The sequence below is a fragment of the Vidua chalybeata genome, chromosome 24 (genome assembly GCF_026979565.1).
Source record: "Vidua chalybeata isolate OUT-0048 chromosome 24, bVidCha1 merged haplotype, whole genome shotgun sequence".
In the NCBI taxonomy this organism is placed as follows: Eukaryota; Metazoa; Chordata; class Aves; order Passeriformes; family Viduidae; genus Vidua; species Vidua chalybeata.
In genome coordinates, this window is record NC_071553.1 from 672,313 (window position 1) to 810,459 (window position 138,147).

The window sequence follows — 138,147 nt, forward strand, 5'->3', positions numbered from 1 at the left end:
TTGGAGTGATGCTCACCCTATAGGCTGGGGCCACCACTCTGTGTGTGCCAGTGACACAGAGCCCTGGGGACCTCACTCAGGACACAACTGGTCTATGACTTGTGCTCAGTTTCTCTCCCATTTAATGGGATACACAGCCCTGGGAAGCCATCTGGGGAGGAAGGAGCCCCAGACTTCTGTAGGGTGGTGCATCCCTATCTGGGACTGGCAGGAGATGCTCAGCAGCAATGACACAGCACAGAAATACCCCAGAAAATAACTTAAATGGGGAAATCCCGGAGAGTGGATGAAGGAAAGGCTGTTTCCCTGTGGACTGCCTGTTCCCACTGAGCACATCCCACCCCTGTCACTCAGAGCAGGTTGGGAAGGGGGCTGGCAGTGCTGCCCATGTGCCGAGGGAGAAACTGAGTCCTGAGAGGTGCCTGTGATCCATCAGCCCTGTGCTGGCATAAGGAGGTGCCCCAGTTCCCTCTGGCCTGGGGAGATGCCACACCCACAATGCTGCAGATTCCCTCAGTAGCCAAATGGGTCAGGCCCCACTTGGATCCCTGCCAGATGCCAGCCAGCTGCTGCCCACAGGCAGCTGGGTCACTGTGCCTTGGCACAACAGGATATAACCAGGCTTTTGTGCTGTCCTGTCAGGGAGGAATTGCTGAGGCATCACTGGGTGGAAGAGAAAACTGATCCAAGCCAGCGCTGTCCCTGCAGGGCAGCAGGACAGGGCAGAGGTCTGTCCCAAGGTCTGCCCCCACACCCCGATCCAGGCCCTTTGCCTCGGCACTGCTGCCTCTTCCTCACCACACCGGGGTTATTTTATCCCCCAGGGAGCCCCGGGAGTGCTATTGAGCCAGGCTGAGGGCCAGGAGCCATTCCTGCCACGGCTTCCAGCCATCTCTGTGGGGCAGGAGGGGGTTAAACCTTTCCAACCCCGCCAAGCAGTTTCGAGGACGGTTCAAACCCTTTGCCCTCTCTCCAGAGCCACCCCTGGAACAAACCCAGCGCTGTTTGGCCTCTGCTTTCAGTTGCAGCAGCCTGTGGAAGGGCAGGACGGTGCCTGCTGCCTCCAGCCCGTTGTGCCGTGAGGAGGGAGGAGGGACCCGGTGCTGTGAGGGCTCTGGAACACCCAGCAGTGATGACAGATCCTTCTGGGGCAAAGACTGGCATGAAACAGTGACTGCTCAAGAAAGGAAAAAAAAAAAAAAAAAGACTGTGAGGGACAAAAATGTAAAAGGAAAAATGTGAGTTCTGGTTCGCTACAAGGGCTGAATGAGGGGAACCACTTCCCATCTCAGAGATGGTAAAATAATTTTCTGAGTGGGTGTTGTGGCTGGAAGAGCCCAGGGCCACCCCCAAACCTGGGCCTGTGGTGGCCTGGGGACATCTGGGGACACCATAGGGGTGGTGGAAAATGAGGATTTGGGGTGAAGGAGAAAACCGGGATGAAGGAGTGACAGCCACAGCGGGAAATGTCCAAGGAGGACCAGGCTGGGCTGGATCGGTGGCTCTGAGTGAGGAGGGAGAGGTGGCAAAAACGAAACCACGGTTGCTGCTCCCCAAGCCCATATCTCTCACTTTAGCATTTTGTCCCATAATTCTATTTTTAAATTCCCTGCTTTTAGCTTCCAGCTGTCACTTACAGCTCTCGGGTTTGGTGAGGGAGCTTTTTCCCCACTCAGGCTCTCGCAGACTGTAACCATCTCACCACCCTCCAAGAGGAAAGCTCTTCTTCCACCCAGCCCCTGCAGCCTCTGAGCCTGGCACCCTGCTGCTGCCCAAATTATTGCCTTCCAACCAATTTAAGGTGAATTCTTTTATATCCAGAAATTAATTCAGGACAGCTATTCACTGAGCATGTTCTCTGTGTTGTAGGAAAAGCTGTTCAAACCCTTCCCACATGCCTAAACCTGCAGATTCCTATGGAAGACGTGGAAATTTTCTTATCAGCACAGGGGATCCGCCTCCTGCCCTGTTCCACTTCTCCTTTTCCAGCTGTAATCGTTTCCCCCGTGGCCCTAGAGCAGCACAAACACCGCTGGAGCAGTCCGAGCGCCGGCCAAAGCAGCGTCTCAGCCCATCCCCGGGGAATGGCTTGTCCAGGACAGTGACACTGTAGCGGGACTTGTGACATTCCGCAGTGCTCCCAGCAGCCGCGGGACGATCGGGGAGACGTTCCCACAGCCGGGCGCTCGGAGCGCAACAGCTCCGCTGGACGCGGAGGCTTCTGCTGCCTGTCCCCCTCCCCCGGCAAGGCTCGGGGGATCGCGGGCAGGCCCCGGGGGCGTCACCCAGCCTCACACTGCGGAGCTCCGGAGGAATTTGTGCCCGGGAGGTCACTCGGTGATGCCTCGGACCTGCTGACACAGCGGTGCCGTACGGCTCCGGAGGTTGGAGAGGAGGGAGAAGAGGGGTCCATCAGTGCTGCACAGGGGTGCCAGCTGGGCGGCTGCAGTTTTGGGGGCTGACATCGCCCAGCTTCTCTCCGAGCTCTGGGGGAGCAGAGGGTGGAGGGGGGGGAATGCAGGCACCGCATATCCCTTGCTGGGAAAGGCTGGGAAAAGCACCAGGCTGAAGGGCAGAGACCCCAGACAGGCGTGGTGAAGGCAGTAACCCCAAATTTCCTCTCCTCACCACAGAAGCAGCCCTTTCCACGAAAAGCTTTGGCTGGAGCAGTGTTTGCCGTCCAGGCTGGGCAGGGGGGGATGGAGCAGGGAAGGAGCCTCCCGATGTGTCCCCATGACACCCACACCAGCTCACCCTTCCCAAAATATTACAGAAAGGCAGAAGCTGGGATGTTGCACTGTGGGTGTACCAGTGGCCCCTTCCATGTGCTCTGCAGTGGCCCACATTGCACTTGGGATTAAAATGTACCCAGGCACTGGAAACTGGGAAATTGGGAAAGATTGCCCCAAACTGGGAAAAATTGCCCCAACCCCAGGGGCAACTGGGGTTTCCAGTTTCACATCCCTAAATAAATGTTCTTGAAAGGGCAGAGACCAATGTGAACTCTGGTGGCTGAGGGGCTCCTCCCTACCCTACCCATTGCACTTCCCAAAAGCACTTAAATCCATGGAGCCAAAGGGACCAGATGGGACATGGGCACTGGGAAAGAGCATCCCGTGAGTGACAGAGCAGAAAGAGAATAAATATAAAAAGATATTAATATTATTATTATTAATAATAATAATAACATAAGAATAAAAGTTAAATATTATATTAAATAATTATTAAAGTTGATCATTTATTATTAATATTATTAATATTATTTTATATTTCTGCTGCAGAAGAAATAGAGAAGGGAACCCCCCCAAATCACACTCCTGTCCCCCCCTATGGGATGAAAGCCAGCTGCTCCCCAAAACAGATTTAGGGGCAAATGTGTCTGCTTCAGCTGAGCCCAAAAATTCCTTCTCCAGGACAATTTCATCCACAAATGAGCAGGAAAACACAAAGGAAAATGTTTCCGGGGAGTCCCTCCACTTTCCTGGAGCCTCCCCTTCCTGGATTAAGATGTTTTGGCCCAAAAGATGAACGAGGGAACTGGGACTAGAGCAGGAACCACAGGAAGCCAAACCCTGGGAGTTATTTTCAGGCATCGGGCAGGAAAAGCACCTGTTGGGGTCATTACGCCGCGGGAAAAAACAAACCTCGAGATTTTCTCCCATGGAGGGGTCAGAAATAAATAGCTGGAATCGTCCCTGCTGGAGAACTGGATCTGGATACAAGGGAAACACCCCACGGTTTCCAAATCCCAATCCCCCCTCTCAGCCACCAGGGGCCCCACCCTGGATCCTGGGGGAGAAGGGCGGGTTCCCCCTAAAAAAGAGGGATTCAAAGGGGTCTGAGATGCTTTTGGGCTCTGGCTCGAGGTGTGCATCCCTAAATCCGGACTCATCTGTGGATAACCGGGCTGTTGGTGCCCTCTCCCGTCCAGCTGCGGTGGCTGATGACTCCTGCATCCCTCTGCCATCCCTCCTGCATCCCTCTGCCATACCTCTGCTATCCCTCCTTCATTCCTCCTCCATCCCTCCTGCATCCCTCCTCCCTCTTTCTGCCGCTCCTCCTGCACGGAGCCGTAGACCTTGACCCTCCCAGGTCCCACGGGACCCTCGGGCGACCTGACCAAGGAACAGAGGGTTTATCCTCGGTCACAACCTCATGGGTCCACAAATTTGCCTTTCAAGGCATTTTCCCTAGCAGGCAGCCAGGGGTGGCATTTCCTCAGTGGCTGAAATGGGCTGGGAGGTGCTTGATCCCCTGAAATGGGGCACGGGGAGCACCCCAAAAACACCTACCACGTTTCTGTTCCCTACACCAAAACCCAGCAGGCCTTCTCACCCCTCCCAGCCCCTTCTCATCCTCCCGGCTCTCCTCCCCCGGCCTGTGCTCCACCTCCATCAGCTCTTTGGGAGCAGGACATCCCCGGGCCCAGGACCCCCATGGGGTGCAGCTCTGCCTGGCCCCGGGCCAGGATTCTCCTCCAGCCCCTGGAGTGGCAACAGCTGGGAATGCGAGTGGGGGTCGGGGTTTACTGAGGCTCGGCCTCCCGGAGAGGGGGGAAATCGGGGAAGGGGAGGAACGAGGAACGGAAAGCTCTACCCCGGCCAGGGGAATTTTCAGGGTGGGACCCCTCCGGAAGGGCTGAGGGCCCCTCCCTGGGGACCGGCACGTCTGGCATCACTGCTGGCATGTCAAGGAGGGGAGTCTGCTGACCCTTGTCCCCCGGGGAATCCCACGCTGAAGCCACAAAATCGTCACTACCCTTCCTCCCTGTCTCTCTGAGTTACCACAGGGTGCCCTTCATGGTGGGGAGAGGAGGGTGGGTGTCACCCCTCCTTGTGCCAAAATTTGCTGTCACGTGGGGTGGAAGCAGAAAAATACAGGAGTCACTTGTTTTTGAAAGCTTGACATGAGCATCACAAGCTCTTTTTTCCTCCATTCACCACATCTTGGTCCTGCAGCATCAGCACCAGTCAGGCCATGGAGGGAATGGAACATGCCCACCCCAGGGACAAGCTGATGGTCACCCACCCAGGACACCTGGCTGCCAGTCACGCAGATCCCTCCCCGCCCTCCCTGGTGGTTCCAGGCACCCCATGTCAGGGCTGTCCCTGCTGAGGGATGCTGCTGTCCCTGCCAAGGGACACTGCTGTCCCCAGTCCTGTCCCTGGGCCTCACACCCTCCCCTGCCTGGACAGCTGTTCCCTCTTGGGGTCAAACAGCCACCACATGTCACTGCTGAATCCCTCACATTCATGGGTCTTCCTCCGAACCCCCACATGTCCTGCAGCTTGCTCCTGCCACAGTGTCCCACTCGAGGGAAAACAACCCCTTGTTGACAAACCAAGTTCTCTCTGCTCCTCCCTCGGTGACACGTGGGGACAGCCCGGACGGTGCCACCCTGCAGGGGTGGCAGGGGGCATGGGGTCAGGGGGGGTCCAGAAGGGAAACCCCCCTGTGGGGTACATTAGTGGGGGTCCTGCTGGATGAATCCCTCCTCCAGCTGTAATCTGGGGCCAGGGACTGTGAAGGGGAAGGGTCATGTCCAGGCCGTGGGGTTACGGAACAAGGGAGGCCATGGAGGGGCAGAAACACAGGAGGTTTAGTGCTGCAATGGGGCAGAGCATCCCCTGATCAGTGTAGGCAAGGAGGGAGGCCAGGGCACCCAGTGTGGTCCCTGGACTGGGAACGAGCAGACTCGTGGGTCAGGGTACCTGGTTTTGTCCCTAGATGGGGATCCTGGTGGGTCAGGGCACACAGGGTGATTGCAGCAGGTCACCCACTGAAATCCATAGACAGGGCCCAGTGGCTTGGCACTGTTTATGTTGGGGCAACCAATATTGTCCCCAAACTAGGATCCAGTGGGGCTACTCAGCCACCAGCTCCTCTCTGTAGGTTTGACCTGGGAGGGAGGTGAGGCTTCGACAAAGACAGTTAATAACAAAAATGAAACTGTTCTCCAGACAGATTTTAGACCTCCATCATGATCCCTGATTTCCTGATGGAGAAACTGGGGCACCTAGAGTGCTGGAGAGTGAGGGGCCACCAAGGGTGCTGAGCCCCATGGGGACTCAAGAGCTGCAGGATCTCCCTGTCCCACCAGGGAACTGAAACTGGATGAGCTGACACTTACGGGTGAGGGAGGGATTGTCTGCTGGTGCTGTCACCACTGCTGCCATCCCTGCCGGGATAGACAGCAGGACATCATCCCCCATTGCTCCCCATGGGCTGGACCCCAAACTAACCCCAAATCCCCAGCAGCACGAGACGTGGGTGTGCAAAGTCTTGGGCTGAATGGGGAGGATCTGCCGAGCCCCATCCCGGCCGAGCAGCTGTCGCCATCCCAAATCTCCAGCGGGCAGGCACGTCGGAAATCCCGGGTGTCGGAGGAGAGGTCTGCTCCACATTCCTCGGCCGAGCGTGGGGACAGGGCCAAGCATCTCCCTGCCGCCTGCAGCTGCTCCCAAATATGTTACGACTTGTCACAGCGGCAGGAAGGGATGTCGATGAGCCTGAAAAGCGAGAGGGGATGTGGGACGGTGGGGTGCCTGGTGGGGGTGGGAGGGTGGGTCCGACAGGAAGTCGCGTTTTGGTGAGTCCCCTTTCCTGTGCTGAAATCCCAGAGGGATGGTATCTGCTGAGCCCCGGCTTTGCCCCTTTCTCCCCAACAATGTGATGGTCCCAGCACCCCAGGTTGTAGATGCTGCTTGGGGCATCCAAATCTCTTCACCAGCCCGCAAACCCAGGTATCTCTGCCCTTTCCGGTGGGAGCTGGCTGGCACCATCCCCACCATTGCTTCTCCAGCTCGGGCACAGCGCAGCTCCGTGCCCCAGGCACGGCATGTGCAACCCGTGTGTTCCCTGCAACTCCGAGCAGGGAACAGGGACATGCATTGGTTAAGGCTCTGTGCACTGGGAGGAACACTCCCCAGGTTGCAACACGCTCACGTGTATCCCCAAAACTCAGCAAATCCAGACCATCAGACGTGGTGGGAAAGCAAAACAGCCGAGGCAGCCCCTGGGTGTCTCTCCATGACCCAGCTCCGTGGTCCTGGCCACAGGCTTGGGAAGCTGCCCTGGAGGAACAAGGACAAACCCTCCTCTCTGGGATTTTCTCAATGGACGGGTATTTTTAGCTCTGGGCTCGTGGCTGCCCTCCCCGCCAGCTGTGTCGGGGTGAGCCGTCCCCGCGAGGCCCCCACCAGCCGGGGAAAGGTCACCCCGTGACGGATCGCAGCACGTTCTGCCCGGGGCTCACACAGCGTCACTTTGTGCTGCCTCCCAGCCGCCACCATCCATCACGGCATAACCTGACAGCCGGCAGCAGAGCCCTAATCCCCCCTCGGCTCCGAATTACCCGGGTTGCAGCCTCGGCTGCCGCGGGCACCCACGGGACCGGGAAAAGCCACACTCGCCCGTCCCCCAGCAGGTGCCCCTGCGGGGTGAGGTGGCCATGATGGCAAGCTCCCTGTAGCCCAGACACGGGCTGGGGGAGTAGCCTTGATGATGGCTACTTACCCAATGGGATTCATTATCCTTGATTTGATATTCACTGGGATGAGACTGCTGGACCTACAGACCCCAGACCCCACCGTGTCCCTCCTCCGTGTTCAGGAGGGATCATCCATGGCATGGAGGGGCTGAAGGAGCTGCAGAGCTTCAGCTGGGTGGGCACAGCATTATCCCTGCTCCCACATCACTGGATGAGACCCCCAAATGGAGCTGGAGTGAGTGCAGCTGCTGCGGCAGCACAGCTGCCAGTGGGATCCCTCTTCCCAGTGTCCACCCCACCGGCACTGAGTGCCCTTTCCTCCCCACCTCTTTAAGCTGCCTTCTGTCTCCCCTGCCCGCTCAGCCACGGGTACACAGTGGCCTTGGTTGGGGCTGGTTTGTGCCACTTCTCCAGCTGGGGACGTGTGGCCGGCGCTGCCCCTCCAGTGCTGCCCCTGTTTATGAACTGACAAATGCTTGACCGCTCTCCTGTGCGGGTCAGCCACGTGCCCCTGGAGTGGTTATGTCACCACTGTGTCTCACCCTCCAAACATGCTCCTGCAGTTCCAAAATGCCCATTTATACCAGGGGGTCCTGACACCTCTCACCCAGGGATGCGGCTGCAGCTCAGGAGGCTCACTGGGGTCGTGTCCACCAAGTGCCACTGATAAAGGTCCCCATCAAGCTGATGGAGTTGATGGTGTGGGGCTGACATGAAGACTTCAGGCTCAGGTTATCCACTCCTAAAGCCTTCACTCCTGCCATGGGCACCTCTGCACACCTGAGGGATGAATCCTGCCTCTTCCCAACCCTTTTAGTGCTTTTTCTTTAGGCAAGGGCCAAGCTGATGCTCTGATTTCTTTCCTTCTTGAGTATTTTGGAGTTTGACTGTGGGGAGCACAGGGGCTGTGCCGAGGGTGAACCTCAAGGCTGCAGGTCCTGCTTTCCTTAGTGCAGACTTTCACAGATATTAAAACCATGGGGACAGCAAATCCACAGGGCTGGGACCCCAGGAGAGCAGGAATTGGGGTGAGGAGGTGTTGGAAAGCTCCTGGCCACAAAGAAATCACAACAAGGAGAGAAGAGCATCATGACAGATTCCAACGAGGCCAGAAATCAATCCCAAGTGAGTAAGGGTGCTGATAGTGGGCACAATGAATGTGCCACAGGACAGCCTCTCCAAGGAGGGGGAATTTGGAGAAGGAAAATCCCAGCAGGGTTGGCCCTGCACTTTGCTGACATTCTTTCCACTGACCGATCCCTCAGCTGGAATCTGGCCTGGAGCAGGAATAGGAGGAGATGGGAGATGGTTTGTGATGTTCCAGATGGAAAAAAAAATCCCCGCTGAATTAAAGACAAAGCTGGAGAGATGTAGCCAAGCCATTGGAGTCAGCAGGGAAGGGATGGGGATGAGTTAAAATCTCCCTCATGCTGCTGATGCTGGGTGTGCCTCAGTTTCCCTATCAGGAATGCATGAGCAATGCGTCTTTTCTGGGAGAGGTGTGCACCAGGATGGCATCTGGGGCTTTGGTTATCCACAGGTACACAGGCCAGCACAGGAGAGCAGGTGGGATGAGGCAGTGCCAGCTGGGAGAGGGTTGAGCCCAGCCTGGCTCTGCTGGAACCTGGACACACGTGGGAGAAGGTGTCCTTTGGGTTTGGTGCACAGGACTAGCCACAAACGTGGATTTTGTGACACAAGTGTGATAAGGAACTTGACTGGGCACCCACGGCAGAGGAAAGGTTGGGCTTTGGCTCTGTCCTGCCTGCTCCTGCCTGCTCTGTTCCTGAGGGACAGGCAGCAGGCACGGCAGCTGGGGCCGGGGCGGGTGAGCACGGAGAGGGATGTCCACAGAGACGGGACTGGAGCCCGGGGTGCTCCCTGCATTGGGATATCCCTCCCGGGGCTGGATTCCAAGGCTTTCCCGAGGCTTCAGCAGAAGTGGGAGCAGTGTAACATGGACCAGTAGGACGGGACCATGGGGAATATGGAGCAGAGTGGGACTGGGAGGTGGGTAGGGCTGCGAAGAGGACGATGCTGTGCTGGTGTTGAGTCCCACCGCAGGGAAGGCACGGATTTGGGATACCGCAGGATCCAGGGGGTCAGCGTGAAGGGATGGGGCTGCCCTGGTCAGGCAGACTGGCCACGAGGCCACCACGGCTCCCCCAGCCCAGCTGTAACTGAAGGGACCAGATGACGCCGGAATGCCGGGGTGGAGCTGGCAGCCGCCCGCCGTCCCCAGTGGCACCTCGGGGCTCACACAAAGCCCTTGTTCGGGTCCAACCGAGCTGCCCCCCCGCCGTGCCAGCCCCCCCAGGCCGGGCACTGTAATCCCCGTGGGGAGAGCACATAGAATCAGACGGACAAGTTTTGATGTGAGGCAGCAGCTTAGGGTGGGCTCAGGTTTCCTTTGGGTTTTCTATATTTATCGCCGTGATTTAATGCCAGCGCCGGGGTTTAAATGGCACCCAGCAGTTGGCGCGGGGAGAGGGAGCAGCCGTCCCCGAGCCGCGCACACGTCCCCGAGCCGCCCATGGAGCTCTTCGAGACCAACCCGTATTTCTTCCCGGAGCAGAGGTTTTACGATGGGGAAAACTTTCTGGGCTCCCGCTTGCAGGCCTACGAGCCCGCGGCGTTCCCCGAGCGCGCCGAGGCCGCCCTGTGTGCCGAGGGCAGGGCGGCTCTGGAGGACAAGGAGGCGCTGGCCGAGCACTGTCCCGGGCAGTGCCTGCCCTGGGCCTGCAAGGTGTGCAAGAGGAAATCGGTGTCCATGGACCGGCGGCGCGCGGCCACGCTGCGGGAGAAGCGGCGGCTCAAGAAGGTGAACGAGGCGTTCGAGGCTCTGAAGCGCAGCACTCTCCTGAACCCCAACCAGCGGCTGCCCAAGGTGGAGATCCTGCGCAGCGCCATCCAGTACATCGAGCGGCTCCAGAGCCTGCTCAGCTCCCTCAACCAGCAGGAGCGGGAGCAGCGGGACCTGCGCTTCCGGCCCCAGCCCGCCGTGAGTGCCCCCGGCTGTCCCCGGCTCCCCAGCCCGCGCTGGGAGCAGCTGCGGGAGGCGGTGCCCCGTGGGGTGATGTGTGGGGGTGATGCCATTTCGGGGTGACACTCCATGGGAGAAGGGCCACATGGGACTGATGCTCTGGGGGGACAATGCCCTATGAAGGTGACTTTCTATGGGGTGATACTCTATGGGACGATGCTCTATAGGGGGATGCCATTTAGGAGTGATGCTCTATGGGGGTGATGCCTGATGTGGGGTCATTTTGGGGTGCCATTCTATGGCAGAGATGTCCTATGGGGACAATGCCCTATGGAAGTTATGCCCTATGGGGGTGACACTCTATGGGGTTGATGCCATATGGGAATGACGTTCTATGGGGGTGATGTCATTCTGGGGTGTCCATTCTACATGGGCGATGCGCTGTGGGATGATGCTGATGATGCTTGAAGGGGTTGATGCCATTTCAGGGTTAAAGGCCTATGGGGCTGATGCCATAGGGGAGTGATTCTCTATGGGGACATTGTTCTATGGTGAAATAGCCTCCCCCGCAGCCCCCTGGAGTTACAAGGCTGGCCCAGATCTGAGAGAGGTTTGAAGGAAATATTTCAGGGTTAAGGCAAAAGATTCCAAAAGAGGCTCTAACCCCCAATGTGGCCCAAGACGTTTATTCCGTTTATTCCTGGAGGTTTCCAGGGGAGGAAGAGGGAAAGAGAGTGAACAAGGAAGGAACAGGGCATTATCTAGACACCTGTTCAGGAAGAGCCAATTGACTTCCAGCCAGCTGGGTCCATAAAGGAAGGAAGGGTTAAACTAACATGGTTACAGCTACAGGGGTCTCTGGGGGGGGGGGGGGGAACCATTCCCCAGAGCGATGCAACACTATGGGAGTGATGCCCTGTGGGGGTAATCCCAAGCTGAGGCGCTGCACTGGGGCACTGCTGGGAGGGGACAGGACCCCAGCTCTGTGGCAAGGCAGACACTGCCATCTTGGGACACTGGTGGATGTGTGAGTGTGTCCTGCATGGGGGCACGGAGACAGTGATCCAACCCTGCCGAGTGCTCACATCCCGGCGGGAAAGAGGCCACTGCCACTGTCCCTGTGAACGGCCGCACTGGGGCCATGCATGTGAGCGACACGTGGGCCTGGGCTGGGGAGGGGTGGGAATGGTGAAAATGAAGTAAACAACATAGAACTAAACTAAATGAAAATATAACATAACATAACATATTAAATTAATAATATTAAATACTAAATATAAAAATAGAAATACAAATATGAAATAGTCAAACAAATATAAAGCATAAAATAAAAAATAAAATTAACACTCCCTGTTCACACCCAGGCAGAAGAAGGGATGAGAGGGATGGCATAGGGACACCTGTGGTTTCTAGGGCCAAAGGGGCTGATTTGGGCACTGGCTGAGGATAGTCAGAAGCTGTGTTTTGCCACCACCCCCCAGAGAACCAGGACCTGTCACTGTACAAGAGTTTGGTCATTTAACCAAGTTTTTGAGAGGTATTTTCATGTGCCCCCTGGTTCCTGTGGATGGCTGCATATGTGCTTCCCTGCTGCTCTGAGGTTTGGATCTGTGAATGCACAGAGAGCTGAAACTACAGCTACAGGTCTAGGGAGAAATGATCGATGCAGATGGAATAGATAGATGTAGGGGTATGTATTGGTACAGGCTTTGATGATATGGGTTCTATAGATCTAGAGATCATACAGATAAATTAGAGATGAAATTGATATGGATATGATAGCTATAGAGATACAAATTATAGAGATAGATTATATAAATATGTATAGATAATATAGACAGTGTTAAAAATTATACAGATTATCTACAGATATATAATATATAAATGACATACAGGTATATCTGTAGATACAGATTTTGGAGATATGGATAATGTAGATATGGATTATATAAATACAGAAATAGGTAATGTAGATATGGATATAAATATGACATAGATATATGGAGATATAGATAGAGATAGATAGATAGATAGATAATAGATAGATAGATAGATATCCATATAGATATAGATGCAGATAGATACAGATAAATACAGATACAGATACAGATACAGATACAGATACAGATACAGATACAGATACAGATACAGATATGGAAGGACTTTATCAAAGGCCCAGAAGAGGGAATTCCACATCTCCTTCCATACTAAGGGATTTAAGGACCAAACCAGTAGGTATCCAGGTAGTCCAATTTAACACTGAATAAAGGAATGAAAAATTATTTAGGCTCCATCCTACATATTTGTGGGACTTCCCAGTATCCACTTTAATGCCAAAATCCACTTGGATACCAGAATCCAATATCCACTTCCCCAGAATCCACTTGGATTTGCAAGAGTGCCTAAAACTGTGCTGAGCTGTCCCTTTGTCACTTCTGTTCTGAGCTGCCCCTTCTCCCAGGTGTAGCCAGGGGTTCACATATTGATGCAAAAGCCAATATTTTGGGGAAAAATATTGTATCTGTAAGAATTTCCTGCTTTAATGGGAAATAAGTCCAAGTGTTAATTAACTATCCCGTGCTGCCATGAGCTTGTAGAGCCCAAGTGCCATTCTAGTCTGCTACAAAGAGTTGGGTCTGTGGGGTTGCTCATATAAATCACATTTGGCATTTTACCTGAGCTGACACCCACTCCCAGATAAAGATACACTCCAAAAAAAGTGAATTCTGAGCTGTGCTGAATAATGCTCTCATTTTTCATGCTGTCAGCTCTTTTCTCCAAAACCACTCAGCCCCAAATCCACAAATCAAACTGCCAAAAGCTTTTCCCAATCCCCTCCCTCAGGATGGCCTGAGGGCATCCAGCCCATGTATCATTTTTTACAAGCCCAATTAAGTGATTCTCAGTAAAAAGGTGTTTGCCCAAGGACATTTGTTCATCTCCAGCCCTTTTTCATAATCAGTGGGGAAAGAGACACCTTTTTACCTGCAGTGAACGGGGAGCCCCATTCCTCTGTGGCCAGTGTCCCAAAAAAAGGAGGTTTTCCAGCCTTTATGGTTAAGGAAGCACCTGGCCCTGATGGGTCCTGGGGACCCTGCATGCTGTTGGCTCCTCCAGGTGGGGAGGGACATGCCCCCCTCCACACGGGTGTCATGCTGTGGGATGGGCCCCCCGGGTGTTTTTGGGGATGCTGGTGGGGTTTGGCTGTGCCAGAGGAGGTGACAGATGGTTGCTCTGGGCTCCTGCAGGCAGCCAGCGACTGCGGGTCCGGCAGCTCCTCCTGCAGCCCCGAGTGGAGCAGCCAGCTGGAGTTCGGCACCAACCCTGCAGGTAACGCCCTCCTCCCCTCCCTGGGGCATTCCACGGCCTCGCTGGGCTCTGCAAGGAGTTGGAACAGCGGGGACACCGCTGGCCTGGAGCAGAGCATTGCTGAGCCAACCCCCTCCCCAGGCAGGAGATGCTTGGAGCAAAGGGCAGAAGGAACCTTGCCCTTCTCTCCCCATCCCACTGATGCAGAGTGATGAGCTCAGACATCCTACAGCATCTCCTTGGCTCAATTCGCAGCTATTCAGGGTTCTCTGAGCCCTGATTTTTACAAAACACCAATCCTTGGGAGCTGAGAAATTGGGCTGCAGCAGCCTGGGGACCTGGTGGCTTCATCCCCAGCAAGGGTTTCATCTGTTGCCATCCCTTGGCTTGGCATGGCTGGGCATGGCTGGGCATAGCTGGGCATGGCTGGGCATGGCTGGCCAGCGCTGCCTCAGCCCCTCTTCCCTCCCTACACCCCCTCAGCAGCTGCTGATCTTTTTTCCCATGCTTGCCATTATCCCACCCCTGCCAAATTCACCTGTTATTTTCCCCAGAAGGCATAAACTAAATCTCATTTTCCAGTGGAGATTAAAACCTATAAAGGATCCAAAAGTTCCACTGCCTGTTGCTCTCTCATCCTTCCCCAGGGTGGGGGCTGGCAGCAGGTCCCTAGGTCACTCTGGCCTTGTAGAGGATCATGGGGTCATAAAAACATAGAAAAGAATCAACAAATTGTTATGGATGCAATAGATCATCAAGTCCACCCTCAGCCATGGTCACCAGTAGCCTACATCCCCCTGAACAGAACCAGGAGCCATCTCCAGCACATAGTCCCCATTCCCAGCAGTGTCCTCATACCTTGCTCCCACAGATCCCATTCCCAGCACTGTCCTTACCCCTCTGTCTCCCCAGATCCCATTCCCAGCAGTGTCCTCACTCCTCTGTCTCCCCAGATCACCTCCTGGCTGATGAGGCAGCCGAGGAGCGCGACCTGCACTCGCTGTCCTCCATCGTGGAAAGCATTGCTGCGGAGGATGTGGCTGTGACGTTCCCAGAGGAGCGGGGTCAAAACTGAGCTGATGCAAACCCCGGCGGCTCCTGGAAATGGTAACGGGGTGGGAATGAGATGCCAGAAGGGTCCAGCCGCTGGAAATCACATCCACCCCTCCAGTGTTATGGGCTGCACGGCTGACACCACTCGGCTTCCTTCCCATTCCTTGCGGAGCGCTCCTGCCGGGCTGCGAGAACAGGCAGAGGTGGGATGGGGCAGCGGCCACAGGCCCTGCAGGGGCTTCCCAGGGCCAGGCCCTGCTCCACTGCCCAGCCAGGGACGGGCAGGTTTAGGGCAATGTGTGTGCTGGGTTCGCTTTGCTGAGTTTTCCAGATGCTCCTTGACCAAGGTCTCTCTCCAGCCGGTGTCCGGTGGTGCTGACCCGGAGCCCACCTGTCTTTTCTACTGAACGCTGTGTGCAGTTGCCATTTAGGTTTTTTTTAATTATTATTTTTGCTAACTTATTTGGATTCTTTTTTAAATAAAGGCATTCTTGTTTGGACAGCTTGGGGTTTCCTTTACTGTTGTCCTGCCCTGTGTAGGTCTCCCCAGTTCCACAATCCCCAAATCCAGGTTGGAGATTTTCATATCAGTAAATCCAGCTGGACCTATGTCACCAAATGACACAAGCAAAAACGACGCACCACAGCCTTGGTCACGATGAAGAGACTAATTTATTTTTTCTGACTCCAATCTTTTATAGTTCTCAAAAGATGCCAGTGCATTGGAGGGTGAATGTGCCACCTCTCCAACGACACTGGACAAACTACCTGTACATCAAATTTCTCCGCCTCTATGAAAGAATGCAAAACAATAGGTTATTTACAGAAAGTTGTGTGAGAAAGTTCTCTACAAGAATGTAAACTCAGAAGGCTTTAGAAAACTCTTGATAACCAGGGCGACAGACCTCAGCACATTCACTCAGCTGGGAACTGGATGTGCCACACTTCAATTAGCCCTACACTGACTAGTATTTCACTGGTGTTTAACTGGGGTTCAGCCTTGCACCCCAAAGATCTTGAGGGAGCTAGAGATTAATGATATTTTTAATTTGGGCTCTACAAAGAAGGGTCAAAGCCAGCACTGTTTTAAAATCCTGTTTATTGGAACACACATACATCCTTTCCTGACCCGATCGAGGGTTTGGAGTCCATGCAGTACCAGTAATATGACAAAAGAAATAGGGCATTGATATAAAGGGCTCACTGACTCTTCAAAATAAAAAAATATTTAGTACTGTATTAGGCAAATGATACACCAAAAAGACGTTGTGACTGTAGAGTCTCTCAGATATTGCACTTCCAGACAGCACATGATAAGTATAAGGTCATTCCAGCCATCAATAAATATCACATCAGAAATAGGGGCCACACAAGGCAAACGTGGCATGAGGAGACAAAGAGATCCTACCCTATGGAAGAAATGGGAAGAGATAAGAGCCTCCTGGATTGACCCCTGCCAGGAGGCAGGAGGGGAGAGCATCTCCTCTGCACCCAGAGAGGAAGGGTGGGCACATCCCGGGGGTGGAGGGGGCTCCCATTGTCTCCCCAGGCACCCAAGGAGGGTCCCCTCTCCTGTGGGTGCCAGACACTGTCCCCATGAGCCGTGTGGGGCGGTCCCAGGCACAGCCCCCCCGAACAGGGCACCTGACAGCACCAAAATCAGCACCTTGCCCACCCAGCCCTGGGCAGACACCGCCCTCCTCACCTCACGCTGGGCCCCTTCATCCCACCCAGCACCAGCCCTGGCACTGCCCCGGCTCCACCAAGGGCAGCTCCTTGCCCGGCCACCCTGAAGGGAGGATTTTCACGAGCCTGAATCTTCCTTGGCTTCAAGTTCTGTGGGCAGCAGCATCCCTGACGCCCAGGGCTCAGGCGAGTGAGTGCAGCCCCATGGCAGATTGGCAACATGAACCAGGCAGGAGAGAGGCTTCCAAACATCGCAGACGCTTTGGGGGTGTCTGTGCTGCTTCCCAGACTGCACCATGCCAGGACGGCATCCGGAGCACATCCATGGCCCAGCCAGCACAGGAGAAGTGGGGGACAGGCCACGGCGGGAGCCACGGGAGCCAGGGGAAGCAGGGGGTACATGAGCAGGAGGGACAGATCTTATCAGTCCACAGCAGTGACAGTCTGTGGGTCAGGGCCGAGGAACAGGCACAGGCTGGGCTCTTGTCCTGGAAGGCAGCCAGCATGTGGCGTACAGACATTGGGATTTGCTGAGGAGCAAAGTGGGAAAAGCCCTGTGAGGATGCTGGCTCAGCTCCACCCATGCACCCACTTGGCCAACAAACCCAGATGGAATCAGCATTGGATCCTCCTGGCACTGGGCAATCATGGCCCAGGGCACAGCAGGAGCCTCCCTGAAGTGCTTGACTATCCTTCCCTCGCTCAAGTGGGAATGGCATCCTGGGATCCCCAGTGGAACTGTCCAAGAGCAGACAAACCACACGTGGTAGGATGCTGAGCATCCCTCCTGCATCATCTCTGTGAGCCTGGGGCAGCAGCAGCTCCCCCACCACTGTGGTCTCCCTGGTTCACCAGTGTGGTGTTATATTTTAGTTAAATGGTATGCTCTGTCTCACCCCTTGAAAATGTACAGTTTATTCCAAGCCTGTGATCCCCCCTTGAAGTATCATGTGTCTGTAATCCCATTGGCCCAATCTTATTCCGTGCCCACTTTGAATCTCCCTGTTAAGTGTGCCGGGGGGACGGGGCTCTCTCTCTGAGCTGGCTCTCATGGCCGGTGCTCTCTCGGCCCCTCTCTCCCCCTCCCCTTTCCCCCTCACTCCCTCTTTCCCCCTGTCCCTTAGAAACCATGCTGCTCCCGGGGGTAGGACCCCAATTAACCCTCATCTAATGAGCACCCTCAGAAGCTGTGTGGAGTCCCCTTGCCTGCCTGCTGCTACCAGCCAACTCACAGCTTGGGGGGCCTCCTGGGGACACCCCGGAGGGTTCCCCCAAACGCGCAGCTACACACCATGGCCAGGCAAATCCTGGTGAGGGCAGCCCCCTGCCTGGCTGCTGCTGGGGCTCCTGCTCTGCCCTTGGTCCCCAGCCAGCTCCAGGGCCTCGGACTCACCCAGGGCCTGGCTCCCATCTCGCTGATCCTCAGCACGAGTACGTCCGGACCGTGGAGGTCTCCAGCCTTGGGGACCCGGAGGCACTGACTGGAAGGGAACCAAAGAGCAAAGCAATTAGTAACTGCTCCAATTAGCCCCCAGCTTCCCCTAATCCTGTGTTTATTGAGCAGCAACTGTGCACTGCAGCTATGTGAAGAAGAGGGTCGGAGGAAGAGCCATGTTTGACCAGCTCAGGTGCTCCTGAGGCTCCAAGGTATTTGGGAAATTGCCACTTGCCATCCCCACTGCTGGGCAGCGAGCACCCTGCTCCCCGTCTGGGTAGGATTCTGTCCTAGGTTTCACTGTCTTCAGCCAGGTGGGAACTGCAGCTTCCAGGGATGGGGTGGAAAAGGTCAAACAGAAGCTTGACCCAAACTGCTGGATGGAAAGCTGGGACATCTGAGCAAAACCGGAGGCAGGAAAAGAGCTGAGACTGAGGTTTGGAGTTGGAAGATAAGTACACAGCTTTTTAATTCTCATTCCCACCCTCATTTCTGAGCCTGCTGAAGCCGGCTTTGCTCCAGTGGGGAGCAGCTGCTGCCTTGGGATAGAGAGACCAGGGTGCCTGGTCCAGGAGACAAATCAGGGTGACCTGGCTGGAGCTTCTGCCTCCCTACAGCTTTGGAAGGGACCAAGACACCTTGAAGGAAGGAGTTGTGTGGTGGGGGCAGATCCTGGGACATAAACCAGGACAGCCAGCAGCACGGGCAGGCAGGGTGTCCCAGCAGGTCCTGCCAGCCCTGGGAGAGCTCAGGCAAATGAAGCCCGTTAATACATCCCTTTGGGGGTGGTTCCCAAAAGGCAGAATGGAGAAAACTGGGCTCCTGCATCTGGGCAGCCCCTGGGTGACATATCCCACTTCATGCCTCAATCCTGGCCCCTAACTGGTTCTTGTAGTTCATAACCAAGAACTCACACACAGATCTGAAGTAATCCTTCCAGAAAAAGCATTTCCAGCAGGCCACAGCTCCAGGATCATATGGATTGAGAATCTTGGGTGACCAGCAAGCCTCTCCCTCTGCGTCTCTCTCTCCCTCTCCCCCTTCCCCTTCTCCTTCCCCTTCTCCTTCTCCTTCTCCTTCTCCTTCTCCTTCTCCTTCTCCTTCTCCTTCTCCTTCTCCTTCTCCTTCTCCTTCTCCTTCTCCTCTCCTTCTCCTTCTCCTTCTCCTTCCTTCTCCTTCTCCTTCTCCTTCTCCTTCTCCTTCTCCTTCTCCTTCTCCTTCTCCTTCTCCTCCTCTTCATCCTCCTCCTTTTTCTTCTTCTTCTTCTTCTTCTTCTTCTTCTTCTTCTTCTTCTTCTTCTTCTTCTTCTTCTTCTTCTTCTTCTTCTTCTTCTTCTTCTTCTTCTTCTTCTTCTTCTTCTTCTTCTTCTTCTTCTTCTTCTTCTTCTTCTTCTTCTTCTTCTTCTTCTTCTTCTTCTTCTTCTTCTTCTTCTTCTTCTTCTTCTTCTTCTTCTTCTTCTTCTTCTTCTTCTTCTTCTTCTTCTTCTTCTTCTTCTCCTCCCTCTCCCTCCCCCATCCCATTCCTTTCCTGGTGGCACATCCTTCCCCACATTCCCTAAGACTCTGAGCAGGGGTGGGAGAGGACCCTCTGGAGAAGGGCTGACCCACCTTCCGGGGGCATTTTCTTGGCTGGAGCAGCTGGAGGGGGCAGTGGCACGAGGCTGGTGACACGGAAGCCGGCGGGGAGGGTCTCAGCAGAGCCGCTGAGGAGGTTGATGCTGTGCACGTCCCGTGGGCGGAAGCGTTTGCGCCAGGACGGCGTCCGACGGAAGGTTTTGTCATCGCCCTGCAGGGAACAGTGTGTGACGGGCCCGGGGTCAGTGCCAGCAGCACCTCCTGGCCCTGTGAGACACCAGCTAACAAGGGCACGCCTGTCCTTGGTGACCAGCTCTAGAAAAGTGTGGGATCAAATTTGGCCAAGGACATAGGACATCTTGCTGGGATCCCATGGCATTGGCTTTATCCTTTCCAGCTCATCTGTCTGTTCTCTACAGCAGCCTGTAGAGAAGAGACAGATCATCTTTGCAGCCTGCCTGCAAAGATGCCTTGAAGACATCAACACAAAAGTCCCAGTAAAGACTCCAAGGGATGGTGGACTCATGGCAGAGCTCCAGCCCTCAGAGCACTTCCTCTGGACTTGCTCCAGCAGCTCCATGTCCTTCTGATATTGGAGCTCGGGGCTGGAGGCAGCTCTGCAGGTGGGGTCTCACCTGAGCACAGGGGCAGAATCCCCCTTGCCCTGCTGCCCACGCTGGGGGATCAGCCCAGCACAGAGTGGGGGTTCTGGGCTGCCAGAGCACGGGGCTGGGGCACGTTGAGCTTCTCATCCACCAACACCCCCAACTCCTTCCCCAGTCACACAGGACATGGAGAGATCCGGCACTCACATCATCCAGCCTCCGGTCCGTGCCCAAGGCGAGCAGGTTGTTGAACTCCCTCTCCAGCACTTGTCGAGCCTGCAATTAACCAAAAAATTATGATCCCCCATCAGTGGGGAATGTGCTTCCAGCCCAAACTTTCATTCTAGGAAAGCCTGAGTGTGACAGAAAGAGCCTCCATGCCATAGCAGAGCTCTGCTTTTAAAGGTAGAGCTGAGTTGGTGACACAGGTGTGGTCACACCACAGCCTTGTCCCACACCCAGCCACTCTCCTCCAAAATCCCCCAAGGATGCTGCTCCTACCTGGGTGTTCTGGGTGGGGATCTGCAGCACAAGGGCCAGGCTGTTGTGGTCAAAGTTTTCGTCGAGGGCCAGCAGGGCCCCATGCACACCACTCTCCACCAGGTTGTTCCCGTACTCGCGCAGCCCGATGGACTGGATCCAGTGAATGACCTGGTCATTGGTCCACACCAACACATCTGCACGACAGCAAGGGCACGGCTCAGAGCCACCTCACACCACACTCGTGGCTCTGAGGAGGTCTGGGGATGTCCTGAGGCCCTTTCCCTTTGCTCCAGGATGATCCTGGGACTCTCCTTCCCAAGCCAGCAGCAAAACCGGGAGCCAAAACCAGCTCATTTCAGTTTACCAAGCTCAAAGCTGAAATAACAGGTGGAAAACAACTGTGAAAATTAATCCTAAGAACCCACGGCTGCTGATGTAATTAGGAGCATTATCAATAATGAGATGTAATCCAAGCAGCAGCCAGATGAGCAGGGAATCTCATGACAGTGACGAGGAAGGGGAGGCTGAGCAAGCTGGGAATGTCCTGAGCAGTGAAATGGGCAGAGAAGATCATGGGATGCTCAGGCTGCAACTTTGCCTTCCCCTCCTCCCTCCTCATGCCTGCCTGGGGTCAGCTGATAAAGGCACTTGGAGCAGCAGAAAGGTGCCTCAGGAAAACAGCACTGGGGGCTCAGAAATAATGGGTTAAAAACAAGAGATAGAAGAGAGACCAGCCCTGGATATCTCCTGGGAGGTTTCTCTCCTGTACTGGAGCTGGACTGGGGGTGCTGACCTTTGATTTCATGCTGGGTCTCCTCTCGCCTCCTCTCGAGCTCTTTGCGGTCGTAGTTGAGCCTCTTGAGGCACATGATGCCGTACTGGAGGCTGGTGCTGCAACACGAGGGGACACAAGGGGTCACCCAGCCCTCCAGGACATGTGGCTTGGAGGGACTTGGGTAGGGACCCTCCCTCTCTGTGTGCTCCCCACATGCCCAAAGGATGCTTCAGGCCAGGGATGGGTCGGGACAGACAGAACCCAAAGCTGGAAAATGGGGAATGTCCCTCCCTTCCATGGCAATTCCCCACTCCATCAGTTTGAGCCCATTCCAGTTGCCTGAGAACGTACAAATCCAAACGATGCTCACACTTGGTGGCTGGAGAGGGAAGGGGGAACCAGCCCATGGGGGCTGCTCCAGGCTGAAGGTCTCACCCCTAGAGGTGACCCTGGTAAGCCCATGGGCCAGGGTGGGCAGTGAGAACCCCATGGCAGGGCTGGATCCTGGTGTTGGAGCCATGGCTTGGATGGCACACACCTTCTCCCACTGGGCTGCTGGCAGACAGCACCAGGTGGGATGAGCCTGAAGTTTTGCCCATGGATTGCTTCACAGCCAGGGGAAAGCCTGGTCCTCTGCAATTCTGCAGCAGAATTCTGCAGAAGAACTTCTACCCATAAGAGCTGCCCCAGCTCAGGGCAGTGAGGTCAGCCTGGAAGAGCCACCCAGGGCTGCCCAAGACAGGGGAGAATCCCTCAAATTCCCCCCTCCTCTGCTCCATGTGCACGCCGGGGAGCTCTGAGGGCCTGGACTCACCGGTGGAAGCTGTCCACCATCTTCAGGTGCACCCTCAGGTCCTTCTTGGTGAGGTGGTCCAGCATGCGCGCGTCCACCAGGCATTCCATGAAGTAGCTGCGGTACTGGGGCAGACCCAGGCTGGGCAGCCACTCATTCCCAATCCACTCGTGGTTCATGTCCCCATAGGCCAATGTCTGCAGAGAAGCACATGGAGAAGCTGGGGAGAACCCAGGGCTTGGTGGAGCTGCAGAATCCCAGGAGATCAGTGACAGCCCAGGAGGGTCACTGTCCTGAGGCTAAAGCCAGGCCAGAGGAGTCAGCCCTGGGTGATACTGAAGGAGCTGGAGGGAACAGTCCTGTTGGCCATGGCCTGTGTCCTGCTCATGTCCCCCCAGGAGATAAAGCATAGCCAAAAGCAATGGCAAGAGATAACTGGACTTTATGAGCAGCTGCCTCCGAAAAAAGCACACTCATTGAAAGGACAGAACAACTGAGAAATAGGTTCCAGTGCATTCCCAATTCATTTTTAAGAATCTCTGCTTGAAGAATCTCTATTATATGACTTCAAAAAAAAAAAAAAAAAAAAAAAAGGTCCATTTTGGGAAAAAAACCCCATTCACTTCCACTGCAAACTGATTTTGGGTCCAAAAATGAATTAAAATCCACCAGAAGTAAAACATTTGAGAGGGATAAAACCAGAAGAGATGGATCCAAGCAGGACTCTTTCCTCCCACCTTTTTGGCTCATAAAAATAATCTGTATGGACTTGGGGCTACAAAATAGGTGAAAAGCAAACAGGTGCAGCTTGAATCCTGCCTGCATGCAGGGTGGTCACACAGGTGGGGGTTAACACAGACTCTGGATCTCACAGAGGTCCCAGGAACAGCCACTGCCTGGAGCACAGAAGGGCCCAGGAGGACATCCTGTACCTGAGAGATGGCCCAGAGGAGCAGCCACGGGGTGCAGGTAAAGCCTCCAAGGCCTTGGTGAACATCAGTGCCCCAAACATCCCCTGGGATGTCCAGCTCCCCCCCGAGCACCCCATGCACTGCCCACAGACAAGAGTGGCCCAGGGACCTCACCTGTGCCCAGCTTCCTTCCTCTGTGTCCTAAGTGTGACACACGCAGCATGTCAACAGAAAGGACAGTGGAGTCAGTTCCTGGTGGTCCTGCACAGGGACAGGGCCTGCCACACACCCTGAGCATGGCACCCCTCAGCACAGAGGGACACGGAGGAGACAGGGCTCACTCTTATGGCTTGGGGACCTCAGCCTGTCCCCAGGGTGCTGGGGACATCCCGACCCTGCTGGGCCTGGTTCCCACCCCATCTCTAACCAAAAATACAGGATGGAGAAGGAGGAAGGAGGAAGGAGGAAGGAGGAAGGAGGAAGGAGGAGGAGGAGGAGGAGGAGGAGGAGGAGGAGGAGGAGGAGGAGGGGGAGGAAGAGGAGGAGGAGGAGAAGGAGAAGGAGAAGGAGAAGGAGAAGGAGAAGGAGAAGGAGAAGAGAAGGAGAAGGAGAAGGAGAAGGAGAAGGAGAAGGAGAAGGAGAAGGAGAAGGAGAAGGAGAAGGAGAAGGAGAAGGAGAAGGAGAAGGAGAAGGAGAGAAGGAGAAGGAGGAGGAGAAAACACGATGAGGCTTGGGCTGGAGATGGCACCGACCCTGGGGCTCATTCGTCTTCCCTGGGAAACACAGAGAGTTCTTAGGTCCCCCCATGTCAGATGGATGAAAGAGAATTAAGCTTCAGTATATCTGTCACGACCCACAGGGGGCTGCCCAAGCCAATTTTGCCGATTTTGTGGCTATTTCCTCCTTTGCCAACTTATGCTGGTTTTCCTCAGTCTCACAGAACCTGCTAAGGGACAGTGGCACATCCCTGCTCCTCAACAAAAGCTTCAATAAAATGCCTATTTCAGAGAACCCCAAACTTGTTTGGATTGGAAAGGACCATAGAGCTCATCCTATTCCACCCCTGACTTGGGCAGGGACACCTTCCACTATCCCAGGGTGTGCCAACCTGGCCTTGGACACAATTCCCACACAAATCAGTGATCAGGTTACAGACAGGGGAGTGTGGCTCCATCTCTCCAAAGGAGCCAGAGCTTTTGGGAGCATGGACACATCCCTGCAAGGGACCCCAAGCTGTCAGCCAGTGGCAGGGACACATGGTGGGGACAATATTTGGGTGTGCTGAGGTCAGTGGGGGATTAGACCATGACTTGGGTGCAGAATGACTTGGGGATCTCATGTGTCTTGAGATCACTCCTGGGTTTTGTCTTTAATTCCCAAACAGCCAGCCTGCTCTGGAAACCCAGTGATATACACAAGGGGAAAAAATCTGATGGGGTTTTAGAATTGCTGAGACATTAAAGGTTGAAAGAGGGTTTCTAAAGAGCTGCAGGGTGCTGTCCAAGAGCTGATGTGTGAGGGATCCCCTTCCCTCTGGGTTAACACACCTGGAGCTGCTCAGACCCTGACACCCTGGGGGCTTCCCCCAACACCCTGGGGGCTGCCCAGCCTCACCGTCTTGGTGGAAGTTGCCATGTTCTCCATCTCCTCATGGGTGACCCAGACATTTCCAGAGGACTGCAGGGAAAAGAGCAGAGGGGTCAGAGCAGACCACCACAGAAACATGGCCTCAGTTCACAACCACCATGGTGTCATGGAATCACAGAATTATTAAGGCTGAAATATCATCAAGTCCAACCCCCAAGCCAGCACCACCACCGTGTTCAGCACTAAACCACGTTCTCAAGTGCAACATCCACTCATTTTTGAACACTTCCAAGGAAGGTGACCCCACCATTGCCCTGGGCAGTTGTGCCATGGCCTGACCATCCTTTCACTGAAGAATTTTTCCCCAGTATCCAACCTGAACCTCCCCTGGCACAGTTTGAGGCCGTTTCCTCTTGTCCCTTCTTCCCTGGGAGCAGAGCTCGACCCCCTCCCTCAGCTGTCCCCTCCTGTCAGGAGTTGTGCAGAGCCACAAGGTCCCCCTTGAGCCTCCTTTTCTCCAGGCTGAGCCCTCCCAGCTCCCTCACCCACTCCTGGTGCTGCAGACACTTCCCCAGCTCCGTTCCCTTCCTTGGACAGGTTCCAGCCCCTCCAGGTCTCTGTTGTCATGAAGTGCCCAGAACTCCCCCAGGTTTCCAGGTGTGACCCCAGCAGTGCCAGCACAGGGGATGGAGACTGCCCTGGGCCTGCTGCCACCACAGTGCTGGGACAGCCCAGGTGCCCTTGGCCGTTCTGCCCACCTGAGCACACTTGGGCTCATGTCCAGCCTCTGTCAGCACTGACTATGCTGGAACCAAGCTTGGCTCAGGTGGAGGATCAGACCACTGCGTGCTTGGAGCTGCCTGGGGACACCCCACATCCTTGCAGCTCAATCTGGTGACACCCCACTGCCCAAGGGGACCCTGGACTGTCCATGCAGACACAGAGAGCAGACCAAGGACCTTCATTCATCTCCCTTTCCACTTTAGTGTGGTGCTCAAGGAGCCTGCAGGCCTGTCCCCGTCAGCTGTGACCCCAAACACAGTTATCTGAGGGGGACATAGCAGCCTTCCTTCTGCCAGCTGCAAGTCTACAGATGTGTCTTGGCATTACTTGGCCACCATTAACCCCTCAAGGCCTTTGGGGACCAGCAAAAGACACAATCCCTCCATCCTACCAAGGGTAGGGATCTGCAGTTGCTCTGAGTTGCCCCAGGAATTTCAGATGGAAAAAGTTTGTGTTGAAATGAGTGGGAAAGAGGCTGTGTGCAACCAAGCTGGCCCTGTACATCAGGAACATTTGGATTTCTGGTCTTTGGATGGAGTTTTATCCTCTCCAGGGCAGCCAGGCCCTGAATTCTACTCTTTGCAGGATTGGCCTCCTGCTGACAACCCCATGTGAGTGGCAGGAGTCTTAAAACTGGAAAGAGCTTCATGCTTCCAGCTGGGAATCCCCCATTTGTGCTGGGAGATGAGTGTCCAGTGGTTTGACCAGTCCATGAGGGGACATCACCCCCTCCATGGCCACGTTTGCCAGAGTGGCCCTGAGGGCAAGGAGGGCAAGGAGGGCAAGGAGGGCAAGGAGCATGCTGTCTGGCCCATGGAAGGTCTGGGGGTGCACAGGGAGACTCACCGTGCGGGACGTGGGCGGTGCTGAGGGGCTGGTGAGGGACACCATCTCCTGGATGGCCAGGCGCAGCTTGAGGCGGTGCAGGGCGTTGCTGATGCCGATCTCCCGCTGGATCTCGGTGTCCGACAGGGCCGACATGATGGCCCCGCTCTTGACGTTGGCCCGGCACGCGGCCACGTACCAGGCTGGCATCCCCACCCAGAGCTGGGGACAGGGACAGCAGTGACTGCCTGGCACTGCCAGCCTGGCTCCAATGCCAGGGGCAAGGCCACCCTCTCTAGAGCCCAATATCGAAGCTGAATGTCCATGTGGGACTCTTGGTTTGGTTGTACCTTGCAGAGGTGACCTGTGGGTGGCCCAGCATCCCTGTGCCTGATGGGCACAGCACAGGGAGGGAGCACCCATGGAGATTTTCATAGGTTAGGAAAGCCCTCTAAGATCAGCTCCAACCATTCCCCCAGCACTGCTACATTCACCACTTACCCATGTCCCAAGTGCCACATCCACACATCTTTCAAACACTTCCAGGGATGGTGACCCCACCACTGCCCTGGGCAGTTGTGCCATGGCCCAACCATCCTTTCCCTGAAGAACTTTTTCCCAGTATCCAATCTGAACCTCCCCTAGCCCAGGCTGAGGCCGTTCCCTCTTCTCCTGTCCCTGTTCCCTGGGAGCAGAGCCCGACCCCCCCCCGGCTGTCCCCTCCTGTCAGGAGCTGCGCAGAACCACAAGGTCCCCTTGAGCCTCCTTTTCTCCAGGCTGAGCCCTCCCAGCTCCCTCAGCCACTCCTTATCAGACTTATGCTCAAACCCAAAGCTCTACTCAAACCACAATTCCACAGGCCTTGTAAGGGATGCAGGGATCTCCTCTGCTCTCCCAGGATTTGCAGACCCCAGCCATGCGCATGGACCAAGCATGGTGGGACATGGTGGCACACACAGACCCGTGGGGACAGCACGGGGACAATCCATGGGCACGCACCTCCAGCCAGGACACAACAGTGGGGCCATCCCAGTGGGCAAAGGGCAATCCTTTCCTCCGAGCCTCTTCCAGGAGTTCATGCCTGGCAGGAACAGAAGCAGAAGAGAGATTTATGGGGGATTTGTGTGGAAGGGAGAGTTCTTTGAAGGGAACACACCCTGAGCAGCAGGAAGCAGCTACATACAAAGCCATGAAGGAAGTAACAAAGCCCAAGGGAGGGTGAAGATGAGATGATTTCCCAGCTATTCCTAGTCCTGTGCCATGGCTTCCCAGCAAATCAGTTTCTTGCTGGGGTAGGGAAGGAAGTTCACTCACTTCTTTCGTAGGCGCCGATCCTTCTCGGCCTGAGCCCCCAGCTTGCCCAGTCCCAGGGGGTCCTGGATGCCCGCCTCCACATCAGTCAGTAGCACTGTTGGGCAAGCAAGTCCCTCAGGTCAGTGGCATGTCCCCAGGTCAGTGTGACCTCCCACAGGGCCAGTGTGGGCATTGTCACCATCTCCATGTCAGGGGGACACGCAGTGACAGCACAGGAGGTGACAGTGTCCCTTTGCAACTCACCCCCATGGCCCCCCTGCATCCCTGGGAAGCCCAAGCAGACCCCCCTCCTGCCATCCCTCCTATTTTCAAATCCCAGAATCCCAAAATCACAGAACAGTCCCTTCTGGAAGGGATCCAGAAAGATCATTGAGTCCAACAATGCTCAACATGGAAGTAGTAAAGGATTTAGGAGTGAAAAAGCAGCTCCTCCCAAAGGGCTCTGCAAAATCCAGGGGAGGGCAGTAGATTTGGGGACACTGAAGATGAAGACAGAGTGACAGGAAGGCCACTGTCCACACCCCAGCTCTGACAGAGCATCAATGTGACACCATGCTTAGGCCAGAAAGACCAAGGGGAGAAAACACCAAGCTCCAACTTCCCTGAAGCTGCCATGGCCCCAGCAACCCCAAACCAGCAGGGGTGTCCCTGCCCCTCCCTGTCACCCCAACAGCACCCCAATGGCAGGCACAGCCAGAGGGCCTGGAGGGCCTGGCACAGACAGGGACAGGGCTGCTCACGGACCCTGCCCCGTGGCCCCTTCTCTGCTCAGCTGGTTAAAACGGCCCTTCTCTTTCTTCCCAAACAGGCGCCCAATGGAGGATTTGATCCCCTTCCTCTTGGAGCCCTTGTGCAAGGAGTCCTGGCTGCTGCTGGGATTGCTAGCCTGGTCCTCCAGTGAGCTGGGGATGGAAGAGGGAGAGGAAGAGCAAAGCCTTTAGGTTATTCTTGAGCAGGGCACATGGCAAGCCCCAGGCCACCGATCCCACGTGTGCCCCAGGTATATCCTCAAACCAACAGGGATGCCAAGGGTCTCCACACACCTCTTGCCATCCTCCTGACTCAGAGCAGGGTGGCCCAGCTTCTCCAGCCGCAGTGTCCTGGGTGAAGACGGCGGGGATGTCTCACACTTGATGGTGGTTTTGTCCTCCCGGCTCTCGTCCCGAGCTGCGGGCGACTGAACAAACAGAGAGGCCGTGAGGGGTGGGAGGCCAGACCCCAGCTCCATCCTTGCCCTGCTGCCTGCCTCTCTCTTGCTCCATGGAGGCATGGCCAAAAGAGCCACCAGAGCCCTGGGGCTTTGCCACGCTCCAGGAATGGCCTGAATGAGAGCTCTGGCAATGGTTCCAGATGCCCAAGCAGATGGGGAGGATGTGGCAGTATGGCTGAGATCCTGGGAATGGGGGGTGAGAGGATGCAGCCCCATGGTCCAGGTCAGGGTGTGGGGACAGAAGCTGCTGGCCCTCATCAGAGGGCTCTGAGGAGCACAGATGGGAATGTCCCAAGGACACCCTGTTGCCAGAGGGGACACAACGTTTGAGGACCCAGTGGCTTTCTGAACCTCCCCATGTCCTGCCAGACCCCCCAGGCTGCCAGCGGGAACATGTCCAAGCACCTTTTGGGATCCCCATGATCCTCCTGCTGAATCCCTGGGGTCCCCAGCTCCATCCCGCGCCTGCTGCACCCTGACCTGGTGTGGACAAAGCCAGGAGCAGGCTGGAAAAAGGGCTTGGACAAAAACCAACGGGATGGGAGCCACTCACTAGCAGTTTCCTCCGGTGCTTCCTCAAGTCGCTGGGCTGATTGCAAGGGGGAAAGCGAGAGAGACACAGAAAGGGGGGCAGTTAATGGAGCACCCCCCCAGAGCAGTCCCGGGGCCAGGCTGCCAGCCTGGAGACAGCAAACACGGGCACCCCATTGTCCCACACCCCCCACAGGCCCGTGTGGACACTGGGCATCGCTCCCACCTCACAGCCGGAGCCCCAGCAGCCCCGGCCCCTCCCGGCTCCTCACCAATGTCATGATCCCCATGCGGTCCAGGTCCTGCGCAGCGCTGCGGGAGCTGAGCTTGGGCGTGGAGCGGCCGCTGAGCGGCGGGGACGAGCTGGCCAGGGACAGGGCCGTCAGCGAGGTGGGGATGGAGGCCCTCTTGCACAGCTGGGTGAGGTTCAGGCCCTCCATGCTGCCGCTTGTGACCCGCGTCTCCAGCTCCTCTGCACGGAGCTCTGTGGACTCCTTCTCCTCCTGGATCATCCTGGGGGACCAGCAGGGCTCAGAGCTCCTGGCTCCCCACCTTCCCAGGGACACAGGACCTCTCTCCTGGGGAAATGCACCTTGGTCCTCTGCCTCAACCCCCAGTCTCCAGGAATGGCAGCAAGATCCATCAGGATCCATGAAAACCAGAGCTGAGACACACCCTGATTCCTTTTAATGTCCATGGAGGACTTTTTATGAAATAATGATCGTTTGAAATAATGACCCTCTGAGCCAGCACTGGTGCAGCCGGGGGACAGGGAGACATGGCAGGAAGGACCAAGCCCTGTGGCTGGATGTCCTGGGGCCACACCAATCGCCCAATTTTAGGCCAGCAGAGCCTCCTAGCTATTTGTTGTCCCCCTGGAGCCATTTCTGCACAAGGCGGTGGTGGGTTTTGGCCATAGTCATACCTGATCTCTTCATTGATGGCATCCAGCTGCTCCTGAAGCATCATGGCCAATGTCTGGGCATCTGAGTGCCCACCAGGAGAGAGCACATCCATGGAGCTGAACAGCGTCTCGCGGTCATCCTCGTCCACATCGGAGATGTCGGGGTCGCTGTCGAAGGCGTGAGGCCCCGTGGCCAGGACCCCACCTGCCTGGGCCTGCTCCCAGTCCTAGGGGAACAAGGGCCACAGTCCTACACAGCATTCCCATGTCTCCAAAAGCCAGACTGGTGATCTCCATGCAGGAATTCTATCTCAATGGGACCCCATCGATAAACCCTTTCGATGTTCCCCCATCCATGCACCAGGGGAAGGAAACTGCCCCATGTCTCCAGATCTGAGCCTAACCCCAGGATGCAGGGCAGGAGCAGACCCTAGCGTTTGGGGTGCACAGGGTTTACCTTGGCTGGCTCCTCTCTCCGGGCACTGAATCGTCCCTTCTGTGCCCGGGGCAGCCCCGGAGCTGCTCCGAAGGGCTCGGCCGGGGCGTGGACCACAGCTCCCAGTGGGAAGCGCAGGTCAGTGGCACTGCCCATGTGGGACCTGGGAAGAAAGAGCCCTGTGGGGGACATTGCTCTCTGCAGGACACCCTCACCCTCAGGATGCTCCCCTTGCAGCCCAGGCTTCTTGGGACAGAGGAGGCAGAGGAGCAGGAGGAAGAGGAGGAGACCACTGCAGGATGCCCATCCCAGCGATGTTTGCCTGTTCGGTATGAAAGGATGCAAAACCAGGCTCTGGAAAAAGGTGCCCCATTCCCCCACAGGGGACCTGGAAATGCACTCACAGAATCACTCACAGAATCATTGAATCACAGAATCTCCTGAGCTGGAAGGGACCCACAACCATCAAGTCCATCTCCTGGCCCCGCACAGACACCCCAACAATCCCACCCTGGGCATCCCTGGCAGCGCTGTCCAAACACTCCTGGAGCTCTGGCAGCCTCGGGGCCGTGCCCATTCCCTGGGGAGCCTGGGCAGTGCCAACACCCTCTGGGGAAGAGCCTTTCCTGATATCCAGCCTGACCCTCCCCTGGCACAGCCCCAGTTGCTCCCTGGGTCCTATCCCTGCTCACAGAGATCAAAGATTGGAGCTGCCCCTTCTGAGGAATCTGCAGCCTCTGATGATCTCTGACCTCAGGAGACTCCCAATTTTCTCAGACTGTCAGAAGTTCAGCCCTGGGCCATCCCCTGCTGCTCTCTCCCCCTTCTCTGTGCACCCATCGGGACATCCAGCCAATTCTGCCCAAAAGCCCCTGCACTGGGGGGCTGCTGTGCAGCCAGGGCTGAACAGGCCCCTCCTGCCCCTCCCTCTCCAGAGCAGCTGGAATGGCCCAGCACAGCTTGTGTCTTCCCCATCCACCTGTTCCCAGCAGGAGCCAGCCAGGGAGCTCTTGTCCTTTTTATATTTATTCCAACATTTTCATGAGAAAATACCCTGATGAGGGTTGGTCTCTTTTCCCAGGCAGTGAGTGACAGGATGAGGGGAAATTGCCTCAAGAGAAGGTTCAGGTTGGATATTGGGAAAAATTTTAGTGGAAAGGGTGGTCAGGCCCTGGCACAGGCTGCCCAGGGCAGTGGTGGAGTTCCCACCCCTGGAAGTGTTCAAAAAATGGTAGATGAGGCACTTTGTGATGTGATTTAGTGGAAATGCTGGTATTTGGGTGAAGGTTGGACTTGATGACCTTGGAGGACTTTTTCAACCTTAATGATTCTGTGATTTCAATGAATAAAATTCCACCTGAAACATCTTCCAGGTGTGAGGACATGAGCATTGTTGGGACCTCCCAGCAGGAACCAGCTGGGACTTCTTCACCCTCCTCCTCCTTGCCAGGGCTGGTGCTTGGGACCAGTCCCATTCCAGGCAGAGCAAGGCAGCAGCTTGACAGGAGGACATTTTGAGCCACTTGTGGTGCTCATTCCATGTCTCCACTTTGCCTGGTTGTTCCTCTTGGCCCTGAAGACTCAACCATGGAGCTGAGCAAGGCACAGTCCTGGGCACAGCATGATTACTCCCCACATACAGTGCCACCGGAGACTTGAGGTTTGTTTAGTTTAAGGTGAATTTAAGATGACAAAAGCAGCAGCCCCAGGCAGATCATGGTTTTCCACCATGGTGGGCCTGGTTTGAAGGCCTGGATACAGAATCAGGTCAGGCCTGGAGGTCAGGCAGATACAGGCCTGGAGACAAAATCAGCACCATGAGCAGCATGGCTGGGCCGGCCTGGTGTGTCAGACAAAGGCACAACCCAAGTTCCAGGGATTTCAGAGCTGCTGACAAGCTGTTGCCCAGCTAAAACCAGATAAAAACACTTTAGACAAAAGCTGACATTTCAGCTGGGGGATCATTCTGCAACTCAAGATTTCTGCTGATTTTTCACCTGAGAAATATAAAAAATCACTGAATTGTCCATCCTGCTCTTACAGACCCATGCAAAGAGGTGCCACACATGCTCCAGACTCTGCTCCAGCACTCAGCTCTCCTTCATCCTCACAGGTTCCTCCTCACCCTCCCCATTTTTGCTATCCATGACAGACACAGGGTCTCCAGGCCTTCTTCTCCTTTCTGCTGACAGGTCCAAGGGTGGTTATACCAGCTCCTCCCCATCTTTTCCAGCCTTGCTAAGAGGGGAATTTTCTTCACTGGTTGCTCCCACTGACCCCTTGATGCCTTGAACCCACACTGGAAGTGCTCAGGGCAGAGTGTGGTGTCCCAGGTGGGGTTGTTGTGCTGTCACCCTCCTTTTCCACCTCCGTTTTCCTGGAGCAGCTCTGACTATCCTGGTCAGTGCTGGAGGCTGAGACCTGATGGACTCACCTCTGCTCCTGGTGCCCTGGGCTGGGACATCCCCATGTCCCAGCTGACTTTAAATGAAAGGGTGTGAGAGGACCATTGCATTGGAGAAAGAGGGGCTTCATTCTCCTTTGCCTGCAACAGCTCCAAAGCAATTCCTCCTTTTGCCCCAGCCTGTCCCCTGTACTCCACAGGGGAAAAGTCCTTTGGTGAATATCCAGCTTTCAGAGCAAAATAAGTCCTAAGCCACTTGTGCAGAAAAACAAGAGCAAATTTGGGGCCATTTTCAGTTGGGCTGGGCTGTTCTCAAGAGTCCATGTCCCACCCCAGGACAGATCCATGGTGGGACAGCACAGCTGGAGCTGACCCTGCTGTGAGGACCCTGCAGCCCAGCACTGAAGCTTGGGGGCACCAGAAACACCCAAAGCCAGCACCACTTTGGGGCCTCCAGAGCAAACTGCCCCAAAGCCAGGGCTGCAGGGGTTTGCCCTGGCACTTACCTGGTGTGCACACTCTCCACAAACGTTCCACTCCTGGTCTTGAGCTGATCCACCTCCAGCCTCAGCTTGTCGATCTCATCGGATAAACGCCGCTGTGTGGGGGGATGAGACAGGCAAGGGTTGGGTTTGCTCTGGAGAGCTGCCAGGTGTGGGGCAATCCACATCCTTGGCTACTACCAGGTTTACATTCCCTTTACAGATCCCTATCCCAGGTTTAAAGCATCTTGGACACATCAGTAAAGCTCATGCAGGCACAGGGAATGAGGGTGCTGAGGAGGGAGGATCAGGACAGACAGACACTGGACAGACAGGTGTGCTGCTTTGGGAGATGAAGGAAAACAGGTCCCATTTGGATGCTCTGGCTGTTCTCCAGACTGCATGTGTGTGTTCCCTTGGCAAGGGACTGGCAGTGAGGGACCCTCCAGCCAAACCTGCTGCTGGCCCTGTCCCTCCTGCTCCCAGCCCCATCCCCACAGGGAAGCTGCGCCTGCACCCAGTGCTGGTAGATGCCAGGGGGAGACTGCAGATGGACAGGGAGGGAGGGGAGAAGGGATCTCCCAGGCACAGCAGGATCCAGTATGGGGGACAAACAGGCTGAACCAGGGTGGGAAAAGTGCCAGCAGTGTCATGTGAGTCCCCGAGATCTTCCCTGCCCAGACCTGAGCAGCAATGGCTGGGAAGCACAATAAATAAGCACACATCCTCCCTGCAGGCAAGGGGAAAAGTAGCTCCCCTGATCCCCCAAACCATGCATGAGGCATGCAGCACATCCCACAAGCTCCCATTGCTCCAAAAAGCCACATCCCTCCAGCTTTCTAGCAAGGCCACTAGGGGCTCATGCAGATGCTACTGAGATGCTTTATCTGAGCGCAGGGTGCGAAGACCTACGGGGCCTCTGCAAGCTAGGCACAGAGCACATCCCCCCCAGTCTGAGAAAGCCTCAGGGCTGAGGGGATGTGGCTGCCTGAGCCCTCCCCTAGGCACGGGTGAAGCCAGCCTGGTCTCACCACTGCACCCAGTGGGTCAGGGATGGAGGAGTGTGACAGGAACATGGATGGTAGGGAACTGACCCAGGGCTCTCTGGGGAGGGGGGTGGCAGCTTCCATCCAGCTGCTGCCTGGGTGAGTGTGTGGCCTCCTGCTGCAGGGTGCTCTGGGATCCTAGCTCCCCCCAAACTGGGGCATTTTTGGAGAAGCAAGTGCCCCTAGCCAGGGGTTGGGAGTGAGGCAATGCCATCACTGGGTCAGGTCCCTGTAGCCGCATTTACCTTGTCATGCTGGTGTTCCTCTATCTGCTTTTGGGTATTTTCCAGCTCTTGTAACAATGTATTCTTTAAGAAAAACCAAAATTAAAATAAAAGGGAACAAAAACAGGAAAGAAAAAGAGAGACCATTTAGGAAACGGCCATGTGGCCTCCCAGGAATGGCCAGTGTGGAATCCCTGTGTAGTGAACACCTGGAAAAGGCTCCCTGGGCTATTCCTCACCTCCCTGTGCACAGGTCTCCTCTGCAAAGCTCCTGCCTCTCAAGCAGCGTGGCCACAGCTCAACTCCTGCCCCGCTCTGGGGCTGGGCATGGCTATGGAGGGCGATGAGGGATTTGGTGGACAGGGCTTGAAGATTAGGAAATATGTTTGAGAGAAGAACAACTCCTCGAGCAGCTAGATCAAAGGGAAAATGTCCCTTACACCTAAGCTAGGGAGTAGGCAGGGGGGAAAGGAGATGTGTTTATAGAATCACAGAATCATGGAATTGTTAAAATTGGAGAGCCCTCTAAGATTGAGCCCAACCATTCCCCCCAGCACTGCTGTGTTCATAGTTAACCATGACCCCAAGTGTCACATCCATGTTTTTGGAACTCTTCCAGGGATGGTGACTCCACCACTGTCCTGGGCAGTCTATTCCAATGCTATAATTACTTCCTTCAATTTTTTTTTTCCTACTATCTGTCTAAACTCCCCGGTGAGTTTATAACTGCCTGAACCAGTGCTCGTTTTTGCTAAGTGCTGGCAGCCAAACAGGATCTTTTTTGTGCATGAAAGACGTGGATAAACTCTCAGGGTGGGCAAGTGCTGGCACCAGCACTCCCCACTGGGGAGCAGGCAATGCCCTTCAAAATGTGTCACACTCCGGTCCCTGTTGCTGGCTGGGGTGGGATTTGGACTCATCCCCGCAGGTTGGGTCCTGCTCTTTATCCAGACAAATCTGCTGAACAACTGGACATGCTGGCATAACCACATTTGGTCGAGGACAGGAGGAGCAGAGCAACGGGGGTGGGGGCAGAGCCAGCCCTGGAGGCATCAGGTGGGTGATGCACCTGTGTGCTCTGAATTGCTGAGGGCAGGAACCCCGAGAGAGCTGAATCACCTAGGCCTGACCTCCCAGTGGCACTCTGGGTGGATCCTTGCTTGGAGCCAGCTGCTCCCAGTTAATTCCATTCACACTGAAGCAGCCACAGCTCCAGCCAGTTCCTCCAAGGAATCCCAGTTCCCCTGGAGTCAGGTGGGAGATGTTCATGGACACTGCCCTGGCTTGGAGAAGGGAAATCAGTCTGCACCTGGGGGCAGGAAAGTTTTAAGGCAGCACGTGGAGGGGATGGGCACTGGGATAGGATGAACACTGCGTTTTTTCCTGCAAAATGCAGTTGGGATTTGCTCTGACAGCTGGGCACAGGTGGCATCACTGGCAGAGACACAGGGTGGTGAGGGAATGGAGCAGGATAAATCCTGCTGCTGTGGGAGGGGGGAGGTGGTGGGGAGGGAGGGTCTCCCTGGGTGAGGTGACCAGAGCAGTTCCCCGTGCTCCACCAGCCCCAGCACAGCCATGTCTTGCATGTTACCATTTCTCCAGCCCTGCACAGGCACTTCCAGCCCTAGGCCATGGCTGGATGAGGCACAGAGGGGCTGCAGACCCCTCAACCCAGAGAACCCCTGCCCCAGGCAGTACCTTCTCCTCCAAGGCTGCCATCCTCTCCTTGAGGTGCAGCTGCAGCCGCTCGTTGGACTCGCTCAGCAGCCGATCCACGGTGTCTGAGAGCCGCTTGTTGTGCTCCTCGTTCATCTTCTCCCGCTGGCGGGCCTGGGACAGACACAGTGACATCCGTGTCATATCCAGAGGGGCTCAGTGCCCTCCTGCCATCCTGTGCCTGCTGCAGTGTCAGACCTGGCACCCCAGGCCCACCTCTCACAGCACTGATTGGACCCTCTGTGGTGGCTCTGCTGCTCTCTGCCACCTCCCAGCCAGGGGTGAACAGGAGACAAAAGGATTTAAGGAGGCCATGCCTGCCTGCCCTTCAAGAAAGCTTCTCCTGTGTATGTGCCAGGAATACCCACACTGGGGGCACCTTCCAGACCCCACTGGATACTGAACCTCTGGATTTTCAAATATCTGTCTTAAGGCAAAACATCTGGGGGCTTCCCCAGGGCCACATCTGTAATGTCACCTGGGTGACCTGAGAAATGGGCATCACAGCCTCCTGCATGGACAGCCAGCCCCGGTTGAGAAGCACAGAAGCTGAAGAACAGACTGTGCAGCCCAGGGTACAGCAGTTCAGCTTCCCTGCTCTTTTCATGTTGCTGATTCAGGCTCGGGGGAAGAGCTGCTGAAACCTCCCCTTCCACCCTTTCAGGTCCCAGCTTGCCCCAGGTGTGATGCTGAGAGGAGTGGGTGTAGAATATTAACAGCAAGCCTTGGATGCCTGGGAGAGGGGAAATCACAGCAGGCTGCCATGAGCTCCTGTGTGGCTCAAGTTTAAGTGATCCTGGATGGGAAAGGATTAACCAGGCTGTTCTCTCAGCCTGCTCCAAAACTGCAATCCAGGTGTGCCCAGGTACCCAGGCACCAAGGCAAGGATCAGGACTTACCCTGGCCAGCTCCTGGTTCTTCTCCTCCAGCTGAGTCTCCAGCTGCCGGAGGTGCTCCTCGATGCTCCCGTGCCTCTCTTCTGCCTGGGAAAAGCAGAGCAGCCTTCTCAGATGATGCTCCCCAAAGCCATGAGGGCCCTGCTGCATCCTGGTGTCCATCTCTGCATCTGAGTCCTTCCTGGGATGCAGGGCTCTCTCCCACTGCCTGCAGCCCTGCCAGGGCTCCCTGTGAGCCCAAACCAGCCCTGCTGGCACAGTGACAGGAGCTTGGAGGGACTAAACACCATTCCAGAACCCAGGAAGGGCAGGGATGGGCGCATCCATTCCTCCCTCCAGGCCTGCACCCTCCAAAATCCAGCCTGGTGCTTCCTCTTTCTCCTCATCTTAGAGTGGTCTCACCCAAGCCAAAGGGCATCCACACCGACAGGGCCATCCCCGCCTTGGAGAAAGGGGCCAAGGGACAGAAGCAAAGCCCTCATGTGCAGGACACATTGAGGTGTCCTTTAAAGGCAGTGCCTTGTCCCTGCAGCAGTGGGGACAGCAGGGGACAGAGAGGCCACAGCTGGGAAGGAGAATGGGATGCCTTGGGCTGTCAGGGGCTCCATCGCTGCAGGGGGCAGCCAGAGCCAGCTCTTCCCCTGATCCAAGCACTGCCCTCCGTCTCAATCCCTTCCCTCCCGTTCCCTCCGGTCTCTGACGTCCCCTCCAGCTCCAGTCCGGCCCCTCCAGCACCGGCCCCACCCCTGCCTCTTGCCTTGGTGAGCGCAGCAATGCGCTGGGCCAGCTCTGCTTCCACCTCGGGCAGCGTCTCTGCCTTTCTCATTGTCTGCTGCAGCTTCTGCTCCGCCAGCTCCAGCAGCTCCTGCAGGTGCCGTGCCTTCTCCTCGCACTGAGGGACAGCAGGATGACTGCCTGGCACGTCCCCCCTGGCAGCCCCTTCTGCCCCCCAGGTCCCCGGGGCGAGGGGACACTCAGGGCCCAGTTTCAGTACCTGGCGGTGCAGGGACTCCTTGTTGGCCAACTCATTCTCCAGTTTGTCATTGAGGTCGTGGATGGAGGTGGCCTCTCGTTGGGCTGCCAGGTACCGTTTCTCCAGCGTGGTGATCCTCTCCTCCATGTCCTCCTTCTGTGCCAGGGCCTGGGGAAGCGATGGGGCTGTCACATCCTGCTCTGTGACAGCATTTTGGGAATAGCAGGGCCATCCAGCTCCTTCAAGCCTGGGACACCCCAAGGCTAAGGGGTGTGAAAACCCCCCTTGATACAGGGATGAGGGACAGCAGAATGGGACAGTGATCAAGGGAGAGTCAAACAATCACAGGAAAACCTTCTAGAGAGGACACAGGTCACTGCCCCAGGTGTGCAGCACACCTGAGAGCCTGTCTGTAACTTCAGGGAAATCCTGCTGGTGGACTTGGGGACAATTTCCCAAAGGCAGTGGCCTCTTTTGGAGAATGATCTGCACACAACGGGAGTTCCAACCCCTTCCCAGCCCAGTGGAAGCAGCTGTGAGGTCTCTGCCCCAGGCTGGGCAGTGCAGCGGGATAGGGACTCACCTCTCGGAGATCTCTCTGGTACTTGCTGCTCATCTCCTCAGACTTGATCAGATCCTTCCTGGCAGTGCCCAGATCCTCCTCCAGCTCAGCCACGCTGGCAGCCAAGGCAGAGATTCGCTCCTTGGCCTGGACCACTTCAAAATTCTGCTTCTCCAGGAGCTCCTGCAGCTCCACCACCCGCCCGGCCTCGTCGTCTGGGTGGACGGAGCCATTGGAGAGACGCTGCAAGGCACCAGAGAGGGAGGTGGATCTCAGGATGCTCCAAAGCTCCCAGGCTGTGGCACTGCCTGCAGCTACTCTAAGTGGGAATGTGGCCCTGCAGGGACTCGGTGAAGGGATGCAAGTGGAGATAGGGGGCTCTGGGACTGCCATCAACAGCCTCCACAGAAGCCAGGGATGGGGCTTCTTACAGGAATGATGGAATAGGGACGGCTGAGGACTTCCCAGAGCATCTGGTAGAAGGTGTCCCTGCCCATGGTGGGGGTTGGAACAAGATGGCCTTTAAGGTCTCTTCCCGTACAAACCATTCTGTGATCTCTGGGAAGTAGAACTCCTTGGAGCATTCAAGCACCAATTCAGTGCTCAGAAATGGCCTGTATCCACCAGGAAGGGCATTTCCCATGGGGCTGGACCCAGAGGAGAGGGAAAACTGTTCTCAGAACCCTGGAGCCAGCACCAGGGGGGAGAAATGACAGCCTCACTGAGCATGGTCAGAGCAGGGGTTTCCTGGGCTCTCACCTTCCATGGAAGCTTCGGTGCTGGCTCCTTGGGCTCCCTCTCATCGCGCTCGCCCGCCGCAGGCTCCCGGCTGGAGCCTTGCTGCAGGGCTGCCACCTGCACGGGAACAGGGACTCAGCAGTGGGGCACAGCAGCAGGCGAGGCCAGTCCTGCTGCAGCCAGGGCTGCACCAGCTTCCTGCCAGAGTCCTGCTTGTGGCTGGGGGGGACCAGAAGGAGCGGGTGAGGAACAGCCCTGAGCTGGCACTGCTGGGGTCACACCTGGAATCCAGGGGGCAGCTCTGGGCCTCTCAGTTCAGGAAGGACACCGAGGGGCTGGAGAGTGTTTAGGGAAGGGAAAGAGCTGGACAAGGGTCTGGAGAACCAGGAGTTGCTGAGGGAGCTGGGGGGGCTCAGCCTGGACAAAAGGAGGCTCAGGGGGGCCCTTCTGGCTCTGTACAACTCCCTGACAGGAGGGGGCAGCTGGGGTGGGGGGCAGTCAGGCTCTGCTCCCAGGGAACAAAGGGACAGGACAAGAAGAAATCGCCTCAAGCTGTGCCAGGGGAGGGTCAGGTTGGACATCAGGAAAAAACTTTTCCCTGAAAGGGTGGTCAGGCCCTGGCACAACTACCCAGGGCAGTGATGGAGTCACCATCATTGGAAGTGTTCAAAAAACAAGTGGACATGGAACTTCACAATAGAGCTCAGTGGGCATGGGGATGTTTGGTCAAATATTGGAGGCTTTTCCAGCTTTAATGATTCCATGATTCTAAGAGAGAGAAAGACAGAGGTGCTGGGAAGGCTCAGCACTGAGGGAGGTTTTCCTGGTGAGCCCTAGATCCCAGGGCTCCTTCCCAGATCATTTCACTGGTTTACAGCCAGACAGATTCTGAACCCAGTGCAGCAGGAGTAGGGGATAAACACTGGCACTGTGTCCTGCTCTGATAGGGGAGGATGGGGAATGGTCCCTAAAAGGAGAGGGGCCTGCGAAATATCATGAGACTTATCCTGGGAACTGGAAAGAGGAGCAAAATTTGTCTGGCAGAGGCTGTAGGAATGTCTCTTTCCTTTTGGGAGTAGTGGCTGGGCACAAACTCCAGGAAGGAAAACAGAGTTCATGTCTCTTCAAGAACACTTTATCCTTGAACTGGAAGTGTTCAAGGCCAGGTTGGAGAGAGCTTGGGCTACCCTGGGATAGTGGAAGGTGTACCTGCCCATGGCAGGGGGTGGGACTGGATGAGCTTTAAGGTTCCTTCCCACCCAAATGAGTCTGGGATTCTGAGATGACAATGGCTGGAGGTTGGGGACAGCGAAGTCCCAACCCCAGGACTCCAGCAGGGAAGAAGAAGGGGGATGCAAGATGAGGTGCTTGAAGCAGTGTGGTTTGGGTCTCTGCCAAATCAGGGCAAATCCCACGTCACCCTCAGCCCCCTGGAATGATTCAGATTCAGACTGGTTTTGTCAGTGACATGAATTCCAAACAGCAAACAACAGGGAAATGTCACCTGCGAGACAAACGGTTTTCAGAATCTTTGCAAGGTTCCTTATATACAGACAAACCTTCAAATAAACAGCAATTTTAGAACAAAAGCCTTACATCAAACCTGACCAAATGCAAATACCACATGAACTCCCAAAGGTAATGGGGAGCATTCCCAGCCCAGCTGGTGCCCAGGTACATCTTACCTGCCGATGGGCATCCACAAGCTGCTCCTCCAAGGTGGCCACTCGCTCCAAGGCTGCTCGCAGGCGCTCTCTCACCTGCAGGTGAGTGAAACAATGGGAAAGGCTGTTATTTATCCAGGATGAGGGTGCCCAGGATTTAGGCATGCTCCCAGGCCTGTTTGTTGGGCTGACAGCCAGGCTTAGGTGGATTCACAGGTTCAGGATCATCCAGCCCATCACGGCAGGCGGGGGGGGGTGTGAAATTGTGTTGGAGACAACAAGCTGGGCCAATTCTTGGAGATCTAGGGCAAGAATAACCTGGAGAAGTCTCCTAGCAGAGGAAGGAGATGCTTGAGGTGAATGAATGAGGAGGAACAGTGAAGACTGACCCAGGGTGTCAAATGCCACCACCCCAAGAGTGACCTGGGAGAGTTCCCTGTCCCCAACAGCCTCAAACCCAGAGGACACACTGGGCAGCACTAGCAGCTCCTCATTGCAGGTTTGGGATATCCAAGAATTTCCTGCTGAGGGCCCCCATGTCACCTTAACAACAAAAAGTAGCAGGGAGGGAGTGGAGGGCTGGGAGAAAGAGCCCTGAGCAGGAGAGGTCCCAGCAGCTTTCCCACCTTTTCATCCAGTGCCTTGTGATGCTCAAAGAGTGACTTGAGTGCCTTGAGCACCTCGACCTCACTGGACACCCCAGATGGTGACTGGGCCTGCCGCTTGACCACGGTCATCCTGAGGGAGCGCTCATGCCGTGACACCAGGCACTCCAGGTGCTCCAGCAGGAGCTGCAGGGGGACGAGAGAGGGGCTGTCACTGCCAGGATGGGCCCAGCAGCCCCTGGGGTCCCATAGTCCCAGGACTGAGGGCCTGCCAGAGGGTCTCCAGGCTTACCCGGGTGTTGTTGCGCTCGGCTTTCAGCTCTGAGATCTCCTCCTCCCTCTCCAGGAGCTGCTCCCGGCAGGCGCTGAGCTCCCGCGTCAGCGTCGCGAACTCCTGCGGAGAGCAGGGACAGAGGATGGGATGGAGTCAGCATTCCAGCCCCACTGCTGGACCTCCAGCACAGCATCTCCCATCCAGACCCAACCAGGGTAGCACTGTGGGGAATGTGGAGAAACCAGTGGAGAGGCCCAGCCAGGCCATGAGGGGATTTATTCCTGACTCCCCTCATGCTCTAGACAAGGAGAACACAGAAGCTCAAGATTTATCCCGCTTGGTTTGATGTCCAAAGACACAAGAAACTGCTCTACAGCTGCAGAAGTGGTCGATGGCATTTAAAGCATCCCAGTCAAGACCACCAGCAGGTTCCCATTCCCACTGTCCCCTGGATGCAGCTCCCACCTTGGAGCATCCCATCAGGCTAAAACTCACCACAAAGCCACAGCCAGTCAGGATGAATCCCTTGGCCCTCAGCCAGCCTCTGCCATGGCCTCAGGACCTGGAATCATCCAAAACTTCCTTCCAAAAGAAAGAGGTTGCTGCCTCAGTCTAGTATGTGAAGCCCCAGCAAGCTGCATATGGGGCACCCCCAGGTCCCGAGTCCCAGCTGGGAGGGGTGGGGCACACCAGGAGATAGGCCAGGTGCCAGCTCTTTCTGCTGCCACCGCTTCCTCCAGGGATGTGACAGCCAGCAAGGAAGAGCCATGCCCAGAGCAATGCCAAAGGAATGCTGCACACCCAGCACATCCCTCAAGACGGGATGAAAACCACAATCACACTTGTGGCTGTGTTGGAGGGGAAGGGAAACTCATTTTGAAGTCCCTCGGATACAGGAAGGCTCCCTTTCCCATAAAAAATGAAACCCAGGCACCTAGGTGAGCCCAGGAGCACCTCCCATTGCTCCCAGTGTCTCTTCAGTGGTGCCAGGCCTAAGTGAGGTTTTGCAGCTGGGATTTCTTAGGGTGAGAAATGCAAATGCGGGAACGTGCCATGAATTCACACCATGTTCAGTGTTGTTGGAAAGAATTTTAAAAGGCAAAGGATTTCAGAAGCCAAGAAGGATTTGATGGAGCTTTAACAAACCAAATTTCTAGAGGGGGCTGAGAGCTGCTTTACAGCATGAAATTCTTTTTCACTTTAATTTTCAGGTTTACCAAATAAAACCCTTTCAAATTGAAGCAAAGCATTGAGGCTTAGGCTGAACCAAATGCTCTGCTCACCTCCAAGTGAAACCTCCTGTGACAGCAGAAGCTCCAAGAAATCCAGAGCTTTTACATCTGTTTGCCCCAGCCAGGTTTTCCCTCTCTCTCCCCTGCCAAACCTGTCCCACTGATGGGGTTTGTAGCCTGGGATTGGTGGGGATGGTGGTGCCACTGGTGCAGTTGAGACCTCCACAGTAGGACAGGATCTGAGCAGGTCGCAGTGAGGGGAAAGGGAAAGAATCACTGTCCCCATAAACAGCTGCTTTCCTGCCTGTCACCTGCCTCAGGCAGCTGCCACCCCACACCCCTGCTCCACATCCCTGCTCTGACATCCCTGCCCTGGCATTGCCCCAGGGCCTGAGGTGCCCTGTTCCTTCCCAGACCCCTTCCTGCCCCATCCATTCCCCAGTGACCACTCCAGCCCTTCAGTTTTCCCTCTTCCCATCCCTTCTTAGGGACCACTGCAATCTGGGATCACCCCTGACCCCATCCTTTCCCCAGGTATCCCTCCAGCCCTGAGATCACCCTTCTCCCCACCAGTTCTCCCCGAAATCTGTCACAACAGCCCAAACCTCATCAATAACCCCTGCCATGTCCCATCCCATACTTGCTTTGGGACCATCCCACAGCCCCCAGAGCACAGGGAACCCTCGGCAGATCCAGCTCCACTGGGATCCCACTGTGCCAGCCCAGCCCCTCCCGGAGCCGTGCTCTGCCTGGCGCTGGGATCCCACTGGGATCCCACTGGGAGCCGGCGGGCTCAGGCTGGGCGCAGCCCGGCCACAGGCACATGTGCACGTTCCGTGGGTTATGCAAGCGCTGCCAGCAGCTCCCGAGCATCCCTGCGGATTAGAGCCGGGCTGGGAATGCCGGCGAGCAGAAAGCAGCAGGGAGATGTGCCAGAGAGGTGCCCATGTGTGGCAGCACATTTCTCTCTCTCTCAGGATTTTTCATAGAGGTGCACAGAGAGAAAGAAAGAGAAAACAATTTCTATTTCTGCTCCTTATTTTTCCCATGTGGAATGTGTTTGGAGAATTGTTTACCTGGGGTGATTGCTTGGTTGGGTTCTGGTGAGGATTGTTTGGGCCTGATGGCCAATCCAATCCACCTGTCTGGACTCTCAGCGAGGGTCACGAGTTGTGAGTTAGTTAGATATGGTAGTTAGAAAAGTAGGTATGTAATGTTAGTATCTTCCTTTATATAGTATATTAATGTATTATAGCATAGTTATAATAAAGAAATCATCCAGCCTTCTGAACTGGAGTTGGACATCATAATTTCTTCCCACTGGGATCACTTACATTTTACAATACCCGTGCATCGCCACAGATTTAGGGATCTGTCAGTCCCCCAGTCCCTCAACACGCCAAGAGACAGGCAGCAGGGCTCCAGGACCTTGGGAAAAGCATCCTGGCAGCCGGGATGGCCCCGGGAATGTCTTCCAGCAGCCCCAGCTGTAAACGTGGGGGACTCATCAGCTCTGTGCTTTTCCAGCACCAGGGCAGGACCCTGCGAATCCAAAGGCTCTCTTCTGCCCTGTGGCTGGAAGGGGACATGGATGTTCTTCCCACTGGAGTGGGACAAGGCATTGGAGGCAGCAAGAAGACAGGGATGGCCAGTGCTGGGGACAGACATCACCAGCACCCTGCCTCCTCTCCCTGCATTCCCTCGTTGGCCAGGCTGTACAGATGCTCCTGCAATCAGGATTTCATCCCAAAAGAGGGGATTAAAAGGGAGCAAATCCTCTGGAGAGAGAGGCAGCCCCTGCTGCGGCTAGCCCGGCGCACAGGCGGTCAGCAGGTCACAGCCAGGGATGGGCACAGCACAGAGCTCCTGCCAGCCCTTCCCTAGGGTGCTCCTCTCCAAGCCCTCCATCCCGACAGGAGTGCTGGCTGCATCCTGTGCCCTGTGTCCCACATCCTGTGCCAGGCCTGGAGCACCCCGTGGCAAATCAAAGAGCCCTCGGTCACTGTCCCCCCTCAGGGGAAGGCTGCAAAAATGAACATTTACATCAAAAATAGCAACAGCCCTGCGGCGAGTCAGGCCAGCAGCGAGGTCAGCCAAGTACACAGGGCTGGAGTATGATGCCTTGGGAATAAAAAATAGGAATAAATCACTCCAGCTTGCAGCCGCCTCCCTCAGCCCTGGCTGTGCCAGATGCCAACACTGCCACCTCGCTCTGGGGGCACTGGTGGGCACCAGGCTAGTTGGGGACCGTGACAAGCTGTCCCCAGCTCACGGCTGCAGTGTCGCACTGTGGAGTGCAGCCTCCACCCTCCTCCACAGGTGTGGAGGCCCCTCCACATGGCCCTCCATCCCTGCGAGGTGGAGGTAAAGAGGATCCAGATGATTTTCCTCTGCCCTGACCATGGCCAGGAGTCTCCCAGGCAAGGCAGAGGCGCCTGCCCAGCTCTGATAAGCTCTGGGACTAAGCAGGGACACCTATAAACAGATTAGAAAGTGAAGGAGAGGTGCCTGATCTCCAGTCCAAGGGTGGACAGTGAGACACAGCCTGGGAGTACCTGGGAGCCCTGCAAGCCCAGCAGTTCAGGAAGGGGCCAGTTTGGATTAAAACCAAACCTCCACCTTGTGACTGACTGGGCTTGGCCCCAAGTCCTGGGGTGAGAGGAAGCAGGATGGAGGGAAGGAGCAGGATGTAGAGATGCTGTTTTTCGGTGCAGGGAGGGAGACCTGGAGCACCACACAAGGTGTTGAAGTGGGATGCTGTGGACTGGGACTCAGATCTTTAGTCATCACCAGGCATGTTGGGGGTTTGGGGTTTTCCTTCTTGGCTGCATCAGGGGAGAAGGCACAGGGAAGAGCTGGAGGGAGGCCAGGAACCAGCAGCATGAGATGGCTGGAAAAGCACGGCGAGGCTTAGGAAGCTCAGGGGGAGAAGGCTCCAAGGCCTGTAGCATGGAAAAGCTGAAATCCCAAAGTCCTCAGCCCAGGGCCCTCTTGTGTCTCTCTCAGTGCCGTCTGCAGCACAGACAGGGATGCAGAGGGATCACACCACAGCCAACCAAATTCCCTGTTTGTGGCAGGAGCACGGCTGCTGCTCCAACACACCCGAGCCTGGGGACAAACGGGTTCCAGCTGTAGGATCAACGGCATTTTAAAGCCCCTAATTGGAGAGAAGATTGCTCCTGATGAGCGGCAGGAGATGGGTGGGAAGGATGCCCATGCTGGGAAATCAGCGCTGCTGACTCGGCACGAGATGGAGAGTCCCATCCATCGTCTGCCCGTGTGGCAGCCCCATCACCCCACTTCTCCTTCTGTCCCAGGAGTGGAGCAGAATGAAGAGAAAGCCCCAAATCAGAGACGAGGGGATAAACACAACCCCAGCAGTTGTAGCATGGGATTACACAGATTAAATCCTGCTGGGTAAACCCAGGGCTTCAACCATCACCCACCCCCAGCGCTGGACACTGGCACCTCCCGGACCTCCTGGATACAACATTGGGGCTCTGCAAGAGCATCCATGGGGAATCAGTGTCCTCCCTTCATCAGGATGTGTATTTCCACCTGGGATTGCTCAGGGAGGAGCATTGTGTAGCCAGGCAAGCAGGAATCCAGCATCTCAGCATCCTTGTCTTGTCAGAGCACAACCAGCTCCAGTGGTTCCACACAGCTGCCAGATCCCTCCAACCTTCCCAAAATCTGGAGATGTTTTAAGGGTCTTACCTGCTGAGTGTTTTCTCCCACCTGGGGCTCCTGAGGTTTCCATTTACCTGCTGGTCTTTGCAAGTTAACTCAAGATATACTTTGAAGTTAAATGTGATTGTTTGATGTCAGGACCTGCCCCAGCTCCTGGGGGACCTCCAGGGAGTTTGGGCAGTTTTAGGGGGTCTGCTCACCCCAAAAAGGCCAGATCTCAGCTCTCCAGGCAGCCCAAAAGGCAGCAAAGGTGCAGCAGAGCTCCATGGAAGGAGGAACTGCAGGAGGTTTGTATGGCCATTGGCAGCCCACAGCCCTCAGCCCTGTTGAGTGTGTTCTTCCCCTGACACAGCTGGGGACAGGGACTCCTGCCAAACCTCCAAGCCATGGCAGCAGAGAGGAGCTCCATCCCACACAGGATCTGGAACTGGGAACACATCTGGATACACCAGGAGCCCTGAGTGTCACATCCCCTCGTGGCACCTGCCCCCAGGAGAAACTGAGCTGAGGGGCTGGGAGCAAAGCCAGGGCCTTGGGGAATGGCTGAGGGCACCCAGAACCTGCTCAGGGCTCGGTCCTCAGCCACAAATTCCCTGCAGAACAGGGGGGCTGGAGCTGGAGCTTTCAGCCCGATTAAGTCACATTCAGCACTCTCACATGAATAAATAAATCATGTAAGAAGCATTAAGGCAGCTTAGTCTCCCCAGAAAATCGCCCTGGAGTTCTGCCTTTTGGGGGCTGAGGGATGCCCCCATGGATTGGGGGTGGGGATGGCTCAGCCATGCAGCACAGGCAAGGGGGAATGGGAGCTACAGGCAGCAGCATCCCTGCAGCATCTCTGCAAAGGGGCTTGCCCTGGACAGGCACATCCCCTGCCTGCCCCAGATGCACATTCCCAGCCTGTCCCTTTGGATCCCATGCTGACACAGCAGCATCCAGCTGCCACTGTGCCCTGAGGGGGTGCAGAGTGCCACGTCCCTAGCTGCCACCCATCCCAGCCTCACCAGAGCATCCCCCACCCTGGCTGCACCCAGGAGACACTACTGATGAGCCTGGGTGCCCAATCCTGCCCTCAGAAAAGGGGTTCTCTCAGAAATCCAGCTTGCATCCCATTCCCAATGGGGTCTGAGACACTGCAGGAAGCTCCTGGGTGAAAGAGCTCACAGAGAAGGAGGAAGAGGATGGGACAGACCTATGGGATGCTGCCCAGTGCCCTGGGGAGAGACTCGCGTGTCCCGGTCCCACTTACCTGGTACATGCACATGCTGGGATTAATCCCATTGGGCAGGTGAGCGCCTCTGGATTTGCTTCCCGTGTTCATGCCGAGCCCTCATGGCCGGGGGAGAGCACGGGGGGCGCCGGGGGTCATCGTGCCCGGGTGCGGAGCCCCCCACCCGCACAGGGACCGCGGGAGCTTCCCGGGGAATTCCCCATGGGATCCGCCCCAGTCACATCCCGGGGCCGGAGGGGCCCAAGGCGGCCCCAGCAGGGCACACAGTGGGGCGCGGGTCCAGCGCTGCCAGCGCGTCCCTGTGTGCTGACCCAGATTGCTCCGAGCACCCGCGGGGCTCCGAGGGCCCGTCCCTGGAGCGGGAGCAGAGGCTAAATCCACGCATCCCTTAATCCGGGATGCTGTGGTGGGGCGGGCACAGCGACAGGGTGACCCGGCTTGCTCTCTCCAGAGCGGGAGCAGAGGGACTGAGCCCTCAGCACAGGGAGGGGTTGGTGAGACTGGATGCACCCCACACCTGAGAACGTCTCAGCAACTCTCTCAGGAAGGCAGACTCATCCATAGGGACCCCAGGAGCTCCTGAGAAGCACTGTTGGGTGTTTTGCTCTCAACATCTTGGGCAGAGCCAGGACCAGCTCAGCTCTGCGTATGGAGCACCTGTTCCCAAGCTGTTTTCCTCTGTCCAGACAAGGCAGGGATGCAGAGAGCTGGCCAGCCAACAGCCCAAGCTCTGTCCTAGCTCGTGCCACCAGTTTTGACCCATTTCCCATCTCTCCAAGGGGCTCCAAACCCCACCACCCAGGCAAGGAGGATCTCAGGTTTCAGCACTGCAGAATTAGAACAGATGCAACATTTGAAGTCTCCTGTTTCCCTTGGCTGTTGGGCTCCTTCCACACCATACCCACAGTGGAGCAGAGCAACAGCCCCCCAAAATCCCTGTTACCCCAAGTCTGTGCCCTGGGACACTGTGCTATCCCAAAAGACCCCAAAGGGATGGTGGGCAGCTCAGACTCATCCTGCACAGCCCTGTGACACTGGACTCATCCACCTCACCCTCTTCTAGCCTGAATATCTTTGTGGAAATCAAGACCAGGCCTCTGGAGTACCTGGAGAGGGTCCTGCAGGAGCACAAGAGCAGAGCACCAGCAGAAGCCCCAAGGCAAGCCCTGATGCCCCAAGCCCTGGGCTGCTCACTGAGCACAGACCTCTGGCAGCCTTGCTGGCCTCTGCCCCTCTGCTCCCTGAGATGTCCCAGTCCCCACCCTGCACCAGCTCTGGCTCCAGTGTCTCCTCTCAGGACCAAGATTGAGACATAGAAGTCCCATCGCCCCACTGGGCAATGGGGCTGATGGAAAGGAGCCCCCCTGGCGAGGGAAGGGACAGCAGTGGGGCTGCTCTGCACAGTGGGGAAGGAGAGTGATGGATGGTTAATGGTTAATGTCCCCATCTAAAGTGCCAGTGTGGGCTCAGCACTTCCTGACATCCCAAGAAGTCGACTGGAGGCAGCCAGCCAGATCTGCTGCCCAAAATGAGCGATCTGCTCCCCAGGTGCTGTCCCCCACGGACTGACTGTCCCCATGAGAAGCGGAGGCTCTGCACCTGCCTTGCTCTCACCCTGGGGTGTCCTTGGGGAGGTTTTGCCTCTTCTCCAAATCCATTCCCCTGTGGACAGGGGGATTGCACTCCTACCCCTCCTCAGACACCAGCAAGGGTACAGAGGAGAAGGGGAGATGTCCAAGCTGGTTGTGGCTTGGCCTGAGAAACCGACAGGATTTACTGTTGACATGAAGTGCAACACTCGCGGCAGCATCACCACTGCCACACCAATCCCAGGGCCACGAGCTAAACCTCACATCCAATCCCCCTCGTGTGCCTCAGGGCAGGCTCTGCTCATGCCTGGTCAGGTCCTCACCTGTGGGAGTGCCGAGTTCAGCTGCCTCTGGAGCTGGTCCCGCTCCCGGAGCGTCTCCTGCAGGCGGCTCTGGGTGACAGCGAGCGTCTCTCGCGTCTCCCGCAGCGTGTCCAGCAGCTTGTCCCTCTCGTCCAGCATGTTCACCATCAGCTGCTCGAAGTCAGCGTCCGCCTCCGAGCCCTGTGGGGGGCCCAGCGGGTCCCCCTCGCTGATGGTGGGCATCACCTCGCACATCATGGCTGGGCTGGCTGGGGGAGGGTCCCGGCGGGGCTGGGGGTGTGCTGAGCACAGGTCACATCACTGCGGGCTCCCGGGAGCCAGGGAGCCAGCACGGGAGGGGACAGTGGGGTGTTCAAGGAGGGGGACTCCCCATCCCTTCCTCCTCGTGCTAAGCAGCAGCTGGCATCACTCCAGCAGGGAGCAGGAATGTCCTGGGCACCAACAGGGTCCTTGCAGTCACCAGTGCTCCACCCGCTGCTGTCACTGCCGGCTCCCGCTGCCACCTCTCCTGGGTCCCGTGTGTCCTCTCTGGGGTCCCGTGTGTCACCTCTCCTGGGTCCCGTGTGTCACCTCTGGGGTCCTGTGTGTCCTCTCTGGGGTCCCGTGTGTCACCTCTCCAGGGTCCCGTGTGTCACCTCTCTGGGGTCCTGCGTGTCACCTCCCTGATGCCTTTCCAAGGGGCTGCAGCGTCCGTGACCCACGAGCTGTTCAGAGCGGGACAAAACGATCCTTGAGGATTTGTCCCAATGGAGAGCCCAAGCCAAGAGCAGCACAGGGAGGGTCTGGGGAATGTTTGGGCTGCCTGGGCATGCTGAGGGGGGCTCTGGTGAGGATGGGCTGTTTTCCCTAAAGCTGGATGAGGTGTCACTGCTGATGTGGAAGCGTGTCTCCGTTGAGCATCACAGTTCTTCAAACACCCAGCAGTGACCTGCAGCAGAGAGGACAGAGATCAGATCCCTTCTGCTGCCCCCAAAATGCCCAGAGACCTGCCCAGCCCCCTCTGCCCCCCATCAAACCCTCCAGAGCTGCACCAGGTGGGATCAGCACCCACATGAATGGGCTGTGCCAGGCTGTACCTCCTGTGCCCACTACACCAAATCCAGGATGGTACCAAGCTGCAGGAAACAGCAACCCTGGCACCCAAAATCCTGCAACTGTCTTTGGCATTCACACATCCTGGGCCAGGATGTGGAACTCCAGTCCTCTGTGGAACTCCTGGCTGCCCAGGGCCCCTGTGGCCCCACTGTTCCCCAGCATCAAGGAATTTGCAGAAAATCAGGCTCCAAGCTGAGTTTGGCCCAAACCTGGCAGGAAGTCAAAGCAACAAATGAGTTGAATGATTGGATTAATGTTCCTCCCTCCTCTAGACAGATGTGCTGGGCCCAGCTGTTCAATGACAGCTGAACTCCAGCACATCTTCCCTTGGTCAAAGCTCTCCCAGGGGATGGAGGCAGCAGCATCCTCAAATTCCTGCCCAAGCACAAGCAGCACAGATGAGAGGCTGGAGGGGAGAGGCAGAGCTGACATTTGGGCAATCTAAAGGCTGGATTAAAGCAAGCTGAGAACCCAGCCCAGGGGTGATGCTGGAACCCACAGCCCCACCTTCCCTAAACCATCCCAGACAAGGGGATTCACAGTCCTCTGGGGGAACTTCAGCCCTCTGCAGCCAGGTGAGGGTCCCCAGCAGCAAGGGTGAGTGTGACACTGCCACCCCAGCCACTGTGGGGACCTGCCCACCCCAGTCACCATCTGTGCCAGGGGACAACCATGGGCAGGGCTCGAGCTGAGCAGCAAAACACAATGTGGCAGGTCCAGGGTGAGGAATGCTAGTGGTGCTTCTGGGGCAGGCCCCGCTCAAGGATAAGTCTGAATATTCTGAGTCTGTGGATGCATCTGAAGCTGTGGCTGCCCCATCCCTGGAAGCTTCCAAGGCCAGGTTGGACAAGCCTTGGAGCAAGCTGGAATAGTGGCAGGTGTCCCTGCCGGTGACAGGGGGTGGGACTGGATGAGCTTTAAGGTCCCTTCCAGCCCAAACCAGCTGTGATTCTGTGTCACTTCCCCTTCAAGCTCTCCCCACACACACAGATAAAAAGGACCCGCACACCGGCATGGGCCAGAGCAGCCTGTTCTGGCCCTTTGGGCTGGGATGAAAGCTCTTGTGCCCTACAGCTCAAAGGCACTGCAGGGACCTGCCCTGATGAAAGGTGACACTTGTGAAGAGGTGCCTTTGTCACACCAGACACTGCCAGGACGGGGGAATCAGAACTCTGCTCTTTGGATGACATTGGCTCATCAGCTGAGGGGAAGTTTGACACAAAAAATTCTCTAAAAATAGAGAGGCTCTGGCAAAAGCAGCAGCCCCTCACTGTGCATCCTGTGTGATGCTGAGAGCCAGCTCTCAGGGGACATAGGACAGGGCTGTCCCACAGCTGGTGTTCTCCCCTCCCTTCACAGATTGGATCCTCAAGTGGGATAAAACCTGTTGTGGATGTGTAACACTGTCCTGAAGCTTTGGGAGTTGTTCACACTCCATCCTGGCTGTTGGGATGTGGATGACCAGGGTAACTGTGGATTCATGGGATAACTGCACTGAGGACATCCCATCCCACAAAAACAAGGCTGGTGGAGCAAAAGGCACAGAGTGAGGGACCATTCCAGCCCCTGCTCTCCTTGGGTTGAGTTGGACACGAGCCTCATCCCTATAATTAAGCAGGGAAAATGCTTTCCAGTTCTATGGCCCCTAATGAACAGCCCCCAGGGGTACCCACAGGCATGTGGCTCCTTGCCACCTTTCCTAGGGTTAAGAGGTCCCAGACTCCAGGGAGATGCAGGGCCAAGAGGAGCAGAAACCAGTCCTAACCCAGGGCTAAGCCCTGTTAATCTGGGTGCAAAGCCTAAGTGAGGTGACTTGCATGCCCCCTCCTCTGCTGTGCCTCTGCCTGAGGGGTGAGCATGGAGAAGGAACAACCAGGCTGGGCAAAGTCTGGCAGTTCCTGAGCACGACTTGAATGGCAAAATGAGCCCCATGGGCATGGCCCCAGCCAGCTGCTGGTGGGGAATTGGGAGAAATTGGCAGATGAATTAAGAGATATTAATCAAGGCACGAGGGAAGAGCCCTGCAAGCCCTCAGGGAAGGGAAATGCTGCAGGGAATGACCAAGACATAAATCTGACCAGAGCAATGATGGGATGGAAATTTATCCCAGCTGCAAAGGAGAGACACCCTCACCATGAGGAGACTGTGCAGATGCCAATTCCAGCAGAGCCGTGGCAGCTTCCCACACCCCCATGGGGCTGGACCCACACAGTGCAGGAAGAGGCACAGATTTACATCCAAGAGCTGATTTTCTTTCTGCTTCCCCCATGGTTGAGCTCATGCACGGGTTGTTCTGCAAACCTGCTCCTGCCCACAGTCACATCCTGTTATTCCTGTGTGCTTGTGCAGGGAGATGGGGAGACGAGCACAGCCAATCCTCAGCCTGGGGAGGGGGATCACAGAATCACAGGGATCTTACACAGCACTGATGCTGGTCCAGGATGGACTCATCCCATTCCACTGGTCCCCAAAAGCCTCTGTGCCCTGTCCCTGAGGATGCTCAGTGAAGCATCAAACTCTCCTGGACAAGCAACTTTGGTGACCCAAAGCTCCTCTGTGCCCAGGGTTTGGGGGTGTCTCCACTGAGGGAAGTCACATTCCCCCCTCATCCTGGACCACCAAGGACACAGAGGTGTAAGGCAGGAGCTGCTACAAACCCCTGCAGCTGGAGCAGCCCTATGAGCAGGGTGAGACTTTCCACCACTACAGAGAGCAGCCAAAGCCCCCTTGGCCTGGCCTGACACCGCCAGGCAGGTGGGGACAGCCAGCCCAGGGCTCCTGGGGCTCTCTGTGCCTCCCAGGATGCTGTGGCACTGTGAGAATCCCTCTGCCAGAGGGTCCCTGGTAGGGAATCCAGGGGGATGCTCTGCCACCTCCAAGTGTGGCTCTGGACACAGTCCAGCCCCATGTGCCCATCCTGGCTGGAAACATGGCAAAATCCAAGAGTGGAAAATTCCCTGCACTCTCGTGGGATGGTCCACATCCATGGACATGCCTCCAGCATGCCCATTATGGATCCATTCCTCTAACAACCACAGGAACTTTCCTATCCCATGGATTTGTGAGTGATCATTTCTGGATTCAACCACTGCAGCTTTCACAGCAACACCACGAATCCCAGGAGTAGCCCAGGCTCTGGGAAGGGCCAACAGCCAGAGGCAGGGCAGATGCAAAGGGTTTATTTAGGATGGCACGTGAAGGAGCCAGGACCAGGCTGGGTTTGAGGTTTGATCCCTGCTGTCGTCAAGGCCCGTGGAGCAGGAAGTGAGTTCAGTAAGCAACAAGCAGAGATGAGCGTGCAGGGATGTGCACACAGGGACAGGGATACAGCAACATCCATGGAGCCACGGATGTGCATGTCAGCAGGAACGTGCAGGAAGTTCCTTTCCAGGACCAACTCCCTTCATTTCTGTCCCACCTCAAACCTTGGGCTTTTCTCCATTCTCCAAAAGCAAGAGAATCTCACCCATTCCCAGGCGCCTCTCCCGGGAAGCCCAGCTGGAGGGGGTAGACCCAGGGTCTGTCCCCGCCCAGCAAAGCTTTGCAGGTTCCAGGCAAACCCACCCATGCCAGCGGTCACGCTGAAGGACCTTGGGGACGTCCACTTGGGTGACAGCCCAGACACCCCCCACACTCTGCTGTGACTGCAGCAGCAGCAAGGGCACACCCAGAGCAGCTCTTTGCTGCTGGAGGTCAGAAGGGCCTGAGTTCGCTCCCAATTAGTGCCTGTAAATCTCAGCCTTTCACAGTCTCTGGGAGAACTCCCTAAACGCTCCTGCCTGGCTTTAGAGGGCCTTAAGTGCTGGGATGATCATCGGGTAGAGACTGTGAGGAGACAGCTGGGAGCTGAGCAAACACACACTGCACAGCTCCAGCCTTTGCTGGGTATTTTTAGTCCCGTGGGGCTGCCAGGCACAGGCTTGCTGGGAGCAGGTTTCTTGCCAGGGAAAACGTGCTAGCTTTACTATCCCTCCCCCCTCCACCCCAAAACGATGCTTTCCCCCCTTTTTGGGATGGAAAACAGCACCATGTTGCCTGCTCAGAAAGGCCACTTCCTCACGAAGGTGCCTGGACGCGGAGCAGCTGATGGGGAGCAGAAGGGGTTTTGCCCTGGAGCTGACAATTTGCTCAGCACAGCTCAGCAGTGAGTCAGGCTGCCCGTGGGATGCTGGGTCCCAGGGAGCACCCTGGCTTTCCCTTCCCACTGAGGGCGAGAAACACCCACAGCTTTACCCACACATGGAGGATAGAGACAGCCTCGTGTTTCCTCTCCACTCACATCCCAGCCCTGACAAGAGGAGGAGAAAAGCCTCGGTGGCTCTGTCAGCAGGACCATCACCCAGCAGGCAGCTGGCAAAGAGGCTTGAATGCACTCCTTGGAGGCAAAAAGCTCTCAGAGATTGATCATCCCATAAAAATGTCACTCTGATTCTTCTGCTCCTGGAAAATCCACCTCAGCTGCCCAGCTTGGCCTTGGAAGCACAGAGTTGGGGTGGCAGAGCCCACACCAGCACCCCTCACTCCCAGCTCCCTGGCACAGGAACAGCCTCCCCTCTGCCCAACTGGCCAAATTCGGGGTCCAGCACCCACACTGACCTCCCACACTGACCCCTCTCTGACAGATCCAGGAGGGACCAGAGTTTGATGCCCTTTTGCTGTTACTTTTACCTTTCAGGAATTGTGACCCCAGGACAGGCTGCAAGTGTCACATCCTGGCATTCCCAGCAAGCTCATCCCAAACACTGCCCCTGCAGACAGAGCCACATCCCAGCACAAGTCCTGCCACCCTCACTGAAGTCAGACACCACTTGGAAGCAGCCAGGACATGTTGGGCCACCAATCCACCCTTGCCTACCCCAGGGAAGGTCAGTAGTGACTCTGAGCAGTGAGATGGCAGAGTGGGAACATCCTCACCATCTCTACCAAGCCACAGAGCCCATTTCTCCTACCCTCAGTGAGAGATGTGGTAATTAGAGGTTGGGAAAAGATACAGCCTCATCCCAGCCTTTCTCCCAGGTCCCCTCATTTATTCCCAGGATACACTTGGGACCTCCAGTCCCCTGAGAAGGACAAGGTCCAGTTTTCCGTGGGGCCCGTATGGTGACAGTGCTCCCAAATTCCCTAACGCAGCCCCGCCGCCGGCAGGGAACTGCACAGATGGTCCCTGCCTGGTGCCAGGGGCTGCCCGTGGCCAGGACACCCAGGGATAACAAGGGAAATGAGGCATTCTGGCTGGAAATAAGGTGCCATTTTTCAGCAGAGGATTGGATTCCCATTCCAAAAGGTGAGATGGATTTGCCGAGATCGGGGCTGGGAACGTGGTGGAGACCTGAGAAAAGTCGTGATGGTGCCTCCTCTCTCATCCAGGTCTGGGAGGTCTCCTGGGGTCCCCACACCTGCAGCAGTGTGTCCTTTGCCCCCAACAGACAATGTCCAACTTGTCCCTTGTTGGAGATGCAGCAGTGGCAGAACAGGACATTCAGGCAGCATCTCCAGGGCTTGGAGCCGTCTCAGGTGTTGGGAAGCCCTGGGTGCCCCTAAAGGGTGGGTACAGGGGACATTGCAAGCAATAAAAGGCAGCTACTCCCAATATCTTCTGTCCCAAAGACTTGCTCCAAACCCATGAAGCAGTTCCCACCTCAACCCTTGCTCACTCAAGTTGCTAAACCAGAGAAGAATCCACAAGGAAAAATGTCCAGATCTGAGTTTTTTTGCAGGGAGCAGTAAATGCTAGCATTGCATTGGTATTTATACTTCTCAGTGGGAGGGGAGGCATTACACACCACTTCCAGAGGGTATTTTCAGACAGCCACCTGCTCCTCATTGTGCAGAGACACAATTGTTCCTCAGCAAAACCTTGTCAGACGTGGAGCTGAAATTTGTGCTGGGTCCTGGCGGGGAGGAGGGAGCTGAACTCCTAGGGCTGGCACCCAAACACGGTCACACAGACACCTACAGGAATCTACAGGACTTTGTCACCTTGGGACGTGCTGTGGGGGTTGTGTCAGGGGTCCTGACTCAGTTTCCCTGTTTCCAAAGTGGGCCACAGAGAGAGGCGGGATCTCAGGGTATTCCAAGGAGGACCACAGGTCTGAGGATGCTGCTGAAGCCCTGAGGATCCCAGGAGCACGTATGGAAGCACAGGGAGTGTTCTGGAGGAGCACGAGACTGTGGTGCTGGAACACAAACTGGAATTCACTCTCTGGCACAGCTGCCCCAGCTGGCATGAGGGGTTCACCCAAACCAGTAAAAACAGAAACCAAACCCCCAATCCTGGAATCACACCCCACTGCAGTCACCCAGTAGCATCACTGAAAGACAGGACTGTGGAAATCCTGGAGAAATCCCAATTCCTTTGGTGCACAAGAGGTTGGAAAACCACCATGTGCCCTGGAAGGGAGGAGACGGAGGCACCTGATCCATGAGACCAAGCTCACATCCCTCTTCCAGGATGTGGCCTGCACTCAGATCCATCCACAGGGACAAGGAAGGGTTTCAGCAGCCACCAAACCAACACCAAAAAAGCCACAATTCTGGTTACAGTCATTTCCTTTTCCAGTTGCTGCTCTGCTGTGTGTCACATGGCTCATCCATCCTTTTGTTCCATAACTTTGCAACCAAAGCCCCTGTCCTTTGCTCTGTTAGGCTGAAGTCACAGAATCCCAGAAGCCCAGAATAGTTGGGGCTGGAAGGGACCTCTGAAGATCGTTTAGTCCAATGCCCTCTCAAGGCAGGGTCAAACCCCAAGCAGGTGCCACAGGGACACAGGCAGGTGAGTTTGCAATGTCTCCAGGGAGGGACACTCCACACCCTCCCCAGGCAGCTGTTCTGGTGCTCTGCTCTCCTCCATGGAAAGAAGTTCTTCCTCGTGTTGAAGTGTTGAGAGTCTTTGATTTCTCTCTCAAGGAAGGTTACTTTAAACAGCAGCAGAAGGAAATGCATTCCCTACAGAAGCAGCAGATTGAGGTGAACCAGCCCCTGACTCTGCCAGGGAACGCAGCACTGGGATCCATCCCAGCAATCGGGCTGGTTTCCAGCCCAAGGTGGATGCAGACTCCTCTGACAGAGAACAAAGCACAGGGAAGTGATCCACAACCACTGAGACAAAATCCTGTGCTTGTCACAGAGGGAGCATCACTGCAAAGTCCCCTTACCTTTGGGAAAGTGAGGCTTTGTGCCTCACTCTCCCCACAAGCAGGGCACAGCCTCAATCCTTGCTGAGACACAGAGGAATGGCTGGTGATTTTCCATGATTTCACTAGAGGTTTTGCCACAGGTACATCCCTCCCGCCCCCATGACACTTCTGCTGAGGAGTTATCTCATCTGGGAGCCTGCCGGGCTGGAGCCGGGGGCCTCCCCCTCGCTGCCAAACCAGCGCCTGCCCTGCTTTAGTCACACCCCGTGAGCACTTGTGGTGCTAACTTATTCAGCAACGAGGGAAGAGTCACCAGCTCCAAGGGGGGCTGAGGAAATCTGTGCCACAGGTGCCCCCGAGCCCTGCCAAATGCTGTAGAGGAGCCTCTCCACTCACCCAGGCCCTGGCACCCACACCCAGCCCATGCCCAGCCCAGGGCACAGGGGAGGCTGCTGCTGGTAGAGAAACCCCGGGGCAAACCCCACGTGCATCTGAGGAGCTTCTGTGCCTGGTCTGCCCAAGATCCAGGGTTTCCCCCACACCACCAATCCCACTGGAATCTCTTCCACACCCTCAGCAGGCCCTCCCTGCCCCAAGCCTGAGCAGTAGTAACCAGTCCCACACATCAACTGCACATCTGCCCAAATCCCAGTGTAAAATTCAGCCACCAACTCTGTGACTGGTGGAAAGGGAAAGGGGGCTCCCTGATGCCCACAGTGAAATCCCACTCCCTGCCCCACTCGAGCAGGTCTCCAGCCACCACAGAATCATGGAATGATTCACTTTGGAAAGGACTTTGAAAGCTCAACCAGTTCCACCTCCTGCCACGGGCAGGGACACCATTCATGAGACCGGGATGCTCCAAGCCCTGTCCAACCTGGCCAACCACCCTTCATCAATCTAAATTATAAGTAGGGTTGAGGAAGAGCCCAGGGAGTTTGGAGTCAGGGAAGAGGCAGATGGGGCTTTCAGTGAAATTTGGGAAGTGTTAGAGGGTGTTCAGAGCCACAATGGACAGAGCAGGGATGTGTCCAGTGCTGCTGGCCTCAGGTTGGACCACAGCAGGCTCAGGAACATATCCCTGCATCACACTTTGGGGTTTTGCAGGCACCACAACCTGCAAGGGAACACCAATGGTCCTGGAGCATGACCCTGGCCCTGGGGAGGCCTCCAGAGCTCAGCAATTCACCACCAACCACCCCAGCACACAAGTAGAGACAACAGCAGTAAGACTGTGCCTCAAGTTCCCCTTGTGCTCCCCATGCTACCGGCAGACAATCCAGGCAGGGCTCCCCTTTCCTCCATCCTCCCAAAGCATGGAAGGTTTTAGTCCATCATGTTCCAGAAGAGTGGTGGCATCATGGCTTGGGCACTGGATGACTGCAGCCAGAGGTGACTGGGATGGTTTCAGTAACTCAGGTGATGGGGGTGGGCAAGATTCCCCCTTGTTTTCATCCCTTCTGTTGCTCCTTGCCTGTGCTAAGCGACTTTAGCAATTACTTAATCCCTTTGCTGATAGCAGAGCTAGTTTCCAAAGAGCTTTTGCCCAGATGCAGTGGCAGGCAGTGGGACATCAGTGGGATTCTCAGTTCTGGACACTCGGGCTTTGAGGATGAGCAGATCCAGCACCGGGACAGCTCTGCAACGTTTGGCAAGGAAACCTCACAGCATTTACCACAAGCACCTCCACCCCTACTGGGACATGTGGGTGCTCAGCTCCATGCAGGACAAGGCAGGACTGTGGGGTTAAATCCCTGCCTGACTGAAACCTGCTCTTCCTCCCAAGCATGCTCACACTGTGGACAACCACAGCCCTCCCTTGCCAAGCTGGGCTCCTTTGGCACCTTGGCTGTCCCCCACTGGTTTGGAATGGGTGGATGAAGCCCAGCAAGGAGCAGGCAGAGATGGAGATAAGCAGCCTCCAGTCCAGGCTGGAATGGCCCCGGTGCCGTTCCCATGGTGCCCATGCCAGGAGGGCCCAGGGCAGTGCCAGCTCCCGACAGCCACAGGACGTGGCAGGAGCAGCCCTGTGGGGACATCTGAGGACAGTGACATTGCAGGGTGGCTGGGGGCAAGGCTCAGGCACTGGAGCCCTGTCTGCTCTGTCTAAATCCACATGGAACAGGGTCACATCTTCAACCCACACCCTTCAGGTGCAAAGTGAGCTCCCAAAATGAGCCCCAGCCAAAGGCCACCTGGCACACCCAGTACACCTGGCACAGCCAAAGCCACAGCACTGCAGGAAGGACTCATCCTACTCCTGTCTGGCATTTTAAGCCTTGTTTCATGCAAGAAGGACTTTCTGAGGGAGTCTCTGCCCTGCACATCCCAACTCCTGACACAGGGATGGCACCAGCAAGGCGGAGGGCCTGAAGATGCTGTGCTTTAGAAGGAAAATTCAAGTTGTTCCTCCTTAGGAGAATTGTAGGATTAGCTCAGCCCTTATTAAGCATCAGAAGAACCACAAAAAGCACCTCAAAAATAGCCTGCCAAGGAAAACTCCATCTGGAGCTCATTCCTCCTGGATACAGGCCACAAGGAAGATATAAGGGATCCAGAAATCCCAAGTACTGGAAAAGATCAGGGAGAATAATTCAAGGTTTGGATGAATGTGATGAGCATTGTTGGATGCAGGGAGCATCTAAGCAGAGCCCCTGAAGGCTTCACCCAGCATGGAAGGAGCAGAGGGAGAGACCAGAGGAAACACCATGTCCCACCACTGCTGCCCTTGTTTGGGGATTGGAGAAAACAGAGAAAGCTTCAAATCGAGGGAAGCAACACCAAATTGCTCCAGAAAGTGTGGGGAGTGTGGTGGTTTGCAGAGGGGCAGCAGCCCTCCCCCATGGCAGCAGAGCCCTCATCTGGGCACACATCATCTCCAAATGCAGCAGCGGGCACTAGTTCCACTCCATCTCTAACTTGCTCCCTCTCAAAATGTGAGCTCCACTCAGCTCCATGGAGTCCAGCTAATGCAGTGTCCTCGGTGTCCCCAGGCACTGCCCTGCCTGGCACGGGGCCCCAGGAGCTCTGCCCTTGTCCTCACTGTGCTACCCACAGGCTCCCATGGCCATCCCAGCTCACCCAAAGCAGAGCCCTGACCTTGGCATCATCGAGCCTCACGCCTGCTTCCATCCACCACCCCCAAAGGGCACCCAAAAAACACTGAACCCATTTCACCCTTTGGCCCAAAGCCCCTGGGAACAGCACTCTGCCACCCCCAGGACTTTGGGGGCTCCTGCATACACTGAGTTCACAGGATCCCAGACTGGTTTGGGTTGGAAGGGACCTGTAAGCCCATCCTGTTCCACCCCTTGCCAAGGGACACTTTCCACTATCCCAGGTTGCTCCAATCCCTGTCCAACCCAGCACCAGGAACAATCCCCTGAACCACCTCAGGAGGTTAGAGCAGGATTTGGCCAGTCCATGAGACATCACCAGGAGAGGAGGAACACATCTGCAGTTCAGCAGGCTTTCAAAGGAATGAAATGTGGGGGATTACACGGGTGCACCGCTGGTGGGAAGAGTTGCAGGTGGGATGGTTTCCTACCTGGTCCCTCTGCTCCTGTGCACAACTCAAAAACATGGGGGCCGGGACGCCTTAAACTCCCTTGGGGGGGAATGAAGGAAAGGGGATGTCCCAATGCCTTGAAAAGCATCTGCTGTCTGAGCTGAGGATGTTGTGTGCTCTCTATTAAAAGCCAAGAGCATATCAAAGCTCACAAGGCAAAAGGACACATGTGGGGCTTGGAATCTCTCCACACACAACCCAAGAACAGCAGCTGAGCCAAGGCTTTCCAGAGGGTTTAGTGGCCATTTCTGCAGACATCTTTAAATTTCTGGCTCTTTTACAACACAGTTGTGGACCCTGCACACCCCCCAGTGACTGCTCCTGCAGATGTGGCAGCAGGCAGAGCCCAGCCCCAGCAGCAGTGGCTGGGGGGGTTCAGGCTCTCCCTGAGTCCCAGCTCTCAGCAGTGCCAGGCTGTGCTGCTGCAGAGCTGCAGCCCCCCCCCCCCCCCCCAGGGCAGCACAGGCAGAAAACCCAGCCTGTGTCAGGCCTGGTGGGATGCTCACCCAAGCAGAAGTGGCTCCCTGCCCAGCCTCCTGTGCCCTCCTCCTCCCTCCCCAAGTTCAGAGCTGCCTGCAGGCACCAGCCCACCTGAGGTGACCTTCACCTGTCGTGCTGATGCAGGGACATTCACTGAGTGATGCTCACATGTGAACACCTGATAGACAGAGCCCCCTGACCTTATCTCCTCTGGGTGAATGCACCAATTTATCTTCACCAGCTCTGGAAGGTGGCTGGTTTGGACAGCAACAATCGCTTCCCTGACGAAATACAGCGATTCCAGGCCAGCTCACCTGAGTGATGATTGCTGCTAGGTTCTACCCTGCCACCACCACGAGAGGACCTTCAGCCCAGGCAGACACAGCAGCAACACCTCCCTGGTGCAGGAATGCAGCCAGCGCAGGCACTCACAAGGATGGGATTTACCCTGCATCCAACTGGTATGTAACTGGAAGTGGGATTTTTGTGCCTTGCCCTTTGCAAAGTGTTTGGCCCTGCTGAAGAACATCGTTGACTCTGAAAACGTGGTGGACTCTGGGCTTCACAGGCAAAGCACTCCCAGAAGCTCTGGGAATGTACATAAATACCCACCCTGCAGATCTTCCACCCTCCTGGCACAGCATGAGGTGCTGTCCAAAGGCCCTTTCTCCCCTCCAACATCAAAACCACAGTTGTTGGTCACCATCTTTCAGCTCAGAAGAGCCACCTTCACCTGCCTGGACCTGCTCAGAGCTGACAGGGAGCTCCAGGGCTGGGCTCACGTCCAGCAGTGCTCTGCATCCTTCCAGGCCATACAGCCTCTCCAGGGTGCTCCCACCCCAGATGCAGAGTGAACCTGAACAGGATTCATCTCTCCCTACAGCCAAAGCCACCTTCCCCCCAGGCACTGGGTCCCTCTGGCACCTTTGCATGTCCAAATCCTTCCATGCATAGAGCAGGGATGGGTCCAAGCCCACCTTCCTCCTTGCTCTCAGAGATTTCTGAAGAGCATCAGCCAGTTCTGAGGCCTGAAATGAGATAAGGGCCTAAATGTTCCAGAGATAAGGTGGAATCTAGTTCCTGAAGCTCAAGAACCAAACACTCTCCCAAACTGGGTCTCACCATCTCCTCTGCCCTTTGCAAAGTGTGTGGCCTCCTCCAGCTGTGTCTGGTCTGGGGAACATGGGACAGGGCAAGGCAAGAGGGTTTCTGGGCCAATCTGAGTCTCCTGAGGGGAAACAGATGGGTTTTCTGGAGGGGACTGATGCTCTGAAAAGCAATTACACATGAAGACATCCCCAAAAGACTCTGCTCTGCTCTGGCCCAGAGCCCAAGTCATCCTGGGTTTGGATTTTAATTAGCCCCGTTTTGGTATCTGCTCTCTCTTCCCTCCAGATAATGATTTAATTATTACAGACATATCTTCAAATTAGCAGCTTCCTCAGTGGATTATTCAGATCTCCTCAGTTACAGAGCCCAGCTCACCACCATCACAAGAGAGGCTGGAGAGAACAAAGGAAGTTTGAAATGCTTCTTGGAAAGAGGAACCATGCAAGCACCTGTATAAGCAGGGGTCCCTGCCAAGCCCCTCTCCTCTGTTTATCCAGGTCTCTCTCACAGCTGGACAGGAAACCTTGCTCCAAACCATGCCCAAAGAGCTGCATCATGTGTGACCATGGCCCTGTCTTCCCACCAGACCTTTGTGCTCAGCAGAGCACAAGCAAAGTGAAAAGGACGTGGGATGAGCTGAGACGTGGAGCCAGCTCTGTGCATCCCCCTCTAATGAGATCAGAAGTTTGGGGATGCAACAGCAGAAGGGACCCTGTGGGGACCTGGTAAGGACCCACTGCCAGACTACAAGTGCCCTTGTGCTGGGTGTCACTCAGGAAGCTCCTCACCTTGGGAGGGATCACAAGGGAGGTGGGATCAGGCAGGGAACAGGGACCAGGAGGTGGGAATGGTAAGTCCAATCTCCTCCAGCAGTGGGACTGGGCAAGGGCCGGGGACTAAGCCAGGCCCCAGGCCTGAGGGATGCTGGTTGAAGAGAAATCAGCAGAACAGGCTGCCAAAATAAACACCAGAGATAAATGCAAAGTGAAGGAAGGGGGAAACCTTCAGAGCGCAACTCCACAGCAGATTTGGTGCCAAGGAGCAGGGACTCACCTGCACAGGAGAGGAGTCCCTAGCTGAACTGCCAGGCTGACACGTTGCTCCCTCACAGTGAAGTGTGGGCAGAGCATCTCCAGGCTGCACAAATTCCAAGCAAACTCTCCTCCCCAGCCTGGCACAGACTCACAGAATATTCTGAGCTGGAAGGGGCGATCCCTGTCCCCAGGCTGGGCTGGGACAGGAGAGGACACACTCAAGAGGTGCCCCATCCCTTGCTGAAAAGGAAAACAAGCTCCAAGGACACCCCAACAAGCACCTTGGTCCTTTTCCACCGACACACCCGAGCTCCTGACTCCACATCATGCTTCTCCGAGGACCCCCAAGATTTCCCTCGCCAGCACTGCCACAATACCCACATCACTACAATACCCACACTACTACCAAAGGAACCAGATTTTGCAGCAGCCACTGGGAAAGCTCTCTCCCTGCTGTAGCACTGGGAAAGCTGCCTCTCCCTGCTGTAGCATAGGCAGGAGCAGAAAATCTCTTCTGGCTCCCCTGTCACTGCAGTTTACACTCCAGGAGACCAGCTTAAAGCAGCTGCAGCTCCTGCTGCTGCAGGAAAAGCCCTCGAGCACAGCCACGTGTGAGTCTGCACCTGCAAACACAGCCTAGGCCTCCCAAATCCCAGGCTAACTCTGTCTTTGTGAGGCTGGATCCTCCTCTGAATCCCTTCCTGAGCTCAGGAAAAGCTGCTGTGCAGCACAAATAGCCTGGTGCTGTGGCCTGTTATCCCCAGCTCATGGGCTGGGGGATACAGCCCTGCTGTCCCTCATATCCCTGGCTGGATTCACAGCCCTGTTCTCTGGGCAATGAGCCTCAGTCCTCCACCACTGCCCTTGTGCCCCATGACCCTCTGGGGTGTCCCCTGGCTCTGTCCTCTCCAACACCATCACAAACATTTGAGCATTCCGAGCTCTCCACCCCATCAGAGACCAACACACTTAAGAGCAAGCAGGGGGAGAGTAAAGGTCATGATGGAACAAGGCTTTTGGTTTAATTTCCTTAAGAAACCAGACTAAAGAAGATGGGAGTGGAAGTGACACACAAAAAAACAGAAGGATTTTCATTAACCTGATCAAACCTCCTGGAATATGATAACAGAGGCAATAACAGACACATCCCCTCTGGCCAAGGACAAAGAAAGGCTTCTTAGTTATGAAGAAGATGAAGAAAATTGGAGTAGAAGAAAGGAAATTACTCAAAAATGGCTGAAATGTCAGCTGTTATTAAAAAGCCTTCACTTGGAGAGAAATAATGACTGATGAGAACAGGGATATGATGAGGGAAGCTGAACAGACAGAGAACAAGTGGGGGAGCAACCACCCAAGAATGGCTCTTGAAAGCCACACTGGTGACTAGGTGGACTGGCCTCCAGAGCTGTGCCTGGGGTGACCTGTGAGAAATTTGGGGTCCTGAGAGGCCGTGCCTGTCAGGATGGTGACGGCACTGCAGGTGACAGCAGCCCCGGGATATCCCCCACCCCCGACGAGCGAGTCGCAAAGAGACACAGTTCAATACCCCCGGATTTTGAAATATCCATCCAGAGGCGCTGATCCCGCCCTCCTGTCACCTCTTCTCTGCTGTGCGAGGACAGGAACAGGGATACTCCTGCTTCCCCGGGGCACCTGCGGTGCCAGCAGCACGGCCGGGAATGCAGCCGCCAGCATCCCGAGTGGAAAAGCAGCTGGCATCGCCCAGGAGCGGACACCCACCGCTGTGAGCCCCCGGGGACCATCCGCCCGCGGCCTCGCACGGTTCCGGCGCTGCCGGCAGGGAGGGGAGTGTCGGGGCTGTGTCACCGTCACCGTCACCGTCACGCAGCACTGCGGGACCGCCCGCTCCCGCTCCCAGCCACGGCAGCTCCATCCCCGCCGAGCGCTCGGGCCGCAGCCGCGCTGCCCCCGCTCTCCCGGCGCGGACACAAAGCCCGTCCCTGCTCCCACCCCGCTGGTCCCTCCGGCACTGCCGCAGCTGCCGTGCCGGGAATTCTGGAGCAGGAGCCGCTCGCATTCCCGGCGGCATCCTCCTCTCCTGGCGTCTCCCTCCGGCGCCTCCCAAGAGCTGCGTTTGTGGACACACGGCTCCATCCTCCCCGCGGCAGAACCCCGGGCACGGCCCCGGCTCCCCCAGCCCAGCCTCGCTCTGCCCCACATTCACACTCACGGTGTGGCCAGAGTCCTCCGAATCTGACAAGATTCACTTTTTGGGACGCAAGAAGTGAGAGTCAAACCTCACACATCTGCTGCCGGAGTAAGGTCGAGGGCAGCAGGGAGTTGGGAGCTGTGCCTGCTCAGAGGTTGGACTTTTCCAAACCCAGATCGTCACCTTCAGAGGAAAATATAGAGGCAGTAAAGCCATCCCAGCTGCCACCATCACCTTCAGCATTCTCCTCCCACCACCAGCTCTCCCCTACCAGCCTGCTCTGGTTACTGGTGTCATCAGCACCTGTCCTGGGCCTGGAAGTCCTCTCATATTTACAGAAGTTTTGGGTACCACCAAGTGCACTCAGCAGCTGCGTCAGAGTGATAAGCCTCAGTTCATGCCAGGGGGGACAGACAGGGGCAAAAGGAAACCGTGAGGTCCCAGCTGCCTCAGGGACTGGTTAAACTGGGTGCTCACAAACTTCTGATCATGATTTAGTGGCCATGGTGGTATTAAGTCAAAAGTTGTACTTGATGATCTTTGAAGTCTTTTACAACCTTAATGATTCTATGAGTCTTTGATTCTATGATTTGGGGATAAATCCTGCAAATTCTCACACTTGTGGGAGAACACATTCAGACAAATGTCCAGCTTAAGAGTGACCACACAGGAGCTGACCAATGTCACTCTCCTCTCCACCTGCCCCAAGAGAAAAGAGAGAAAGCTCCAGGTGCAGGCAGCAGCATGGGAAGATTCTTCTTCTTCCTTCCCCACACCAGGGTTTTGGCAATTTGAGGCACCTCAGGGCAGCCCACGAGGAATCAAGAGTCCTTGGAAGGAGAAAGTCCAGGCACTGAGTGATGGAGGACCTGACACACCTTGGTCTGACAGACCAGGGTGGATCTTCCTGATGGGTCACTGCATTTGTCCCCAGGCCAGGGCAGTGATAGCCCCTCCCTGGCATCTCCAGTGGTTGGATTTCCTTCGAGTTGCATTAGAGAAAGGAAGAAATCAAGCCAGTGTCTGCTAGCTGGTGGGGCTTGCAGACAAGGTGACTGGTTTCCTCACCTTTCCAGCCTCGAAAATAAACATTCTTTTCTTTGCAAGACTGGGGGAACTATCAATGCCTGTGTCCATGGGCTGACCATGTTGCAGCGGGGTGTACAGCTCCCAGGGAGCAGCCAGCCCTGTCGATGTGTTCCTCGAGCCCCTGCTCCTACACTGCTGGATTCCAGCTCCCTCATGAACTTCCCAGCAGCAAACAGGGTGATCACATAGAGATGGAGACAGGAAAATCCAAATATCTTCACTCCAAGGTCTCCTAAATAAACACATCCCTTTAGAATATCACTCCTGTTTTACAGCTCAGCACCTCCCAGCTGTGCTGAACTTCAGTTTGCACATCCATCACACCCAGCTCTGCTCCCAAATCCCTGTTGGTGCCACAAAGCCACTTTGTCACTTCCCCCTCAAAAATCACAGCACATGACATCAGCCCTTGGCTTCATTCATAGTTCAAGTGATGAGCTCTCCCTGCTCTACCACAAGCCAGCAGGGTCAGGAGGCTGAAAGCTGCTGGAGACAAAAGCCTGCTGCCTGCACACCAGTCTGCCCAGTGCCCTGTGTGAACTGGAAATGCCAGCAAGCCCTCTGCATTCACCCACTGAACAGAGACTTGGCTCTCAAAGCAAAACAGTTTGCCACCTTTTCTGTATCCCACATCTCAAAGCCAGATGTGAAAAGGTAAATTGTTTATTTACAAAGAGGATGGAACAGAATCCCAAGACACACACACAGAGTTAACAGAGGGTTTTGAGGGTAATTTGCTTGATGCTACATGAAGTTCCCAAAACTCATCCTTTCCTCAATAAGATGGGCCCTCAGTGGCCACCAGAGAAGGTGCCATCATTTCCCTCCTGGACCCCACATCCTTGATCACAAACACACCTCACAGCATGGAGAGTAAAGGTAATAAATGTTCATTTACCCCCAGATTGATGCAGCTGCTGCATTACCTGAAGGCCAGATCTGGAGGGCAGAGTGTGACCCTTGGGAGCGCAGCAGATGTCCTGCACCGAGCCATGAGCAGCATCTCACGCAGGAATGGAGGCTGTGCAATAGCCAAGCATTGGAGAATTCAAGCACTGGTATTTTTAGGCAGCGGGAGGACGTGTGGGAGAGCTCTCCCCGTGCAGGCTGATGCCATTTGCTGCAGGGCACTTGGAATGAGATTTATTGACAATGTGTGATTTGAAAGCGACACCGGTGCTCTCAGAGAGCCAGGCACTGATCAGTAGTGCTGGGGCTCACGGCAGCCTCAGTTCAGGAGACAAAATTTCTCTATAAACGTGTAAACACGAAGGACACACATAACAAAAGCCATTTCTGCTTGCAGGGATACTCTGGCTGCCAACTCCAAAAATGGCCACTGTGAAAGTCTGCTAACTAAACTAACTAGAAGCAGATGATCAAAAGGAGGAAAAAATGCTCTTTTATTAATATGGCAGCCCAAAGTGTTGGCTGTAATCAAGTGATTATCATCCAGGTTTTGATGCTGGGGAGAAGATTTTCTCTCCATCAAACACAAGCTGCTCTCTGGGTGGCACATCTGGATGTCAGATAACTAACAGCAGCAAAGCAAACCCTTTCTGGATCCAAGAAAGGAAAGACAGCTCAGGTCAGGAGAGATGAGCCTTCTGGCTCTAATTAAAACCTGATGGGTTAAAATGAGTAAAGCCATATTATCGAGCACATGGTGCATGGAGAGCCCAAGCCCCCAGAAGGGTTCTGGGAGGAGGCTCTCCAAGGGATGCTGGCAGTGACCCAAGACTCCATCCCATGTCCCAGTAAAGGCACATCGGCTTCCAGGTGCTGCGATGCTGGGGAGGAACATGGACAGCAGCTCTGACAGGCACATGGGAATCTCCAGAATTTCCACACATCCACTCTCTAGCACAGCCAGGTTGTCCAAGCAGCAAAGCTTGAAAATTTGGGTTGGTCAACACCCCCATGGATCCTTCAGAGGCTTCAGATTTCTGCTCCTCTACCCCCACATGGCCTCCTCAACCCTCCCCAGCCTGCCTTAGCCCAAAGTGCTGGCAGATACAGCCCTGGCTGCAGGAGATGGGGGACAGGGTCCACTTTGCCCACCCAGGCTAGACATTGCCTTCAATGATGCTCCAGTCCCACAGCCACCTGGAGGGACAGGACTTCTGCTGCTCCCAGCATCTCTGCACAGGGACACAGCCAAGAGTGATTCCATCCTCAGCCTTGTGGGAGACACGTCACCAGCACACTGGGATGGGATGGCAAAGGCTCCAGCAGCACTATGTCCCAGTGATTCCCACCCTGGCAGATCCCAATCCATGGCCAGAAACCAGCTGTGGCCACACTGGAATGCCCCAGAAAAACATTCCCTTCTGCAGATACAGGAGAAAAGCAGGATTTGGCTGTGCCACCCTCACACTTCACTCCCACCACCCCTTCCCAAGAGTAGGAGCTCAGCTTCACAGCATGCCAGGGAAAGCAAACACAGGAGGGAAAAATCCAGGAGCACCAGAGCCACTACATCCTGCAGAGAAACCGTCCCAAACACAGCAGCCCTTCCTGAGCCTTGAAACAACACCATGCCCAAAAGAGCCCTGAAACAGCTCCCTGCAGTCCCCAAATGCAGCTGTCACCCAGGGAGACCCCAACTGAGCTGGGTACTCCTCAGGATGGAGCAGGAATTGTAAGGCACAGAGCCTTCCACCACACCAGGACACAGAGCTCAGGTCTGTCCCCAGGGACAGAGGATGAGAGGGCACAGAGCCCGTGTCCCCTGGCTCTGGCCTTATTTGAGGACGCCGAGTGGGCTCACAGGACACGGAGTGTCCAAGGTGGTTCCTGAGAGCTCCATCTGCAAACAGGAGTGTCATCCCCCAATGTCTCCCAGGGAAACCACACCCGCACACGGCACTTGGTGTTATGTGGGGCAGTGTGGGACCAGAATAACTCCTCTCCTGGCTGATCAGCATGTGAATAAATCAGCCACAGCCAAAAATAACCTCTGGTCATTTTTTGACTCCTTCCTGGAAAACAGTTTGGGGGAGATACTTGAAAGAAGCCCAGATCTACTTAGTTACAGCTGCCAGACACTGAATTACAGGGCAGATTAAGTGGATTATGGATTTTGTACAAGCCCATCTTTCCCCTCTGTGCCCACAGCCCCTGGCACTGGGAATGTCTGCATGGGGAGCAGCTCTAGGCATCACCACCAAGCCCATTTAACTCATGATCAAGAGCCTGAGATCAGCTTTATGAGACCTGTGTTGATGCCACATCGAGGCTATAAACACCTTTCCACCTCTGGAACCAGAAAGGCCAGGCTTTGGCAGGAGAAAATCCATGTGAGGATGCTCTGCACTAATGAGTCTCTGAAAAGGTGAGAGTTGGGCTGGGGCTACACATCCCCTTCTCCCAGGCTCCAGGCATCCCATGTTCAGCCCAGCTCCTTCCTCTGGGCTATGGACCCCCCAGGCACCCTACAGCTGCAGTGTTTGCCTTGTCCCAGCACATCACATCATGATGAATCTGGAATTGCAGAGAAAATTCCACCAGGAATTTCCACCAGGAAAGGGTGGAAATGAGAAGTTTAAATGCATGCACCTGCCACATGGGCAGCAATTCCGGGAGGAGACCCATTCCCTGCCATGTCATCCTGTCCTGGCGAGGGATGCTGCCCTCTCTGGAAGGCGGGATGTGGAGTCCAGGCAGGAGGAGCCTCCTTCCTTCCCTCCCTGCTGCACAGCCCCGCGCCCGCTATTTCAAGCACTCGGCCCCGCTGACAACGCCTCACCGCACCCCGGAGGAGCCAGCCCGGGCCCCCGCATTCCCTGGCACGGCTCTGCCTCTGGGACCACCGACACGAGGGGCTGGACAGGGCAGGAGCTGCAGGGAAGAGGCACCATGCAGCAAAATCCCCGGGAACTGCCCTCTCCTGGAAACCGCTCGACACGGACAGGAGGATGGGGAAACAAGCTCTCATCTGCCACTTGTTTTCTTCTTTTTTTAATGTTTGGATGCAATTAAAGGCAGCCACCCAGCCGGCACCTCCTCGTGCTTGCCAAGAGAAGCATGGCAGGAACTGAGGAACTGAAAACCAGGAGCAGGAAAAAAAAAAAAAAAATCTGCATTTCAGATAAATTCCAGCCTTGTCAGTCCTGCAGGATTACAGAGCTGGAGACAGCAACCCACGAGCTGCTTAAAACATCAGGGTGAAGATTCAGCTACGGAAGAGCAACAGGGAGGACACAGGGTCAGTCCCCTCCTGGCCAGTGGCTTTTGAAGAAGCTTTGACACCCAGATCCTCCTGTGGGATGGGAATCACTGCGCTGCCAGTGCTGCCCAGGGCTGAGGGGCAGCAGGTTTTGCACAAAAATGAGAGAGATGAGCGGCTACTTCATTCATAAAACCACAGAATCACAGCATGGCTTGGACTGGAAGGGACCTTAAAGCTCAGCTCATTCCAACCCCCTGCCATGGGCAGAGACACCTCCTACTGACCCCTACTAACCAAGCCCTGTCCAGTCTGGACACGGACACTTCCAGGGATTCAGGGGCAGCCACAGCTTCTCTGGGGAACCAGGTGGTGTGCCAGGGACTCACCACCCTCACAGATATTCCTTCCCAATATCTAATCTAAATCTCTCTTCTTTCAGTGTGAACCCTCTTGTCCTGTCACTCCATTTCCTTATGCAGAGTTCCTCTCCAGCTTCCTTGTGGCCTCTTCACACCCTGGAAGGGGCTGTGGGGTCTCCACACAACCTCCTCCTCTCCAGGCTGAACTGCCCCAGCTTTCTCAGCCTGATTCCTCAGGACATCCTCACCCTACAAATGAACTCAAGGCTTTTACCCTGTCCCCACAAGGGTTTCAACCTTCTTGACCACACAACGAACAGAAATAAAATGCAATTATATCAGCACAACCTTTTTTAGCAAAGAGCCTAGAATCATTTTCCAAAACTTCTGCTCCAGATGGGCCCAAGCACAGACCTGTCCCCCAACACTGCAGTTGTTCCATGTGATATTTTCCCTCCTCCCTCCCAAATGCCAGCCTGTGTGAGCACACCCACACGGGCACCCACCTCCAAGCCTTTCGTCTGCTCACAGAGCCTTTAAGCACTGGAAACTCCCAACCACATCCCCCAGGAGCCTGGCCAAGGCTTGGACCCACCTGCAGGGCCCACAGCAGAGCCCTCAGCCTGGGTCAGGTCTGTCATCCCACACCTGGTGCTTGGAACGTCCCAGAAATCATCCGTAAGGAAGGCGCTGTCAGTCACACCTCTCTGGGCGGGCAGCTTGGCAATGGATCCAACAACCTTCTCTTCCAGTTAATATTCAGAGACCTCACAGCTCAGTTTTGGGAGCCATCTGGAAACCTCTGGCTCACCAAAGCATTCTTCAGGAGGAAATTAATTGTGAATTAAGGTTTCAAGGTTAGATAAAGAATACAGTATCTTTCTGCTTTGCTGGAAACCCTGAAATGGCACTCCCCAGGCAGAGGATGGACTCTCATGTCAACGTCTCTCCATGTGCAGAGACGTCTCTCGACTCTCCAGAGTGGAGCCCTGCAGAGGTACTCCCAGTTGGGCCCCAGTTTGAGTTCAGCTCCCTCTGAGGCTCCAAGAATGCCTCTCCCAGCTCCAGTGTGAACTTCCAGCTCCAGCAAAGTGTCAGGCTCTTTTCCAGCACTGACTCAGGACCTCCAAAATCTCACCCACCAACTCACACTCACTCAGCCTCCTCCTCATCCCTGTCCTCATTCCCAGCCCCCAGCGGGAGCTGCCCCAAAGGACAAGACTTGCAAAAATGTCCCTCCAAAGATGCAGATGAGAAGGGTTTCAGTGGGGGTTTTATCCCGGGTGTCTTCTGAGACAGCTGAGACAGGCAGGAACCCAAATCTCCAGCATGTCCAGTCCCTCTGCATCTCCACTGGAGCTGCTGCCAAGCACAGCTGGACTGGTACAGAGCAAGACCCACTCACCACAAAGACACAAACTGCACAGGGATGAGATGTTTAAACACACATCTGCCAAGCTGGCCACTTCAGAAAGCTGGATCTGTCCATCACTCCCACCACTGGTGTCTCAGGAACCTGCCAGTTCAGAGGCACCCCTGCCCTCCTGCTGGTGACACTGGTCCCAGACAGCCTCTGGTCTGACTCCTGGGAAAGAGCTGCAGAAGGAGCAAGCACTGAAGCTGGGAAGGCACCTGAGCACCACAGGGTGCCAGGGAGATGGCAGCATGGACCTGTGCTGATGGCTCCCTGACAAATCTCCAGGGAAGTCCCTAGAGATCAGTCCTGTTCCCCAACCAGCACATGCAGGGAGCAGCACACCGTGATGTCCCCAAGAGCACAGGTGCCTGAGACTCTCAGACCATCAGAGACACAAAGACACCCAGCTTTCCACCTTCTGCTGTGTGGGCAGCACCACAACCAAGAAACTCCCAAACCACACAGGATTGGTTCATTCATCCAGGTCCCAAACTCTAGCTCATGCTTGCCTCTGGACCAGCTCCTGCTCACACAGTGGCTTGGTGGTATTAAACCCACCAGGAGAACCTCATTTCAGCATCCAGCAGATGGTGGCAAATGAGCTAAATTGAGCACTTTGCCAATCCTGACTTGGCCAAAACCAGGGCCTCCCCAGAAGGGTTTGCACAGCTTTAACAAAACCCAGCTCCCTAAGCCAATTTCTGCTCTAATGATGCAATTGAGGGGATAAACAAGCCCTTCAAGGCTGGCTATTCAGGAGCAAACAGTGCTGTCTGGAGGCAGCTTGCAGCAGCCCCGTGAACAGAGGCTGAGAACCAGTGTGGGCACAGCTGGAGCTAGCCAGGCTGGCCGGATGCTCTGCTGGTCCGGCCTTGAGCACACAGGCCAATGTTTAGGCTGAACCAGATCCATGAGCATCTTCCCAGTTCCAAGCTGGCCCTTGGAAGGGATTTACCTGGTGCTGAGCTCCAGGAGTGTGTGTGTGGCAGCATCCCCACGAGCCCATCCAGCCCAGAGCTCAGAGCCAGGCAGATGCTCAGTGGGGCTGACACAGAGCTCGGCACTGGGTGGATGCTCCAGGGCTGGAGGCAGCACCGAGGAAGGCGGGAGGAGACAGTGCTGGGAAATCAGAGAACCGACCAGGAGAAGGCCATAGTAGGACCAGGCTCACCAGCATTCCTGCCCTGCCCTCGGTGTAAGGTGATATCTGGGGGAGGGGATGCAAAGGGACAGTTTGGGAGCATATGGGGGGCTGCCAGGGGCAGAGAGCAGCTGAAAATCAAGGCCCCTGCTCCCGGGTTAAGGAATCACTGCCCCCTCCCTGCCCCCTCCCTGCCCCCCATACCAGGCGGCCTCGGGGGATGTGCCCACCCTTCACTCCCCTGCCTGCACACCCAGTGGGGATGGGGCAGCATATCTCCCCAGCTCTCGGTGCGGAGCCAGTGGACTGATGGGAGCAACCCTAGCTCGGTCTGAGGGTAAAGCCGAGGCATAGCAAGTCCCCCCTCCAACCCAGTTCGAGATGAGAATGACATCCCCCAGCTCAGACTCAACCGAAGGGAAATGAGGGAGCTCAGCACACCCTGACTCAGACACCACCCCCTCCAAGGGGTAACAGGGCGGGAGACAAAGCACCCCCGGAGCGAGTCAGCCCCTTCCTGGGGGGGCAGAGCATCTCTCGGGGCACGGCAGGGCTGAGCATCCCTACTGCGGCCCCGCCCGGGGGGCAATGGGGAGCATCCCCAGTAGGGGGGTGGGGAGAGGAGAGCACAGCATCCCCGGAGGGTGGCAAAAAGGGCAGAGCCCGCCGAGCCCAGCCCCACCGAGGGGGCTGAGCATACCCACGGTGGGGGGGGGGGGGAGAGCATCCTCTCGGGGGGCAGCAGAGCATCCCCGGGGGAGGCAATACGAGCAGAGTCCTCCGGGTCCGGCCCCACCGCGGGGGCCGAGCACCCCCCGGGCGGCCCCACGGGGGTCACGGGGGCCGAGCTCCCCCCGGGCGGCCCCGCGCGGGGCCGAGCATCCCCCGTGGGCAGCGCGGCCCCGCCCGCACTCACCGCCCGCCGAAGTCGCTGGAAGCCGCCGCTGCCGCCGCTGCCGCCCCGCCCTGCCCCGCCCACTGCGTCACCGTCCCCGCCTGGCCACGCCCCCGAGTGGCCACGCCCCCTGGGAGGGGGTCGGGGGGTCGGGGGTCAGGGCGGGACCGGGGGTCCCCCCGGGGACGGGAACCTCCCCGGGGACAGGATCCCCCTGGAAAGGGGAGGAACCCCTCCCCCCCTTGGGGCGTTCAAAGCCTTTCAGGAGCGACAGAAATCCCCCCAGGGGAACTCTCCCTGAGGGCAGAAACCCCCTTGGGGGGCAGGAATTCCCCCGCGAAGACAGAAAACTCTGAGGTGGGGCAGAAATGCCCCTGTGGGAGTAGGAAGCTCTCTTGTGGGGAAGGTTCCTCCCTGGGGGAGGTACAGGAATCCCCCTGGAATGGGCATAGAACTCTCCTGGGGGCAGGAACCTCTGGGGTTTATAAATTCCCACAGGGGCAGGACTCCCCAGGGGTCTTGTCCAACCCCGGAGGGAGGGAGGCAGGAGCAGACCTGGACTGTGAGGTGTCCCAAGCCCTGGGTGCCCCGTCCCCCCCCCCCTCACCATCTGGGGAGCAGCGACGGGGCCAGGCAGTGACCCCCAGACTCTGCCCCAGCCCCCTCCTCACCCTGCAAGGCTCAGTTCTGAGCCCTGGAGGGATGAGATGTGTCACCCCGGGCTCCCCTCAAGGATTTCTTCAGCATCATAAATGGGATTTGGGACAGAGGGCACCCATGAACTTCAGCGGGAGCAGTCAAAAGCCCACCCTGCTCCATCATCCTACCCTGAACAGGGGCACCCTTCACAAACAATTAATTTAGGGAAGCACAACTTGGAAGCACAGCCCCTGGCACAGCCTTTGGGATCCCTCAGCAGTCCTCACCCAGCCTACCAACGAGGAGCTCCTTTCTGCGACCCCACTGGGAACAACTGGGATCAGTAGCATCATCACAGAGCAGTACCTTCCTCTCTCCAGGAAGGACATCAAGCTCATCCTCAGGATTTTTGCTGGAGCACCCTGGGGCGGTCTCACACAAATGTCTCCAACCCACCAGAGGAGGGAGTGTGCTGGATCCGCCCGCCCGCCGGCCAGACTCGGGAACAACTGCCTTCAATCCCAAGAACATTTCTCTTTTCCACATGCCAGAGTTTTCTAAGCCAAGACAAACTTCACTTTTTAAAAATAATACTGTGATACAGTTCTCAAACAACAATAATGACTAGGATAATCCACGGAAAACGTTTTTCAAGTAAAGAGGTGGGTGCAGACAGAAGCACCAGGATCTGGTTTATTGACTGCCATCCACATTAATCTGTATCCATGGCCTTAAGAACAGAGGATTAGGAGTAGCCTTTCTGTCAAGGAATGGCCTTTCCTGCCTGGGATAATCAGAAGTTTTCTCAATCAAATGTGTTCCTTGCTGATAAAATGCTCTTTGTGTATTTAAGAAACGCTGAGAGAAATAGGGTCAGGCAGGGAGGTTATGGACATACCAGCTCCTGGCCATGCCTGGGAAGCAGAAGGAATGTGGATTTCTTGGATTTGTCCATATCCCATGCTTTATCCTGCTCTGGCGAGGCCCAAGAGCTGACACCACAGCTGTGAAAACATCTCACTATCGTTCCGATCCTCTGCTGAAGTTTTGTAGGAAAGGGGCACAAGTGGGGAATGCAGCCCTCTGGAGTGTTCAGAGCCATTCAGGGAGAAGGGGGCAGGGCTGGGCTCTTCGGTCGCTGTGTAAACCCCAAGGGAAGGGAGCGGGATCCCACCAGCCTGCCCAGCTTATCCCAGGACTGGGCAGGACTCTCAGCCAGCTCCTGGCACTGCCCAAATCCCCTTGTGATCAGGGCACAAGCCCTCAAGGGGACACAGGCCCCAAAATCTCCATCAGACCCTGGGCTGCCAATCACGATTTCCCTTTGCAGATCCCCTGGAAGCAATTCCTCCGCCATGGGGTGGCACCACTCTTTCAGCAAGCTCCGAGAACTCATTTCAGCCCTAAACATTAGCTAATGCAGTTTGAAGCTGGAGGCCACCCATCAGCGCTCCCACCACAGAGGTGTGCGTGGCACTGGGAGGCCGTGGTGTGGGCTGTGCTTGGGCACCGCTCAGTGGGAGTCTCCTGGGAGTGCTTCAAATCCTCTGAAATCATCTGCATAAACCCCGCCAACGCTGCCTGTTTAGTGTCAGTGGCATTACTTTATCCTTGGCCAGGGTATGTGTGGCCAACAGAGTTCCAGCCTCCACACAGACAGAAATACAAAACCTTTTCACATGTTTATACATTTTTAGAAGAAAAAAAAAAAAAAAAAAAAAAACAAAACAAAGAAAGAAAACCCCAAACAAACAAACCAAAACTTCGTTTGGTCTAAATTCGAAATTCTCTTATAATTTTCTTTCATTTAATATTATTCTATCCTCTACCAGTTACTGATTTCTCACTTCTTATTTTAATTAGCCCATCTTTTTAGTCTTTGGCTAAAAGTAGGAACTTTTAACACATAGATGGAGTCTTTGTTCGCCTCTTCTTTATCTTCAGGTTTTTGCAAAATGTCCTTGTGGTTCATAAATTCAACATTCCAGATGTCCAACCTCACCAAAATGTTCTTCTCTCCCAGACTTTGTTCACTGAAGCATATCAGACTTAGTTTATCAAAACTTCAATTTCAGTACTTTTCCCAGTCTGTTTTCCTATGGAAGTGGCTCATGGAAACTTTGCTAAATGCTGGAAAAGAGTAATTTAAAAATCACGCACTATTTATAATTTATATATAGGTTATAATTAAAGCAATTAATTTAAAAGTTAATTAAAACAATTATCTAAAATTATTATTTAAATCTTCCATTGTTTCCAACAGGGGCATGCGTCAGGGCAATCATCTCAGAGTTCCTCCTTACTGGGAGCACTGGGGGGGCTGCAATCTCTGCAGACCCCTTTTTACTGGGGGGACAATTGCCTCAGAGACCCTCCCTACTGGCAGGATGGGGGGAATCCCCTCAGAGCCCCTCATTACTGGGATGGCTGGGAAGGGCAATTATCTCAGAGCCCCCCCTTACTGGGATGACTGGGAAGGGCAATTATCTCAGAGCCCCTCATTACTGGCAGGACTGGAGAGCGAAGTTACTTCAGGGGCTGTCCTTACAGGGAGGACGTGGGGGCAATTCCCTCAGAGATCCATGTTCCTGGGAGAACTGGGGACCCACTTACTCAAGAGGCCCTCGTTACTGGGAGCGCTGGGGAGCCAGCATTCTTTAAGGCCTTTGTGACTGGGAGGACGGGGGTGCCGCCCACCTCAGCGACGCTCAGTACTGGGAGGACTGGTGCGTGCGAGGGATCCCCTCAAGCGCCCTGGTTACTGGGAGGGGGCAGTTACCTCACAGACCCCCCGCACTGGACGGAACTCCCTTAGGATCCCCCATTACTGGGAGGACTGGCGCAGGCTGGAAGCCCCTCAGGGCCCCTCTTAATGGAGAACTGGGAGGGGGCAATCCCTCAAACACCCCCATTATGGGAGGGGCAATTACTTCACAGATCTTCATTACGAGGGGGGATCGCCTTTACTGGAAGGGAATCTCCTGAAGTCCTCTTGTTACTGATAAGACTGTGTTGGGGTGGAGAAACCCTCAGGGACGCTCAGCACTGAGGGAGGGGGAATCACCTCAGGGTTCGCCGTTACTGGGAGCACTGCGGGGCGGCTCCCTCAGCACTGGGAGGTCTGGGGGTTACGTCACCGCGCTGGTGACGTCAGAGTGGCGCGCGGTGTCGCGGGGGTGACGCGGCGCGGGGCGGGCGCTGTGGCGCTGTCCCCGCTGTCCCCGCGGGGCCCGGCCGGACATGGCCCCGCGCGGCCGCCCCGCCGCCGCCGCCATGCCCCGCAGGGGCGCCCGCAAACGCCTCAAGTTTCGCGCCGACGACGTGTGCTCCGAGCGGGGTGAGAGCCGAGCCGGGCCGGGCCAGCGGGGCCGGGCCTGGGCCGCGGCTGAGGAAGGCCGCGGCTGATGAGGGGAGCGGGGGCTGTGAGGGAAGGCGGGCCTGAGGTGAGCCGGGCCGAGCTTGGCCCTGCTGGTGCACGCCGGAGAGGAGGCGTGGGCCCGCATTAGGGCCTGGAGGAGGAGGTAGTTAAAGGGCCTGGATTTGGCCTGGCTGAGGGGGATGAGGGAAAGAGGACAGTCCAGTCTCACCTAGGAGCGAGCTGGCCCTCTCGGGTTTGTGCAGGCAGAGAGCTGCGTCCAGAAGGGATCCCCCAGCGGGGCTCTGGACGGATGTGTGGAAATGAGACCTCTTTGCCTGTGGAGGAGGAGCCTGAGACCAGAGGATCAGCCAGGCTCGAGTTGGGCTGTGTGAGGGAGAATGGGATTATCACTGGCTGAGGTGGTGGGAGAAAGGAGAATTGCGCTGTGCTGGGCGGGGGCGTGGGCCTCTGAGCCTGGTAGATCGATGGTCTGGAGTGGACTTGCTGGGGACTTCTGGCTTGCATATCTCTGCTGGGGCTCATTTTCCTGCTTGTGCATCTCCTCTTTGAGCCTCTGCTCCTCTGGGAACTGTTCACTTTAGTCATCGTGACTATTAGCCCTTTTGTCTCTTCCCCATAATCCCTAATCCTTCTGACCCCTGTTTCCCCCTCTCTGCAGTGACGGTGGCAGATTATGCCAACTCAGACCCAGCTGTCGTGAAGTCTGGGCGGGTGAAGAAAGCTGTGGCCAACGCAGTGCAGCAGGAAGGTGAGTCTGCCCTGGGGCCCCAGCCTTCCCCATGCTGCCTTCAGGTTTTGCTTTGCATGACATGGGAAACTCTTCTTCCTTAAAGTGAGAAAACGTGTGTCCTTTAGCGCTGGAAATGAGCCCCTGATACTCTGTAGACAATCAGGTGTTAAGGACTTAGACAGCAGCCTTTGCAGAAAACCTGCTGCAAGAACTGCTGAGTCTTTGTTAGTGCCTGAAATGGAAAGGCTTTGGTGTCATCTCCTGCTTGAGGTAGAAAATAACATTAGAAAAGTCTTTATTACTTTATTACCACATATAAAATTGTAGTGATAACTTTATTAGATAACTTTATTAGAGTTAGATAATTTTATTAGCAGGTAAAGTTCTTTGCTGGGAGAGTAAGGTTGTGATAGGTTTGTCAAGCATGTGGTGCGAGGAGGTCTTGGGAGGGTGTTGCTGGTTTTTTGGTGAACTTTGTAAAGAAGGAGTTTTCCTGGAAAAGTAGTGCAATATTTTTGTTATCTACTTCCTCCTTGTCTGGGAGCTTTCGTAGCTAATACACTCCACTTGCTTGAGAAATGGTGATGTTTAGGCCTTTTAAATGTAGCTGGTGACACATCTTGGAGGTGGATGTTGTGTTGACAGTGATGACTGAACTTTTCATAAAGGGAAACTCTTGGTTTGCTGCTGAAATCTTGCATTGTTGGAGGCAGTATGCACTTGGCATGAGTGCCTGTCAGGGGCAGTGGTGCTCCTGAACATCCTCTTCAGCTGCTGCTTCTCAAGCTTTAAGATCAGGGCACCTCCCTCTTTTGTGGCCTCATTTGTTTGGGGCCCTTCCAGTCCTGCTCCTGTTCTCCCATCTGTGTTCTGTCTCCTTGAGGCGAAGTCCAGCACTTCAGCATCATGCTGGCAAACTGCTGGTGTTCTGTTCTCCCTGCCCCCAGCATCATCTACTTCATTCAGTTTATCCCTTCCCTGCTGTTTCTGGCTCACCTCCACCTCATCCTGGTGCCTCCAGCGCACGGCAGTTCCGTGCCCAGCCCTTTCCCAGGTCTTTGCAGTGCAGTCTCAGGGGTTTCCCCTCCGGATTCAGGGATTTTCGGGATCTCTCCTTCCCAGCCCCAGGGCTGTGCTCCAGCCTTATCTGGTGCAGCCACGACTGTGCTCCAGCCTTATCGGGACCAGCCTTATCTGTGCGTCTCGGGGTGCCACGTGTGGGGACAGGAGCCCCAACCTTTGGCCTTGCTGCCCTCCAGAAACCTGGCTCAGAGCTGTGCTGGGCGTTTCCCACAGTGAGCATCCGATGGGAGCTTCACCTTCACCGGCAGAGCAGCTATGCCCAAGAGGAATTTTTCTGCGCTTCTTTCTTCCCCATTCTAATGCCCAGGATGGGAGGATTGCAACAGTGAGGTGAAGAGAGGGTGCCTCTGCAGGATTGCAGTGCAGCCATTCACTGCTCGGTGGACTTGTGCTGTTGACTCAGAGGCTGACTTTTCCTTAGGATAGTGGGGTGTATCTTCTAAACCCCACTCAGGGTCCCTGTCAGTTTTGTCTTCTCTTGCTTGGCTGTATTTGATGTCCTAACTCACTGTCATTTGTGTTGCCACCTATTTCACTCTCTTTTTACCTATAAAAGGTCATGTGGAGAGGGCAGTGGGGGAAACAACTGCCATGAATACATCCAGGTGCCAGGAAAACATCCAGTTTACAGAACAAACTGTGCAAAGTGACGTAGAACTGGTTTAGCAAAGCAACGAGGTGTGTCTAGTCATTGGGTAACATCAAGCCCTGTCTGAAGACTATCTTTCCATCTGCTGTCTTTTCATTATGAAACTTTGATGGTTAGAAATGAGAATATTTTTCACCCGAGTTTATATTCAGTTTCTTGTTCTTGTTACTGTTGTTCGTCTTTCTGCTACTCTGTCTCTGTGATTCAAACAGCACATGTCGCTCTTTGGTGGCTCTGGTGACTGCAGTGACTGGAACTGGGATGTATAAAACCTTCCTGGGCTTCAGTTTGTACTGAGTAGAAAATGTTCTATTCTTCACCCAGTTTGCTGGGTTGAAATTCAGCTCTTGAATGAATTTCACAGCCTGTTTGCAAAGCCTTTGTGCTGCTGTGGCAGTGCCTCATACAGCTGCAATGTGGGACCACACCTTTCTTTTTCCAAGACTGTCATTACTGACTCTCATGTGGATTTTTCTGCCATAATGAGCCCTCAGTTTACAGATCGAATTTTAAAAATAATATTTCTGAACAAGGATATGTCTAAACATGTCCCCAGATACAAGAAAAAACCAGCCCCAAGCTCCAGCTGACTCATCTGGCTGTTTTCCTCACTAGGCCAGAGCCTTCCCCTTCACTAAATTCCAGGGAAGTGGAACTCCTGTGCACTTGACACTGAGTTCCAGGCCCAGTAGATTGTGTCATCGGCCACAGGACAGTTGTCCTGCTGCAAAGGGAGTTAGTCTTCTCCATGCTCATAAAACAGTTCCAGAACAGGTGCTGGCTTCAGGCTGAACATGGCCATGCAAGGCAACTCTGCTGTTTAGGGAAACCAATTACCCCTTAGAAAGAGCCCGTTGTTTTATTTGGAGTTGTAAATAGCTTCAGCTAAACCAGTGGGATCTGCATAATGTGCTGGTAATCATCCTCTTTGTTCATTATTTAAAACAAGCAGCTGAATAATTATGTTTCCCATTCACTCACCCCTGCTAATCTTTCTCTGACAACGTAATCCTTGAGCTCAGGATTTACTTGCTTGTGTCACTCACCAGAAAGCTTTAAGGCAGTGGTTCCACTGAAGCATCTCCTGAACTTGGATCACCTTTTCCTCTCTGCTGTTGTACTTACTGTCGTTTTTCACTCCAGTAAAATCCCTGTGTGGTTTGGAAGCTTCCTGTGTCCCTACTGAGGAAGTTCTCTCCGTGTCAGGAGAGTCCTGTGACAGCAGTGATGAGATGGATACCAAGGAGAGCATCAACGGGAGGGCTGCCTCGAGGAAAAAGAAGAGCAAAAGGCACAAAGGTGTGGTCACCTGCTGTCCTGGGGCTCTGTGGGCTCCTGCTGCATGTCCAGAGTGGGGGATGCTCATGCTGGGGATTTACAGGATGGTCATGGGGCTCTTGGAGCATTCTGGAATTTATGTGTGCACAAAGAAATGCCAAGGGCTCAGTCACTTGTAAATCTGCTGGCACTGGTCACAGGAGTGTATTTGCACAGAGGCAGAGCCTGGGCATGAAATCAGAGCCTGAGAGCTCCTTGCTTTTAACAAATATCCCTCAGCCTTGGAAAACAAACACTTCTATTCCAAAGTTGTGCAACTTTGCCACTGGCTGTGTTGCTTCACTGAACATGGGGTGGTGGCAGCAGGTTTGCTTTGGGGTTGAAGTGCTGCTGTCCATGATGCAGTTGTTGGCAAAACACAAGCTCTGTTTTCAGTGTGTTTCCAAGTCTGTGGTTTGTTACAAATGGGTTTAAAGGGCTCTTTTTTCAGCAAGGAGGTGCATTTGATCCTAGTGGCACCTTAATACATTAATTCAAGGGAGATGTATCCTTCAGCATTTGCGCTATATGCAACTCCATAGAAATCCATTGACAATGCAGTGTAAGCATCAAACAGCTCTGCTGGACTGGGAACCCTGCAGAAGTTTCTAGTAACAGGTTGCTTTTCCAGGTTGAGAAGCAAATTTTAACCAGCTTTCTTGAGCTTAATAGCAATTTATATAGCACGTGATCATCCACCACAGACTGAGGGTGGACAGCACTTTCTCTGGGAAGGGAGTTAAAAGAGATTAACCTCTTTTATTAAAGCATTCTTCAGAATCCTGGCAAAATAATATCTGAGTGGCTGGAGATACGAGTCTGGGGATACAATATTCTGTTCTACCACAGCCTTGTCTTGTTTCTGCTACACGTTTAGGGAGGAAAAAATGGTGATAGAACAGTGATGCTTCTGTCTGCCCTCTGGGTTCAGCAGGAGTTTGATGGCTTCTTGAGCCAGAGCTGACCCAGCAAAATGGGTGTAGCAGCCCATTGTGGGTGTGCCTGCCATAAATCTGAAGTGCTGTGGGGAAGTGATCCCATCCAGAGCTTTCGTTAGCAAGTATCACATGAGGATAAAGAACTGCCCTTTGTATTAACCTGCTGACTCGGGGTTAGATCTGGCACCCTCAAGTTCCCAGACACCTCTTCTATGCCAGAGACCTCACAGCAGCTTTTCCTATTAGCACTGTGCACAAGTTGTGTTTTCCTTCTCTGTTCTAAACTTCCTAATGCTCAGTGTTGTTCACCTACTTATATTCTTTAAAAGTACTTTTTACTCCTAAAGTTGGAGCAATGTCTGTGGAAAAAAAAGTGTGGTGTAAACTACAAAACACTCCAGGAATGAAAGGAGTGTGAGCCCTCAGTTCTGGCTGAGCAGTTCTGACACCTCTGAGAGGAAGAACAGGCCATTCTCTCCATCTGAATTGCATTAAAAGTTCCCATCCAAGAAGTTTCAATGAAATTAAGAGATTTAAGAAAAGAAGCTGATTGCCAGATGCAGAACAGAATTTCCCTCCCTGACAGAGCTCCTACCAAAATATTGTGACCACTGGAACAAGGACCTGACAAGCCTGGCAGTACCAATGATCGGGGTCTTCATGTGTGAAGCTATTTTAGTGACCTGTTGAATGTGCCCTTTTCATTAAAAATGCAGGAACTTGGGCCTCCTTTACATAAAGTTGCCTCTTTATTTGACATCCAATTTTTATTTCTCAACTTCAGTGTGGTATTTCAGCTGTGCCAGGGTCAGGCATCAAAACAGGCTCCAGAAAGGCTTTGTGGTTTCCATCCTTGCACAAGCACTCACTTGGACAAGATGCTGAACAAAATGACCTAATTCTGTATGCTTTGAGCTGAGCTGCTGGATTAGAAACCTCCAGAGAACCCTTTCAGCCTGAATTCTGTTATGAATCTGCCACTTTGCCCACTTGTGCAGCAGGGATAACAGCGGCAGTGTCCGGCACAGGGGAGGTGTCGTGGCTGATGGGAACAGGGAGCAGGGCCACTGAGGCTGTGCAGTCTGGGGCTTTCCCTGTGTGTGTAAGTCAGCAGCCCAGCTGCGCTGCCAGGTGTGCAGCACGTGTCTCTCGGTGGGAGTTGGTGCAGATTGCTGCACTAATACAGCCTCGTTGCCTTTAGAAGATGCCGAAGGGGGAGGAGGAGAGGAATATCCCATCGACATCTGGCTGCTCCTGGCTTCCTACATCCGCCCCGAGGACATCGTCCGGTTCTCTCTGATCTGCAAGAAAGCCTGGACTGTCACTTGCACTGCTGCCTTTTGGACCAGGCTCTACAGAAGGTGAGACTCTAGAGGGTTTTAAAACTGGTTATGGGATATTTCAGTAGAGAGCAGTTCTCTGCAGAGCTGGAAGTAAGGGAATAATTCACTGTAGGCCTGGGTCCTGTGTTTGCACATTGACATGGTGATGTGGGCCTCTCTTGTGGAATATTCTTATCCCTCAAAGACAAGCTAGGAGAGCTGGGATTGTTCAGCCTAGAGAAGAGAAGGCTTGGGGAAAACATCCCTATGGCCTTCCAGTACCTTAAGGGGGCTTATAAAAGGGAGGCAGAGGGACTTTTTATATGGTTGGGTGGTGACAGGACAAGGAGTAATGGTTTTAAACTGAGGGCAGATGGCAGGGATGTTAGGAAAAAAATCTTATTGTGAAGGCAGTGAGGTCCTGGCACAGACTGCCCAGAGAAAATGTGTCTGTCCCAACCCCAGTAGTGTCCAAAGCCAGGTTGGAGCACCCTGAGATAGTGAAAGTTGTGCCTGCCCGTGGCAGGGAGTGGAATGAGCTGAGCTTTAAGGTCCCTTCCAAACCAAATCATTATAAGATTCTAATATCATATTTGCTTTGGGTCTGGAAATGGACCTTTGTGGTGTATTCCTGTATGTTCCCTGTAAAATCTCAGAGCTTTGTGTCCTTTTCTGCTTGCCATGGCCCAACACTTGTATATATCAACCTCTCCATGGCATGGTCGGTGCTGAAAGGCAAACATCATTGATGGACAACTTGCCCTGCTCTAATCACAGCCATCTCCCTGTAATTTGGGAAATTTTGGAGCTGTACAGTGACAGGAGTAAGTGAAAGCAAGGAGGGCAAACGTGGTGGTCAACACTTGATACAAATCCTTCTGTCCCAGTACATGCCACTGGGATATTCCTTCAGGAGAGAACATTTTCTTTACACGGCTCTACCTGTTGCCCAGGAGGCACAAGCAGCAGGGGCACAGAGTAGAGAGCAGCTGTAGTCATCCTCACCCCTGTTTTTTAGTGTGACATTCCCTAGGAGCCCTTGAGTGCAGGTGTGCAGGCTGCTCAGGCAGTACTGAGAGCTGCAGTCAGCTCAGCTGAGAGTCCCTTGGAACCTGCAGCAACCTGCAGCCCTTTGTGCAACCTGCAGCTACATCCCTGGCTGGTCTCTGGGCAAACTAGAAATTATTGGGAATTGAAGTAGGATGTATGGGCTGGAAGCCTGCCTGATGCAGGTCAGGGCTTTGAGGCTGCTATGTGGTGTCCTGTCAGCAGCACAACCCCCTCACAGCCCTCAGTCCTGTGGTCAGTCAGATGTGGAGTTTTCCCCTGACACGGCTCTGTCCCTGCCATGTGTGCCCTGGAGCTGACACTGTTCCTGTGGGTTCTGCAGGCACTACAGCCTGGACGCGTACCTGCCCCTGCGCCTGCGCCCCGAGTCCATGGAGAAGCTGCACTGCCTGCGCGCCTGCGTCATCCGCTCCCTGTTCCACATGTACGAGCCCTTCGCCGCCCGCCTCTCCAGGAACCCCGCCATCCCAGACAGTACTCCCAGCACTTTAAAGAATTCCAGAGTAAGTGGCATCACTCAGGAACTGGGATTTGTCTGAGGTGTTGCTGTTTCTGTTTGGTTTGGTTTTTTCTTTCTAGAAGAAAAACAGATGATGTGGAGATGGTCACCAGTGAAGCTGGGGTGGAGGATGGTCACTAACTGGGTATCCTCAGTGGGATTTGTAAAAGTGGGCTGGTTACTTGTACCTGTAGAGTTACTCTTTGGAGTAACTTCTGCCTAAGTCCTACACTACACCATCTTAACCAGCAAAAGGGCTCTGGTATCACTGGATATCAGAACTGCCAGGGATGTTTACAGCTTCCCTTCCTCTGATCAAGGCTCCATAGGATCAGCTTTTATATGTTTTGCTTTATTCTGACATTGTCTGTCAGAGTACATCTCTCTGTAACAGGCCTCTGGAGAGCTCAGGAGTGACACTGATGCCAGGAGTTGTGTCACCCTGCTTTCCTGCAGGTCATCCATGGTTTGGTGTGTGGATGAGGCAAGGTAGTGATGCTGGGGTGAGCATGGCAAATGTGCAGAGCCAGTGTCTGCTTTGGGACTGGGCTGCACTTGTGTTGGGCTGTGAAGAGTTTGTCTGTGGTGTGGGCAGGTAATTCCCTGTGCTAGCCCAGCTTGGAGCACTTGCATATCATTATTGCTGTTGACCATTAACTCTGAAATGCCTTTGTGTCTCTTGTTTGGTTTTAACTTGCAACTTGCTGATACTCTGTGAGCAGCTTAAGCAACGATGTGAATTCTCCACCCTCCAAATCCTAGGTCAAAAACTTGTTGAATGAGGTTTTTGGAGCCAAACTGAAGTGGGTTTCATTGAGGAGTTGTTCTTTCTTTTCCATGCAAAACAGAGGAGCCTCATCTATCTGTACACGACATCCCACCTTTCTTCCTTCCTCTCCCTGTCACAGGCTGTCATAGGCTCAGGGAGCATCCAGCAGCACACAGGAGGTGGTGCTGCAGCACAGGGAAAAGCACATGGCTCTGTGTGCGGTCTTATCTCTGCATCCAGAGCTCCTCGTTTTCTTCCTGAGTCCCCAGGCTGGGGATCTTCATTCTTACCAACTGAAAAAGCAAGACACTTTCAGGAAATTCCAGTAGTCCTGAGCCCAAGCTCCCACTGCTCATGGCTGTAGGAGCTGGAATCCCGAGGCGGTGCTGGCAGGGTTGACATTTTGGGAGGTTTTCTGGTGACATCATAACGGCTTTGGTGCCCACTGCTAGTGCTTCTCCTGTACTAACAGTTGGAGGAGAATCCTTTAAGTGCAGTCTTTCATTGTTCAGCTTTTAAAAAAAGGAAATTAAATGGGGACAAGACTTTGTCAGAGCAGTAGAGGTTTGACCTAACCCCTTGCAGCATGAACAAGCCACCCTGACTCTGGTCTTGCTGTACTACTGCACTGCAGGACTCTGAGCTCCACTTGTGTGACTGTGCACACAAATCCCTCAGCACAGAGGGTTTGGAGGAGGACCTGGCACTGCCTCCCCACGTTCTGGCTTTCCTGGGCTTTGGTTGTACCTTTGTGGGTTGCTGACACTAACGGCAATGCCTACCTAAACTGCATGTGGCTAGAGGAGAGCCCAGCCCCGGGTGTGATCCAACCTAGCTTTTCCTCTTTAATTTCCTTTTTTCTTTCCCTAGCCTAGCTTGTGTGGGACACTGGAGCCGTTATGGTGTCAGCAGAGGTGTTTGCCCTTTAAAGACACCCCATTATTTTGGGCGGAGCGGCAGCCGCACGGCGCGTCTGAAGGGCAGGACGGCTGACCCGAGGACGACATCCTCTGCCCCTTAGGAGGTACTGACCTTTTGTGCTTCACTACTTGCCATGACCAAACAGGTTGCTAGACCAGGCTGCCTCTGCAGGTGAACTACAAATGCCAATGATGGTGGAGTTGAACTCAGCAGCATCTGCTGCTCATCTGAGTTAAAAGATCTGGAGAATGTTTTTATTGGAAAAAACCTGAGGGCTGCTTCCTCCCAGGTGGAGGTTATTCCATGCATGTTTCTGAGCTTTACTCCACAGAGCTTTGTTGTTCACCTCACGAAGATTGTGGAGAAAAGAGGTCTTTTAAGGACTTGTTTATGGATGTGACTCAGAGTTGAAGTAGAGGGTCTTGTATCCCCTTTGGTCTCTTCAGAGCCCCTGTGGTGGAGGCTGGCTCTGGCTTCATTTTATTAGGATCACTCCATCCTGGAATGAAGTTAAATGTGTGCTTTGCCCTGCAACCCAGTCAGGCCTTCTCTCTTCAGGAGAGACTGTGTATGGATCACAGGGAGTTCTCTTTACCCACGTTATTCCTCCTTTTCCTCTGATACTGATGAAAGATAAGACCAGCTGTGGTGGGCTGGCATCTGTGGTGTGGAAAAGCTTTGTGGGATGGCTGGACTGATTTGCCAGGTTCTTTCCTTGCTGTTGAAGGCTGGTTGCTTGTACTGTGACTGGTAGGCAGGAATTTCCCTCCTACAGGAGTTTTTCTGAGCCTCCTGCTCCAGAACGAGCTCCTGGGGTAGAGCCTGTGGCCCACACAGTGATAACCAATTGAAATTGGAGCAGTCCTGGTGTATGTCTGCATGAGAGGGCAGTGCTGGTGACTTCTGAGGCTATTTGAGGCTGGTTTCTCATTTTCTTTTGAAAAGAGACAGAAGGTTGGTCAGACTGTGCTGTCCTGGCAGTGGTTTTGGACTCGAAATGATGACAGTGCTGGTAATGGTAAGGTCACAGTCTCCATTTGACACTACAATGGCTTAGGAACTTCTTCATCCACCACCTCATAGCTCATGTAGTTGTCTTTGTATTTCCCTCAGGATGCTTTCCTCTCAATCCTTCTTCTGTTCTCTGTTGTTCCTTGCTTTAACCTTGTTTGGAACCCAGTTTAATGGGAGTTGCTGTTGGGTGGAGGGAATGGGTGAATCTGCACCACTCATACCTGCCCTAGAAAAGGGACAAATGGCACATCAGGATTTTGCTGTTTGGCACATCAGTGACTACGTGTTGCATGAGGAGTTGGCCAACTTGAAACTGGGAGATCTACACTGCTGAGATTGTTCTTTGGACATAATTAATTGGAATACGTGGCTCCTAATTGCTCCCATGTAATTGTGTTTTCAATTGGAAGTCTTTATGATCTGTTAAAACTTATAAACTTATTTAAAGTGGTGCTTCTAAGGGTTTCATAATTTTGTGTTTCTTTTTTCCACTTCAGTGTCTCCTTTTCTGGTGCAAAAAGATTGTAGGGAACAGACAAGAAGCAATGTGGGAATTCAACTTCAAGTTCAAAAAGCAGGTATGAAAGAACCAGATCAGCTGTGACTTTTGTTTGAAGCAGAAATTATTTTTCTGGGGGGTAGAAGGGAAGTGGGAACTTTTTGTCCATTCAGAGAATAAATGCAAACGCATTCCCATGGTAAACTAAAGCACGTTGTGGAACTACACTCAGTTTTCAGTCTGTGTTCCCAAGACATTTAGAATCCAACATTTTTATTTCCTCCTTTGGTATCCTTTCCCTGCTATAAGATGTGGATCATCACTACTGATTGTTACCAAAAACCAGACTGTCTGACTGCAGTGGTCAAAATGTTGACCAAAATGTGAAACTTCTTGTTATGCCATTGCCAAGATTTCTCAGAGAACTGAAGACAGCCAGCACTGCCAGGGAAAGCCTCCAGTAGTGGGTGTTGGGAGAAGCCAGTAATTTCAGGCAGCCTTGGGAATTGTGCAGCTTTCCCCTCTAAAGAAATGGTCCTGAAAATTGCCCATCCTGAGTGATGGCATTTTGTTGTTATTGTGACACTTTGCCCAAATACCTGGGGAGGAGGAGAGATCCTGCCAGGCCACACTGGGGAGGAGCAGCCAAACCCAGCAGAGGTTCCTGCTTTGCTAAATCAGCCTCTCTTTTCTTTCAAGTCTCCCAGATTTAAGAGCAAGTGTTTCAAAGGTCTCCAGCCCCCAATCCAGTATGAGGAAGTGCACACAAACCCAGATCAGGATTGCTGCCTGCTGCAGATCACCACCTTCAACTTCATCTTCGTGCCAATCGTCATGGGCATGACCTTCACCTTGGTGAGTGGGAGAAAGCTGCCAGGCTTTGCAGATGAGGTTCCTGTAAGGACATGAAGAGGGCACCTGGAATCTCCTGTGTTGGGAGGGACCCACAGGGTCCCCTACTCCTGGCCCTGCACAGAACAACCCCAAGAATCCCACCCAGTGCCTATTTTGGGCTGTATAAATCCTACTGCTCTATCAGCAAACCAGTTCTGGGAATCATATGGTTAATAAAGAGAGGAAGTGTTCAGAATCTCAGTTTAACTTCTCCATTTCCGTTGGCTCTTCCCTGTTGGGTGCAGTGAATAGAGAGGATGTAGAGAATCTGCCAGGAGCTGTGGTTGTGCAGTGTCTGGCCACAGATCAGTTACCAGAACTGCAGCAGGTACAGGAGACAAGGAGCAGTACAAGTGGAGGAATATCTCTTTATGGCAGTAAATCCTGAGAGGAAAATCCCACATGAGCAAACTCGTTGATTGTGTGTTTGGTCCCTGATTGGGAGTCAGGGTTTCAGAAGTGGCCAGTACTCAGGAGAGGTTTGGTCTGGCCTGACTTATGAGTTGGACAGTGAGTTCCAGACTTCTCCTGACAGCCCCTTGCTTTCCAGGTTCACTTAGAATCAGAGTCATAGATTGGAAAAGACCTTTAAGATCAAGTCCCAGCACTGCTGTGTTCACCCCTAACCCATGTCCCAAGTGCCACATCTACAGGCCTTTTGAACATTGCCACCACTGCCCAGGCAGTTCCAGTGCTCTTTTACAACCCTTCCAGCAGGATGATTTGGGGCTGCCAGCCAGACAGGTGGTTTGGATCCAGTGCTGTAGCCTTGAGAATGTGACTGTGAAACACCTTGTACAATTCAGAGGAATTGATAAAGTTTAGAAGTGTCGTGTTGAGAGTTCTCTTGGTCACAGTGACTTTCTGAAGCAGCTCTGGTCTCCTCTCTTGCAGTTCTCCATCTCGGTGAGCACGGACATGCGGCACCACCGCGTGCGCCTGGTGTTCCAGGACACACCCGTGCGCAACGGGAAGAAGCCGCGCGTGGAGCAGGGGGTGCAGGTGGTGCTGGACCCTGTGCACAGTGTCAGACTCCTGGATTGGTGGCACCCACAGTACCCCTTCTCCCCAAAGGCTTAGTGCTCTCCTGAGGCTGCAGGAGCCCACAGGGGACTGAATCTGGCAGGCTGAAGAGAATTTCTAGGAACCAGGAAATCCTATTTTTATTTCTGAAATAAATTCTGCAGTCTCCTTGCAAGTGGTTGAAGCTGCTGAGCTAGTTTGTATGTATATAACTTCTGGTCAGTAATGAGCAGAGCTGAGTGTAAAGCAGAAACTATTTGTAAACACACTTTTATGTAAAATTGACATTTTATGATTTGAAAGGAGCTCCCTGGAACTGTTCATTTAAAATCCTTTTGGTGCTAATCAAAGTGGTCTTGTGTTCTCTTGTTCGGGAAGAAGTAGGAGGTTTTGCTTTCCAAGAACTTTCCTTTTTGCTTTCCAGGAACAATTAACAAACAAAATCCATGTTTGTTTTACTGCAGCAGGATTGTGTTCATGCACGGTGTGATATTTTCAGTGTCTGAGAAGCAGTGATCAAGATGGCAATGATCAACAATAATCTTAATTCCCAGCCCAGCAGATCCCAGATTAAGGAAAGAAAAAGGCATAAGTCATCAAACAAAGGAATTACTTGAAAGAGGAGTTGTAAGGCAAAGGTCTCACTTGAATGTAAAGGTACTCAAGTTCTCACACTGGTGTTTTTCTTTGGAAAGAAGATCTAAACTTTTAAATCCAGAAGGTGCTTTTCAGAGAACATAAACAGGGAGGGAGATGAGGGGATAAACTAACTGAAGCAGTGATGAAAGACTCTGTGTCTGTTCAAAGAGCAGCATGCAAGTCTTTTCTGTTGAAAGCCCTCAGGCAACCACTGATCTGGCTTTTGACTAAACAAATTGATTTCTGTGAGGAAGAAGCAACTGTGAAACTATCTGTGGCTCTGGGCTGACTGAGAAGTGAGGGGTGCAGGGGCTGGGCCTGTCAGGAGTGTGGTCTGACCAGAAGGAATGTGACTGGAGGTTTAATTGAACACATGGCTCCCTGGGGAGGTGCAGAGGAGGTGGTGCAGGACAGGGGAGCAGCTGTGCAGATACAGACCCTGGACTGCGCTTTGCTGCTTATCAGATATCAGCTCTTCAGTCCTACTGCACACTACATTTGCTCCCAAGCGGGAGGAGCAGTACTTGTCCATGTAGAATGTTCAGTGAAGCTCCCGAAGGAGAGGGAGTTCTGCCATCTCTGTTTGGACTCGGTGGTCTTCCAGCTCTCGGTAGGTCCCTTCCAGCTCAGAATATCCAGTGATTCTGTGACCCCACGTGCCCTGGTGTAGCTGCCCAGAAGGAGTTTCTTGCCACTCTGTAAATCACCACTAAGGACATCTGCCCCAACCTTGGATCTCTGGTGGAGGCTTTTCATGTTGACTTCAAACACATTTGTGACAGCTTCTGCCTCACAGTTCCCCTTTCCACCACTGCTGAACTTCTGTTGATGCCACAGGTAAGTTTTGAAGTTAAATTGGTTTATTAGAGATAGAGGGCAAGAAAAATGTGCTGTCCCTGTGCTCCAGGGGCTGCCATGACAGCAGAGCCTGGGCTGTGTTGTGGCTGTGGTGCAAGAGAGGGTTGGGGCTGGAGCTGTGTAAGGGCTGCAGGGGCTCCATCCCCAGCGAAGCTGGGGCAGGGCAGTGGGGGACAACAATCTTCCTTTTGCTGTGGGTTAAACACCACTGAACTCAGGGACAGATGGTGAAGCTCAGGCAGTGAAACATGGTCAGGCTGCAATTTCTGATTGTCCTGGAGGGAGGTGGCTGCTTACTCAGAGCCTGGTTCTGGCTGTGCTTCAGGCTGTTTCCTGCTACATTCCCTGAAAACTCCCTCATGGTGATGCCACGGCTATGTGCCTGGTGATTGCTGTTTATGCAGGGTCTGGAGAGTGGGAGCAGAGGGGTTTGGTTCCTGGCTCGGGCTGATGGCAGGAGCCTGGCACAGGCTGGTGTCTGTGTGAGGCTGTGCCCTTACCTGTGGGGAGCTGCTCAGGCTGAGCAGGGCTGGGAACGGCAGCCCGGGCCCTGCTCTGGCTCCTGTGCAGACCTGCAGGACAGCCCCATGGGCTGTGTGTTCCTGCCATCTGGCAAATTAGGAATACCTTCTGATCAGGCATATGGCAAATCCAGGGGGCAAAGGTGCTTGGCAATTCTCAGAATTCCCTGGCTGGTCCCGTGCGGTGCAGCTGGAGTGGGTGGCACAGGCTGTGACAGCAGGAAGCGGGTGGATGGGATGTTTCCTGCTACCAACAGACTTGCTGGATTCAAATATGGATATTTAGATACAGATGCCCCTAAGCCAGAGGTGCCCCTCTCAGGCCAGGCTTTTTTTTGTAGGCATAAACGTATAAAATGTACAAGAACAATTCTCAGTCTTTTCCTTTACAAAGTTCCCGGTGATCATGGTGCTGGAGCTGTGCTGATCAGCAGTGCTGGCAGGGATTGGGAACATGTTCTGATCCACATTGGGAGGATGGGGAGTGGCAGGGATGCTGTGGAGGGGGGGATTCTGCCTCTGTAGAGCTGCAGGTGTGTTCCCCTTGGTCCTTACCCAGAGCATCAGACCCTGAACCCTGGGCTGGGGTTTGCTCAGTGAGGAAGTGACACCAAAGCTCAGCCCTGAGAAGGCAATTTCCACCCTGGCCCCTGAGCCCAGCCTCTCTTGAAGCATGATTGCCACAAAAGTCCTCTTCAGTGTCCTCCAGGGTGGGTGCAGTGAGTGCACTGGCAGGGAGTGGCTGTGGTTTGGTGTCACCTGTTTCTGTAGGACACGGCTCAGAGGGGCCCTCGGTGGTGTTGAAATGGAGTCCCAGATGAGCATCACAGTGGCTCTCCCTGTGCTCTCCCTGCTGTGTGAGGCCCTGTTCTACCTTTGCTTTGTCCTGCTTCTGAATAATGGAAGGGCTGTAAACAGATCCTGCCTGGCTCTCTGGTTTCCTAGGGGAGAAAGGAAGACTCGGCCACCACCCTCACCCTTGTCAGGGATCTGATGGCCAACAGGAGCTGAGCTGGGTAAGGTGAGGCCTGGGGGCTTGGGGGAAGGGGACTAGGCCCTGCTCTGAGTCCCCTTGTGCCTGTCCCATCCCAATCTCTCTGCTCCGGCCCCAACTGGGGGAACTGGTCCACCCCCACCCTCTGAGCTGGGTGTGCCTGTGCAGCCATGGGGCCCTCTCAGAGCAGCCTTTGCACCTGGGCCTTCTCTTTCTTCTTCAGCTTATTCTAAAAGCAAGCAAAAATGTGCCTTTTAGCCTCATTTCAGCTACCTCGCTGTTTCCCCTGGTCAAATATTTTGGTGAGGAGAGCATGTTTGGGTTTGGGGCCAGAGGGAGGTTTGAGAGCAGCCTTTGGTGCCAAGCTCTAGTTGGTTCCCAGGCACTGAGGCTATGCTGTGGCCCTCACAAAGGGGGCAGGTGGAGGGACCCTTTATCAGCACCCAAAAACCATTTGGGACTTGCTCCATAGCACAAAGGGAGGACTGGATGAACTGGTTCAGGCTGGGCTTGTGGCACTTGCTTTGAGTGCCTTGTGGCACTTGCCAGCTTTGAGGGCAAGAGGACCCAGGATGTTTGCCTGGGCACCAGGAGCTGTGTCCTAGCTGGATTCCATTCCTGCTCCAGGCAGGGAGAGGGTCAAATCCTGCCCTAGCATCACACCCTGAAGTGGCCTGTGGGGACCAACAGGGAATTTGGTGGCTCTCCTGCTCCCCTTGGCAGTGCTGGCTGTTCCTATTGGCAGGGCTGCTGCACCCCGAGCACTGGGGACCCAGGGCTGTGCTGGGTGTCACAGCCCTCCCCCTCTTCCTTTCTGCAGGGGCAGGAAGGACCAGATTTCCTTCCTGTGCAGGGGTGGGGGTCAGGGGCAGCTGTGGTGAGAAAAGCCCTCCCCTTCCTGCAGCTGCCACCAAGCCCCACAGTCCTTCCCACCCTGGGCCACTGAGCAGCAAAGCGCTGCTGGGCTGCACCATCCCAGCTGCCTTGGCCCTCCTGGAGTCCTCCAGCCCCTGCCCAGGTGGGAATCCCAGACTGCCTTTGCTCCAGTGCAGGAGGGGTGACCCCACTGGGACAGAGCCACTGCAAATCCTTACATAGGAATGTAAGGATTTAAACCCAAATGTTGTAGGAAGAGCGAAAGCCAGCAGATCCGCGAGCCTGGGAACGTCTCTTCCGCCTTCCCAGCACCATCACCTGCTTCCTGCTCTACCTTATCTCTCTCTCGCAGAGGTGTTCCAAGCTCCATGTGCTCCCACGGGGAGCAGCTGGGGCTGGAAGCTGTCATGGGGGATTTGTAGAAGACTGAGCTTGGCAAGAGATGCGAGGTCTCCCTGGAGGTAGGAGAGGTTCAGGCCAGCAATGAGAGAAGGGATGTGGGATCCACACTTCTGTGTGAATAAATAGGGGGAAGGGAAGGGGTTTCCTTTCCATTGGGCTGCTGTGGGAAGAAGCTGATCTGGTTGGGAGCTGGGAACAAGCGATGCCATTGATGACTTGTGGATGCTCCAGAGCCATGTTCCTTGTTCTGGGTCTGGAGGAGAGAAGCAGTGGGAGAAAAGGCTTGGAGGACGGAGGAGCTGGGAACAAACCAGGCCATGGAAGGGCCCTATGTGGCCCACATTGGTTCACTGGGATCAGAAGGGGCTTCATTCCCAGCCCAGCTGCAATGCCCAATGCTCCAGTGAGGAGCTGGAGTATGTGGGGAAGCTGTGGTGTCCTGGAGCTACATCCCAGATGGGATCCAGGTTCTGCCCTGGCCCAGGGTGCCAGGCGTGCCATTCTGGCTCTGCAGGCCCAGAGGTTTTTGCCACCTCAGCACAAGAGTTGGAAAATAAATGGGCAAAAAGATGTGCCAGCTCCATGTCACCAGCTCCGTGTCGCCAGCTCCTGGCTCGGTGAAATGTCAGGTTCCTGCCAGAGTTTGGGATGCTGGGGCTTCGCAAGAGCCCCCAGCGGGGGTTGGTGCTGCCCGGGGGACTGGAGCTGCCTGCGAGGATGGGGTCCGTGGGACACAGCTGATGCCATCCTGGGGTGCCCGTCCGTGAGTCTGTCGAAGTTCCCGCGGTGGGCTGGGGGGCCCTGGCCCGTCCCACGTGTGTGCCCACCGACCTGGCCAGTTCTCCGGAGCTCCTGGGACTGAGGCCGCCGGCGGACGCTCCTCCTCTGCGGGAGGCAGGCAAGGACTCGGGGTGGGGCTTTGCCGAGCGAGAATCCAGAATCCGGCCAGCCAGGGGGAGTTGCCAGGGCCGAGCACCCCGGCGAGCGAGGCTGCCGCCCACCCGTGAGTCTCTGCCCTCGGCGGGTGCGTCCAGAGCGGGGCTGGCCAGGAGCCGTCTCCTGCAGCCACGGAAGCAGGTGCCTGGGGACCCGGGGTGAGGGCAGGGGGCTGGGCTGGGGGCTCCCCAGCTGTCAGCGGTGTGGACAGGATCGGTCTAAGTGTCCCTCCCTGCAGGGACCTCCCCCTGTGCTGTGGGACACCTGATCTGACCGAAAGCTTTGGCCCCCGGAGCCGCGTGCTACTAGAACAGGGCATTTCCCCTCCTTTGTCCCTGTGGGACAACCCCTGGAGCAGAGACACTCACGTACAGTGGGGCCAGACCCTGGCCTGACTCCCAGGAGCCCGGGAGCCCCCATCCCCCACAGCTCCGAATGGCCACAATTTGCCCATGGGGGACGTTGTGCTGCCACAATTTGCAGTGTCCCCCACCCATTTCTGGTGCTGGGTTCCATCCCAGCCCTTTCCATCCTGGAGACCCTCAGGGCGGGGCACTGAGCTGTGCTGCAGGAGAGCTGGTGTTACCCTGCTGGGTGACACAGCCTTTGTCTGTGCCTCAGTTTCCATGGAAAGGCACTACTGGCAGTGGGAAGGGAGCCCTGGCTGTTCCCTTATCCTTGTGCAACCAGCCCTGCTCTCCCCAGTGCCGGCGGAAGCAGCTGGAGCTACCTGCTCACCGGGAGCCTCCTCGGAGCCTCGTGGGACTGAGGCTGGGAATGGACTGTTCCTTCCCCCTGCCCTGGACTGAGGCTGGGGAGCAGTTTGGCTCCAAGCAAGCAGCTCTCAGCTCCTCCTGGCCAACGTCCCCACAGTGGGGTGCCTTTTGGAGACATCTGCAGTGGGGTGCTGGGCTGTGGGGAAGGTGCATGAGGTGCTTGGAGCAGAGCGTGGGGACAGGGATACTCCCTGGAGGCACTTTGAGCTGGAGCAGGAGCATGCTGCACCGCAGTTGTGCCCACTTACTTGGGCTACTTTGTTCCTCCACGGAGGCAGAAATCCAAAGCCCAGTTAGGGGGCTAATTATGGGGCTGCACTCGTTACCTTCTGTTCTGTTCTGTGCCGGTGACCCCTGTTCCCCATGGGCTGCCTGCCCCTTGGGTGAAGCTGCTGCCTGTGAGAGCTGGGGGTGCTGAGCAGCATCTTGTTTTCCATGCAGGATGGGCCGCTGGCAGCCAGACATTCCCCAGCAGCCAGAAAAACCTTTGGCCACCACCCGGAGTGGCCAAATGCCCAGCCTGGCATGTGGCCAAGCCTTGCCCTTCCCAGCTCACCCCGTGGCCCTGGTTGTAGATCCCAGAGGTCCAGGCTTGGAAATCCCCGTCCAGGGTGGCATCAGGGTGTGATGTCCCTGTGGCTCAGACAGATCCCTAATGCTGCTCCCCCCTGAGCTGGTGAGGTCCCCCATGTCTCCAGAGCTGTAAGGGATAAGGAGGCCACACTCTGCTGGGGCCTAGACAGAGATTTTGAGCAGGAGCTGGTTGTCTCTGCTGCGAGTCAGCCCTGCCCTGCCGGGGAGCGCGGCTCTCTGGCTCCAAGTGTTTATCTCCAAGGGAGGAGCCGTGTCCTTGGATGGGCGAAGTGCCTGCGGATCCGATCGGGGGCACCTGCTCGGCACCAGCCTCTTGGGGATCTGACAACCCCTCCAAAGGACTCCTGGGCACAAAAACGAGGGTTCTCCTTAAAAGAATCCCAGCACACACTTCAGGGCAGCGGCCCCAGAGGTGCTTGCTCCTCTCTGTGCTCAGAGCATCCCCTGCACAGCGGTGGTTGGGACAGGAAAGTGCCTAGGGTGCTGTCCCAGGAAGCCCAGCCTTGGTTTGGGAAGGCTCAGGAGGGCTTTTCCTTCAAAGCTGCTCTGATGAAGCCAAGTCACTGTAAACAGTTTGGATGGGGCTCAGGGTGTCTGCCCCATCAGGCTGGGCACTTGCCCAGGCTCAGCTGCTTCTCTTCCAGAGCAGCACTGTCATATTTATAATGGAAAAAACCCAGACAAACACTGGAGCCTTTTAGCCTCCTGCCAGACCTCTGCTACAAGGTACAATATCTCAAGTTCACTGCAACTTGCTTGAAGGTGACATTGTCCCCTCAGGGACGCTTTTCTTGTCCTACCAAGCAGGGGACAGGGCTGGGACACAGCAAGCTGGTGCCTGCCTGGAGGAAGGTGGGGAGCTGCTTCCTCCTCACAGTGCTGGAAGAGCAGCCTGGGCCCATTTGAGACCTGAGTGTTTCCCAGGGCTTGGTGACAAATCCTGGGTTTTGGTGACTGGTTGTGGGGTGTCCCCATGACCCAAAAGTTTTTTCTGAGGCCCTGTCAACTGCATTTCTTCTGCTTCCAGCTCTGGGGTGCTGCTTGGGGTGTCCTGGGGCAGGTTTGGGGGGATTTTGTACCTGGCTGATTTTGTCCTAGTGAGGTTGGGGTGTCCCTGTCCCTGCCTGCCCAAAGAGGACAATGCACAAGTGTCCCCTGATGCCCCATGGCTGCCCACAGGTGTGCACCTGTGGGTGCTCAGGGCAGGGGGCCAGTCCCAGGGGTGTATCCAGGTGCTGTCCCACTGTCCCGTCCAGGGGGTGGTGGCTTTCCCCAGGCTGTGCCCTGACATGTCCCCTCTCCCCAGGCCTCAGCCAGCAGGGACCATGCGATGTTCCCTGAAACGCTCCCTCACGGTTCTGTTCGCTGCCTCCTTCCTCCTCCTCTTCCTCCTCCTCCATGGGGGCAGCCGGCAGGAACAAGATCCCCTGGAGGTGAGTCATCAACCAGTCACGTCCCACAGGAGAGGATACTGATGCATCCTCTATCCTTTCCTGTCCCACATGAACCCCAACCTCAGCTCTGCTCTCTTCCCTGCCCCATGTCACCCCCAACACCCCCCCCCCCCCCGCCACCTTCTCCTCTCCCTAGGGTTGCCCTGGGCAGCTGGACCCCCTGAATCCAGGAGTTGGGAGGGCAGGACAGGGGCTCCCCTTCGTTTCTGGGTCCCCCTGTTGTCATCCCCCCTTGCTGCATGGTGCTCTGGGGTGTGACCTGTTGCCTGTGGCTCCCCTGCAGGTGCAGCTCAGGGGCCTGGCTCCCGACACGATCCTGCAGCTGCTGCAGCCGGAGGGAGCCCAGCACATCCTCAGGGACACAGCTGAGCTCTCTGCGCTCCACAACATCTCCTACCAGCTCCTCGCTGGCTCCCCGGCTCCCCGTAAAAGTGAGTGGTCCTGGACCCTCTGGGTATGCACATCTGGGTGTGCACAGCTGCACATCCCAGCACGGACTTGCCCCTGACTGCTGCTGGGGCAGGGTGGGGCTGTGTCCTACCTTTTTGGGTGGGGACCTGCCCACAACCTGCACAGCCTTCATTGCTTGCTCTGGGGATAGAGCTGTGGAAGCTCGACATGCTCCACACAGGGTCCAAGTTTCTGCACCTTGGGACTGGGGTGACCACAGGTGTTTTGGGCTTCCTGGACTTCTCTTTGAGGGGTTGCTGATATCTCATCTCCCTGGGGTTGCGGTTCCAGTGGAGATGGTGAGCTGGACCACTGGGACAACCCCACAGTGCGGGAGAAGTGGGTCAAGCTCTTGGACAGGTGCACAAGAAGCAATTCCCATGCAAACCCTGTGGGAAGGAGCTCAGGGCAACCTGTGAGGCTGTGCTGGAACCAGCACAGGAATGGTGCTGGCCCCAACCATCAGCAAGCTGAATCAAAGCAGCCACTGCTGCTGCCCTCCATTGGGGAGGACACAAGGTGCCTGATCCCAGTGTGGGTGTATCTCCATGAGGTGTGGAGTGAGGAATGCTTCCAGGATGTGCAGCCATACCAATAAGCCATTCCTGCCCTATAGACTCTCTCTGCACTGTTACTTGCCTGGTTTTGGCTTTTTTAAGGTGTTTTTCAGGAATATTTCTTCAGTGGAGCCCCTGCCTCCTCAGCCTGCCTCTTGCTGCCATTTGGGCCAGTTTTGGGCCCCTCCTGAGATGCTGAAGGCTTCAGCTTCAGGAAGGGGCCACCAGCCTTAGACATGGGGTTACAAACAGCACTGACCCTGCTGGCTGGCCATCGGAAGAGATTTTTGAAGCCCTTTCATTATGTCTTGAAGGGAAGAACATCACTGTGGTGATCCCAGGTCACCCCTCTGCCTGTTCACGCCTTTCCTTTGCCTTGCAGAATTCCTGGCAGTGGGAATGGCGTCCGTGCAGAGGCCGCGAGGTTTCTACCTCCCAGCCACGCTCCAGTCCCTCTTTAGCCAGTCCACGGAGGAGGAGCTGCAGGAGATGGTGGTGGTGGTGCACCTGGCTGACACTGATCCTGGCTGGAACGTGCGTGTTGCCGCCACCATCGCCCAGAAGTTTGCTCGCCACATCCTCCTGGGCCGGCTCCTGCTCATCCACGCTCCCCCCGAGTTCTACCCCACCCTGGAAGGCCTGAAGAGGAACTTCAACGACGCAGAGGAGCGGGTGAGGTTCCGCTCCAAGCAGAACGTGGACTATGCCTTCCTTCTCGCCTTCGCCGCCAACCTCTCCTCCTACTACCTGATGATCGAGGACGACGTGTGGAGCTCCAAGTCCTTCCTGACGGCCATCCGCAGGGCACTGGCTTCCCAGGAGGGCTCCAACTGGGCCACGCTCGAATTCTCCAAGCTGGGCTACATTGGAAAGCTCTACCGCTCCAGTGACCTTCCTCGCCTGGCTCACTTCCTCCTCCTCTTCTACCAGGAAATGCCCTGTGACTGGCTGCTGGTCCACTTCCGCCAACTGCTCACCCAGAAAGATGTGATCCGCTTCAAGCCATCCCTCTTCCAGCACATGGGCCTCTACTCTTCCTTCCAGGGCACCGTCAACCGGCTGGAGGACGAGGATTTCCAGGCTGATGCCTTGGACCTCCCAGACAACCCACCGGCATCCCTGTACACCAGCATGTCCATCTTTGAGAACTACGAGCCCCTCAAGGCCTACAGCTCGGCACAGGGGTACTTCTGGGGCAAAGACCCAGCAGCTGGCAGTACTTTTTCCATCGTGTTCCAGCAGCCAGCCCGTGTCAGCCGTGTCCGGGTGCGCACGGGCTCTGTGGAGCGCCCAGGCGATTTCCTGCACGCAGGGCTGCTGGAGCTGGGCCAGCGCCGGGACCGCAGCCGGGACTGCTCCTCCTACATCCCTGTGGGCTCCTTCGAGAAGGGGACCCTGGAGCAGCGGGGCCTGGAGAGGGTTCTGCCTGGGCCCGTGGAGTGCGTGAGGATCCGGGTGACCCAGGACCAGAGCGAGTGGCTCATCATCCAAAGCATCGACATCTGGACCACAGCAGGCACTTGAGCACAACACCTGTGGCAGGATGTCAAAGCAGCTGGATTTGGTTCTAAGAGGTCCTTTATTTTTCACACTGCCTTTTGAATAAGAAATTAAGTTATTGACTGTCACTGCCCCATGTCTGGAGAGATGGGAACCACTGCGGTGGGCTGTGGATCTGTCTAGGAGCGGGGCCCATCAGAATGTACCTGCTGGGGGATGCCCCAATGAGCCAGGGAGTGGGCACAGGAAAGGGAAGTGGCTTGGGAGTTCAAGGCTGAGCAATAGAAAACCTTTCTTCCTGGGGAGGATGATGTACCAGACAAAGCTGATCAGCTAATTAACAAACCAAATAATTAATCAGGCAGTGGTATTTTTCGGAGCCGCTCCACACTTTACCTGCTCTAAGTTTTCTAACTTTTTCCAAAACTCTCGATTTCTAACTCCCTCCTCTCTGATCCCATTTCCTAGCTGTTCTTGGAGGGGTCAGGGGAAGGTCTGAGGGTGCTGCTCACCAAACCCTTTACCCTGCAGGCTCAGCAGGTTCGTGGCAGCAGCAAGCTCCCACTGGTGCCCGGCCATTTCCCAGTGTCGATCGGGGACGACGGCCACCAGATGGACCCATCGGCCCGGCCCCGGGCAGCGCCTCCCACCAGCGCTGCTTGTTCCCGCCCTCGAAGGGAAAAAACCAATTCCCAGGGACCTCACTTCATGTCTTTGCGGGGCTCACACGGAGGGAAGGAAAGGCAAGATGGTGCTTCTAGAAAGGTGAGGAAGGCCCAGAATTGAGCACCAGGGAACAAAGATAAGCCAAGGAAAATGTGACCTTGGTATAATGTGAAGTTCCGGGTCCTTTTTAGCCCAGTGAGGTGCTGAAGGGTAACTGGGGTACATCCCAAAAACTGCTGTTTGGGTTTGTCTGGCAGGGTCAGCTTGGAGGGCTGGATGCTCCACTAGCAGCTGCGGGCCCCAGCATGCAGGGCAGTGACTGGCACCACTTCCAATTAGGATTTTAGCAACGATTTCTCAGCTTCCTGCAAAAGAAGAATTCCAGTCTGCTCAGCATTCCCCTGGGATAGCCCAGAGAAGTTAAGTCACTAACCTGTGCCAAGCAGGACTCTGGTCTGCCCATGTTCCAAGCCTGGCTCTGCTGGAGCAGGACAGTCACTGTCAGCAGGGAGCAGTGCCACTCCTGTAGCGCCATAACCACAGCTCTGGTTTGAGGTGCACCTGCTGGGCACTGGGAGGCAGATGGAGAGCCCCAGACATGGCATAATGGGGATTTTCCCCTGAAAAAAAGCCACTCAGGTAGTAGATCTTTGCATTTAATATGGAAGTGCTACACCATAAACTCCAAATGTTCTCAGTGGGATCAATACACACACGGCAGAACCACTGCAGCTTCCTCCACACAGCCCAAGTCCTGTCAGAGCTCTTGGAGTGTTCTGAGTGGCACAAGTGTCCACTTCCCAGGGCCCTGACAGGTGTTTCCAGTGCTGCAGGAGAGCCTTTGCCCCAGTTCTCTTGGATACACATGCTGCTGCCCACTGTGGGAGAACACCAAGGGTCACCAGTGTGGGTACAAATCAAGAGGTATCACCCCAGGAAGTTCTTATCTACTGGTAAAGCGCAAAAAGATAGAAATGTAAATCAGCTTTTTACCTGTTGGACTCTTACTGATGTAGGTACTAACAGGTTTTGTGATAGTCACATGCCCAGAAGCAAGCTGCAGTCTCAGTTATGCTGGTGTAAACCTGGACAGACTCCAGAGGCATGGAAAGCTCTCCATTTACATCAGGATAAGCAGAAGTAGCAGTGCACACTGGCAGAAACCCCCTCCCCTTTGTTCCTATGCTGTTCCTGTGTGGCTCAGCACCACAATGCCCAAGGACCACCAGTGCACACTGGAGGAGGAGGTGGCTGCTGCATTCTGGAGAAACATCACATAATTTATCCTACATCAAAATTCTCCCACTGTTTTTATCCCAGGAAGACTCAGCCGGCTCGCAGCGCTCCGTTCCCAGCCCCTGTTCCTGCTGGGGTGGGCTCATGGAGTCTGGTGAACGGCCGAGCTCCACGTGGCAGCCACAGCCCAGGGGCCAGCATGGCTGGGCAGGGGAGGGGCAGGGGACACGACCAGAGAAGCCTTTGGGGCTGCTGCTCCCCCTGGAGATGGTGAATCAGGGAGGGTTGGAGGTTCCATTCCAACACCAGGGTGTCCTGATGCAGCAGGGCCTAGCTCAGCATCTTGTGCCGGTCGAACACCGTCTTCCTCTGCTCCTGCACCTGCCGCTTCCAGCGCTGCTGCGCCCCCTCCACCCGCTCCAGCACTGTGTTGGCCCTGGCGCCAGCCAGGGTGGGTCCTGTGGCCAGGGAGTGAGTGTCCTGCAAGGAAAGGAATGGGGCTGGAGACCAGGCAATGCCCAGCCCGAGCACAGAGGGAGGCAGCTGACTTAGGGAGAAACTGCACCTGAAAGAGCAGTTCAAGCTTTGAGTTGTTCTGATGAAAAACCTCCTTTTCAGAGCTCCTCAACAGCAGCCCCCAAGTCCTTGCTCTTGGGGATCACCCAGACTCCAGATAAAAGTCCCCAGCAGAGGAACTGCACAAAGCATAGAGCTCTGCTGGAAACCCACTCTTGGAGTCTGCCGGGAGCCACAGTGCCAAGGTGAACCACATCCCCCCGCTAAAACCAGGCTGACGATGGATGGAGATCCATCATGGCACAGGAACAAAGCCTATCCCAGAGGACTTAGTCCGGCATACTGGAGTGAGATAAACCTCACTTAACACCAGGCATTTACCATGTGCACCTGGATCTGGATCTGAATTACTGCTGCAGAGCCAGGTGCAAACCCCTGACTTTGGGATACAATTCATCTCCTTCTGCAGGACCTCCTTCAGCAGAGGGAGGCAATGGATGGACTGTGGACACTGGAGCAGCTGCTCCTCACATCAGAGTATGAAGGAATTGGGCCAAATAGTTTATACTCACAACGAAGTACAAATAGGACAGTCCAACCCAGTGCTGCAACTGCACAAATTTTATGCAGCAAGAAATTTTTCCTCCCCCAAAACTGGTGTGTGACAAAGAGAGAAGGAGAGAGAGAGTGGCTCTTTCTCTGCTACTGTGTCTTAATTATTTTGCCCATGGTTTGTATGCCAGTGTCCCACAAGAAGATGGGGTTTGAATGAAATTGTGCTCTGGGGAGAAGCACAAGGAACAACAGCCTGGATACAATCCAGGGCCCAGCCCCAGAGCAGGATCAAACAGCACCTCATAGGCCACTGTTTTAAGTGTCTAGAAGATGTTTTTGCCAACACTTAAGGTCATCCTTCCCTGGAAGCTCAGCACCACAAAACTCCACCTGGGACACTGCACAAACAGGATCTCTTTGACTTTTTTTTCCCTCTAGATGGACAAACCAAATTCAGGCCAGCTGCTACAAAGTCCCCTCTGCCTCTGAGGGCAGGGCTTGCCTTGGTGTCATTACACAGAACTCTGAATATTCCTTGTGCTTCTGCATGACATGCAGAGATCAAAGTCTAAATGTTCACCTGTGTGAGTGCCCCCAAAGCAGCAATGCTGGACCCTCACTGGATCAGAGGAGACAAGCAGGAGGTCATTGTTTCCCTGTCCCCTGTCTGCACCCCCTGCCCCCTCACCTCGCTGTCCTCCTCATTGTGCAGGGGTTGGGTGTAGGGGTCTGGTTTGCGGATCAGGGGGTCCACAAGCACCAGGAACGCCATGTAGAGCAGCAGGGCCCCCACCACCAACAGGTAGATGATGATGATCACCTGCAGTTGACCACAGCACAGGGGGAAAGGATAAGCAGTGTAGATAAGAAGCACCACAGAGGTCAGGAAGGTCCTTTGCAGCTGCCTCTGATGTGGCATCTCTTGTTCTCATTGTGCTCACAAGAGTCTCTTGCTCTTGCCAGGAGGCCGAGGTTGTGCCGTCACTGCACAAACTGTGCTGAGGCTCTCACTGTACCAGCTGAGGGCATGTTCTGCACATAAGGGACAACAAGATAGGACCCTGGACAGAGATGCTTGGCATTCTTGTCACACTTGTCACACATCCCCAGCAAGAAGACTGGTCTCCCACACAGCTCCTCACTACCAGGAATGCCCGTCTCAGACACAGAATCACAGAATCCCTGAATCACTGAGTGAGGTTGGAGAAGATCTCTGAGATCATAGAGTCCAACCTGTGACCAATCCCCACCTTGTTAGCAGCCCAGGGCACTCAGTTCCACCTCCAGTTGTTCCCTGAACACCTCCAGGGACAGTGACTCCCTGGGCAGCCCCTTCCAGTATCCAACACCCTTTTTGTGGAGAATTTCTTCCTAATGTCCAACCTAAACCTCCCCTGGTGCAGCTTAAGACCATGTCTTCTTGTCCTGTCACTAGCTGCCTGGGAGAAGAGGCCAACCCCCACCTGGCTACAGCCTTCTTTCAGAGAGTTGTAGCGAGTGAGCCCCTGGCACTGCCACCATGTACTCACTGTGACAGTTTTCTTTCTGAAAGAAAACTTTCTGGGCTCTTCTCCAGGGACCTACCAGTGTGGCAACACTGGGGCTGCTGTGGCACGGCACGGGGCAGGGCACAGGCAGTGACTGCAGTCACCCTGGGCTTGTGTGGCACAGCAGGGGGCAGGACACAGGCAGGGGCCTGAGCTCGGGTACCTTGATGGTGGTGGTGCTGCGCTCCTCGTACTTGCACTCGCAGAGCAGGCAATAGGCCTCCACGTCATTCCCGGGCACTGGCATGGGCTCCACCACGTGCAGACAGTTGCTGCAGCACAAACAAACCACAATCAGCAGCAGCACAAGGTGAAACCAGTGCTCTGTGCAAGGACACTGGGGTGACTTTGTCTGTGTTCCAGCTTTCCTGTCAGGCTGGTAACGCTGATCTGGTGTTAAGAGCTCCCCTCACAGCCTAGCTGGCCCAAAATCCCTGGGATAGATTGTCCCAGCACCTTTTGCAGGGATCCAGTCCAGGTGGAAAGGATTGGAAGGCACACACTACATCTGCCAAGAGCGGTGGGTAAATGTATCATCCCAGATTCCTCAATTTCTGTTTAAAAAAATGCCCCTGGCCTGGGTTGAACATCACCCACCAAAGCTGCTCCCTCTGTAAACATACAGGCAGGGAATCCATTCCTCAGCATCAGCTGGGAACTCCAGAGCTTGGCTGTCATGGACCGACCCCTGAGGCTGCTCGCACTCAACTCACCAGTCCTTCTGGGACACATTCTTGTTGTAGATGTGCCCGCTGATGTTGCGGTACGGGGGGCAGATGCACTTGCAGCGAATGTCCTCAGAGCTCTGCAGGACACAGGAGCCATGTGAAGGAGGGGACACAGCTCTGTCCCCTCACACCCCACCTCTGCTGTGCCCCACACACGGCTCGGTGTCACCCACCTTGCTGGCCTGTGCTGGGGGACACAGGACACAGCCCAGCAGCAACAGCAGCAGCACGGGGTTCCCACAGTTCCAGGAGCTCTGGGCAAACATCCTGGGAGCCTGAGGGAACAAAACTCACATCCAGGATAGAGCATCTCAGCTGAAAGCTGCCACAACGAGGTAGTCAAGAGATTTTTTTTGGCCCGCTTGCCTCTGTTTTGCCCAGGAAGAAGAAATTTGTTCCTGAATCGCAGCTGATGCCAGCCAGAAACTCTTGGAAACAACACAGATCCCAAGAACACTCCTGTCAGAAGAGCTTCCACCCTGTACAACCACACATCTAAACTACCCCAGCCCTGCAAAAGTATTGCTGATTTCCTTACAACTGGACTTGCAGAAAACCTCGTGTTCATCTCTTACTGCTCTGGAGCCCAGCTACAGATATTTTGGTGCTGACAGTTTTGCTCAGTAAAAGACACAGAACTAGGAGCAAGAGTGACCTAAAGCAGTACACTGTGGCCTCCCTGCTGCACTGTCATGAATGGTAAATCATTCGTCTTCTGACACTCAGTCTTGCTGCTGAAGGGAATAATGTATTTTCCTGCCATGAGTTATGGGGAAGGGATGGAATATTCATAAGTATTCCAAACCAATTCCTAAACCTCCTTTATCTCAAGATACCGGTTCAGTAAATCCTGATTTTAAAATTACTTCAAGCTGGTAGCTTGGTGAATTCATTAACACCTTTTGCTACATGGTTTGGGCTGGAAGGGACCCTAAAGATTATCTCCTTCCAACCCCTGTGTGTGTGGATAAAATTGTTCCAGGGGCATGTGCTTCTATGAATCCGAAAGAATATGAATTTATTCCCTATGCCACAAAAGGCAAGTTTGCCTTGGTCAGGCTGGCGTTCACCCTCAGAGAGGAAAGGTGGAGCAGGTGTTGGGGGACCTTGGGACAGCACGGAAGAGCTGTTTCAGCAGAGGAAGGGGAAGGGAATTTACACCTTCATTAATCAGCTCCCAGGTAATCCCACAGTTTACTACTCCAGGTACTTGTACTTTATCACCTGACCGGATTCCATTGGGATTTAAATCACTGCAATATTCCTTCACCCTATGCTTTATCTTATGTCAACACCTTAAATTCACATAATGGATTACAAACACCAAGTTCCTTTCTTCTTTATCAAAACAAAATACCAGCAACTTCTAACAAGCTGCCAGACTTCCAAAATGAGTCTTATGACCTCATCCCATGATTTATTAAGGTTTTGCACCACAGTTTCAAAAATCCCCTCAAACAATGGCTCTTTCCAGGGAGACTCCCCTGTATATCAGGGGTTCAGATCTTCATCACAGATCTGGGGAACAGGACTAATCTGAGCTGCTCAGTACACGTTCCCCATTTTAAGTGGGTGTGGACTTTTGTCTGAATTCTTAAGACAACAATAGGGCATGTACCTAGAATTCAGTTTTTACCTCTCAGCTGAGTTCAGAATATCTGAACAACTCATAAATGTCACTTTTAAATAGGAGGGAAAAACACATGATCTATTATACCATAAACAAAAACTTAGAACCTGGGCAGAGTTCACGCACCATGAACTACTCAACACCCTCAACCATACAAAGGACAATTAAGGCATATTTATCCCCAAGTTTGACAGCAAAGGGACACATGCACAGATGCCTTAGAGCTATTTTTTCCAGACCATCGACCCAGCCTGCAGCAGCCGTGTGGCCAAAAGCCGCTGCATCTGGACCAAAACCCGCCAGCGCAGTAAGAACAGCAGAGGGTGCGTGGTTGAGGTGAAGTTCTCGGGGGGCTTGTGAGTGAGTGTGGCAGCTCCCAGGATGAGCCCCCACAAAAGGCTGTGCAGAGCACGGCTGCACACAACCACCCCCTCTTCTCCCTGGGATTGCCCAGTAATCACCTCATCTTTAACCTCCCCATGCCTGGAAGTGCCCAAGGCCAGGCTGCACAGGGCTTGGAGCAGCCTGGTCTCGTGCAAGGAGTCCTTGCCCATAGCAGGAGTTGGGACTGGATGAGCTTTATGTTCCCTTCCACCCAAACCATTCCGGGATGATTCTGCGAACATCACCCGGAGCGCTTCTAAGACTCCCTCCCATTTCCCTTTGCGGATCTGTGCTCGAACCACCCCCAACACCGACCCGGACCCAGGGCAGGGCCGGACCCCTCAACTCCCGCCGAAGGCCCGGATGCTCCCTCAGCCTCCAGGGGCTTCCACCCCGGGTTCCACCTGGCCTCCCGGGATGCCTCCGGCAGTGCAGGCCACCGCCGCCCCGCGAGCCCCGGGTCCCGCACAGCCCCGGCCCGGGTGCGGGGAGCGGAGCAGAGCAGGGCCAGAGCCAGGCCCCGCCGCCCCTCAGGGCCCGGCCGTACCCACCCTGTCTGTCCCTTACCTGCCCCTCGCTCCAGCCCGAGCGCGGCCCCGCCCCGCAGGCCCCGGCCCGGCCCCCCCCGCGTGCCTATTTGGCCATGGAGCGTGACGCCCCGTGACAGACAGCTCCGTTGGCCAATCGGAGGGCGGGCAGCCCGGCCGGTGCTGAGGGCGGCCCGCGTCCCGCAGAGCCAAGGGGACGCGGTGCCGGTAGCTGCTGTTGCCGGAGGGGCCTTCGGCGGACGTGCCCCGGGCCGCTCTCACCTGGCTTCCCGGGGCAGCGCCCGCGGGGCTGCGCCGCTTCGTCCTGCGGCTGAGACGCGGGATAGCCCCGCTCCTTCTCAGCCCCTTCTCACCTCACATCCCCGTTCTCCCCTTACAGCCCCTTCTCCCCTCACACCCAGCTGTCCCCTCACGGTGCCACTCCTCCCTAATGGCCCCTCTCTGCCCTCACAGACCCCATTCGCCCCTCACACCCCAGTCTCCCATCATGGCCCTGCTCTCCCCTCACACCGACGCTGGTCCTGTGTCTATCAGGGGATAGTGGGGGCCGCAGTGGTGCCCTCCTGTTTTCGGCTGATTTGTGGTTATAGATGATATCAGTGATCCTTCAGTTTCAAAGGCTTCGGTCTTGCCATGAATCTCTTGTATTTGAGACTTGTGACTCATTTTATAAGCCTGGTTCTTGTATCAAGAGGAACATTGTGCCTATCCTGGTGTTTGCCCAGAGAGCATTCCTTGGATGTGGTTCTCGTAGTACCTCGGGTTTGCCCCACTTTCTGTGTCTGCACCCTTCAGGTGTGCAAATACCCCCAAGCCTTAGCTTTGCTCCGGTGGCAGCTCCCAGGAGGTTCCATTCAGAGCTGGAGGAATCGAGGGTGTCAGGAAAATTCCACAAACGCCAGAGGTTTATGTCCACAAAGGAGACAGAGGAGTCCTGTAACTTTACTCGAACGAAGGGAGAGTCCACCAAGGCACACTCCCGCGGGATTTTCTCTCCCCAAGTTTTGGAGGGCACAGCCTCCTTTTATCCCAAACTCCCGGCCCCATGTTGCCTCTTACTTTGCCCATTGGCTGAGGTGCTAGGAAGGTACAGCCTTCGCGAACCGCCTACCACATATTGAACCTACTATTTTACCCTCAAAGTTCAAAAGTTCAGGCTTGTGCTGACACTTGTCTGTTTTAGAAGCCAAGCTGTCTGGGCTCTGCAACAGACCTGCTGCCCAAAGTTAGTAGGGACATGAAGACCCATTTCAAAGACGTTAACATCTATACCCTCACCCATCAAATTGTTTGTAAAGACATTAGCTTTCCTCTCAAAGGGCTTACCAGCTTCTCTGGCACTTTGCTGCTTTACCTGGTTCAGATTTACCTGGTCTGTGCTGCTGGATAAAGTCAGGAACTAAATTTTCAGGTAAAAAAAATCCCTTGATGGAAAAAGAAGAGACCCAAACCTCTGGTTTAACTTCTAGAAATAGAATCACAAAATCAAATAGGTTGGGAAAGACCTCTGAGATCATCGAGTCCAACCTCTGCCTGACCCCCACCTTGTCATCCAGCCCAGAGCACTCAGTGCCATGTCCAGGCATTCCTTGGATACCTCCAGGAATGGGGACTCCACCACCTGGAGTCCCTGGGCAGTCCCTTCCAATGCCTGACCACCCTTTCCATGGAGAAATTCCTCTGGATGTCCAACCTGAGCCTTTCCTGGTAAAACTTCATGCCGTTTCCTCCTGTCCTGTCCCTGTTCCCTGGGAGCAGAGCCCAGCCCCACCCCAGCTGTCCCCTCCTGCCAGGGAGTTGTGCAGAGCCACAAGGTCCCCCCTGAGCTTCCTTTTCTCCAGGCTGAGCACTTTCCCTCAGCCCAGCTCCCTCAGCCACTCCTGGTGCTCCAGTCCCTTCCCCAGCTCCATTCCCAGCTCTGTTCCCAGCTCTGGACTCTCTCCAGCCCCTTGATGTCCTTCTTGAACCCACCTGCCAAGAACCCCTTGTGGGAGGGTGTTTCCAGTCCTGACAGAATTTACTCACTTGATGAAAATAAAAATGAAAATAATAAGGTAAGATACATTCAGCCAGAAATAGGTGGTAGAGGGTGAATGTCTGTTTGGCAGATAGTTCTGTCTCTCTGGCAGTTTTAACTTTCTAGAAATGAGTAAATAATTGAGACTGCTTGTTTTAGGGCTTGTAGAATGTATAAATTGTGGAGACTGCTAGGTTTTAAAATGTCCCACACTGCTCCATGCCCCTGGCATAGGAATTACTGATGTAAAAGTGCTTCCACAGAGTCATAAAGTCATGGTGTGATAAGCTAGAAAAGACTCTTTGTTCATCAAGACAAAAAGGGAAAGCCTTGTGTAGATAACAGAAAACTAAAAGGGAAGCCTTGTGTAAATAACAAGAATCCAAAAGGAAAACCTTGTGTAAATAACCAGACTTAAGCTTAAGTGCATATAACATATAACCTTATATAGAAAAGACCATTACAAAGCCGTAGACTTTCACCGAAGAAGAAAAGAGCCTTCCTCAAACGACCACCAGAGAGTAAAAGAAGACCCCCTAACAACAAAAGGCGCAAGCGCAGAGTACACCCAGAGATACAGCGGACATGGAAGAAAGAGAGTATAAAAAAACTATAAGAAGGAAGAAACAGTGTGAGCCATTAGCAGAGCGCTGACTCCCCGGCTGCACCCAGCGCTGTTTGCTTGCCATCGCTTGCTGTAATCAATAAATTTCTGATTGACTCTTGAAAAGCTGAACAAATTATTCACCTCAATTTATAACAATCGGGTGGTTTCAGTTGGGAGGGACTTCAAAGCTCATCCCATCCCACCCTCTGCCCTGGGCAGGGACACCTTCCACCATCCCAGGTTGCTCCAATCCCCATTCAGCCTGGCCTTGGACACCTCCAGGGATGGGGCAGCCAAAGTTTTTCTGGGCAGCCTGTGCCAGGACCTCACCACCCTCACATTGAAGAATTTTTTTCTAACACTTCATCTAAACCTACTGTCTTTCAGTTTGAAGCCATTCACACTCATCCTGTCATTGCATATTCTTGTACATAGTTTCATAAATAATATTCTAAAGAGTTTTCTCACCCCATTGCTGTAATGTTTAAAATCCTGGCCCTGCCATGGCTGCATTCTACCCCCTGTCACTGCAGTATAGGATAGTGGTCTAAGTCAGCTGGACTGATCCAAGGAAACATTCCATGAGAATAATCCCAGGTATTAGATGCACAAAAGACTTCTAATTCCTTCCTCCTACTCCAGTGTTGCTGAGCGAAAGAAGCTCTTTGGTGCTAAATCAGAGCTCTCCCTTCCAAGCAGAACCCTGGGCCTGCTCATGGGACACTCAGCGCTGTGACACAGCTGAGTTTTTTCAGGTTTATAAGCCCATGGCCACAGGGATTTTCTCTGACTGACTTTCCTCTGCCTGGTGAGGAGGTGTTTTTATCTCTGACATGCCTGTTGTCAGAAGAACAGCAATCTGTTCTTCTGTGTCTTTTGCAGCCCAAAGGTCCATATCACGGCTTCTTGTGGGGTTACAGAAGACACTTGGAGGAAGCAGCCCGGACTGGGGACAAGACACTGGAAATGCCTTTGGAGGAAGTAAAGGAATGGCCTAGGCAGCTGAGAGACCACATCCAGGGATCAGATTTTTTGGGTGAGTGCCTCAAAAACAGACTGACGCAATACAGGATGAGTTTGAAAGTTGCATTTCAGTTCAAGTGCCTTTTCCAAGAGGCTGGTTTCAGAATTCTTGGATGGAAGAGTGAGTTGTGTGTACACTCCTGCAGTGATGAGTGGGAGATCTCACACACACTTCCAGGAGAATGTTTCCTGTTTCCTTGCTGACTTTCCCCCTGGCAAAGCTGCCTTTTTGTCTGTCCCAGATAACTGGGATGCAGCAGGCTCAGTTATCTCCTGGATGTCATCCCTGTTGCTGTGTTTAAAGCCCAGCAGCAGTGGGAAAAGTGAGTTTGCCTGAAGGGAGCAGGATTTGATGCTTTATTTCTTCCTACCTGTTGCTCAGTCTTGTCCTCATTCCCAAGTTCACTACTGCACACACACAAGAGATGTGGTGATGTTTCCTCAATTTCTGTGTGTGCTGAATACAGACCCCTTCAAAAATCTCTCCATCAACGGGTTCTGAACCCTATAGAGATCTTGCCCTGAATTCCCAGTAACATGGGTTGATTTTAGCCACTGACATCCCCCTGTAGGCATCTGTGACTCACACAGGGCCTGGGAAGAGGCTTTGGAGACCTTGGGACAACCAGTGACCCCATGGGGCTGTTCATTCCTGATTTCTGCCTCCCACTTTGCTGGCAGCACTAAGGTGAGAGGTGCCTCAGAGGAGCCTTCCATGGGCAGTGGCCCGGGAAGAGAGGCCAAACACAATTCACGTGGCATGGAGGGAGAGGGAATGGGAGATAGGAGACAAACACAAATGTGTAAAAGAGGGGAAATACATCAGGTGTTAATACCCTGCCCTGTTCCTGTCCCCTTACCCACGTAATTAGGCCGTGCTGGCACTTGTGGTGTCAATCTGAAGGACAGGTGGCATTTTTGTTAGCAAGAGCAGTGGCTGAGGACACACAGGAACAGCTTGTCCTTGTTTTCTCTGGACATGGGTGTTGGTGACAACACTGCAAACCTCCTTCCGGCCCAGCGCCGGGGTCACAGCACCTGGCACATATTTAAAGGGCAGTTTATTTTAAATTGTGAACAGATACATTGACTTGTAAATATTCTAGAAATACATCCTGCCATTATAAAACACATCCTATAATTCAGGGGGAAGAAATTTCATTCTTCACCTGCAGCAAGATCATTTGGTCTTTCTATTGCCTATGAAATGAAATGCTTTGGGAATTGTAAACTGACAAGAGAAGACTCCAGGGTACCTGGCCATTGGGCCAACCTGTGGGACTCTCTTCCTTATGCAGGATGGGTGATCAGACCAAACAATGGCAATTCTCCTTCTCTTTATGCTGTCAGCTCCCTTCCAGCTCCACGGAAGTGGTTTGTGGTGCCGTGCCTCAGTTTCCTCAGTCAAATGGCACCACAGCAGTGGGAGGGGCTCTGTGAGGGTGGCTGAAGAGCTTGTGAGGGTCACAAGAGCTGCTTGTGACAGTCAGTTCTTGAGGGCATCGCTCACCCTGAAAGACCTGATGGTCTTAAAAAGCCTCATGGAGATTTGTGAGCACACATTAATGAACAAACAGCGTCAATCCCAGGCAGGAGCAGCTGCTGTGTGCGTGGGAGCTGACAGAAGATGTGGCTGCCCAGCAGGCTGGTCTCTGATAACCTGGGAGATCCAGTGTCAGTGTGTGTCCTTGGGCCATGCACATGCAGGCTGGGGTTGTGCAGGACCCTCTGTCCAGCATGGCCTCCCATGGTATGGATGGGCAGAGAACAGCCATTAATGTCCAGCCATGAAGGGTAGCTCTGGACAATGGAATTTGGAGCTGGTTCTCATGGGTCACAGCTGTGCAGCCATGAAGGTGTGATGGGGAGGACACTCACAGTTGGTGATGGGATGGCTGGGGGGTGGTGAGGGGGAGCCAACCCACACATGGCTGACCCCCAAAGGGGGGGATTCCTACTTCTCCACCTGTGTTGTGTTTAATAATTTCTGCCCCTAGACAGGAGACCACTGCCAGTCACAAACCATATGCCAGGGAAGGCTCAGATTGGACATTAGGAAGGATTTCTTCACAGAAGGGGTGATTAGATTGGAATGGGGTGCCCAGGTAGGTGGTGGAGTCACCATGCCTGGAGGTGTTTCAGGAAAGCCTGGAGTGACACTCAGTGCCATGGTTTTGGTTGGCAAGGTGGGCATTGGTCACAAGTTAGACTCAATGATCTCAGGGGTCTTTGCCAGCCTCAGTGATTCTGTGGTTCTGTGATTCTTTGAAAGAGGATGGCTGAGGATCAGGGTCTCCTCTGGGTTCAGCCAAGCCTTCTGCAGTGCTGAGACTAAAGGAGAGAGTGGCTGCACCCCAGAGCAGTGCTCTGGCCCACACTGCTTCCCCCTGCCTGATTTCACCGTGCTTTCCCAAGGAAACAGAGGGAAAAGGGAATCCTCTGTGGCCTGGGGTATTTTTCAAGAGCCGATGCTCTTCCCTGGAGCCTGGGATCCTGTGTGGTGGTGCAGTCCTGCTGTGAACCAAACAAGAGCTTCCTCCTCCTGGGAGGGAGCTGCCATGGGAAAGGGTAGGGAATTGTGCTCTGATGGAACTGAGGCAGGTGGAGACTTGGCAAAGCCAGACCCAAAATACTTTCATCTTCCAGGCCAGGGGTATAAAGCACTGCCCACAGCAGGGATGCTTCCGGCTCCTTGGATGTAGAGATGTCTGTGACACTCCAGTGCCACCCTCCCTGCTGTCCTCCCCCTGTCATGTGTGTGATGTGAGGGAAGAGGGGAAGGAATAGAATCAGGATGGCTGTGATGGATCTTATTTGTGAGGCCGAGTGGCTGCAGCCTCTGGGGACTGCTCCGTGCTGCACCCACTCCTGTTCCGTGTGGGTATCCTGGGAAGTCTGGCTCCTCCTTACTTGGCAGAGAATCACTGCCATTGGCATCCTTTTCTGTAACACCTGATGCAGCCAAAAATACGTTTCTCCAAGACTTTGGATGGAATTGAGTGAATAATTATGCCTAAGTGTATTTTTGGCATCAGGCCTTCTGGGTCTTGGTTTTGCCTTCTAAGGTTGTGCAGGAGGGCTGCAGTCACCCCAGTACACCTCATGCTGTGACTGCTCCTTAAACCCGGCCAACTTGGAGCTGTTGGGCTGGGCTGATGGTCAGGGACTCCTCCTGCTTCCCAGTGGGTGTCCCGGTTAACTTGGCTGCCAAGTCAGCCCCACACTCGCTCCCTCCTTCACAGTGTGATGGGCAGAGTCAGAGGAGTGAAAGCAAGACATGTTGTGGCTTGAGATAAATCAGTTAATAAATAAAGCAAAAGCCATGCACACAAACAAAGTAAAACAAGAGATTCATTCACATGTCCCAACATCAGGAACAATGGGGGAAAATTCTACACATGAGACCAAGGAAGTCTTTGCTAATAGAGGTCACTGCCTTTGGGGCAGTTTATAGCCAAGACCCTATGGTTTGGAAGGGTTGCTCAGTGCAGTAATGGACCCCGTCTCAGCCTCTTCCAGTTTGTACAGGTGGGGTTTTGTTTCCCTAAAAATTCCCAAGTGGATACAGAATTCATAATCTTCTGACCTGCCATGCTGAGTTATTGTTAAACAGCTGCTCTGTTTCAGAAAGGATAAAAGAATTCCTGGGGAGACCCCTCGGCAGGATTAATTTCTCTGTTTGGTGGGACTAGGGGGGGCACTGTGGTTATAAGATCCCACCTGTATTTGCCCCCTTGGAGCAGGATGCTCTCCAGAAACCTTAGTAGAGACTTGCAGAAGTGACTCAGCTGTGTTTGAAGGAAGTAATTTCAGTGCAAGTACATGCTCACTTCCTCTGGCGCAGAAAAGAACACAAAAAGTAACTAGGTGGGCAGGTTCCCTCAGTGCAACTGAATGTTGTGCTTTCTCAGCTCTGCCATCAGCCTTTAATTTGGGGGCCCCAGATGGGTCATCCCCGTGGATCCAGCAGTATGGGTGGGAGTTTTGCCTCTTCCTGCAGGGCTGAACTCAGGGAGGAGGAGAGCCAGGGAAGCTCCAGCTACAGTAACTGGTTGTCACCCGTAGGGCTCAGCCCAGAGAGGGCTGGGGGCTTGTCAGGGGCTTTTGCAGCCCTTGGAAAAGGGACAGGGAATGAGTACAAGCCTTTCATTTCTGTATTACTTGGATGAAATAAAATGTAAACCAGAAAAGCAAACACAGACATGCAGGTGGGAAACTGCCAAAGGCTCCCAGTAATACTCTGGTCATTTTTATCTCCACACCTTTTGTTGTCAGCTGTAGTGACAAACATGTATTTATGTCCAATTAAAGTGACGTGCTACACTCATCTGACATCATCATCAGTCACCCAGCTGTGCTGAACCACCCCAAACTGTTGTGTTTCCAGCTGTGGGGTTCCTAGCCCGAGGGGTTGTCTGTGGTGTGGGGTTTCCCTGGACATGATTGTTTCAGGTCAGGCGTCTTCCCCAGAAGGCAGTGATGCTTTTGTTAAAAATTATTCCCTCCTGTCTAAATTCATCTTTTTGCTGCTAATTTGGGAAGTAATAAGATAGTGGTGTGGCAGGCAGTGCTCTCAGCACACATGTAGGTTGTATTAAAAATAGACATTAAAATATAATTTCTTGGGTCCTTTTAAAATTATCTGGACCTTTGTCAAGAGAGGTCTGTGCTTTTCCTCCCCCAGCATTCCCTCCTCCTTGGAATGCTGCTTCCCTCACGATTTTTTTATTAGCACTGCTTGCTGCCGTAGGTTTTATTTTTCATATCATATTTCACCTTCCCCTTCTCCGTGCCCCACTGCAGCCACTGACCAGGACAATCCCTGGCCAGGCTGGGCAGGGCAGGACAGGATAATGTTGCTGACAGAAGACTTCAAGAGGCAATTAACAGCTTCTCCAGCATTCAGGCCCTGATTGGATGGAGGTTATTCCCAACTTGTCAAAGAGCCTTCTCCTTGGAAGGGAAGACAAAGGAGGGCCCGGATACAGAACCTGCTCTAAATTTCTGCTGTGTTGGCTTTCTCTTTGGGCAGGATTATTTCAAGAGTTGGTTCCAAGTGGTGTTTTTTGTCAGGAATGACCTGTACAGGTGGGTCACATCACCAGTGAGTGCTTCCACATCGCTGATGCTGTGCTGGATGGTTCTGGCCCTGTGGAACAGATGGGCTCAGGAGCAGTGGGAGTGAGCTAAAAGTCCCATTTCCTTCCCCTGCTGTTCTGGGCTCAGTGACAGAGGGCTGTGTAATGCAGGGAGGGGGGTGGAATGCAGAGCAAGATTCAGCCCATGGCTGTAGGAGTGAAGAACATCTGCGGAGAGCTGTGCTTGCCCTTTCTGTGGAAGTATGAGGGACCTACAGTGCTGGGAATCACAAACCTCTGAGAGCAGCCTTTGTGCTGGGAAAGGGGGTGGGAGCTGCTGTGCCAGCAGGTGCTGCGCTGGCAGATACTGGTGGGTTATGGGAGGGTGCAGGCAGGAGGTGTCACATCCTGCTTCAGAATGCACTGGCAGGGATGGAAAGACTGACACCAACGTCAGCAAGCACCACCCTGGATGTTCTGAGCATGTCCTGAGCCATACGTTAGGAATGTGACCCTTGACTCAGCCAATATATCAAGCAGCAATTCAATTTATTAATTAATATGGTAATGTATGAGCAAAGACAGCGCTGGGTACAGTGGTGGGGGTTTTCCCCTCCGACTGCACAGCAGTTGTTGGGCTTGCTGGTATTTATCAATCATATTCATGCATATTCATAATCTTTTCCCAGTTTCTATGTGAGCTTTCGACAGTTTCCATTTCTACCTTTAACATCACAATTCTATACTTCAGGATCGTAACTCTACGATGGTGATCTTTGGTTCCTTTCCAATTTCTATACCCTATTGTGTACATCCCAGGATGTGTGTCCAGATGGTGGGATCCAACTTCTATTTTCTGGGATCATTAATCTATGGTAGTGATGTCCAGCTTTCCCTTTTGAAGTCACTAATCAGCAATCTTGATGTCCATCTTCCTTCTCCAGGAGCTTGAGATAGGGTCCCTTCCCTTTCTGTTTAAATCCTTTGTACATTCTAAAGCTATAGTTTAAAATCTTTAGTACTAAGCAACATTATAAGATTATAATTCAAAAGTCCTTATTACAAAACAGCTTAAGACTTATACATTCTAGAACTACATTTTAATATCCTTAATACTAAGCAACATTCTAAAGTTATAACTCAAAAGTTCTTATTACAAAACAGCTTAAGACTTATAATTGTTATTTGCAAACAAAAGATTGGTTCAAAAGCCTTCTTCCCTGCTTTCCTTCCTTGTTTATTAGAACTCATCCTTATAGCTGTCCCATGGCCGTGTTTCACACATTTCATAACCACAACTACACATGCTGCCTTTATTTACCTGACACGAAACACAGCTTTGTATTTCACACATAGTCTACTGCGGGGATGTGGAGTCTCCACTGGAGTCTTGCTGCAGGTGTTGGAGCAGTGCAAAGGTGCTGTGAGAGCAGAGAAATGCTCAGAGCCAGCCTGCTCCAGAGGGAGCTCTGGATTGCTCAGTGATCCACCAAGCTGCCCCAGCCTTGGGGGCCAGGCCTCTCCTGCCTGGTGCTGTGTTTTTTGCTTACCCTGAGCTCCCTCCAAGCGTGGCCTGGCCTCACAGGTATCTCATGGATGGCAGTGCACATCCCAGCTCCCCTCCCAGCTGGCCCTATTTATGGAGTTCCAGTGTTGGCAGGTAGGGAAGTGAGACATTTGAAGCACGAGGGCCTGTGCTGGTGAGGCAGGGATATTTATTTGAGCTGATGAGACTTCTTGTCATTGCCCAGGGTTAGGAACTCTGCACATGTGTTCTGAACCATCATTTCCAGGGCACGAGTGGGCTCAATATTCAGGACAAAGCAAACAAAACATTGTTAGAGTGGGAAGAGGGATTTCTACCCATATAAATTATACCCCGTTATCACCACGTGGAGGGCAGTCACAAGTCAGAACATTTCTCCTGAAGCTAAGATGACTTCACTCCCTTTTTATTTCAACAGTCTGATCTCCCAGAGCTGTGTAATTTTCCTTTTCCATGCAAGGGAAAGCTGGAGGGGAAGCCACTCAGCCATAGGTCAGATGGGCAGAAATGTCTCCTGTGGAAAGACATGAGACATTTCAAGACAGTGGAGAGAGTCTCTTTCACTGCCCCTATTCCTCCTAGATAATAGGGGAAATTCTCCTGAAAATTGATCTTGCTGCAATAGGCAGATTTCACAGCTCCTTCCTAAGCTTTCTTTGTTGGGGAATGCTCATGATGGGTAATATAGGAATGACCAGATAGTCCCTAGGAGTGGTCCCAGCTCTGCAGGGTGTCCCAGGAGCAGGGATCACCACAGTGTTCACAATATCCACCTCTTACTGGTGCAGAGAGCTGTGATCCTACAAACCACTGCTGTTTTTAATGTTTGCTCCCACAAGAGCCAAAAATGCCTGAGCAGGTAGAGCTCTTGAAGAGTTTGGGCTTGGATTAGAGACTTCAAAAGTTTCTTCCCTTCTGTGTTTCTGTTTTGTGACACAGTCATGATTCAAGGCATTGCACAGGGATTAGTGACCAGCAGAACCCCCCTCTGTAGATATCTGGTCCAGAAGGGATTTATTTCAAACCCAGAGCAGATAAAACTAAAGTGTCTCTGCTGACTCATCTCCTGTTTGCCCCAAAGCAATCTCAGACCATGCAGCCCTTGTCAGACAGGGACAAGGCAAATGTGCACACCTTGAGCACTCCCCCCCAGGTAACCCACAGCCCAAGCAGTGCTGCCAACCGTCACCATCCATCACAGCTACTGAAAACACCTCAGATACTCCTGCTGGCTGACAGATCTCTTGCTCCCTGAGACCCAGGAGACCTCTGACACAGTTCAGAGAGCCAGGACTGGAGCACCAGAGCTTCTGGAAAAGAAAGGGACTTCATTTGATTACTTTTTCTTCTCCTTTGACAAATATTTCAGTGTAGATGCTGAAAACCTTTCAATTCACTAAAACCTGCCCATGTGTGCTATTTCTTCCAAAGTCAGTCCCTTTTCTGGGGGTCTCTCCACAGGGATGATGAGCCACATTCTGTGTGTCCTGTTCTGGGGTAGAAGAATCAATGCAGTAACCCTTCTCAAAGGGCTGACAAAATCCCTTGGTGCTGGTCACTCCTGTGAGCATGCCGAGGAGCTGGAAGAGCTGGCTGGCAGGAGAGTACCAGCAGCTTGTTTGTACTCTGAGCAGGCTGCCCTGGCCCTCAAGCTCTTATTTTCTTTGGGCAAGAGTCCTGCAGGGCAGTAGTGTCCACCTACCCCCCGTTAGTGCCAGCCCCTTGGAGATTCTGCTCAGGTTACCCAAACAGCCAAGCCACTCCTGTGAAGGCTGCGGGCAGTACCAAGGAGCATTTCAGCATGGAAGGTGTGTTTATGCTTCCCCTGTGCCTGAATCACAGAATCATTTAGGTTGAAAAATACCTTTGACATCATTGAGCCCAAGCTATGCCTGACCCCCCGCCTTGTCACCCAGCCCAGAGCACTGAGTGCCACATCCAGTTGTTCCTAGGGTTGAGGACTTCAAAGTTCCCTCGGCAGCCCCTTGCAATGTTTAATAATTCTTCCAGTGAAGAAATTCCTCCTAATGTCCAACCTTCCCTGGCACATCTTGAGCCTTTTTTCCTGAGCACACTAAAGCTGCAGAGGGCTGTGAGCCCTGACTGGACAGGGGTGGCCAGAGCAGGACCTGTCCCCATCACAGCTGGTTGAGCTTGTGTGATCTGCAGGATTGAAGGGGCAGTACACACCCAGGGCTGTGTCCTGAATCCCTCTCTTGAAGGGCAAAGTCTGACTAAGCCAAGCAGCCCCTCTCTGTGTAATCGTTCAGGCCCTGGCAGCAGAGGCAGGGCAGTGCTGCAGCCAGGCTCAGCTTTCCTGCTCCAAACCAGGGGCTGTGCCAGTGGTGATGGACAGACATGGAAGGGACGTGAGGGAGCAGAGGGGAGGGTGTGTGTACCCCTTCTCCCACTCAGAAGGTGTTTATCCTAGTGACAAGTGCTATGGCCCTTTCATAACTGCTGCATTAGCAGAGGATCAAGTGGCACTTAATGGGAGCAGTCTGCCTCATAAAGTGTGATGGGAAAGGTCGCTAAGGTCGAAGGGGAAACATTTTCAGCAGGCTGACACAAGCCTTGGCATCTGCCTGACAACAGGTGCCAGCTTGCTGGGCTGCTCTCCCCTCCTGTACTGCTGCTGCCCTGTCCCCTCCCGTGTGCCGGCTCCAGGCTCTGCAGCGGCGCCAGGAGTGTCTGTGAGCTCTGTGTGTGCACACAGGGAATAAACCTCCAGCAGAATGCAGGGAAAAGGGGATCTGAGGCCACCGGCTGGCTTCTGAACTAGGGAAAAAAGGGAGTCAAGGGTGTGATACTTCCTTGTGAAGCTGCTCCAAACCAGGTGGGTAGGTTGAACACTTTGAAAGGAATGAGAGGGATCTGTCTTTATAAACAAACTGTGGGTAAAGCTAGATACTGAGAGATGAGAGATGCAATGGGAGGAATCATGAATCTCATAGGAAAAGAAAATGGGGGGTTATACTTTAGAAAGGGGTCTGTATGAGGCAATTTGGGAAGTCTGTACCTCTTAAGTACCTCAGATGATGGGGAAAGAGAGAGGGAAATATGGCTGGGAAATTAGGATGCTGTGTCCTCTAAAAATTTGAGAGGCCCCAGGGGAAATGCCCATGGCCTCTCCCTTTTTTTCAAATAAGGTTACAGGACTCCTCTGTCTCTACTTTGGACATAAACCTCTGGTGTTTGTGGATTAATTTTCCTGACAACTTCAATGCCACAATAAAGAGCTTCACTCCTTAAGGCCACTGGTTTTGCTGGAGTTTGTCTCTCCCTGTGCTGGATTTATGTTGGGTTTGCTGAAATGAGGTTGCTGGGTCCCAGCCAATCTACAGTTTGAACACCCCCAGTTTGTCCAGGCCAGATGAGATCTTACTGCTGCTCCTGGCAAGCCTGTCCCTGCAGTCAGACACGTATTGATGGCTTTGCAAGTCTTCTTGCCCTCCTCTCTTGCTGCTTTGGTGTCCCATCTGTCTTACACAGTTTCATTTGGGACAATGCAGGGTATTCAGTCCAGGCCAAGTTGCTGATGACAAGCTAATTAAAGACCAAGCAAGGGAGGAGCAGCCTAATGAGGGAGAAGTGGGAGGAAGGGCAGTTTGCCAGGACTCTGCTGGGAGACTCTGGCTCAGTGGAACTAACTGTGTGCTGTAATTGATGGTTCAGGGGAGGCCCTCCTCACACAGACTGTAGGGCAGAGGAACAGAGACCTGCTTCAATGGCCTGTTCTGGGAGACTGGGATGGGATCACACCTTCCCAGCTCCAGGGTTTCCTCTGCAGGGTCAATCCTTAGCTTTAACATGGAGTTAACTGTCCTACACCATTGAAAATAGGAGACCTGGATGTGGGAATCCAGGGCATCCCTGTGGCTGCCCTGGAAGCTCTGGGACCCTGGCAGGGGGTCAGGAACCCCCCTGTACAGAGCCCTGAGAGACACTGGCTCTGATGTCTGTCCATGGAAAAGTGTTTTCAATCTTACAGGATGAATTACAAGCTCTGAGTGTTTGATATAAGTAGTAATTAGTGTGGTACAGGTGCAAAAGCAGAATTTTAGGATTCTAGATAAGGGGTTCAAAGGGGGAAAGATGGAGGAAACTGGGCGTGCCTTGTCCTTTTTCTTCTCCTTCATGCCCTCCATGTTTCACTGTGCTGTTTGCATTTTTCTGTTGGCTTAGGCTGGGGACACACTGTTCAACATGGGTGATGGATATTGGCACGTTATTGTAAATATGGCACACGTAATTTCTAGTACAGAATGTTTGTAACATCCCACTGAGGGGCAGAGCCCCACACGCTGTCCTGCCAGACAGACCTGCTGCAGGTCAGAGAGAAAATATTTTAGATGAGAAGAAATAAACAACCTTGAAAACCAGCACAGACGAATTATGACTTCTTCTTTGGCAGCGGGGCTGAAAGACAGAGACTTTCTAATATCTCGGGATCATTTAAATATCACAGATCCTGACACCTGGAGAGCACTGTATGGCCATGTCAGTACAAACAAAAAGCCAGGAGCAGGAGTGGCATCTTCTCAGGACCAGCAGTACTCAGGCTGGAGGTCCTGTGACCATGAGACACAGGATCACAGAATCATTTATGCCAAAAAAGACCTCCAAGGTCATCCAGTCCAACCATTAACCCAGCTCTGCACAAGCCACCACTAACCCACATCTCCAAGCTCCACATCCACTTGTTTTCTGGATACTTCCAGGGATGGTGACTCCACCACTACCCTGGGCAGCTGTGCCAGGCCTTGATCACCCTCTCAGTGAAGAAATTTTTCCTAATATTCAAATTAAGCAGGCCCTGCCCAGCTCCCTTCCTTCAGTCCTGTGAAGGGAATGGGGCATGAAAGGGAGGTGGATTCTGGCACTGGCAGGAATAGAGGCTCTGCTGGAACATTTCATTTGGAAGGGGTGTGCTGGGAACTCAGGGATTACCCCAAGTACTCACAGGAAGTCAGCACAAACAGCCAAGTGCTGCAGGTGGTGATGGGGCTGTGCCAGAGCCGTGTTAGCACCTCACCCTGGGTCTCCTTCACCTATTTCATCCTGAGTAATCAAAGCAAGGCAATTCCTCACCTCTGGGGAATGATGGAGTGTGAGAAAACATCATTTATGAGTATGAAGAGACTTTTATTTGGCTCACTTTCTGCTGTTTCCATGCTGAATTTCCTTTCTGAATGGTGGCACTGAAACACAACCAAATTATTCAGTGCATCTCACCAAACATGGGGAAAGGACTGAGAGCTTCTGTATGCTCTCTGTAGCTCCAAAAGGGACTGTGGACTGTAGAATGATTGTGTCTTGTGTGTTTTGTTCTGAAATCTGGAGAAAGATTTTTCTAGCCTTTGCCTCATGAATGTTCATTTCTCAAGTGAAACAATACAAAAGCTGTGTGTTTCCCACCTCCTCAGGAAAGCCTGGGGATTTTTGCTGCAGCAGACTGCTCCTAACCATAAGGCATGGCCCAAAGGCTGTTGTAGCAGTTGTGTTTGGCACAGGCTCTGCCAGGGATCTGTTTGCAGGAGAGCTCTGTCCTTGAGGCCAAGTGCCCAGGACAGTCAGTTGGTGCAGCCACCTGCACTGCCCTCCCTGTGCCTGCGATCTCTCCTCGCAGCTTCTAAAATTCCTCTCACCACGGGGGGGCATTTCCTTATTATCAACACCTGCTTGGACATGCAGAGGCACTGACCCCTTCCAGAGCCACTGGGACTGAAAGCTTTGGGGCATAACTCTGTGGAGGTGTTAAAGCTGGCTGTGAGTAATTTATGGTCTGCAGCAGGGACACAGCCCCTGGGTGCAGGGTGCTGGGGCAGGAGCTCTGCTGTTGGCTCTGCTGTCAGCTGGGTGTACAGGGAGGAGGAGGGGACACACCTTGGTCACAGCTTCCCACACTCTCCATCACAAGTCAGAGGAGTCACGAACCCCAGGAAATTGTGGTGATTCTGAGACCCCAGAGCCCCCAGCAGGTCCCATGAAATGCTGTCAGAGGCACCCGCACACCAATGATGGAAGAACCATCACAGCAGAGAACAGACACACACAAAAGATGTATTTCTGTTTGGATGAAACACCCATCTGGGATTTCTGTCTAAAGGACGTGGAGGTCTTACAGTGGGTAAGAACTGGGACCTCCTGTTCCAAGGGCTTCTCTGGCAGGGTGTTGGCAGCCTGTAAGCCTGCTGTGACACTGCCTTGTTCACCCAAATGAGTGCACTGGGGTACCCAGAGCTCTCCCCAGGGCCCTGCTGCTGGGCTGGGACATGGGGGCCATCATGCTGTGCACACAGTTCACTGTCGGCTGGCAATTGAAAGAGAATGTCCAAGGGTCAGGACAACAAAATGCCAAAATAGCTGTATAGCAAATCACCCCCAACTGGCATTTACTGCAGCCAAGAGTTTCTGAGCTCAGTGTCTCTGGGCCATTTGTCCTCCCAGATCTCCTGACCTTAGAAAAGGACTCTGAATTTGAGTGGCAGAAAGCTGTGACACCAAGTTCCCATTATAAAATAAATCTATGGTAACTCTGTCAGACACTCCACCTTGTTATTCCAACCATGAGGCTGGGCTAACCACATCTGGTGGTTAAAAGTCTCCTGATATTCCTCTTTATGGACAGTTATTTTCTTTGTCCTTCTCTCACTTTGTGTCCTCTTTTGCTATTTACCTTTGTAAGATATTTAATATTTTTTATCACCCATCCCTCTTTTGTTGGGCTGAACAAACTAACCTTACTCACTCGATTTTAATACAACTTGCCCTCCACTACCTGAGCAGCCCATGGTGCCACCTCCACACATCTTGCTGTTTGAGAAACTTGGTTTTCAACATGGACGAGCAGCCATGTTTCCTGGAAATTGGGATATTTCCCTAACAGCAATAGTTACCAGCTCATGCTGGAATTGCACATGGAGTTTTCCATCCACGCTCTCATGGTGATTTCCATTCCTGTGTCCTCGGTTCTCCAGTCAGCTTTGTCATCACCATTTTTGCTGTCATTATGATTTAAAATGGAGGCTTCACATATTCTCACTCTCAGCACTGCAGAGTCAACCCATTTCATCTTCTTTTTTTTGGTCTAGATTTTTTCACTGCTTGTCTTAAGGAATTTGTACTGTCCTACCTAGGTTGATATTTGTCAATTCTTACTTAATCACTTAACCAGGCTTTGCAAACACACCAGGTTGGAAAAGGCATATAAAAGCTAGCAAAACATCCCTTCTCAGACTCATCAGGACAAGAAGCATGACAGAATCTGTAGGTGTGAGGAAGATATGAAGGGAATACCTTGGGGAATCAAGGTCATAGTAGAAATAAAAATAACCAAATATTTTTTTCCATCTGTGTTTGGTGTGGAGGTCCCTGTGCTTGGGTCTCTCATTTGTGAGTATCTCCACTTAAGTCAATCTCGGACTGAAGCCTCAGGAAGCTATGGAATGTAGAAATGAAGGAAACCAGCAGATTTCAACAGAGATATGAAAATGGACCCGAGAGATGAAAATCTGCCCCAGTGCAGGGATGGAACACCTGAACTGCGCTCTTATACTTAAAGTTGACTTTGTACTGTGACAAAAAACTTGAGGATCAGAGTCAGGCCCCTGAGTGTAGCAACAGACCCAATTCCCTGGCAGGAATGGCATCTTCAGAGCACCTGTACAAGGTCAAAGGAACCTGATCACTCATGGTTTCCTCCCCACTGAACGCAGATGAAACAACATGGATTTTCTCTGAGCACACCCAAATGTATTCCTTTCATAAGCCAGGACTCCCCAGTTATTAATAATAGCTGATATCAGACTGCAGCATGACAGCAATTCCTCACAGGGCCTTAATGACAGACTTTCTGGTAAGCAAAATCATTAGAAGAGAAATGTTGCCAGGAATCCTAAATCCCTGACTCTGGCATGCTGAGGTTTAGAAGCTTCCATCTCCAAACTGCCTTATGGGACATGATTTGTCAGGATGGTTTTCAGCTCAGGAGTTCTCCTTTCTGCAGTGCTTGCCCTTCTTCATGTCATGCCTTTGCTGACAGGCACTGTCACTCCAACCTTCACCTTGAGCTCTCTTGTATTAATTTTTGTTGCCTCCTTTTAGCCCTTTATCCATTTCCACACATTTAACAAAGCAAGTTTCTGCAGTTTTGCCCTGGTACTTGTACACAGAAACTTCACTGTCATCTCATGTTCACTGCTCAATGTTAGCACAACCATTCCACCTGAACAGGAGGTGTTCTTGGGTGGGTGCCAGCTTAAAGATGAACCAGTTCTGTGTGCCCATCGTAAAGTTCTGCACCCTGGGCTAAATCCAGAGATGTGTGGCCAGCAGAGCAAGCATGGTCACAGAAGGTACAGAGAGACAAACTCTTCTTTGTGCTTCAGGATTGAATTGCTACAGGAAATGGCCACAAGTTCCATCTCAGGAGGTTCAGGTTGGGCACGAGGAAAAGGCCTCCCCAGGAAGCTGATGCAGGCCTGGGGCAGGTCATGAGAGAGGGGGAATCTCCATCCTTGTGAGAGTTTGGGGTGTTTGCTGAGACTCAATGGAAAAGCCTTGGCTGCTCTAATCAGGTGTTCCAGATAGTCCTGCCCTGAGTGGGAGGATGGACTGGGGACCTCCAGAGCCCCTGTTCACTGCCACCTCCATGGTTCAGTGACTATCAGTGACCCAGCTGCATCTCTCTGTCACCTGCCAGGCCAGGTGTCTTTCAGGTTCACCAGACCTGGCCAGGCTGCCCAGGGCAGTGCTGGAGTCACCATCCCTGGAAGTGTCCAAAAAATGTGTGGACACTTGGGGACAGGGTCTAGTGGTAAACATGGCAATGCTGGGGGAATGTTGGACTCAATGATCTTTGAGGGCTTTTCAAACCTAAATGACTCCATGATTCTGTGACTGTGTGACTTTGCTTGACCCTGAGCCTTGTAGATGCTCTGCTCTTGCATCTCTGGAAACAATGCTTAGGGCAATGTAAAGTGGCAAATAATAAACCCTTTTCAAGAATTACGGCAGATAAATAAATCCTACAGGCCTCAGCTGCTCTGTGGAGACTCCCAGCTTTCCTGCCATCCTCTGACCAGCTCTGGGACCTGTGGATGGTTTGACTGATACACCCTAGAGCTCAGGGTTAAAGAATCTTTCCTGGGTGAAATGTTTAAGGAATTGCTAAAACCACTTGTGTTGAAAGGGGTCCCAATCCCTTGAGACTTATAAAGTTAAACTGCAGCCAATCTTCTCCTTTCCCCCTCTGGCTGAGCTCAGCAATCAGCTGACATAGTTAAGCTGACAGGCATTAGATTTATATGTCCTTTGCTTCTGGCATTCTGTCCTGTCTGCTGGGGCAGTTTGGGGCTGATGACCTTTGTGGCATGTGGCAAGGCCAGCGAGTCTTGGCTTCTGCCGCAGACGGCTGTGGCTTGTTGTTTAAGGAAGTTTATTTCTCAAGGCTGTGGTCAGCAGTGAGCGATGCACTTGTGCTATATTTGCAGGCATACCTAGAGAGTCAGGAAGGAGGCCAGAACCATTCCAGAGAAGACAAACTGCAGATCTCAATGTCCTTATCAATGAGGTGTATATTCATAAGCTACAAAGGAGACACAAATTGTCCAACAGGATAAATAAAGAGGGAGAACAGGGACAAGAAAGGCACCTGGAGTATCAGATAGCCACTTAGAAGATGATGGATAAATGGGAAAATACTATACCAGGAAGAAAAAGCTGGCTTTTTAGTGTAGATGTATTGGACAGAGAGCTAAAATTGTTCTTTGAAAGACAAACATGCACAAAGCCCAGAAATTTTGTCTTCATATACCTGCAGAAGGTGAGCAGCAGCAGTTAATGGTTTATTGGATTGCTCCCTGCTTCTTAGAGCTCCTTAGAGTTTTCCTCTGGATTGCTGAGAATCTTGTTCTCTGCTGGATTGACTCTCCTGCATCAGCAGCTCGCTCTCTGCTCTGCTGCCAGCTTGGAGTGGGATCTAAGTCCCTCAATATTGCCATGAAAGGGGTGGGAAGGATGGCCAGGAGAGCATCTCACCAGTGCATTCCTGCTTCCAGCAAGGATTGGACAACTGTCAGTGTGACCCAGCTGGCCTGAGGAGCCAGGGGGTGTCCAGACTGGTAGTGGAACTGAGGAGTACAGGTCAGCTGATTTGGGTAATAAACATGTGAGGCTTCTCTCTTTCTCCTCTCCACTGAGGGCTGCCTGGACAGCTCAGCCCCTCTGTGGTCACTGTGGGGAAAGAAACTTTGCTCTGGTTAGGCCTTCAAACTGGAACTCGCTGGGTGCAAAGAGAGGAGTGAGTGGTGAATGTAAAATAAGAGATGTCTGGAAAATAAGCTGAATGAAGCTGAAGAGCTCATGAATGAGAGCATGACCCATTCACTGTCATGGTCACATACAGCCCTGAGCCACCTGAGACACTGAGACCTGAGAGTCTGTCAGTCCAAGAGATTGACAAGGACATACTGGATTTGGAAATGCTCAAACTATGAGCAATTTGCTTGCCCTTCAGTTTGCCCCAGAGCAGCAGCCCAGGTCTGTCTCAATGCAGGGTTAATCAGGGCCTTTGGTGGGTCTGGTTTCCTCCTGCTCAGCTCCTGGCACTGGCATTGTCTGCCCCAGCTACCCTTCCCAGAACACAGATCTCCCTCATCCATCACAGTTCTGACACAGGATCCCTCTCTGACACCCACCCCTCCTTTCCTCCCTTCTCCCATCTGACCAGGATGGATCAGCACCCCTGACATTATCCTGCTCCTTTCAATGATCCATCCATCCACCCATCCATTCCCCATCCATCCATTTGCCTGGAAAGTGACCTGCTCACTTGTCCCTCCCCAGCCCAGAGCCTGCCTGTCTGTCTGTCTGGGAACAGCAGGACGTGCCTGGGGGTGGAAAACACAGTGTGTGTGACTGTGGGTCACCAGAGCAATCCAGGAAAACCAACTCCTGGAAACTGCCAGAGACAGTTTGTAAACTGGGCTGCAGACACGAGATCATCAGCCTGTTCTTCTCAGAGGCTCTGCTTTTCCCAGGCAGTTGTAAACTCAGGTGTGTTGAAGAGAATAACGTTGCAATGAGGTGACAAAGGTCAGTGTGAGACATTAAAGGAGGGGAAGGTGATTTATTTTAACACAGAATGTTTTCATTCACTCAGGATCAAATACAGATACCCCTTAGCACCAAGATGTATCCCAGAGATGTGCATCCAGATGAACCCAGTGATGTTAGGGAAGGCTCCAGGTACTCAGTACCTCTTGCTCCAAACTGAAATTTTGCATCTTCAGGAGCCTTGAAGTGGCTTCATTTTCTCCCACTGCTTGGGCCAGGCCACATGGCCATCTGACCATGAATCTTCCTGGGCATCTCCTGTTTTAGGCTTGGCTCATCCCTGGGGCAGAGAAATAACTGGCAGAAGGAGACTCCTATGGTTGGGTTCACACTGGTTCAGCTTCACAGCACAGCCCTAGCAAGGAACTACTTTGGCTGAGACTTCTGAGATCTTCCTTGCTGCAACTTTGATCCTAAACAGAAGGATTGCTGCCTGTGACACTTCAGAAAGTCAGCATTAGTGTGAAAGCAGGGTAGTAGCTGCATGTGCAGGGATGAACTTGGATGAGGACTTTTGTGCTGGAGAGCATTGATCAATTCACTGCATATATCAAATTAAATTCCTTGGGAAAAATCTTGCAATGATTTTGAAAGTTAAGACAGTGGGATCTCACAGATTCTTTCTAGAGACTGAGAGAGCATGGAAGGGATTAACATCTCAGTTTGGATTTCTCAGAACAACAGAAACTCCCAACAAAAAAAGGATTTTCCTCTTCAGTTCCAAACTAGGGAATGGCACATTCATTAAATGCTACACTTTTTCCTGTCACATGCTGGGGAGTGAGGGAAGAGGGAGGTAAATCCCTGTTTGCTTGACTGTCTGTCCATTTCTGGGTGCCTTCCCTTCCTGCTCCCTGCCAGGGCTCTGCTCCTGCCCTTTCCTGCAGCCATGGACAGGGAGGGCACATGGGCACACCAGTGTTCCTGAGGGCACAGACTGGCAGAGGGATGGAGAGACCATCCAGGCCTGGAAATCAGCAGGAGAGCAGAACCACCACAGGGGCAGGAGAGTTTACAGAGAGTGGGAGGGGAGGGAGCTGAGTTTGAAGTGTGGTGCTGAGAGCCCCAGTTGTGCAAGACTTGGGTGAGCTGATGTGTCATAGAAATGTTTTCCTGGAATGCAGGGATAGGGCCGTGAGGGCACAAATTAGGGCCTAATCGCCCTGAGCAACCTCACTTGGGGTCCCTTCCTACACCTCTGCCTGTGGCCAAGGGGCTCTGCTTAAACTCAGGCCTGAGCCTTCACCCCCTTCCTGTGCTTTGCTGCAGTTGCACCAGGTTTCAGGTTTTCCTGAATTATTGTTTGGCCTTCCCAGGTTGACCTTGGACCTGACTTCTTCCCTGGCCTTTGATGATCACAGGACTGTTGATGGGAACAGCTGACAGAGCCTGTCACCATTCCCTCTCTGCTCACCCACTTCAGGTGCTGGGTTGAGTTTACCTGGTCAGTAAGGTTCCTGTTCTGCCTCTGCTGGGGCTGCCCCTTCCACCAGGGAACAGCTCCCCAGCACCCAGCTCTTACAGTAACTTCTCTGCCTCACAGGTGCTCCCAGCCCTTTGGTCCAAGGCTGTAGGACAGCTGGGAGGGGAGTTTGGCTTTCTTCTCTGGGAGAGGGTAATGGAGGGGATGGATCCCCTGCACTTACCCTGGCAGAGTTTCTGTATTTCAGTATCTTTCACTTTGTGTCCAGGTGTGTGCTGAGCTCCTGGCTATGGACAGATCACTCAACTGCTGGGCTGGTTCTCCACTGGATCAGCCTTTCCACAGCCAAGACTTCCAGTACTCCCTGCAGGAGTGTGGCCTTTAAAGGGACAGTGAATTGTATAAACTCAGGTGTCTGAAGGGACTGTGATGTGTCACACTAGATGGCTGCTTGAGGGGTGGCAAATGTCAACAAAAATAGATCTTTGTCCCCTCAGAGAGGTGCTCTGCCACCAGCTGCATCCTGGAGCAGATGGAGCTCCTGTTGTGGAGCTTGTGCTTGGATCTCAAACAATGCTGTGGTGTCTGACTGTAGGACACTTCTGTCAACACAGTATGCTGGGGGTCAGAAGGCTGTCTGGGATGTGGCAATTGTGACAGTGGGTACAACTGCCTCTGGTGTCCATGGCTACTTCTTTGGGACTCCACATTGAGCACAAAGCTTGAGAAGAGCATGGAGGGACTTTGTGTTTAGTCTGTCACAGCAAACGCTCAGAGTATTCAGTGTTCATGCACTTGTCGGTCATTTCTGTGTTTTGTCCTCATTTGATGGAGTAGTGAGGGGGTTTTGTGCCCTCAGTGCAACTTCTAAAAGACAATTTAATGGCTGCATTCAGACATAAAAGGGGAGAGGGCCAGGGCTGGCTGAGTTAACAGTGTTTGAGCATAATATCCTATGGGAGAGTAACAGAATCTGTCTGTGTCGTAAATAACACTGAATGGCTTATTTTGGCAAAGAATTTTCATTCCTGACAAATGCCATTTTGTAACAACCAATAACCACCTGCTGATTTGGGATGAAATTAGAATTTAAATGCTCAGGTCAGCTCAGACGCAGTGTTTGGTGGGCTTCCAGTGGAGACTCTCACATGTCTGATAGGAAATAACCTTTATGAGGCTGTCAGAGGCAAGGGAATACTCAGGCTTACAAATCCTTGCGCTTTTTTATTGGGAATGCCCATGTCAGAGGATTGCTAAGTAAAGCACATTACATAAGGCTGCCCTTTGGGGTGCTAAGGTCTCATAACTGGGACATATTTTCAAGTCTATCAGAATGATTTCAACATCTCTTGAGTTGTCAGTACTTCTCTGTTTTTTGAAGGAGATGTTTTTTTCTCTTCTACCGCATTAAATGGGACCTTGTGTGTTTTGCTGACAGTAAAGATGCATAAAGGTGTGTAAATGTGATCCTTTGGGATGTGTCACTTGCACTTTCTGGCTTAAATCTGTTACAGTACAAGCTCAGCAATTTGTGCCCCAGCTCTCTCCTCCACAGGAAAGATGTTTAGCTGTGGAGGGGCAAGGTAGGAAACCCTGAGCAGATTTCAGCTGGCTTCTGTGGTATTAAGGGACTGAGAATCTGAACTCAAAAATCTGGTTAATCTAAAGTAAAAATTAGGGAACTATATTCCCATTTGGAAAGTACATTAAAGTACAGGCAAACTTGCTGTCTTCCTGCTGGTTCATCTTCCTGCCTTGGCTGTTCCTTCATAGAATGAGTGCATTTGAAGGCGTGGTGCACCTGAGCTGAAGTTTCATTCAGAGCACAACCAGGCCCATTGCCTGGTGGGGGAGGATTGCTTTCACTGGATAGAAGCAAAACCTTTGGAAATGATGTTTGCTTTAGGTTCTTGCCTCTCGTGTGGGCTAAGGCTGGTGTGGTTCCAGGCAGGTCTCATGGGACAGGGGGTGTGCCCACCTTCCAGGCTGGAAGAGCTCCAGGTACAGCTGCTCCCACAGGCTTCCTTGAAGAGGACAAGACAGAGAAAGCTGAACTTTATCCTAATCTGCTTTTTAGAAGCACTGATGTGCTCATATCTATCTGGAAGTATTGGCCTCTGAAATGACTGTGACTGGCATTCCCCCAGTATGTGCCTGTCCCTGAGATGGGCAATGGGGGCAAGGAAACACCTGGAATATCTGCAACCTGCAGCCCTTTGGGTGACCCTTGGGTGCCCACTGCCCTATGCAAGCTGAGGAAACTGTGCCATAACCTCTTCATTCCCTGCCTGGGGTCTTTTACTTTGAGCCTCTGTCTTGTTTTTCTCAAGACTTATCTCCATCAGTCCAGGTGACTCTGTATAAATTCTCACAGCAGAGAATTACTACTACAAGTTTGCTGAGGTGTTTGATCTCCATTTCCACCCTGACCTGTTTGTTCCTAATTCCCCATTAAAGCTGTTTTTTTTTTTTTTTTCCAAAGGTGTACAAAGGACTGTAGGTGACAGCAGCTGCTCTTGGCTGTGTAACAGGAGCGCAGACTCACACTGTTCAGTGTACACTACAAATTCACATTAACACTGTGAGATAAATTCACATTAACACTGTGAACTGCTGCTCTGGAGGGCTCTGAGCATCCCTTACAAATCTGACTTTTAAAGGAATTTTTTTTTTAATGGAATGTATGTGAAGAAGCCTCATGCTTGGCCACTCACTCTTATCTGAAATTCAATTTATCTATTCTGTTAGGGACCCTGCTTATTCCTAGAATGGGATTACAAACCAGCTGAACTCCAGTTCCCTTTAAAATATCGAGAGCCCTTCAGTTGTGTCAAAGTTTGTAACAAGTTGCTGTGAAGAGGAAACACAATCCACAGACAAAAAACCATCCCACTGACTTGTGAAATGCTGAAGAATTATGTTCATCTCAAATTTGCTCAGCACCATTACTGGAATGGACTGAAATAATAACGAATAGGAGGCAGGTGCCCGGGTGCCCATAAAAATCCCAATCCCCTGGATGTCTCGCAAGCTAACAGCCCTGTGACAGGCGGCCCCGCCCGCGGCGACACCGCGCCGGGACAGCGGCGGGAGGGAGGCGGCACGGACGGAGAGGCTGAGGAGGCTCCAGCCGGGCCCGGAGCGGAGGGACCCGCACTGACCCCGGCCCTGCCCTGGCTGCAGCTGCGGCTGCCACAGCACTCGGCTGGGAAGGACACCGGGCTGAGAGCCGCAGGTGAGTGCCGGGACCTGCTCCGGACCTGGAGCCGTATTTGCTGCGAGCTCTGCTGCGTTTGAGCGCCGTGGGATCACCTTCACAAGGCAGGGGAGGTGGGGGGACACCCCGCACGGGGACAGACCCTGCGGAGGGACAGACCCCGAGAGGGGACAGACCCCGCACAGGGACAGACCCTGCACAGGGACAGACCCCGCACAGGGACAGACCCTGCACAGGGACAGACCCCGAGAGGGGACAGACCCCGCACAGGGACAGACCCTGCACAGGGACAGACCCCACACAGGGACAGACCCCGCACAGGGACAGACCCCGAGAGGGGACAGACCCCGAGAGGGGACAGACCCCACACAGGGACAGACCCCACACAGGGACAGACCCCGCACAGGGACAGACCCCGCACAGGGACAGACCCCGCACAGGGACAGACCCTGCACAGGGACAGACCCCGCACAGGGACAGACCCCGAGAGGGGACAGACCCCACACAGGGACAGACCCTGCACAGGGACAGACCCCACACAGGGACAGACCCTGCACAGGGACAGACCCCACACAGGGACAGACCCCGCACAGGGACAGACCCCGCACAGGGACAGACCCTGCACAGGGACAGACCCCGCACAGGGACAGACCCTGCACAGGGACAGACCCCGCACAGGGACAGACCCCGAGAGGGGACAGACCCCACACAGGGACAGACCCCACACAGGGACAGACCCCGCACAGGGACAGACCCCACACAGGGACAGACCCCGAGAGGGGACAGACCCCGCACAGGGACAGACCCTGCACAGGGACAGACCCTGCGGAGGGACAGACCCTGGGAGGTTCATTCCTGCAGAAAGGGGAGCTCAGTGACCCTTCTGTGAAACCACAGAATTCATGGAACAAGTGAGGATGAAAGAAGAGAAATGCCCTCTCTTACTCCGTTTTTCTCTATTTCCATGTGCTTCTGTATTTCCGGATTTTTCCCCCTATATTTCCATT

The 138,147-nt window shown here is 53.9% G+C and overlaps 5 protein-coding genes and 2 long non-coding RNA genes across 19 annotated transcripts; 3 read left to right on the top strand and 4 right to left on the bottom strand.

Annotated features, from left to right (window-relative positions):
* Positions 1-10,022: 10,022 nt before the first annotated feature.
* MYOG (myogenin) lies at positions 10,023-14,856 on the top strand. The gene is made up of 3 exons (XM_053964093.1): positions 10,023-10,494; positions 13,725-13,802; positions 14,735-14,856. Exons 1-3 carry the CDS (start codon positions 10,023-10,025, stop codon positions 14,854-14,856), a joined length of 672 nt encoding a protein of 223 aa, XP_053820068.1.
* Positions 14,857-15,916: 1,060 nt separating this feature from the next.
* Positions 15,917-76,044, bottom strand: PPFIA4 (PTPRF interacting protein alpha 4). 4 transcript variants are annotated; one of them, XM_053964032.1, is made up of 31 exons: positions 76,022-76,044; positions 50,336-51,263; positions 42,289-42,390; positions 42,018-42,182; positions 41,413-41,487; positions 39,749-39,844; positions 39,011-39,232; positions 38,449-38,595; positions 38,212-38,346; positions 37,458-37,541; positions 36,541-36,672; positions 34,864-34,926; positions 33,597-33,688; positions 30,708-30,849; positions 30,272-30,477; positions 29,619-29,859; positions 29,369-29,404; positions 28,649-28,782; positions 28,350-28,507; positions 27,606-27,699; positions 27,291-27,372; positions 26,313-26,513; positions 24,711-24,773; positions 23,271-23,297; positions 22,207-22,382; positions 21,411-21,508; positions 20,636-20,811; positions 20,342-20,410; positions 19,563-19,740; positions 17,914-18,001; positions 15,917-17,050 (listed from the first exon to the last, which is right to left on the bottom strand). In XM_053964032.1, exons 2-30 carry the CDS (start codon positions 50,570-50,572, stop codon positions 17,943-17,945), a joined length of 3,690 nt encoding a protein of 1,229 aa, XP_053820007.1. In that variant the 5' UTR covers positions 50,573-51,263; positions 76,022-76,044; the 3' UTR covers positions 15,917-17,050; positions 17,914-17,942. The 4 variants fall into 4 exon arrangements, with proteins under 4 accessions (XP_053820007.1, XP_053820008.1, XP_053820010.1 ...); XM_053964033.1 differs by lacking the exon at positions 76,022-76,044 and adding an exon at positions 73,143-73,285; XM_053964035.1 differs by lacking the exon at positions 34,864-34,926.
* Positions 76,045-78,413: 2,369 nt separating this feature from the next.
* On the bottom strand, positions 78,414-79,409 carry LOC128799667 (uncharacterized). Its single transcript, XR_008434792.1, has 2 exons — positions 79,253-79,409; positions 78,414-78,769 (listed from the first exon to the last, which is right to left on the bottom strand). It is a non-coding gene; the product is annotated as an uncharacterized LOC128799667 (long non-coding RNA).
* Positions 79,410-79,822: 413 nt separating this feature from the next.
* On the top strand, positions 79,823-92,928 carry TMEM183A (transmembrane protein 183A). Of its 3 annotated transcripts, none has more exons than XM_053964243.1 (8): positions 79,824-79,976; positions 80,677-80,766; positions 83,624-83,779; positions 85,940-86,096; positions 87,448-87,628; positions 90,826-90,906; positions 91,527-91,682; positions 92,616-92,928. In XM_053964243.1, exons 1-8 carry the CDS (start codon positions 79,880-79,882, stop codon positions 92,799-92,801), a joined length of 1,104 nt encoding a protein of 367 aa, XP_053820218.1. In that variant the 5' UTR covers positions 79,824-79,879; the 3' UTR covers positions 92,802-92,928. The 3 variants fall into 3 exon arrangements, with proteins under 3 accessions (XP_053820220.1, XP_053820218.1, XP_053820217.1); XM_053964242.1 differs by having other exon boundaries at positions 79,825-79,976; positions 85,937-86,096; XM_053964245.1 differs by lacking the exon at positions 83,624-83,779 and having other exon boundaries at positions 79,823-79,976; positions 85,937-86,096.
* Positions 92,929-93,031: 103 nt separating this feature from the next.
* LOC128799664 (alpha-1,6-mannosyl-glycoprotein 4-beta-N-acetylglucosaminyltransferase-like) lies at positions 93,032-104,513 on the top strand. 4 transcript variants are annotated; one of them, XM_053964239.1, is made up of 4 exons: positions 93,032-94,220; positions 100,647-100,773; positions 101,078-101,225; positions 102,184-104,513. In XM_053964239.1, exons 2-4 carry the CDS (start codon positions 100,666-100,668, stop codon positions 103,323-103,325), a joined length of 1,398 nt encoding a protein of 465 aa, XP_053820214.1. In that variant the 5' UTR covers positions 93,032-94,220; positions 100,647-100,665; the 3' UTR covers positions 103,326-104,513. The 4 variants fall into 4 exon arrangements, with proteins under 4 accessions (XP_053820214.1, XP_053820216.1, XP_053820215.1 ...); XM_053964241.1 differs by lacking the exon at positions 93,032-94,220 and adding an exon at positions 96,651-96,774; XM_053964240.1 differs by lacking the exon at positions 93,032-94,220 and adding an exon at positions 98,050-98,111.
* Positions 104,514-104,607: 94 nt separating this feature from the next.
* TMEM9 (transmembrane protein 9) lies at positions 104,608-111,193 on the bottom strand. Of its 4 annotated transcripts, none has more exons than XM_053964246.1 (6): positions 111,131-111,193; positions 108,723-108,824; positions 108,535-108,626; positions 107,985-108,093; positions 106,963-107,094; positions 104,608-105,683 (listed from the first exon to the last, which is right to left on the bottom strand). In XM_053964246.1, exons 2-6 carry the CDS (start codon positions 108,813-108,815, stop codon positions 105,534-105,536), a joined length of 576 nt encoding a protein of 191 aa, XP_053820221.1. In that variant the 5' UTR covers positions 108,816-108,824; positions 111,131-111,193; the 3' UTR covers positions 104,608-105,533. The 4 variants fall into 4 exon arrangements, with proteins under 4 accessions (XP_053820221.1, XP_053820223.1, XP_053820222.1 ...); XM_053964248.1 differs by having other exon boundaries at positions 111,115-111,139; XM_053964247.1 differs by lacking the exon at positions 111,131-111,193 and adding an exon at positions 110,968-111,108.
* A 21,300-nt stretch (positions 111,194-132,493) lies between these two features.
* Positions 132,494-134,796, bottom strand: LOC128799555 (uncharacterized). Of its 2 annotated transcripts, none has more exons than XR_008434758.1 (2): positions 134,147-134,796; positions 132,494-132,913 (listed from the first exon to the last, which is right to left on the bottom strand). It is a non-coding gene; the product is annotated as an uncharacterized LOC128799555 (long non-coding RNA). The 2 variants fall into 2 exon arrangements; XR_008434759.1 differs by having other exon boundaries at positions 132,494-133,130.
* Between the last annotated feature and the right edge of the window lie 3,351 nt (positions 134,797-138,147).

Bases quoted from the DNA above. Each gene is read 5' to 3' on its own strand.
- TMEM9 (XM_053964246.1), bottom strand. From the start codon at position 108,815: ATGTTTGCCCAGAGCTCCTGGAACTGTGGGAACCCCGTGCTGCTGCTG. The intron at 108,627-108,722 runs GTGGGTGACACC...TGTGTCCTGCAG, and splicing joins CCCCAGCACAGGCCAGCAAG to AGCTCTGAGGACATTCGCTG. The intron at 107,095-107,984 runs GTACCCGAGCTC...GGTCAACTGCAG, and splicing joins GCAGCACCACCACCATCAAG to GTGATCATCATCATCTACCT.
- PPFIA4 (XM_053964032.1), bottom strand. From the start codon at position 50,572: ATGATGTGCGAGGTGATGCCCACCATCAGCGAGGGGGACCCGCTGGGC. The intron at 41,488-42,017 runs GTGGGAAAGCTG...ACTCACCTGCAG, and splicing joins ACAAGGCACTGGATGAAAAG to GTGAGAGAGCGCCTGCGAGC. The intron at 30,850-33,596 runs GTAAGTGCCAGG...CTTTCTTCCCAG, and splicing joins GTGGAGAGTGTGCACACCAG to GTCCCACATGGGCAGTGCCA.
- MYOG (XM_053964093.1), top strand. From the start codon at position 10,023: ATGGAGCTCTTCGAGACCAACCCGTATTTCTTCCCGGAGCAGAGGTTT. The intron at 10,495-13,724 runs GTGCCCCCGGCT...TCCTGCAGGCAG, and splicing joins CCGGCCCCAGCCCGCCGTGA to CCAGCGACTGCGGGTCCGGC. The intron at 13,803-14,734 runs GTAACGCCCTCC...CTGTCTCCCCAG, and splicing joins GTTCGGCACCAACCCTGCAG to ATCACCTCCTGGCTGATGAG.
- TMEM183A (XM_053964242.1), top strand. From the start codon at position 79,880: ATGGCCCCGCGCGGCCGCCCCGCCGCCGCCGCCATGCCCCGCAGGGGC. The intron at 90,907-91,526 runs GTATGAAAGAAC...TTTTCTTTCAAG, and splicing joins ACTTCAAGTTCAAAAAGCAG to TCTCCCAGATTTAAGAGCAA. The intron at 91,683-92,615 runs GTGAGTGGGAGA...CCTCTCTTGCAG, and splicing joins TGGGCATGACCTTCACCTTG to TTCTCCATCTCGGTGAGCAC.
- LOC128799664 (XM_053964238.1), top strand. From the start codon at position 100,630: ATGTCCCCTCTCCCCAGGCCTCAGCCAGCAGGGACCATGCGATGTTCC. The intron at 100,774-101,077 runs GTGAGTCATCAA...GCTCCCCTGCAG, and splicing joins AGGAACAAGATCCCCTGGAG to GTGCAGCTCAGGGGCCTGGC. The intron at 101,226-102,183 runs GTGAGTGGTCCT...TTTGCCTTGCAG, and splicing joins CTCCCCGGCTCCCCGTAAAA to AATTCCTGGCAGTGGGAATG.